The 121179-nt window shown below is 37.1% G+C and overlaps 3 protein-coding genes across 6 annotated transcripts; 1 reads left to right on the forward strand and 2 right to left on the reverse strand.

Moving 5' to 3' along the window:
* The first annotated feature begins 895 nt into the window (after window positions 1-895).
* On the forward strand, window positions 896-47537 carry SLC25A12 (solute carrier family 25 member 12). Its single transcript, XM_069020674.1, has 18 exons — window positions 896-964; window positions 1456-1509; window positions 5471-5613; window positions 10412-10527; window positions 19398-19537; window positions 22036-22182; window positions 23280-23418; window positions 24639-24732; window positions 25300-25384; window positions 29517-29601; window positions 30063-30221; window positions 33450-33502; window positions 33701-33781; window positions 42094-42234; window positions 43576-43714; window positions 45977-46135; window positions 46318-46408; window positions 46938-47537. The coding sequence occupies exons 1-18, from the start codon at window positions 953-955 to the stop codon at window positions 47119-47121; spliced, it is 2022 nt and encodes a 673-aa protein (XP_068876775.1). The 5' UTR covers window positions 896-952; the 3' UTR covers window positions 47122-47537.
* On the reverse strand, window positions 47169-77813 carry DYNC1I2 (dynein cytoplasmic 1 intermediate chain 2). 4 transcript variants are annotated; one of them, XM_069020672.1, is made up of 17 exons: window positions 77657-77813; window positions 75725-75842; window positions 74254-74368; window positions 70939-71029; window positions 66807-66866; window positions 65520-65635; window positions 58070-58159; window positions 57678-57840; window positions 57486-57585; window positions 56881-57006; window positions 55799-55945; window positions 55367-55480; window positions 54879-55012; window positions 53756-53900; window positions 52777-52917; window positions 51628-51753; window positions 47169-50941 (listed from the first exon to the last, which is right to left on the reverse strand). In XM_069020672.1, exons 2-17 carry the CDS (start codon window positions 75830-75832, stop codon window positions 50828-50830), a joined length of 1890 nt encoding a protein of 629 aa, XP_068876773.1. In that variant the 5' UTR covers window positions 75833-75842; window positions 77657-77813; the 3' UTR covers window positions 47169-50827. The 4 variants fall into 4 exon arrangements, with proteins under 4 accessions (XP_068876773.1, XP_068876771.1, XP_068876772.1 ...); XM_069020670.1 differs by lacking the exon at window positions 77657-77813 and adding an exon at window positions 77428-77631; XM_069020671.1 differs by lacking the exon at window positions 77657-77813 and adding an exon at window positions 77172-77269.
* An 18384-nt stretch (window positions 77814-96197) lies between these two features.
* Window positions 96198-111085, reverse strand: CYBRD1 (cytochrome b reductase 1). The gene is made up of 4 exons (XM_069020675.1): window positions 110196-111085; window positions 103008-103216; window positions 100285-100439; window positions 96198-100077 (listed from the first exon to the last, which is right to left on the reverse strand). Exons 1-4 carry the CDS (start codon window positions 110380-110382, stop codon window positions 99777-99779), a joined length of 852 nt encoding a protein of 283 aa, XP_068876776.1. The 5' UTR covers window positions 110383-111085; the 3' UTR covers window positions 96198-99776.
* Between the last annotated feature and the right edge of the window lie 10094 nt (window positions 111086-121179).

Consider the following 121179-nt stretch of genomic DNA (forward strand, 5'->3'; position numbering starts at 1 on the left):
GCTGGGGTTAAATCATGACACTGCAGCTAGCATATATATATATGGATTTGCTGAACAAGATGCTTGGGTGGTCAGATGGTTACCAAATAAGATTTCTAGCAAAACTTTTCCTGCTGTCAGCCGGGACATAGGCATATACGTAGTATGCAAACTCTAATTTATATGCAGAAGGTTTTTGTTGACATGGGACTGAAGAAAGTTGTACTCCAGAGAAAAGTTGTTTTAAACTTGAGTCTTTTAAACTTTTAAACTTGTTTAATGACTATCGTCATAAACTACCAGCTACTGTATTGTAGTTTAATATCTCACTGTGTTATTTGAGGAGTACCAGAATCTGCCCTTTCTATGTTTTCCAGTGGCATGTAATAAAAGACACTTCTTTGGGCCCTTGAAATAGCACAGCAAGACAAAATATGCAGTTTTAAGTCAGATTTTATAAGCACTTAAGGCTGTCACCTGCATGCTGTTAATTTTGAAGTATAAAGTACGTGTGTGCATATAAGACCCTGTCAGAAGTTGCTGAATTCCACCCAAATTTTGGCCCTATGGTTGTACGTTTGAAATACGGAGCTACAACCAATTTGCAGCCAAGCTGCCGGAACATTAGTCTATGAACAGTTTCGGCACTTGAAACCAACAGGTACAGCTTTGCTGACCGTCAGCGGCACGGCTGCATCTGTTACGCCAGAAATGAGATTCTGCAGCATTTTAAAAGGCTCAGTTTTGCACTGTGGAGGTGCTACCAGCAAGCCCCCGACAAGGACCCACACCCGCGCCGCCGGTGTTTTGGAGGGGGGCGGACGCGGCCCCCACACGGCGCTACCGGGCTGGGGCGGGGCGGGGCGGGGCAGGGCAGGGCGCTCACCCCACAGCGCTGCGCTGAAGTGGTGGTTGCTGCTGCTGCGGCGGCGCGGCGGGCGGGCGGCTCCTCCTCCTCCTCGGCGGGCGCAGTATGGCGGTCAAGGTGACTCTCTGGCTCCGTCTCTGGTGGCAGGAGGAGCCGGGGGGATCCTGCGCGGGGCCGGGGGCAGGCGGGGGGAGGCGGCCGGAGGCGGCCGCCGCCGCTGCGGGATTCCCGCGGGGCCGGGGAATGGCGCCGACGGGGGCGGTGATGGCGGGGCGGCCCCGGGGGAGCGGCAGCGCAGCTCGCGCTGCCCCGCCCGCCGAAGTGCCCCGGGGGGCGCGGGCCGGGGTCCCCGGGGCGGTGGTGGCGGTGGTGGTTGTCGCGTGGGGCCGGGGCGCCGCGCCTGTCGCAGGCAGGCCGGTGCTGACAGCTGTCACCGGCGCGGAACCCCGTGCCGTCCCGCGGCAGCACGGCGCGGTCACGGTTGAGGTTGGGCCTGCCGGTCTGACAGGGGACCCCCTAATGCAGCCTTTGGCTGGCGCGGTGGGTTTTGTCTGCGGTCTTGACAGTAGCCCCGACTAAGCGAACCATTAATTTGCTTGTGTTTACAGGTGCATTTAAGCAAAAGAGCGGATCCTGTTGAACTCCGAAATATTTTTTTGCAGGTAAAAAGATCTAATATCATTTGAGTGTCAGACTTCTGTTTTTTGCCTTTTCAGCAGTTTGCCATGGCATCAAACGCGTGTTGTGCTGGTGGGACACTTAAAAGTTCACTTTGCGGGCACAGCGTATTGAAGGGACTGTCAGGCATTGAGGAGAAAACTGCTGCTGGCACAAATCGTGATAACCATTCCCAAAATATAATATTAAATAATTTTCTGAACTATTTTCTAGTTTTCTATAAAACAAATATTTATGACCAAGTACTGTTTTTTTTTTTTTAAATGCACCTTTGCAGAATCCAAAAAAATTCTTCCATGACTGTATGTTTTGTCCCTAGGATTTATATGTGTTCCTATGAATGGAACCGCTGGCAATGTTTTTAGAACTTAAAATTTTAATTTCTCAAGATTTATATATTTTGTAATATTAACCTTTGCAGGGCCTTGGAATTAACATATATAAATAATGGTATGAAGGTTTCTCCACTCCTTAGTTCCAGTAAAGCATGATCAGAAAGGAAAATCCAGTCAATCCTAAAACTCTGATAATAAAGTTTGCATCAGGCATATGGAATAAGAAGGACAAGAACTATGTTTTAGGTCCATAGTTGGGCCACTGATATTTCAAAATGACTGAAATATCTTTTTTCCCCTAATGTTGGGTGTTACACAGTATATTCAAGAAGCTTTTCTCTATTTAAAAAATTAAAGAGTATAAAATTAGAGCTAATACTGTAAATAATAAAGTCTATTATTTAACTTTCTGGTTCTACTATACCATCTGACAATTTCCATATATGATAAGTAGTCAGAGAGACCTTTTTGCCTGACAGAGAGGAGTTATATCCCAACCATAATTTTGGTGGCCTTTTCTTTTTTGTGCTGGATTGCACTGTAGCATTGCTGGAGTGCAGAAATTTAGAATGCTGGCATCAAACTGTGGAAGCTCAACATTTAGTTTCTAGTTAAAAATATTCCAACACAGGTTTATTTTGATTGACATGGCATTCCGCTTTTGTAGATAAAGATTACAGTAGGGTATGTTAATAAAATTAGCAACATGAAAATATTATTTTCAATAATATGTATTAATACAGTATAAAAACGTGATTCCAGGACACCTTTTTCCAACTTTTTGCAAAATGCTTCTGCACATTTGGATGAAAATAAGTGAAATGAGGTGTCAAAATACTCTATTCAATTGTAAATGTGAACTCTTTATGATTCTTGACATCCAATCAGTAGAAGTTCTTCCTTCTGGAAATAAGCAGTTGAAGTCTTTGATAGTGGTCATACAGAGAACAGTGGAGAGGAAGAACATTGTACAACTGGATGTTGAAATTTTCTTTCTGATAGTACATGTTTTATTGACCTAAAAAAGAGTCTGTTTTTAAAAAACGGCTTTTTGGTCTTCTCCACGTCTGTCTTGTTTTCTTCAAAGAAACATGCAAATGAAGTTGTGGATTGTTTTGTGCTGTGAGGAGTGAAAAATATGAGAGCTGTCCTCTCTTCCTTTGAGTATCTGAGATTTTGCAGCATAAAAAAAAGCATAGAAAAAGAGTTTGTATTTCTTCTGCATTCTATTTGATCACAGTTGAATTTGAAATTTTATTTTTGTTTGATGGTTAGAAATCGAACTTAGTTGCAGGCTTTAAAACAAAAGAGAATCACTCTTTTCAGAACTAAGTTCTGAAAGTCTTATTATGAAATGTAGTTGTAGAAAGTCTTATTATGAAATACTGCAAACATCTAGGGGTCAGATGTGTTGTGCTCTTTGCTGAGAGTGCTGGCCTCTTCTGTGCGCTTCAGCTAAAGGTCGTGCATTCCTTCCTAAATTTGGCTTCCCTTGGAAACGTTTAGAAGGGAAGATTTGAACGGTAGGCCTTGTAACCATCCACCTTAATCACAGAGAGTGTACTTAAATTTCCTTCTGTTCATGCATGTCTCCTAATGTGATAGGTGCCCTCTGGCCATGCAGTTTATGTTGTATCTTAAAGGATAAACGATATATACCTTTCTCTTCAGAATTTCTGAAGTGTGCTATCTTCTTCTTCTAACTGTTTTAAACTGTTAAAAATACAACGTTTGATTTGCATTAAAAAGATGTGCTATTTCTCTTAATCCTGGAACTATGAAGTGCAGGCATTGAAATTTCTTGTCTGTGCACCATCAAATAAGTTACCTCTTAGGTGTTTGCTAACCACAGACTTCAGTAGCATTCATAAAAGAACAAATTCCATACCAGGTTATCCCAGAAGGATAAAAGAGTTAGATGGAAAAACAGTTACCAGATTTCTTAGTGAACCTTCATTCTTAGACAAGACACAGTCAACTTTTGGAAAATATAGTTGAATTATTCCCTGCCTGTTGAATTAAAGTGTAACCTGTTCAAGCAAGGTGGAGAAAGAAACAAAAAGAAATTTCCAAAGCATTGTTTCTGAAAGTGTGGAGATACCAGAGTTTACCAGATTGTAAACTAGAGTAGGGAGTTTGTGTGTTTGTCTTATGTGAGGATGTTTTAAAAAAAAGTCTCACGGAAATTCATCAAGTGCTTACCTGAGACAATCTATAAATGTATACTAAGAATTTTGTGTTATAAAGTAACAGAGTTCAACACTGAGAGGAACATAGATTTGATTGATGTGGTATGTTTTACATTCAAATTAAGTTATAATTTGAAATTGCTTATTTTGATCAAAAAGATTCTTGACTTAATTTATATGGTGAAAACATAGGACTGATGTATTTACATGCAGAGCTACTTTGTTAGGCCTTAATTTATTGACTTGCTGCCAAACTCTTCCAAAATGCCACGACCTTCTCATATGGAGCTCAATGATTATTTTTATCTCAAAATTTTTTTAACAAAACTTTGCCCAAACAGTTTTTATTGTGAAAGGTATTATTATGTATTATTATTTATAATAAACTCCAATAAACTGGTGTCTGGAGAAAAAAAAATGGTGTTTAGATTTTGACTGTCTTCGATATGCACTGTACTGTCATACAGTTGACTTCAGTGATTCTTGAAGATATGCTCCATACTCTGCATGTTTGGTGGTCCTTCATACATAATTTTCTTTGGATTTCATATCTTGCAGCAGAACTGTGCTTTGGAAGGCATTTTGCAGTCACTTGTGTGTACAGCTGAGAAGAAAACCTTTCAGAGCTGATTCAAGGAAGCCACAGTTTCATTGTGCTGTCATACTGGCAGGAGTGCTGAATTAAGGGATTCCTGTCCATCGCTTTGTGTTCCTGTTTTAGTGAAAATACTCTATTTTAGTTCTCCATGAATTTAGTAATCTTGTTTACAGTGCAGTCTTGCAAACAGCTGTCATCACAGCTATAGGGTGGAAGAGGGAGAGCTGATGAGGTGATGTGAGGGGCTGATACTGTGGAAGAGATACATGAGATGGTGAAGCAAGTGCTGTCTGTGTGTGTGAATTTTTCCTTAAAAACATTAGTTTAAGGATAAAAATTACTCTGAACATTTATTTCTCACAAATAGAGAAAAGAAATAATATATATTTTCCAAAATAGTCATAATAAAGATCAGGAACAATTATTCAGAAGATACCTGCTACTAGAAATTGTAAGAAAATTTATGAGCTGTGGTTTCAGTGTAGCTACAAATGGAACGCTACAGCATGGTTGTAAGTTTTATAAATTTTTGCAATTACCTGACAGTTTCTGAAATATGTAATTGTCTTTTAATTAGAAGATACTGGTCATTATGTGAACATATCTATTGTACAGGGGAATCTGAGTGTTATTAGTATAAAACTAGTACAGTAACACTCTTAGTTTAATCCAGCCCTTTAATTTCAGAGCAGTTACGTGCAGACAGTTGTGCACCATTTTAAGTTATATTCAGTAAAGATACTAATTTGGTAATTGCCAATAATTAGCATCTAAATGGATTAATTTTTGTTTGTGTTCCTTTGGTTTTTTATTTTTACTCTAGTATGCAAGTGTTGAGAAAGATGGTGAACATTACATGACCCCAGAGGATTTTGTGCAGAAATACCTAGGACTTCATACAGATCCACGTCACAATCCTAAAACAGTGCAGCTGTTGGCTGGAGTGGCAGATCAAACTAAGGATGGGTGAGAATTTTGCTTTCCATTTGAAACTTGTAGTGCATAGGTAAATGTATGAGTGCATGAGTTTGATAACTTCATCTTCTAAAATACATTATTGATTTTGTTACACTTCAGGTTTATTTAAATGAGAAGTTTTTTTCACAAGTACAATAGACTATACATTTTTGAAAACAGAAAAAATGGCAGTGTTTGACATGTTTTTTTTTTAAGTTAAGATTTATTTTGATGATATTTTGTTAAATTCTACAAAAGCTGAGGAAGTTGAATGGCAGGTAAGTTTAGTGTAGTATGGTTGCCTTGGAGAAGTTCTTTTCTGTGTGTCCGCATCCATCTTTAGGTACTGTTTAGAGTCTTCAGTACCTGTAATTAAACATGAAAATATGGAAGAGCTTTCTTATTTCTGTAGTATGCAATTCAAATCAAACCACTGAGGTCTTTTTTAAAGTGCTGACTTAGAAAAGAGAGTAGTGACTCTGTGGAGGAAGAAGTTGTTTGCCTAATCAAGATCAGGTCACACTGCATAAAGCTTTTCCAGCTCCTGCTTGCTTTTAGACCGTTCTCTGAAACTAATTTACAAAATGTCTGCTCCGCTGAGGTAGTGCCCTCTAACTCATTTGTCTTCCAAGGAGCCTTTTCTTCTGCTATATGTAGGATTCTAGTTTTGGCCTTGGATTGTAGTAGGAGGCATGGACATTGTTAAAGTAAAGTGAGAAGGTTAAGATGGATCAGAGAAGAGGTCAAGAATGCAGAAGTGAGTAGTTATTTTGTAGAGAAGAAAATGCTGTTAAAATAGTATACAATACATTTGTAAATATAAAAATGTAACTTATTTTAAATTGACAGCTCCTTAACTTCCTTGGTTACTTAAATTTTGTTTTTGTTCTCCTGCATTCTGCTCTAGAACATTTTATTAGTTTGCTTAGTATCTTGAGCAGCTTGCACAGTATCTGTGCTGTAGAAATGAAATTGTATGTGCTGTATACTTCTTACTCTAAATGACAAATATAGGATCTCCTGTTTGATGTAATGCTATATGATTTTTCTTTTCATAAGGCTGCAGCACTTTGATAATATATTTGATTATACATACATTTGATAAATCTAAGTAACCTGTCTCTGTTTCCAATACATGGCTGCAGTTTGTTGCTTTATTATGGATTGAAAAGGTAATTTTGTATGCATCTGTTCAAATAATAGTTTAATTGATAAAGTAAACCAACATGCTTAGCATCTTGTTTCTCTGAAAGCTGTTGGTTATCTTTTATGGTATGCATTTCTTCAGAAAAAGGCTTACAAAAGGGTCTTTCTTACAGTAGGAAATCATTTGTTTTACTGCTAAAACAGAACTTTCAGGCATTGCTTTTTTGTTACCTTCCCTGTGAATAAGATTTTTGTTATTTTTGTTAATTGCTTTTTTCAAAATCTGGGTAATATTTGAAGCGAGATAATCAAGTATGGGTAAGTGTGCTTTATCACCTTCTTTATGGGATGAGTGGGATTTTTATTTTGCACAACCATATAGTTTGAAGTGTAAAATGCTTAATTGTTTGAATACTTCTCTGAAACTTTTTTCTAAATGTTTTAATCTATATTTATATTTAATCTATATTTAATCTGAAGAATTTATTATAGCTCCATTATCATCATCATTTTTTTTTATATTCACATTCTTTCATTTGTAGTGATCTGTAATATATCAAAATCCAGACTCTAATAGCATGAATAATTATTGTAGTCTTCAACTTAATTCCAGGATGCACTGCATCTTTCCAAGGACTTAAAGTTACTTTATGAAGTCCAAGGAAGTATCAGTAGTCCTGTTCCATGCATATACCTGTATATTAAACGACAGCCCAGTGTCATGCAGCAAGTCATGGAGAAGCTTTGGGTTCTGTTAGAAAATTTCATTCCTGTATCTGCTATCATATTCTCTTAGCCTTGCTTGCCCTTGAAATAAATAATCAGAGGGTTGGTGATTGCTTCCATTGTTAATATTTTTTTATTTCTTTTAGGTTTAAGTTTGGCACTTTACAGAAACAGCACATTTTGGAACTGTCTCTCTATAGGCATGTGTTCAAAAAAAGCATGTTTTTACTTTTTTTCTAATGGTAACTTCATCCTTACTTAACTGTTCCAGAGAACTACTATTGCCTTCTCCCATTACTGCTGTACACGACTGGTTTGCTTTAGTGGAACTCGGTAAAGTAGTTCTTAAAACTGTTCACTTCCAAAATGTTTATTCCTCATTGTTACAAGTGCATGTTCTTGTGCATAAAGAAATTTATATGATGACCTCTAAATTAGAATTTGGTTTAAACTTGCCTGTTACCTATTTAGTACAATAGGATTTCACTGATGCAGAAAGCACTCCTGTGTCTTCAGGTGCAGGCACTGATTTTGAAATTAGGATAAATGCCCTCTCTGAAGAATATACTTACATATATATTTATATGTGTGTGTATATATATACATGCACACATATATATATATATATATGCCAAAACCAGGTAAAAGATTTTCTTCCCCCTTTGAACATCAAAATTTCACAGTAGTAATTCAAAATTCTTCATTTTAACTGCTTGTTTCTGGGTACTGTTTTTATCATCATATCATTCTTAAATCTGGAAATGTGTTCTTAAGTGAAGTCCCCAAGAAAGAGTTCATATTTCATATAATGGAGAGTCACAACAGAGCTATACATAATGTCTAAAAAGCTATGTTGTGTGGGGAAAAAATGAGAAAAGTAGTAGAAAAAAGGAAAGAGAAGAATTGCGAACGTGTGGGTTACTTTGTATGTTTTTGAAGGGTAGCAGTACGGAAGAAATCAGAGGAAAAGAAATTTTTTTTAAATGTTACAGAGAAAATGAAAAGTGAGTGATTTGATACTGTTATGTACTCTGTAATGCAGTGGGTTCTCAGGATGATACTTGAGTACTGAGTGATTGGGTGGGAAGCTCCATCATTCTGTTTAATCCAGCTCCTGTTATGTCCGCCCTAATGGCTAATGGAGGATCACAGAGGATATCCCTGCTCTTAAGCATTGGGAGTTGAATATGTGGAAAGAAGTTGAATGTGTCTTATCTCCTTTTGCTGTAGGCACTGTTATAGTGAGACCTCTGAAGACATCTTTCAGGTTCAGGCATCTATGAATGCATTCTCCAGAGATCAGCCCTTGATCTTGTCAGTTATGAAGCTTCCTGGTTAGGAATTAATTTGTGTGTCAGCTTTATGCTTGTGTGTAAGGTATATTTTGAAATGATAGTATTTACAATTATTTTAAAGGAACATTTATTTCTTTGATACTAACCTTTTATTTATCAAGATCATCCTTTGGATGAAATTGACTTTGCATGTGAAGGACCATTCTCATATCTCTGATTTTTGTGGCTGAAATATGATAATTTTGTATTTTCCATATCTTTAATTATTTTCAAAGTCACTAGGTTTTTCTGTATTTCCTGTGCAGTGCATATATACAAGAATGTTAACATATTTAACCTTTTTAAAGTATCTCAATTCTGCTTCATGTGTACTTTGATAGGGAAAGACTAGATAAAGTAATAATAGTGTGAATACTGTGATTTTTCTTTTCTTTTTTTTTTCTTGCGGGGAGCAAAATTTATACTTGGCTCTTTAGCAGTAAGCAGTAATGTTTGAAGTAATCACTATGGGCTAATGATTTCGTATGATGAGTACTAAGTTCAGATCAATTATGTACATTTTCTAGGTAAATTTCTAGGAAACAGTGATACTCTCTGCTTTAACAGCATTTACTGATTTATAGTAAATTTTTTGTTCAATATAAAAAATGTAATTGAAATTCTTATTCCCATTGATTATTTAATGCTGAAATATATATCCCGTCATCTGTCCTGTTATTTTCTTGTGCCAGCTTTATCCTTTATCTGCTCTTAGCTTCAGGTTTATCTTTCTGCAGCTGTTCATACATACAACATTAGGATCCCTTCTAAAGGTTTTTTTGTGTTGGTCAGAATAAGCAGAGTTCCTCTAGAAAAGCTACTTATTATCCTAATAAGTTATCTATGCATACATTCAACTCTGAGTTTATACGTGGTGACAAGGACTTGGATTTACTAGTGCATCCTGAGTTGTGCATAATGACTGTCTTGCATACGCAGCTCAGAATCTTGTGATCTGCTGTTACACTTAAATCCTTCCCTGCCTTGTCATGTCTGTCCTTGAGTCCAAATATATTTATGTTCTTTCTTTATTGGCCCCAAGTACATGACTTGGTGGTTCATATCACATTTGAAGTGTAATATCCTTTCCATATGCACAGTAAAGTATAACTTTTTCTGAACCTGTTTGTTTTTTATGAATGTTATGTATTGTTTTAAAGACATGTATGTTTTATAGTGTATTCCTGTACTTGCATTACAGTATCTTAGTTGAAATACATATGTAGTAATACAATGACAGACCTGTAAATTTCATGGTGTTATAATTTTTGTGGTGTTTTTATGTCTTAATTTTTAAATGCTGTCTGATTACACTTATAATTACAAGTAATAACTTGTGGGTGTTCAGTGAGAATTGATTGTATTTTGGTGTTGATGGATAGGAAGAATTCCATCGCTTCATAGAGGAATAAACTGAGTTGCGTAAATGTTAACTACTTGAATGTAACATACTTTTCAGTCTCTAGAGTGTTAATTATTTTAAGCTAGAATTTTATTTAATATTTGGATCAAACTTTTTTCTAGAGTATCAAATGCAAATTATCATTGGTATTATGAACAATTAAAAAAAATCTTTATAACTTTTCTGTTTTCCTTTCTAGGTTAATTTCCTTCCAAGAATTTTTGGCATTTGAATCTGTTTTGTGTACTCCAGATGCAATATTCGTTGTTGCTTTTCAGTTATTTGACAAGAATGGCAGTGGAGAAGTAACATTTGGTAAGAATACCTAAAGAAAAACAGTTTAAGAAAGTGATTATTATAATATCTGTCATAATAATGGTTCATGATGACAGGTGCATAGAAATGCATTTTGTGCGCTACTGTACTTTTTTCCTAAGACTCTGCATGAGTAGAACTTTTTTTTCTCTCTCAATTCAAGCTTAAGAAGTATACAGAGACAAAATACATTTTTCTCTGTCTTCTTGAATCAAGATTTTTCATTTTCCTGAAGTAGAAAATACCATGATGTTCAGTGTCATCCTAAGTAAAATTCAATACTCTGGACTTCAAACTCCTTCAACAGTGAGGGAGTTTTAAGATATGTTCTGGATCTCCACATATCTTTGAATAATTGTCATTTCATACCGTAAGAGCTCAATATAGAAATTAAGGAGGTCTAATAATTTGATTTCCTGTGGTAGTATTCCTTTTCTTGAGGAGCAAATCTTACTTTAATGTTATGAGTGTAACTTACAACTAGATCATATATTTGCAAAATTAGGAAGAAAGTCTGGCCTTTGGTTTTGTTACCTAATCACGTGAGTTAGTAATCAGACTAAATTCTCTAGGCTAACTATACTGCTTTATGACATTGCTAAATAACTGTTGCTAGCATTGCAGTTCAAGGAGGACTAGGCTTTATTTTTAAAGCTTCATGTTTATGAAAATTAGATAAATCAATGGTAAGAATTTTAATAATATGAAATGAGAATTAAATGTTTTTTCTATCCAAAAGAATAAAGCACTCAATAAAGAAAATACAAACTATGCTTGAATTTGTAACCACTTGCTGTTTGTACTCTTTCATTCTTATGACAATTACTGTAACTTGTTGGGGAAAAAAAAGCAAATGTCTTTTTATGGAAACAAACTGTTGGACTTAGGATGCCTGTCAATTTACATCATTAACTGAAGAGTCAGGTACTAAGCAATTTGGATGCACAACATCTTGAAAAGAAAATATTTTAGAATTTAAATAAAAGTGAAGTCAGTAAATGGAGTCATTAGGAATTGGACAAACCACTACAATCAGTGTGACCGTGTTAACAATGGTTTATTTAATAATCTTACAAAATGGAGGTTTGAACTTGGTAGCTCTCATGAACACACGTGAAACAGCTGGTTCCGTAATTGAACAAAAAGCCATTTCAGATTATATACAAGTTCCTGAATCAGACTGAGGATTGTTATTTCTATATAATTGAAGTCTAAAAGAAAACACAAATGAGAAATTGTAAAATAGAAAATTGGTGGTTTTCTCTGTATCTTTCTTGCTGAATTTTTTTGTAAGGCTGATAAATCTTGAAAAGGAAATTTTTGAGAGGATTTTAAATTTACTATTGGTTTCTTGGGGTGTTTTTGCAAAATTAATTATATTGCAATTATTGCTATATTTAACATTATGTTATTAACATAACATGGTACGTATTTTTTGTGCTACTGTTCCCATGTTTAGTGCTGGTTTTTTATCTTGGCTTGTTTGTTTGTAACATGGGCTACTTATTTTTACTTAATATGCATATCATACATATTAATACAACTGTGAAAAATGTGAATGATGATACATGACATCTTCAGAATTTGGTAACCCTGCAGTCAGTTTCCAAGTCAGTCTTATGGCTGTTCTGTAAATGAGACCTGCACTCTTTCATTTTCATGCCACAGAAGCAGAAAGGCACAGAGTTTAGTTTCATGTAAAAACAGGACAAAATAAAACACAAGTTTTAGAGTTAAAAGTTTTAGTAAATTATTAGAAATATGCTGAAATGGTGCTAAGTTGAGCCAGTTGGTGTGAGAATCACTATCAGACAAGTTAGGTTTTTTATAGACTGTGTAATGTATCCAGTCTGAGGTAGACCGTGTTGGTTATGAGAGCAGACATGAGTCAAGATTCCCTAGCTCAGATGAAACGCTCTGTGGATGTGATTGCATTGATGCCAAAGCTATCTCAAACCAGTAAGTCTTGCCAGAAGCAACATGGATTTACTGAGGTTTTTCTGCACTGTGCATCCAAAGCAAGGGACAGAATCAGCTTGGGTCTGTTAGACCAGTAACTTGAACCAACACTGGTTGTGAGATAACGTGTTCTCAAAAAATATTCTCATCTACTCAAATTTTCAGTTATCTGGGGGAAGTTAAGTATGCTTGTTGAATTTCAGAACTGTCTCTGTTTTTGAAAGCAAGCTGCTCTAGTTGGGTTCACTTCTGTTTAGGATTTATTTACTGACATGATTTTGAGCCATTCTCAAGCACTTCAGCATTTTACAGTCCTCTTGAGCCTCAGTCTGCTACGTGTCTCTTAAAATACTTAGCTTCCAGCTCTCCAGTGATGAAACTATTAATTGTGTCACAGAAGAACTGTCTTAGAAGACGACTTCAGAAACTGTTTTGTAGAAATACTTGTATGCTAAGCTAATCAGTGTCTTTGTCTGCAATATCAGATGTTGAAACATGAAACCTTCTATCAGTTTAATGTCGTCTACTACTTTCTTACTGCTTTGGAACACTTTTCCAGGAGCTTTGGACATGCAGAAATCTGTGTGAATGACTGCCATAAATGTGTAGTTGGTATTCTGCAACGTTTGTAAAGTAGGCCCATTGTAAGAACATGAAACTGGACCTACTTTGTTCGAGCAAACTGCACAGCATGCTCAGTACTCACTACATGTTTCAGCTGCGCTGGACTTGCTGTCAGCTTGGTGAATAAAAAGCAGTAAAATGACTATTTTAGTAACCCATTGATATGGTTGTAGTTTAAACAAGTTTTTAATCATAGAGAAATAGAGAAAAAGCATGTATTCCTAATCAAGTGCTCCTACATCTTCATAAATGCTTCCTAGGTGAATATTTTATGCAAAATGTGTTGCTGCTGGGCCCATATAATAGTGCATTATCCATAAAATATTTAAATGCTACAGCCAAAGCTGATGAAGACAAGTGATCTTTTTTCAGGTTGTTGTCTGTAGCCAGAGAAGACTGACAGGCGCTCTACTCTTTTGATTGTGGGATGTATTGACTGTGCTACTTAACATGAGTGAAATATTCAAAAACACTCCATAAAATTAATACTATTCTACTAAGGAATATTATTTTTATTTCTGTTCTGTGCAGATCTTTTGACCTGAATTCAGGTTAAAGCAAACCTGAATATTAAATCTGCTCAAGCTATTAGTTTTTTTCTGATGTTGAAGCAGATAATCCTTACTGTGTTTTAAAAGGTGAAGTCTGTGATTATCTGCAAAACTTCCCTGAAAAATAGGTTGTCTCACTGGAAATAAAAGGATTCTTTGTAATTTATCTCTCTGGCACACCACACAGTGATCTGGATTGCATCACTTTTAATTGGAATATACAGTTTCAAGGCATTTTCCAGCTGTTCTTCCTGGTAGAGTCGCCACAAAGAAAGCCATTCTCTGATAAACTGGAGAGTTTCAGAGATGCTTTTTCAGTTAAATACACATGCTGGTATGGATAGAAAGAGCTAAATATGTTTGTGATTCTTCTGTATTCAGAATTATTTTGGAGATAATTGGAAAATATTTATGGAACTGAACTTAAGGCTTTTAAAAACATCCTGCGCTCAAAATCTAATTACAATTATTTTGCTGAGTATAACAGCATCTTCTTCAAAGGCATTGGGGGAAGGAAGGTGATCAGATTCCTCCTAATGCAACTATGTGAAAATTGTACAATAATGGTGAATTGAAATAATAAATAATGATTTAATAGTTGCAGAATTTGAGTATACAAGGATACTGAAGTTTTGACCAATCTGTTTTCTTAGACAAATTTTAATCTGATAGAGAAAGTTCAGGTTTCCCTTAATCAGGGCATAGAGTTTGAGAACACTGGAAGAAGATGAGCAAGAACAAAAGAAAGGAGTTGCATTATACAAGCTAGTGCTTTGCTTATGAGTATTACTTTTCAGAAAATGGGGGGCACTTCTAGTACTCACTTAGTACTTCGCCATTTATAACAGGGCAGATGGATTGAAAATGCTAGGATTTGGATTTAATCTGAAAAGTTGTGCTTTCTAAAATAGTATTGGCAACCATAAAGACTGGAAACCTTTTAAAATATAAACAGAAAAGTACTCATAATCACATGACTACAGATGTGAGGATATGAGGGAAAAATCCATGTTTTCATCAACTGTGCCGTAAACCAGAACTGCTATTTTTTTTGGCCTCCTGTAAGCTGTACATTAGTTGCCTGTTTTCAAAGTGTCTTTTGCTTAACACATGCAGATAGCATAGGAAACATCACGGTTAGGACTTCCTTTTTTCCTTTTTTTTTTGTTTTGTGTTGTATAATTATTTTCTGGCTTAAACTATAGTTCTAAATACTTGTGAGCAATGCAGAATGGGATGGGACCCCCTCCTCTTGGTAATGATAATAATTTTTTTTCAAACCATGGTTCAACAAGTGGGAACAGAAAAGGAAACTTCATGTTAAAATTATATGTATTGACAATTTAGTGTGGCTGTCATTCATCTTTCAATAGAATCACTAATCTTTTAAAAATAAGAGTAGAAATAAAATGTGACTATTCCTAGTTAAAATTTCTCACATAAAAGTAATTATTGTATTACATTTGGGTTACTCTTAATATACTTCTGTGGCATCAGGTGCTACAAAAATATCTTTCTGCCTTTAACTGTGGTTCCCTATTTTGTGCTTCAAAGTGAAAACATACTGTTAGCAGAAGTAGTGAAAAATAGCAACATGTAAATGTTAAAATTAATTATGTACCTTAGGCCTGAATTATGTACAAATTGGACAGTGGATTACGGAGTAGACAGATTTTAAAAAACCCAAAACAACCTTGTTAAACAACAAATCTTTACCATACTTATGCTGCTGCTTAAAACTTACCACTTCCGTCTTTTTGTGCCCCTAACAAGTCTGATTGCATTTTTATCACTGGTGCATGGGAATGGCAAACTGTTAACAGGTTGATGGCACTAGAACTGTATGAGCTTTCCACTCTGCTTCTTGGGGAGCTGATAAGTCAAAATAAATAATAGGTACTGCTTCAAGGTTTACTTGAAGTATTGAGCTCACCCCCACAATGGGCCACCAATGAGACATCATAGTGTTTATAATTTAAAGTATTCTTCCTCCGTATATGACATTGATTATTGCCTAGAATCTTTGGGGTTTTGTATCATTTTTCTGAGCCTGATAGGTAACAGTGCTTGATGGAAGTTGAGCCAGTCATGTGTGTGCTGCCTGCAGATAGCTGCTCCAGGCATCTATAATTTGTTTAAAATGATTGGGTGGGGAAATTCTGAAGCAATCTTGAGAGAATGTGTGTCGCCTTGGAGGTAATGTACTAGTACACTAGAGTAGTAGGTTTATTGTTCCTGGGGCTCATGGTAAGTTGAGTATGTCATCAGGCTGCTGACTTGTATGCCTATCTGAAAAGAAAATGCATTACTATAAGCCTGGAAAGAAAGTTATCAGCTCAGTAGGAAAGAATTCCACTGCAGAAAGGTGAGCAAAGAGTAGAAGACATTAGTAAATGAGCAACATGTATTGACAGGGACACTGAATGCATTCTGTAAAATGTCAAACTAAAATGAAAGGCTTGAAAAATAATTTGCTGTTTGCCCCCTGCAGAATAGCTCTGTTGGAAATTTGAAACACGTGTAGTTTATCTTAATTTAGAAGCATTACTAGGTTTTGACTGAGGAAGATGAAAAAAAAAAAAAAAAAAGCAAAGCTAGCATCTGTACCTTAATGTTGCTTGTTTTCTTTGTTGTCAGTGCTTTGCTTCTACTGTGAAAAAAAAAATTAAAAATTAAACATTTGATGATAATTCAGTGGTGAAAGTGTAGCTGATGATCACATGTGTATAATTTCTGCAATGTTTGCATTGGCTGTTTGCTCCTTCTCATCACAAGTTGTGATGTGTGGCTGTGGCAATGGCTGTTTCCATTAATATAATAGAAGAGCCAACAGAAATGGATTATAAAGGTATTGTTGATATATTGTGAAGAAAGCCCCCCTGCTCTTGGGTATATCTAGTAAGTTTTAGCACCTACCAAGAGGTGTGTGAGAATCTCAGGTGGCTTTGGAAAATTGTATGTAATGTTTCCATGGGTTTGACGGGGTCAGTTACTTTACTGTGAGGGTGGTGAGGCACTGGCATAGGTTTCCCAAAGAAGCTGTGGATGCCCCCTCCCTGGAAGTGCTCAAGGTCAGGTTGGATGGAGCTCTGAGCAACCTGGTCTAGTGGAAGGTGTCCCTGCCCATGTCGGAGGGGCTGGAACTAGGGGATCTTTAAGGTTCCTTCTGACTCAAACCATTCTGTGGTTTGGTGATTTTTCAGCACTAGTGCACAGCTTTGCCTCTGTGCCACAGACATTTCATAAACCAAGCCAACATGGAATTAATTAAGTGTTAATGTACAAGAGCATATGTTCAAACCGAGACTATTGTAATATATGCAGAATACGTTATTGCATGTGAGAGGGATTGACTGGGAAAGAGAAATGGATAAGGCACCTCAGTTTTCAGAGAAGCAACAAGCTAGTTTGGATACCGTTTATTAAAGCTAGTAAGGCATTTCTGGAATTCATCAAGTACCAATACACTCAACTATTGAATATAAATTTATTAATTAATTTAACTATTATTTTTATGTGCTGAAGAATCTTGAGATATGTTGATGAGTAGTTGTAAATGTTTTTATGAAGAAAAAGATTGAGTGTAGGAAATTGATTGTTTTTGAAGTATATACAGTTAAATGCTTGAGAGTTATGAGAACATCAGGGGCTTAAGTCTCACGAAAAACATTTGAAAAATATGTCTCTGTGAACATGGATGGATAAGAAAATAAAATTTCTAAAGAAAAAAGAGACTTTTTTTTACCTTTCTCTAAGGTTAAGAGAAGCAACTACTGGAAACAAGTGAAAATACGATTTAAATTTTCTGGCTGCTTCAGCACATTCTTTTCTAAGTTTTCATTAGGGGAGCTCAGTGTGTATTAGATGTCAGTTTTACATATATGTAGGTAATAGCCAGGTGGCACCCTTGTTTGTACATTAGTAGCCAAGCCAATAGATCCAGTGAAGCAGGCCTGTCTTCTCCTCTGTTCACAGTTCATTGCCATTTTTCAGGCTCCATAATGACCTGCACTGACCTGTTTGTGTTTGTAGTACATGGAGACTCTAGCTTGGCCAAAAGCTGCAGTGAATTAGTGGTAAGTAGGGAATTTAAACGTGCATACCTTGATTCCTTGATCTGAAACAATGATGTAAAACTCTATTGCAGACAGAATTTCCAAAGGAAGTATGGCAAAATAAAATAGTTGAGCACTATGTATTTGGTGCTTTCTCTCGTTTTTTCTTAACCCTCACCTTGTATATTGATACTGATGAGTAGGTACGAGTAAACAGTTACAAATAGTCAGAGTAGTTTTTAGGTTTCTTATTGACCCTAAGAAATCCTTTAGCCTACCTTGCAGTGGAAACTGGTTTAAACTGTAGGGTTTTGACTCTTGTGTTTGACCTTTTTGTAAGGGTTAAATCACTGGCCATAATCTGCCATTTGAATATGTAATCTCAGTCTAACTGAAGGAAGTGATCTAACGAAAGAATCCTACTTTGTACACCCCTGTTTTGACACATATATTCTGGACATTTCCTTCCCTTCCTTTCCTCACTGAAGAGTTAAACCATACAGTGGATTTCCTAGATTTGATCTAGAACTAGTAGAAAGACTACAGAATTGAAACAATGAATGAATCAAGTAGTCCTTTAGCATAGAAAAAGCATACATTTACTTCAAGTAAATAGGTCTTGGTAGAGTTATCAAATGATAATTAAGGTTCTTCTCATTGCATTTTGTCTTTCAGCAAAACTGTTTAAACATACAAAAGAAGAGGCGTGTTATCAGCTAAAACATTTTGTATTTAGTCTCAAATTTAAACTGTATGCCACATTTTATTTTGGTTGTTAGCAGATTCTAGGTTGATAAACCACCTCAGGTACTGTGAGGGAAATTTTCAAGTGTTCCTGTGGTATGGGTAGATGTCCTGTTATACAGTTCATGTGTTTGATAATCTGCACAAAAAACAGGCTTGTTTTACAGCATGGCAATGCTGTGTATGAATAATGCATGCTGTTTTTCAGATGAGGTTTTTGACTGAATTCAGATGATATGTTTAGCATTGAGATTTCAGTTGTACAGTATACATGTGGAGAATTCCATAATCTGAAATGGCAGGTTTTTTCTTTATTTAAAAGAGAGCATCTCTATCTTCACTTATCTTAAAACATTTTAATAACTGAGACTACCAATTATGTTTTATAGGATTTGATTTTTGTGCTAAGGCCTTATCAAAAGCATCTAATAACGTGCTTTCTGCTGAGTTAATGATATGTTTTAGATGTCATTTCTTATACCTATCTTCAATAGCCATATTCAGACAGTGTGATTGTAATAATCAAGTTTCAATCAAACCATACCTAGTATGAAAAATATTGCCTGAGATCGTAGTGCAGGTATTCGTGCTCTTGATAAAGGGCTTAATTTGACTCCTGGCAGAGACAGAGAACCACTATTGATTTTTATATCAGAATGCAAAATAGCTTTTATTTGTCATGTATGAGGGAAATTGCTTCTTAATTAAAACTAAGTAAAACACTCACTCCAAGGTTTTATGCAATAATACAAAAAGTATCATGTTGTGTCTCAAATGTGTTCTTTTACAGGTCTGTAAAGGTTCGGTTAGCAATTATTCTTAACCAGCTAAAACACTTCTTAAACAGCTGCTGGAATCTTAACTTTTGTATCCTTCCTGGAATGTTTGTAGATTTACTGTACCCCAGGGCTCACCTCTTGTTTTTCCCTCCCCAAAGCAAATGTCAAAGAAATATTTGAACAAACTGTTACTCATCTTCAAATCCCGTTCAACTGGGACTGTGAGTTTATTCGACTGCATTTTGGACATAACAGGAAGAAGCATCTTAACTATTCAGAGTTCACTCAGTTTCTTCAGGTCAGTTGCTAACCTTGTTCCAAAGTTGGAACTGAGATTCATTTAACTTTTAATAATACACTAATACCATTTTAAATTTTGAGTTTATTCTGGTAGTGATAATCCTTATCTGATACTAATCCTGGCAGTTAATGATGAACTGTTATTTCTCTCTACCAGTTTTGTAAGCAGTGTGTACTCAATGTGCTTTAACTTGAATACCATCCTTTAAAAGAATGGGACAAAACATACTGTTTATGAAGTTCACTATTTTACTGATTGTTCTTAAACTGGGTTGAGGGTCTACTTTTTCTGTCATAGGCATTTAATAGCAAAACTAAACTCTACAAGAGACAGTTAGCGTCCTTAATATAGCCAGTTGTTACTGACGATAAATCTCCCCTATAGAGGTTTTAGGTTATGTAGCATTTCTTTTAGTTTTATAAACATTCTAATACTTACCACTTTTTTTCTCTTCACTGGCATGCATGCTACCACACATATACTGGGAGTTCAGTCTTAAATGCAGCCAGCTTGCAGGAGATAAATCTGATTTCCTGAGATGTTGCTGAACTACCCTTTAGGGATTGGGCTTTAAAGAATTTCACTTCTTGAACTGAGCTTTATGCTAAGCCAAAAAGTTACAGTTAAAACATATTATGAATTGAACATTATACTAGAAGGAAGAAAAGGAAAATGTCATGTAAAAAGGATAGAGAAAGAGCAAAGTAGCAGAAATTTATACTGTAATTAATGGAAAAGAAGCTCACAGAGTTGTTGGTAATTGCACTGAATTCCATAAAGTAACATACAATGACCACCTTGTGATGTAACTTACAACTGCCTGTCTAGTAGACATGAAGAAAAATAGATTATGCACTTATAGAGCTCCCTTCATGCAATAAAAGTTTTGTATGTAGTGTCTTAAAAGTAAGGAGTGATAGATGTGCTTTGACGTAATCTGTAATTATTGTCCAAGATAAAAATACCTCATAGGATCACAGAATATTTTGGGTTGTAAGGGACCTTCAAAGGTCATCTAGTCCAACCCCCCTGAAATCTGCAGGGATGTCTTCAACTAGATCAGGTTGCTCAGAGCTCTGTTCAACCTGACCTTGAGTGTTTCTAGGGATGAAGCATTTACCACCTCTCTGGGCAACCTGTTGCATTGCTTTACCACCCCATTTGGTTTAAAGTCATTACCCCTTGTCCTGTCACAGCAGGCCCTACTAAAAACCCGTGTCGCCATCTTTCTTACAAGCCGCCTGTAAGTATTGAAAGGCTGCAATAAGGTCTCCCAGGAGCCTTCTGTTTTCTTTTCCTCTCCAGGCCAAACAGCCCCAGCTCCGAGCCTTTTCTCATAATGGAGGTGCTGCAGTCCGCTGTCATTTTTATGGCCCTCCTCTGCACCTGCTTCCAAAATGGTTTGTTGGGAACTCAGAGCAGAGTGATAAATACCTATTCTGGGTTTATGATTTTTTTCCCCAAGATACTGCCATGTAAGATACAGTAGCTTCTTATTGTCATCATATGATAAAAACCCTTAGTAGGGCAGACTGGTATGGGTTGCAGTAATTTCAGTATGTACACAAACTGGATATTTTTATGCTTCCTTTTAGATACAATTGTTTTTCTCATTTGGTCTAACACCATCTTTTAGGGTTTGAGACTTGGATCAGAGCAAGTTTGTTGTACCCTGATCTAGAAAACCTTGATCATGAGGTTATGAGAGCTGAGAAATTACTGTAAAGGTGATAGAAGCTAGATGGTTTGCCCTCTTCTTACTGTCTGTCAGAATGTGGTTATTTTTTTGGCAGCTTCTAGAGGTCTGAATGACAGCTGAATGTGCTTTATTGTTTGCTTGAATAGAAGGAAACAACTTTTTCTGGACATAGAATTTGCAACTATCATTATTATCTTGAGGTTAGGTTACCACAGTGATCTTTGTATGAAGGTTTTTACAGTCTGTATAGGAGTTTTAAATTGTCTGAAATGAGTAACGATTTGTGACATTATGGGAGATAGCTGTTTGGGGCAATCTAAATCCATATTATATAATTTTCACTGTTCTCCTGTTTATTTTCAAGTACTTTCCAATGAGTTAGTATATAATAGCCCAGTCATACTTCATCTTGCATGTGTGAGAGATCAGCTCACTTTGCATCTTCAAGATCAGTATTAGAATTCTGTTTTTCTAGCAGTTAAGTATTTAATTAGGAATAGATAGCAGACAGGACATGGGTGTGTGAAGTTCATTTCTCAAATGATTTAGTGAAAGTACATATTTCCTTATAGTTAAATCGAGGCTTTTCTTTGACAGAGGAATGAATTTGTGGATAGAATCAGTATGCAGACTTCTTATTTTAGTTGAGCTGGCCTTGAAGTTTTAAACTGTAGTTGTGCTATTGTCTATATGCCCAGACCTATTGGAGCATAAGAATATGAAATTAGTGAAAGTTTTGTGAACAGTGAGTTGCAGAATTTGCTTCTAATCTGCTATCTCTGAATATTCATTCTAGGAGCTGCAGTCAGAACATGCAAGACAAGCCTTTGCATTGAAGGACAAAAATAAAAGTGGTCTGATAACTGGGCTGGACTTCAATGAAATCATGGTTACCATTCGCTCCCATATGCTAACTCCATTTGTAGAAGAAAATTTAGTTTCAGTAAGTATTAACAAAAAGTGCCTTGAATTCAGTGTTTAGTAGCTGTGATGTTTGAAGATAGCACTGCTTCTCTCTGACTTTGTCTTCTACCTGTTTATCACTCGCTGCCTTGGTGCTAGAGTATCAGCTTTGTAATAGAGTGGACAGGGGAAACATAGCAGCATTCCTTGGCTGCAGTAGTGAAAAGGTTGGCAATCTGGTTTACATGTCTAAAGTGCCATTGGAAGCAGTTTGAGTTAGTCTGCTTTACTTTTCACTAGAGCAGGGCAAATGACTTGGTGCAGGAGGAATCATAGAATTGTAGAACCATAAAGGAAAAGACCCTTAAAATCACCAAATCCAATGGAAGTCATCTAGGGCAAAAGCATCCAGTTTTTATATTTCTGTATATGACATCTCAGGAGCTGGAGACTACTTACAGTTTTGTCCTTTTATGTACTCTTGCATTCTTTTCTTTTTCAGATCAGAATTTGGAAAATCAGTTTGTAGATTCTAGAGGTAGAATGGTTACAGCTCTGATAGTTTGGCAAGATCTGTAGGTAAAGTAATGACATAGAAGTTATAATCTGAAAATATGTAGTATGAAAATTACATAAGAATGAAATTTATATAAAAGATGAAGTAATCATTCTTATCTTACTATCTTACCTATAAATCTTGCCTTGTCTTACTCATAAGGCATATTGTCTTCCATAAAATTTATAGTATCTACTAACTTTGGACTTTGAAGTAAATGGTCATTGGTGTATGTGATACAAGAAGTCAGTCCCTTTATCTAAAGGAATTTGCATTTGCATGCATTTCTGTTTTAGAAAATTACTCAGTGACACTTTTAATGTGTCTATCAGATAACTTGAATAATAATCTACTTATATGATTATTTCCTAATTGTTTCCTAGTGTTTAATCCTTACCACAAAAATAGTATCCTGTCTAATAATTCTCCCCTCATGTTTCTATTAAAATATCTTAAAGTTAAAGGAATAGAAAGATATCTTTAATTCTTTCATAATTTGCTGAAATGAATGTTTCTGTAATTGTAATAAGATGATGTAAAAGTGCTTAAGGCACTTAACTGTTTTCATTTAATTTTTAAAGGTAGCTGGTGGGACTGTTTCACATCAGGTCAGCTTCTCCTTTTTCAATGCATTTAATGCCCTTTTGAATAACATGGATCTTGTTAGGAAGATATACAGTAATATAGCAGGTACAAGAAGAGATGTTGAAGTCACAAAAGGTAAGGTATATTTCCTACATTTTATTAATTTTTTAATTCTGTCCATTTTGTAATTGGTGATGAAGATGGTTTAAGGTGAGTCAGAAGTGAGGTTATTGCCACTGGGAAAGTGTTTTTTTAGCTGTGGGTGATTTTCATCCTCACAGGGTAGTAAGTACTTTCAATTAGCTCAGTAAGGAGAAGATTCTGGCAGGAGTTGTGTTGGCCTTACTAGTTTGAATGAGTAACTGCAAGTCAGTATAATACTGAGGATTTTACAGCTCCTTGAAAGAGATGCATTGTTGCTTAGATGTAGGAAGTTCCTAGGGAATGTAGTGGAATGGGTTGAGAATCTGAGTAGTTTTATACATAGATTATGCCAGTTAGTATATAACAAATGGCTGTGCATGTGAAAGGTTGCCATATTTCAGTCTTGCCACATACATAAGCAGACTGCTTTTGTAGCCATTTTATGACAGATTTTACCACCAATTTTACTACTTGTGTGGATGAGATCCGCCAAACCATTGTATGGCAAAAGCATGCCAAGTTCTTTTTATTTTTTTTCTTCTTCTTTGTTTAGCTTATATGCTCTGCATATTTTTCCCTAGAGGAAAGCATAAAATGTCTTTCCTCGTTCTCCAAATTGTGCTAACAAACTGCCTAGCGATGTTTTTTGGTACAGAGGCATAAATACATCTTGCTTGGATTTGTATTGAGAAAAAAGGCTGCTGTGTTTTCACTGCTCAGACTTGTTAACTGCAAGTTGCCAATTATGTCATGAACATGTTGTGTAATTTCACCAGATGAATACCTAAGCTTGGGCTCATTCAGAGCTAGCAGAGGAAGAAGTCTGGACGTGATGGGAATAGATGAGTCAGTTGTCCTTAAAGTTGTGAATAATGGACCATTATTCTGTTCTGTTCTGTTTTGCAGAACTTCAGAAGCAAGAATCACAAATTGTGGGTGTCATTTTATTAAGCTTGCTAATTTGAGGATTTTTGTTGTCTTTGGTGAATATTTATCATAAATCAGAGTTGTGGAGTCAGACTTGATCTGTGTTGGGAAGGCCTGTTTCAGGATAGATGTTCTCCTAAAGATGCCTTTTCCCTTTGCTTTTTGGATTTTGCTTCTTGGTGATAGACTTCATTTTTATGATATTAAAGTTACTTGAAAGAATTCAAAGAGGAAATTCGATAAATAACACAATTATTGTATTTCTCTTTCCCTTTTAAATCCAGAGGAATTTACACACTCTGCAATCCACTTTGGACAAATTACACCACTGGAAATAGATATTCTCTACCAACTTACGGATTTATACAGTGTTACTGGGTAACATAATCATGAATTTTATCATTTTGCAATCATCATTTTTGTGTTTCCTGTGTGGCCTCTTATATTTGTCTTAATTTGAAAAGGTTTTGTGTTCCATTATATTTTGTTACAGTAATTTATTCAACGTAAACTGATTTTGTTGTGTGCATGGGTTTTGTAAGCGAGTTGTGTATGTCAAGCACAATTATTAATTGTTGTATTATAGGTACACATATCAAGTAGCAAAATACAGTACTCCTAAAAGGCTACAATGCACTGGTTGATGTTTCGTGTAGATCTTTAATACATGCAAAATCTTAGGTAGAAATAGCTAGAAATAGTTTAATTTGTGTATTATATTTCTTATTACTAGTGATGAAGAACTCATCTTCTGAATAATCTGTGCTCCCTTCATCTCCCAGCACACTTTAGTGCAGTGTAGCAGAGTTCTTAGGTGTGCATTCAAGTGACAAGTGTCTTTTTTGAAACTCAGATGTGGCTTGTGGGGTGTGGCCAGGAATACTGTACTGAATATGTTTGATGCTTTATCTAATCGTAATTTGCTTTTCTCTGCCTTGTGTAAAGGCGCTTAACTTTGGCAGATATTGAGAGAATAGCACCACTGGCTGAAGGTGCATTACCTTACAACCTGGCAGAACTCCAGAGGCAGGTGGGTAGAAGAAAAAAATAATTGAAACAGAGTGAATGTTAGCATGTACTTGCAAATGAAAAATAGGAATAATGCACTTTAAACAGATTCCTGACAAGTGAAACATGCTGTGTGTATTGCTGTAAGGATAGAAATGGGGCAGGCTGTTAGACACTGTATGTGTCTAAACAAGGTATGAGATGTCAGAATGGCCTGCTTAGATATGAGCATGTATAGATACTTGGATTCCTTACCGTGAATGCATTTGTTCACTCCTGAGAAGGCTTTTCACAGGACATAGCTCTCCATGAACTTCTCCAAAATGAGTCCTTCCCATGGACCCCAGTTGGTCAAAAACTCCTCCAGTGTGGGTCCCTTCCACGTGGTGCAGTCTTTCAGGAATAGATTTGCGTGGGTCCTCCATGCGCTCACAGGCTCCTTGGGGTGCATCCACACGTTCCTGTGTGGGGTCCTACAGGGTCTGCAGGTGGATCTCTGCTCCACTGTGGACGTTGATGGGCCGCAGGGGCACAGCTGTCTCACCGTGCGCCACAGGCTGCAGGGGAATCTCTACTCCAGTGCCTGCAGCACGTCCTCCTGCTCCTTCAGTGACCTTTGTACCTGCAGAGTTGTTTCTCTCACATGTTCTCACTGCTCTCTCCAGCTGCCATTGCACAGGGTTTTTTTCCGCCTTCTTAAACACGTTATCCCAGAGGTGTTACCACTGACACTGATGGACACGGCCTTGGCCAGCGGCGGGTCTGTCCTGGAGCCAGTTGGCATTGGCTCTGTCAACATGAGGGAAGCTTCTAGCAGCTTCTCACAGAAGCTGCCTCTGTATCCCCTGCCCCTGACTTTGCCTCACAAACTCAATACAGGTAGTAAAAAATACGAGTATTAAATGCAAAGCTTATAAATGTGTTCTTTTTTGAAAAATGGGATGAAATTATTGGCTTACCCATTTATCTAAAATGATAATTGAGTTTTACTGTACTTGTTGGCTATCTGATCTAGACACTAGAAGGGAACTTCAAATATTTTGGGATTGATTAAAAGGGTAGAATTAGAAGATGAAAAATATTGCAATAGAATGTCAACTCTTTATTTCACCAGAACTTTATGTTTGCTAGCTTTGCTTTTATCATAGTTTCCTTAATAAACATTACACATGTATAGTACAGCATAGGAGTTCCAGGCTGTGCAGTTGGATGTTGAATATAAATTGTTTCTTACCTCAGTGGCTCATTACAGTTTAGCTGTAAGAACTAAAGATTTAGGACCAAATGTTATGCAGGTGTTTAACTTACATTGTTTTAGTTACTGTTACTAGAGCTGAATTTAATAATTTGGTTCTCTTTCAAACAAATTAGTCTGAAACACAGTGTCTGCTCTGTTCTTTGTGTTACTGCTCTGTTGTGCTTGGTTGTCCTTAGGCAGTTAAGCATATCTGAGCCAATACATGTCCAAAACCTACTTCGTGCTAACGGTCTTCCTATGGATTCCTGATGACAAGAATGATGGAAGGGAATGACCCAGAAATGTGGATACAACGTTTATCCAGGCTATTAAGTATTTTTGATGAAGTTTGGTAACGACATTCCACTGCCAGTTTTGGTTTTAATCAGTGTCTTAGTACTCACCTGTCTGAGTAGAAAAAAATACTGACGTATTTTACTTTTCAGAACTATCTTTGTAGCTTGGCACTCTTTTAAAACAAGCTCACTGATAAAAGTTTCACTCATCACTACAACAGAATATACTCTTTTCACACTCTTGAAGTAATACATTATATTGTCATCTTATTCTACATTCACAAAACAAAATAATTTTATTTTATTTAGTTTATAAGGAACAGTCTTTTATTAGACCTTATCCTAAGTGAATGCTATATTAACAGTAAGTTAAGTGTATTGACGAAATGAAAGATATCTGTTCATGAAGAGAAATATCATCCCAGTGCAGTCCAGCTGTTCCTGGGAAATGAAACTAATTCTGTAATCAGTTTTATATGATTTTAAAATCCCTTTGTAAAGAAAAATATAAATTTTTGCATAAAATCACTCCATATAGATTTGGTAGAAATGAAAATTAGCCTGCTTTCAACCATATTTACTTTATTGTCAGTTTTTTTTCATTGTGTAAGATTTTTTTAAAGCTTAGCAGCTGAATATCCTATGGGAATGACAGCTACAGTAATTTTCTCTTTATAAATATTCATGATTTGAAAGCTATAGCATTAATTACATTCATTTACATATCCATCTGAACACACAAGTAAACTGAAAACTTTGTGAACACTTATTTAATAATATAAAAGTGACATCTCCTTCAGAAAGAATTTGATTTTTAACATTCAGTCATGCATTCGCTAAGATTGATGTCTAAATGCAATGATTGGATTTTGATGAGAACCGTGTGAAGCTTTGAAAAAAAAGAATAATCTTAAACCAGCTGAAAGGCAGCAGGTGTGCTAAACTAGGAGAAAATTTCAGTGGAATGAAGAGCTAGTTCTGCTTCTAAAGCTTTTTGGGGTATATTATTGCATGTGTCTTTTATTTACATGAATCAAAAGAAATATATCTGAATTTTATAATTTATTTTTGTGGTTATTTTGGTTTTTTTATCCTTTGGGGGGTTTTGTGTTGTTTTTTTTTTAAATAGGAAATCATAGTGGTTTTACAATAGTGAGGATATTCTTTGGATTTATTGCTTCTATTGCTTGTAAAGGCAGTACAGTACATTTGATTTATGCTTTTTTATGCTGGTCCACATGTGCAGTGTGTAATTTTGGTGCTACCTAGAATTTCTCTATTCTTGTCTGTTAAGCTGTATTGTGGGGGAGGAGAATGTCTTGTGGAAGGAAGTGGTTTTAGCTGTACCTTTTTATTCTGTGGAAAAATGGTATAAAATATAATCCATGGTTTTTTAAAGGTAATGATCTCATCTTGACCTTATAGGCTTTTCTCCTATATTGTGTATATGCTGTGTAGCCTTGTGCAATACAGGCAGGTTTTTGCACATCCCGTGTAACGCCCATCCAAGCAGAGTAGCTTGTGCTGAGGTAGGCACTGTCTTCCTGTGGTGCTTCAGTGAGCTGAACGTGCCTTGGCTGGGCAGCCTCGGTGAGGGAGCTGAGAAGGGTGTGTGTGGTAGTCTTAGTGAAAATTCCTAATATGCATCAGTCTGGAGTCTGTAGACATTCCAGCTGTGCTGTCAGCAGCGCATCTGCTAACAATACAGGGTACTTTTAGGAAAACAGGTTTGTGTTTGGAAAATGGACTTTAGTATCTGCTTTGCTATGGAATTTACCAGTTAATATCTTGGCCCCTTAGACAGTGCAGACAAGTTATGCTGCATAATATCAATTCTTCTCTACTGGTCTTATGCTTGGAAGAAAATTCAGCCTATCTTGCATATTTTATAGTGCAAGTTTGTGAAGACTTCTTGTGAATCAGTTACCTTGTTTCAAATAGCCATTTAGTAATATGAGTCTCTGCAGATACTTTCTGTGCAGACTGTATTATTTAGAACACTTAACACATTTATAATAGTGTATGTAATTGAAAGGAGTGAGGTCAGTGTTACTCTCTAAATTAGCAACTGCCTGAAAATGTCTTGTGGAGAATACTTTTAGGAATAATTGACTTTTTGCTTGTTTTGAAGACATGAAATCTCATGTTTATGCTATGCATTAATGGGTGTGTAATCTTAAAATATGTCCTGTGCTGATAGAGCCTGTCTGTGAGATATTCTGTGAACTCCTTTAGAGATACTGAATTCTATTTGACTCAGAAGGGAGTTCCATGCCTTACAAATACAAAGGCAACAGAATAGAAAATAGCAAAGTTGTTTAGAGTTTCTGTCTCCTTTTTCTTGAACATCATTGTTTCGGTTATACCACTGTGCTGATTTTGGCACAACTAAGAATATGTAAGGAATATTTTCTGAAAGGAGTATTTGAAAAATATGCCTCATTCATTAGGCACAATAGACATTATCTAGTAATTATTTTTATTTCTTCCTCCTCAACATAAAGCTACCAGTTTTTACCAGGTTCTTTCTGTAACATTGTAAAAGCAATTCACGGATGCCTTTGTTTTCCTGTGCAGATTTTCAAGCTTTTTTTCTTTTTTTTTTTTTTCCTCTCACACAGCAATCTTTTGGAGAATTAAGCAGACCTATTTGGCTCCAAATAGCTGAGTCAGCTTACAGGTTCACTTTAGGCTCAATTGCTGGAGGTGAGTAATATTTCTGCTTCCTGTTTTCAAGTTTGGGTTAATTTAACACTGTTTTACTAGGCTAATTGATCTCATCTAAGGTGGATGTTTTGGTTATACTTGTGTAAAATTGGATGCTGGAACCATTTTGGTTCTGATATTCCCTTTCATTCCTTATCACTTGGGTTCTAGAATCCCTCCACAGTTCTTTGAAACTGCACCAGTAACAAATTTCCTTAGTGGTAATTCAGGTAGGTGTTCATTCTAAACACCTTGTTTTATGTAACAATGTAATTCATTCTCCTTGAGACTTTTTTTTCTAAACCTTCATTAATGTTCTTTCTTACTTCCAACATATCAGAGGTCTTACCAGCTTATATATTCTTTGTGTTTAAATAAATGCTGTAGAAAATCATCCTGATAATTATATACTACACCAGCAATGATGTTGCAGAAATAATACTCCAAATGCTTTCTTACAGCTGTTGGTGCTACTGCAGTATATCCCATAGACCTGGTGAAAACTCGTATGCAGAATCAGCGCTCCACAGGTTCAGTCATAGGAGAGTTGATGTATAAAAACAGCTTTGACTGCTTTAAAAAGGTTTTGCGTTTTGAAGGCTTTTTTGGTCTTTACAGAGGTAAGTGAATTTAAAAAAAAAAAAAAAAAAGTGAGTAATTTTCTGCCCTTTTTTAATTTTAATACCTCAACAGCTAGTTTCCTGTGGGAAAACCAGGATACTTGATAGCATGTCTAATTTTGCGTTCATTTCCGAGCTCAATATTTATCTTCCATTGTGCACCCTTCATCATAAACAATTGCTGGGAAAAACTGGGCTTTTTTTGTTGCTATTACTGATTTGCTCCTTGCTGCTTAAGTTGTTTAAAGACCTAATTTTTGGGCTGTAAGTGTTGAGGACATAATTGTAACCTCACAAAGTAAGGATTGCAACTTTTGGCTGGGATCAGACATCAGGAGCAGATTAGCATCTGAAGAATAAAGATTCATTTTACAGCAAATATATTTTGTTAAGAGACAAAAGACAGTAATTTTGAAATGTATCTGTAAGCTGGATGCCAGATCATATGCCTCATACTTTTGCAGGTAGTGGGACTTGTTTTATAATTTTTTCTGGTGAACAGAAGTTGCATTCTGCTGTTGAATTATGTTGCTCTATTTTACTTTAAAATATCACCAGTGGAACTCAGAAAACTGTAATTTAAAGAACAAAACTCTAAGATACAGATTAAGAATTCAGCTTTTTATCAGTTAGGCTGAAAGCTATCATATCTTGTTTTATCTTAGAAGATTCTGAAAGAGTTTTAATCACATTGGTGACTTACATACAGGGTAAATGCTTACCCTGTAGATACTGAAATAGATACTTAGTTGAATTCTCTATTTTTAATTGTAATTTCACATAACTTTATGAAGTTCGCCATTATCATAAGGATGAACAAAGTATTTATTAATTGGCACACCTGTTTCTTTAGCTGCAGCAAAGTCACTCACTTATGTGATGGCTACAGCATTTTGTTCTGCTTTGTGATGTTTTCTGTCAGTGAAGACACTGGACAGTGTCCTTTATGGACAGTATCTAAGAAGTTTTTGCCTGTGAAAGTCTGTGGGTTCTGGCTAAAGAGTGTTTTGTAGTCTTGCAGGATTTTGCTATGAAAGTAAGTAAGGGAAGGAACATGTTGGTGCAAAGTTGATGAAATAGCTGTAGTCTGTGTAAATTATGTCTTACTGGTAAATTATTTTCTTTTTTGGATGCTAAATCTTTCACAAAAGCAAATACTCCTTGAGTTACATCTGTGAGGCTGATTCTTCAGTGCTGTTCTACAGTACTGTTTTCTTTCTCTTGCCCTCTCTGCCCCATTTTTGCACAGCAGCATCTAAAATAATTTGTTATTTTATTTTTGTTTTCTGACCTTTCACAAACACTTTGAAATCAAGGATGATTCCATTGATGAGTTAAAAGCAGTGTTTTACACTTGAAAAAAAAGTTCTTGTTTGAAAGAATGTCAGTTTGCTAAACTTTTTAATAGCCTGTTTAATAATTGTCTATAAGATTGCTTAGGATAAGAAGTTCATGTAGTTGTTTTGAAAATGTTACAGTTAATGGTCAGCATGTTACTAAGATTTGGACTCAGAGATTTGGATGGTCTGTTGGAAGTATGTTAAACTAAACAGCAGAAACACTTATGGAGTTGGCTGTGGGTCTGTTACTGGCTTCTTACATTCCTGAGCTGGATTATGCTAATTGTATTGTAATATAAGTGCATCTATACCATAATATAATGGTACAATATAATTGTTTACTGCAGTTTAAAAAATAGAACTGAACACAAACTGGAAATGTTATAATTCTAGATAAAAACTTACAATTTTTGGTCAAGAAAAAGACTCTTTTGAGTCTTGACATCCAACTTCAGAGCTAATGAAGTTTCTTCTCAGGTCCCTCACTAGACCATGCAGAGTCCCAGGTTCTCTGGCACACCGAATGTGTGTGCCCAGTGAGTTCAGCTACGTAAAGGGAGTGGGGCGATTGTCTTGTGGTGTTCTGTCTGGTGGTTTTGGCTTTTTTAAGTGTAGGCATTGCAGGACCTGATTGTCTTTTCATGGTAGATCAGAAATTCAGGCTGGGAGGGCACCATTTCTTTTTGTTCCTGTCAACCTTTCTTTGTATTTAATAACTACCTTTCCTCAGCATAGTAAGTCTGTAAATCGCACAGAAAGTACTATGTTGGAAGAAAACACTACACTGCATATATTAACTGCTGCACTTTCTATGAAGGTACCTTTGTTTTGAGCTTCCTTTTAAGGAAGTAGTGTAAAAATTCTGCAGACTGAGTACTTCTGGGAATTCTGAACATTTAACATTTTTAGCTATGATTTCTTTATATTTAATGAATAGTGGAAAGCAGCATTGATACAGTTTTGTTGCTGTGGGGTTTTTAGTTAGTTAACTGGCAAACACTTTTGACAAAATGATATTCCATAACCATGGAGTAACATTGGGATTTGACCATATCCAATAAAAAACCCTTTCTTTTTAAGTTTTATGATCTATACATGTGCCAGAATGGCTGTGGAGGAAACAGATTTAAAAATAATAGATGCTGTTATAATGTGTTGTGGGAAGTTAAGACTGCCATCTACTGATTTTTTCTTAAACCTATTAGTTCCTAGAAAAGTGTATGTGCGTTTTTCAAATGACAGTTCATGTTGATAGTAGCTATTTTCCTGTAGCAAGGACCTTGCCAAAATTGGTTTCTGTCCACTAATACCTCTTTTTAGTGAGATAAAAAATGCTTACTAGTAATAGGATTTAAAGAAGTTCATGCTACCATGTTGAACTGAACAAGAGAAAATCCTTCATACCCTTAGTTGACTCGAGTCTTCAGAAAACTCAGGTTAATGAGTCAAGTAGAAGTGAGTTGATAATTTATCATAGTCATGTATATATCTCACAATTACTATCCTATTTTAAAAAGTGATTGCAAGCTTTATGGGAAAATGATGCTAAGGGGCTAAAAAAGTCAAACAAACACTTATGTGGTAGACATATCCAAGGTATATGTTTGGTCATTAAACTTTTTTCCTTCTGTACAGCAGCAGCATCAGGCTTGACTTGGTTGAGGAAGGCAGATCTGGTCACACATTTCATTATAATTTTCAACAGATAATTGTAATATAAAATCGTACTTGTAGGAATATGCAGTGCTGTAGCAGCATCCCATACTTAAATGCTGTCCACTTCAAAGGATGTCCCTTGTGCAGAAAGGCATTTCTGAACAGCACTTATAAAATACTAGTTTTTCTATTAGGAAGATAATGTTGCCTTATGATGTCTTTGTTTCTATAGGCTTGTTACCACAGCTGATAGGTGTTGCTCCAGAAAAGGCTATTAAGCTAACTGTACGTATCTTTTTTTTTTTTTTTCTCCTCCCTGGCATCCTTTTGTTTGTTAACATGCACAGGATTTATTTCCTAAAATGTGTGAAAGATGACCACTTACAAGCATTCTAATATATGTGGCTACAGATGTACTTGATATATATTAGTAAGGAGGAAAAATACCTTAAAATAGTGTGTAATATATTGTATCTTTATTAGGTTAATGACTTTGTCAGAGACAGATTTACTAAGAAAGATGGTTCCATTCCACTCCCTGCAGAGGTCCTTGCTGGAGGCTGTGTAAGTATCTGTCCTGTATTCCTGGGAAAAATTGATTCTCAGTGATGTCCAGAATAGTTGGAATGACAGTTAATGGGTGTGCTTTGTCGATTTGAACAGGAGTACTCTTTTTTCCCCGAGTTGCAAGAACTAAAAAAAGTACTTTGTCTGTTTGGAAAGCTTAGCATACTTCTGAGTTAAGTTCCATTGAAGGATGGGCTTAAACAACTTGTTTTGGCTCAGTTTGCAACTTTCAGTTTCAGCAGTGGTTTTATTCACAAAGTCCAAAGAAGAGGGTGCCTATTCTCCCTTTCCGTAAGTTCTTCTGGGTTGCTGTTCATTATTAGTGTGGGAAGATACAGGTACTCCTTGAGAATGGGTTATAGGCATGATTAAGTTTCCTTCAGGGGTGGGATGGAGATGTCTAGAATGGTTTAAGAAAATCTATTTCTTGCTGATGATTTTAAGAAGGAAAAGAAATACACTCTTCAACTTGCTGTATGTGAAATTTTTACTGTTATGAAAATGTGGAAAACATGAACAATATAGCCTTACCTTTCAGGTAACAGGTATGAGTGAATTGTCTGTTTAAATGACTTTGTATAAAATGTAGCTATGTTAGTCCAGATGATAATTACAGCCCTCATCCAAATACAGTTAAAAAACCAACTATGTTTTTGTTGAAACTGAGGGCTGTAATTCAATTGATGTTTCAGCAATCTGTAATTGGTTTGAATTGATACTGATGATAGATTTCTTTTGGTTTTGCACGTTGGCTAATTTCATTTGTGGGATTCCCCAACAGTTGTTAACCCTATAATATGCTTAAGGCTTGAGTTGGGTTTCTTTTGTAGCAGAGAACACTAATAACTTCCAGTTGAGTAGGCTGACAGGCTGGTATAAAACCTCCTCAGCTTACAACAAAACCTGGGGCAGAAAGGTTGTTGACCTCTGCAAACTTTTAATTCAAAGAAACAGCCCTGAAGGGAGGCTGCTTATAGTTCTGCCTGATTGAATTTGGCAGCCTGGTACAAGCTTGAGTCTTCACCTGTCAGTGTACAAAGTTTATTTTCTGAGAAATGTGAGAAAGAGCTCTAATGTGTAGCTAGCAGAAGACTAACCTTTTTCTAGAAAGCTCCGTAACACAGAAAGCAAATACAGGTCATTTATATTGGAAGAGAATATAATTCATTAGTGTTTGTGTTGTGCTTAAATTCATAATTAAAATCAAACATCTGTTAAAGAATTTTATTATTTTGCATTATTTTGTACTGAAATATATAATACTAAATTCAATCTACATTAGAGGCTTTTTCACGTCCTGCTAGGTACTCCTTTTTTCAAAAGAACTTAATTGTCTTACTGTAGTGAACATGGAAAAATTGGAGATAAATTGAGCTTCGGATAAGCTTTCAGAGATTTGGATGTTTTTTTGAAGATGAGCAGATTTGTAGTCTGTCCAAACACAACACCTTCAAGCTGACTGTCTTAGCTGATATTTTCATCTCCTTTTTCAAGATAATATTAATCATGCTCAATCTGGGAGAATTTAAAAAAAAAATATAGAAGTGTTGGTCACAGTTTAGCAACCTGAGGGATGTTTCTTGGTAGCTTCATCTGGATCATCTGATATCTTACCGGTTGAAGATTTTTCTGCCTACTGCTGCTTAGTTCAATTTTAGCAATTCCACTTCTTCCTAAGTAGCAGAATCTTTGTTAGCAAGCCAATAAGGTTGAGTCTGAAGGTATCAGTTGGCTAAAGCAGGAACAATTTGATACTAGTCTTTCTTTTTTTCATCCTCAGACCTTTTCATTCTCGTTGTGACTGCTCTTTTCTATGTTGACTTGCTTGGAAATAATGTTGGTCTTCATGCTTTCGGTGTTACTGTGTTCTGTTTTTCTACAAAATATTGTGGGGTGCAACCAGCAGTTACATCCAAGGAAGTGCCACTAGTAAGCTTAGTCCTTTTCCTTGCAGGGGCACACAAGGCTTTCTGTTTGGGTGATGCTGCCTTTCAGTTTTCCTTTTTTCTCTTCCTTCACTCTCCATTAGTACAAAATGATGGGTTAATATGCGAATGTTTGGATTTTATATATGCCAAAATTATTTTCAGCATCAGGATTTGGGTACCTTGCTTTTTGTGGCTTTTTGTTACTGTTCCACGCTTGAATATTTTGCTAATAGTACACTATAAATCTAGGCTAAAATTAAAACATATTTTTTCACCTTGTCATAATATCAGAAGAAATAACATTATGCCTGCATGTAGTTCTCAGAGATCTACGTATTACTGTCTCTGACCCTCACTTACCTGTGTTTAGTGCTAAACTATCTCCTCATTAACAGGAATAAAGCAGTTTTTGGTAATTTCTGGTATGGAGCTGTATTTTCATCCATTTTACAGAGTTTACAGTAGAGACCTTCCATGCTTTTGAAAGCCTTCCCTCTTGCAAGGTATACAAAAGCACATTGTGCATGCCACAGTGCTCAATCAAAAGAATTCTTGTGAGGAAGTGAAGACAGCTTGCGAAAGGTTCCAGCAGACATGGCAAATTCTCCTCTCTGGATGGCAGTGCTGTATCAAAGCTTATGTATGGTGTTAGAGTCTTCTAAGACCCACACATAAGAACAGGTGAAACCTTTGACATTAAGACAGTAGTAATTCAGGAGACCTTGTGTAGGATGGTCAGTATCCTCAGCTCTGGAGTACCTGCAAGCAGTGCTGTACTGTTCAGCAAGGGGGCCACTCACAGGCGTGTCCCTCCTCCAGAAATGCTAATGCCAGGAGACTGAATCGCTTTGGCCAAAATCTTACTTCTCAGACTCCAGTTATTCTCACCTTCTGTAAGAATATGGAGTAAACTCAGGTTCCCAGTAAGAGGAAACATCTTCATTCTCACGGCAGTTAACAAAGACTTCCGCCCAGGCAGTGCCTGTTTATATGGTTAGCTGCCTGTCTGTTGTCTTTCCTTCCTTACTGCAGGGCAGGGACCTCCCGCAGGCAGCCCGTGCCCTGTGCTCCTTTAAACCTACCTGCTGGCTGCTGGGCAATGCAAATGTCACTGGGAAGTGTAGGGTCTGGTCTCAGAGCCCAAATACTCCCAGCTGCTCTCAAGCTGTAGCTGTATTTGAAAACTGCAGAGCAGCTATGTGGGGCAGCTCAGTTACAGCAGTCAGGTCATACCTGTCAATGAAAGGGCTCTTGTCCCTGATAGATGAAACTGATATCCCGTCTTCCTACCTGCCTGAAGTATGCTGGTTTGTTAATCATTAACAGCACTATCCACATTTACACATGTTCAGAGCAAACAATTTCTTTCCCTACTGTTACTGTAATTAATTGAATTACATTTCATTGTAATTCAGTGATTAACCTGCATTCCTGCCTTTGAAGTTTTCAGCTACCGTTAGCTTTGAGTTGCAGGGAGACTGAGTGAGGCTTTGGCAATGCTTTCCTCTATCCCGACAGAGGCCTGGGAAGCAGAGAGCGCATGCCTGATATGGACAGTGCTTCCCAGAGGAGCTTACACGCATGACACATGTGAGTACATCGTGAAGAGCAAGGTGCTGTAGGGCAGCTGCTCATTCTCAGATGGGAAGCAGTGTTGAAGTAGACATCTAATGCTATGTGAATGATTCATGATTACTGTTACAGTAGACAAAGATACTGTGATTTTTAGGCTGTAATTCCTATGAGTTTCACAGGAAGAAATGGATTCTTCCCGTCCTGTGCATGGTCCTTAGCATTTTGAATGGATGAATTGTGTTTCAACAGAAAGATGGTTTTGCTTTATGCTGTAGGGAGAAGGACAGTGTGGGGTGCCAGGCAGAAAGGGTCAGAGAACCTTTGGAGGTGTAGGCAATGCATCTGTTGATAATTAGAGGTTGGGATGTATGTATGTGTATTTGTGTTTGCACATATATTCACAGAGGGGTCCAGACTTACCATAGATCTTGAAGCTTTCATAAACATTAAATCTAACATTTAGTCTAAATATTTTTCATATACTTGTGAAAAATAATTTTCATACATGTTTATGTATATATACATACATACACACAAAAATGTATATGGGTTTATCAGGCAAATAGGACTGTGTCAAATACTTATTTTTGAAAAAATAATGTGAAATGTTAATGGTTTTGTTTAACAAACACAAAAATATAGAATTATAGATGTCAGGCTGCTTTTTCCTTCAAAACCCTGAAGATACTCTGCTTCTTTTGTTATACTTTGAAAAGATAAATACAGAAGCAGAATTAAACTTTACTACTTTATCTTGATTTCTATTGTGGACATTTCAAATCAGGGAGAAAAGGATTGTTTAATAAAAGAGACAGTAAGCACACTGTAGGTTCATGAACAATGTCAGCTTTGCCTAGAGAAAGAAGTGCAAGTTCTTTGATGTTTTTAAACAAGACTGTTTTAAGTAACATCTTATTTTAGTTGCTTCTATGGGACATAGTTGTGGTCCAGGATGTGGTGGTTTCAAAAAGGAAGGAAGGAAGGTCTTGAAATAGGCCTCTCCCCTTTGGAGCATATGCCTCTCGGGTGGAATTGGAAAGGGCAAGAGGTCTCATGTTGCAGGGTCATTTGTGTATTTCCTTCAGCCTTTGGCATGTCATGGGGCGTTTGCTGTGGGATCTCAAACTACATCTTTTCTCTCATAACCTTTGCTGTCAGATTTAGTTCCTTTATTTGCTCCTTGTAGAGTTATTTTACATGACATTAAGGTTAAGTAGAAGCTTTTATTACTGGTATTTTTGATGTGTATGAATAACCTCCATTCAGAAACAAATTTGTCAACCTTTTTTAAAGTGTCTGTTGCAATTTATGTGTGAAGAGAGGTTTTTATGGGAGAGAAATCTAGATTTACTGCACCATCTCCAAAAGCAATTCAAGGACTGCAATGTATACCTCTGTGTGCATATACGTGTGCACGTGTATTTAACATACATAGCTGACAGCTGAAGTAAGAGACTTTGAAAAAGAATGATGCTGATTGCTAATGATTTGCACAGGAGCATGGAGATTTGTACTGCAAACCTACATGCTTCCAGTTCATTTTTATTTGGAGATCTTTTGTGTCATTCTCCTCTGCATCCTTTTCTGTGGAGTGCTCTTCTGCTCCCCAAGGCAGCACTCTCCTCTGCCTCACACATTCTTTGTCAGATAGACAGGCTATCTTTTACTTAAATAGAAAACACTGACAAACTAAAAACAACCGTTGCAATCATTCTTTAAAACTACACAGTGAAAAAGTGAGTTTTCTTGTGTTACATGTTCTGTATTGAAGTCAATGCTTGTCCTGTCTGTACTTGTGATCTGTTGAGGGACCTAACTCATTTGTGCCACTCCACTGAATGCAGCGCTCCTCTTCGTGTGAATCAAATCACTGCTGGGCAGAAAAGTTTGCCAAGCTCCAAGTAAAACAGCGTAAGTCAAGACTTGGATAGAAGGACATATTGCTAACAGGGAGTATTTAATTGGGTATCTAGGTGGTTACAGCTCTTTTTGAGAAATCTGCCTGTTGAGAAGTCTGTCAACACTGTAAATACTGAAAGTGTTGACGTAATTAAAGAGCTTTTCAGGGGGTTTTCTACTGATAAGCATAGAGTTTTCTGTGTTTTATTTTTCTCAACCGGATCACCAAATCATACTCTAATACTGTTGGAATACATAATTCTATGTTAACTATATAGAATTTGTAACATTGTATGTCTAATTAGTGTTGCTACTGAATTATTAAAATGTTTTGTGTTCGGAGTCTTTTACTTTCTATATCAGAAGAGGGCTATGGCTGATTTTAACAGAAAGGTAGGCAGCTGTGCACCTAGGAGAGGAAAATGTTAATTGCAGGAAGATTGAATTCAGGGCAGAAAATAGAAATGTTTACAAATTGGCCTATTTGTGTTTCTGTGGTAGGTGTTAAGCAAATAGGAAGAGTTATTTTGGCTGCTCTGCAGGATGTACTAATTTTTAACATTAAAATAAAAAATGGAATTTCACATATACATGTAAACAAATAATACATATTTAATAGGCAAGTAGCTGGTAATTGTCTAGAAGGAGTGAATTTCTAGCTTAGTGTTGCAATTTAAAGTTACTTGAATTTTTTTGTGTGGTCCATTGTATTATGTAGCCAGAACACACTGCTCAACATTTTATCTACCAAAATTATTTTTTAAAATGATACAGGGAAATGCTAAACATTTGAAATTGGTTTTATACTTAATGCAATGTGAACAAAAAAAATTAGTTATTTAACAGAACTTGCCAGATGCAACTTTTATATTTAGACTGGAACTTTGCCTAGCAAGACAGCCATTTCATCTTGCATGCATAGGTGTGTGTGAACTGGAAAAGATGAGAAGGGAGTCTGAAGAATGCCTTTGGACATGAGTGGTGTCAGATAACTGAGTAAACAATGCAGTAAGTCCAAGGAACAGAAAAGATGGGAATCACTTTGGCTGGTCTGGGAGTTCTGGTGATCTTCCCGATGCTTGCAACAAATGTCCACAAAAATGTAGGTTTTGATTTGCTTTAGGAGAGGTGAAGAAGTGAGGGAATAAAATTAAGAATGACTGTATGGACTGATTATTTGAGTAGGAATTGTTAAAGACAGCAATTACTGTAGTGGAGATAGTTAATCAAAAGCAGTGGTGGATCTCCCACTGTTTGGGTCAAGGTGCTTAAGTAAAGCTGGTGCAGTGATGATTTTAAGTGTCAATATTGAGTGAAGTTATAAATGGGGCTCGCAATAAAAGGCTGTCAGTGCTTAGTAAAGGCTCAGTGAAGTATGGGATGCTTGGTCAGCGGAGGCATTGATGCTTCTTGCTCCCAGCCCCTAGGTACTGCTGAAGTGCTGGGCCATTCTCAGTAAGAGCTGATGAGGTTTGCAATGCTCTTTTGTCTCTAGGCTAGAATAATGCAGATTGGCAACTTCTAAACTGTGCATCAGGGCTAATCTCAAATTTATTCTGCCTGCTGCTGGAGTGAAAAGATGGTGCTATAGGCAGAAAGGGTTGGTGTTCATTAGTTGTGAATCAGTTAGCAGAGAACACCATGTAGGCTCTCCAGGAGGTGCAATATCAGACTGTTGGGTTTACTTCACCACACCCCTGTATGCACACCCCCCTCCCAAACCCCCAGCATCACAAAAAGGGTTTATTGCCTGGGAAATGTAGAAGTGGTAAAATGTTTTAATTGCAGATGTTCTGCATTTATTTACTTTACTAAAATTTGATGGGTTGGAGGAATGGATCAGAATTAAGAGGAGCTTTTATATTGTGCAAGAAATCCTTTTTAAAGTTGGCTGTATTCAAGTGGTTATATGCCACAAATTTTAAGGAAGTGGGTTTAATTCTTAAATGAAAAAAGGTGGCTTTGGAAGAGGGGAGGATAACAAGCTTAGTAAAATATAACTGGTTTGTGATGAACCACACACTTCTTCAGAAGTGAATGGTAGTACCTGCAGCAAACCGGGGAGAAACCTAAACATGTCATTTTAAACAGGTTTAAAAACTCTGAAACTGAACTGTCGGGTTGAATCTCTCTCAAACCTGAGATGCAGTTCTTTGAAAGTCTTTGATTAAAGTGCAGAATCAGAAGCTGCTTTACAATACTGCTGCTGGGAAGTTTGCAAGGTGGTCCTTCAACACTGCCAAGAGAGTATTTCCTGCAAGTAAAATCTGTCACGCTCAGTGCAAAGATATGACTCCTGTTTCTGTCTAGTATCGTATTTTGAAATGTTAGTCTTCCTATTTGAATTTTATATTTTGTTTCCACTTAGGACTATTACAGACTGCTAAACAAAACTCCAAACACTTTTTCTAATAATTTAAAATTACACTGTAAAATGCAAATTTACCTTTTAAACAGCATCACTTCCAAATGCAAATAACATGTCTACACATTGGTGATGGATTATTATTGAATAAACATAAGGTCTTTATGTGTATTTGATGCTCTCGTAGCACAAGTCTAATGTTTATTATAGTTTAGTATTTCCTGTAATATCTGATAGACTTTTAAACACAGCCATGACTTCTAGAAAGCAATGTCAAGGAGAAAAGTAGAGACAAACTGAATTAATTCACCTCAGGGGACTATAAAAATATAAATGTAAAAATCTATATTTGCAAACCTATGATTTCTCATCTGGGGCTTTTAACTTCCAGACAGGTGCTTTATTAAAGCTCTCTCATATATTTTTACATGAGAATATCAGCTAATGCAGTGAGAAGTAAAGGCACTCATCAACTTGCAAAGTCAATATATCACCACATGCTCTAGTAATGCAATTTACTTTCTTTTTTCTTGGGTTTGCAGGCAGGAGCTTCCCAGGTCATCTTCACCAATCCTCTGGAGATTGTAAAGATTCGGTTGCAGGTAGCAGGAGAAATTACTACAGGACCCAGAGTCAGTGCCCTCTCTGTGATAAAAGATTTAGGCTTTCTTGGTCTTTATAAGGTACGTACTTCTGCTTTGAGTGCCTTCATCATTTTATGCTAAACTTCTCTATTGTTCAAACAAAAACTGTTAAAAACAAAGACATCTTTTGAATTTAAAACCAATCTCTTCCTGCAGGGCCAGCCCCACAGTGGAAAACTGAGGAAAACTCCCTTCTATATTAATGGCAGTGGGATACAAAAAAATACTCCCCCATTCTATCCTTTGGGCTTATATGCCAAGCTACAGGGAGTCCTGTATTGCAGACCTCCTGGCTTCTGGCACTGTTCATTTCATTTGGTGGGGTTTTGTGAAAAGTTTCTTTTGCTTTCCCTGTGCGTTCTTATATTTATTTTGAATCTCTGTATCTCTATTGTTATCTTTGCGGCAGGATATTCTCTTTGTCTTAATAATTTGATGGCAGTGAAACAGTAGTAAAGTTTTGTAGGATTCAGATTTTTAAGAAGTGGTGGGATTTGTCAATAGATTCCACTGAAAAAAGCCCGTTCTGTATGGTACTTCAGCAGAATGCCAGTCAACAGATTCCTTCCCTGCAGGTATACTTACTGCCATCATTACAGATCAGGTGTAATGGAGCAGAAGCTATTAGTTTCCTTAAACAAGAAGAGTGTTTCTTCCTGTATCTTCTGCCAGTGCAAGGGTAATACGTAAATTCAGCAGCTGTATGAGCTGTGCACTTACAAAACATTGCTTTATGTGATTTGCCCATAGACCTGCAATAATACTATAGACATGTGCACATTTACTTTTAGAGCTGAAGCTTTTGTTTTGAATTTGGTAGATGAGATTTGTGACCACTGTATTTTCTTATTAAACTGCACCGAATCTGCAGCTTTTTTTTTTTTTTTTTTTTTTTTGCTAACCTTCAGTGCAGCTTCTTTGGTCAACCAGATGATGATCAATGTGAGGTCTTACAGTGCTCACTGGTATTTTAGTAGTACCTTTGTGTTTGGTGGAAAAAATGGCCTGCAGGGACTTGTCTTGCTGCTTCCCTGGTTTTCAAAATAAGGACTCATCTTTGCCACTTCCTTCATTGCCTTTGGACACATAGTGTGTAAGAAGTATTTATCCTAAGTACCGATGTCAGGATTGATGTTGTGTATAATTTACCAAAATTAGACATGTACCTTGAATCTTGTGTATTCCAGACAGTTTAGATGTGCTTTATTCTTATTTGCAAGTGCCCTGTGTTGTCTGTTTCCTGAGACATTTTATCTTCTGTGTTATTTACGTGATATATCAAATGAGTTTGTACTTTCAGGGCTCAGGTTGCTTGCTGGATACCAATTTTAGCCTTATTTACAGAATTTATTTGCATTTTGTCTCTTTTCTCTGTGTCAGGGTGCCAAAGCATGTTTCCTCAGAGACATTCCCTTTTCTGCAATCTACTTTCCAGTTTATGCTCATAGTAAAATGATGTTTGCTGATGAAAGTGGCCATGTGGGAGGGCTTAATCTACTTGCAGCTGGAGCCATTGCAGGTAATTCTGCAGAATGTTTCCTAAAAGTAGTTTTTTTTCTTCTTTTAGTGAATAATATTTAATATTCATTTAGTAGCCCCATATAAAGGAAGGGTACTGTACCATTGTATCTGATTTAATCTAAATTTGATCACTGTTATCCTTAGTGGGAGGCGATGTAATTTTGATGAGAGCTAATTACATTTGCATAATGTGGATAAACAGCGTAATGCAGCTCAGCAACTTGTAGTCAAATTTGATCTGTCTGTCTCAATGGGGTTTTACTTGTTACTGAGCTCTCAGAGTTGAAGGCTAATTTGAATCTTTGATGAACATAAAATGAGAGATCATAAGAGCTAAGAAGAAAATGACTTACCCAGGTTTGGATTCCGGAATAACTGAAAGGAAACTTTGCTCAAATGTAATTGCTGAAAATAGACCATTAGTTTGTAAAGAAGCTGGAGTACCATACTCTGACACTTAAAATATTTTACAGCTTCTCAAACAAGTTTAGTATAAAGACAATATGCAGCTGTGATAAAAAGTTTTTTTTGCTAAATGGCAAGGGGTATAGAAATACTAGATGTAGGAACTATAGTGGTGGATATTTTAGCATGCAGATAGAGAGGGTCAGATTCTGCACTGCCAAGGATGAGCTCAGCAGATGAAAACCAGGTATCTGCACGCAGCTTCTCAACCGTGAATGATTCAGTGTCAGAATCTGCAGTTCACAAACACCACTGGGCTGAGCAAGATACTTTGCCCCTTGTTACAGTTGTAAGACATAACTATAGATATACATCAGTCATGAGTGCCTGTGTGCAAATAGCAGTTCCCTGTATCGGACTTGATACAGAGCTTGGCTGCACCTGCTCTGTGCCAGTTGGTGTGTTCCTTGTGCCAGAGAGAAGGGAGACCACCTCGGAAAAATCCAATAGATTTGTAGCCCTGTTTATTCTTTAGTATTGGAGAACTGCCAGAAATGGAAAACTATTTAGCTTATTATACTCATACAAAACTATATAATTTAAAAAATATTATTAACTTGTATCTCCTATAAGACATTTTAGACTGCAAACTTCACACCTTCTCTTTGTTTCATTAGTGTTTGTGTTGCCCATACTAAGTGATGAACCCTGTTAAAAATGTGTGTAAATCTCATAGGCCTAGTTTTCTAGCATGTACAGGAATCTGCCTCTCTGAATTGCAAATTTCAAATTCTCAGTTGCTCACTGAATTCCTGTTATGCGTGTGCAGCAGGCAAGAATACAGTCTGAAGGGATCTGCCTGGAAGGAAAATCTGCATATGATTGCTATTTGTGTATGCTTGCAGGCTTAATCACAGTGCTTCTGTTTGCCTTTAAAACCTCCTGAATCGGTCAGTGAGACTTCAGAGTTTATCATCACCTGTGCAAGTCAGTGAGTGACTTGTTAAAATTTTTAATTCAGTATTAACCAATTGTAAAAGTTTAGCAGAAGTCAAAATTAATTTCATAATTTTAAGTCAGATGATGGCTCCTCTTTTTAAGGGGATGAAGTTTTTACAGTATGCAGAAGTATTCAGAAATGTCTCAGATAACACAGTTATGTACTGTGGAGTAAATTTCTGAAAACTTTCTCCTTTCCTTTGACTAGAAAGCCGAGAGTGGTGCCTTAGAAGTGGAGATTTGTTCTTCCATCACTGTTGGCTAATGTCACACTGTTGATACTAAGCAGACTTGTAAAACACCTTCATTGTCCCTCAGTCTTTATATGGCTTGCCTGCTGAAGTAAGCAGCATCTATTCTCCTACAGAACAGTCCCAACAGCAGTATAGACATTATTTCTGTAGAATAGGGTTTTAAGGAGTAGTTTTTCTCATCAACACCTTTAAAAAATGGATGCATAGGATTAAATTCCCAAATCAGTCATCTATGTAATTTGCAAAATATGTCGTAGAGTATAAAAAAAATACAGTAAATTTGTACAACTAATTTTTATATATGACATATATAGCCAATTTTATCTTGTTTCAAACTACTGCTACTGCCAGACCACTAGAAGATGTTGAGAATGGTTTTTGATAGTTTTCTTTACTATCAGTTACAGCCTTTAAATTTAGAGGAAAGTCAAAATGATTATATCAGGCACGACAGTTTATATGACCATCAAGAGTAAAAACCTGCTTTTTTTGTAATGTCTAGCCTTTGTAAAAAATATGAAAGTTTGCACTTGTATTTTTCAGTTGTGTTTCATCTTTTACAAGATCCTTTGTGCAAATTAAATGTGGTTTTCTTCTAAAAGGTGTGCCTGCTGCTTCTTTGGTAACCCCTGCTGATGTCATCAAGACAAGACTGCAAGTGGCAGCTCGCGCTGGTCAGACAACATACAGTGGAGTTATTGACTGCTTCAGAAAGATTCTAATGGAAGAAGGCCCTTCGGCTTTGTGGAAGGGAGCTGGAGGTGAGAAAAAAATTATTAAGGCTGACCCCAAATCTGCAAATCAGCACTTGCTTTGTTAAGGACTCAGAGCAGTATTTACAAGGTGTGATGGTGAAAAACATAACACCTTGTTAAAAATGTTTAGCTTCTCTCCTGAGGAATTGTTTTATTTGTTTAACACTGTGATTTGTAATGTTTAACAGCTCGTGTGTTCAGATCTTCACCCCAGTTTGGTGTTACTTTGGTCACTTACGAACTTCTGCAGAGATGGTTTTATGTTGATTTTGGAGGCCTGTAAGTCAAGTATTTGCTATTTAGCTTGCACGAAACAACTGCCAAGTTCAAAGAAAAAAACCCTGACTTTTTCATGCATGGGACCCATTAAAGCTTGTTGACTTAGAGCACCTATACTTAAAATTGCAGCATGTAAAAAATCCCCTCAATTATATATCCTTACATAATTGAGGGAAACTTGCATGCCGCTTGTAAACAGATGAGGAGATAAATAGGAAATGGCTCTTTATTTCAATACACTAATTTGTATTTCCATTGTAGCAACATAGTTTTGTCCATTTTCTTCGTGACACTGGAAGTTAAAAGAATTTATGGAAGTGTCAGAAAAATGTAACTTCAGTTTTGGGTTTGATTTAAAATTAAACCTCGTTCACTTCACCATAGGCATCAATTATTTAAGGTCAGCTTTAAGTTAAGTCTTCCATATTCAGACAAAAGAATTAAGTATTTAAGCCTGAATAAGTCTATTTAAAGTCCTTCCTTATGTAATCTAGACTAACAAAAAGACCTTTTTTCTTCATTCGAACAGCAAACCCACTGGATCAGAATCTACCCCAAAAACTCGAATTTCAGATCTTCCTCCTGTTAATCCTGCACATATAGGCGGATACAGACTTGCTACAGCTACGTTTGCTGGTATAGAAAATAAATTTGGTTTATATCTTCCAAAGTTTCGAGCTCCTGCCACCACCTCAGCTCAAGCACACAGCTGAATCCTGAAAAGAAGTTTCAACTGAACAACGTGATGCAGTGAAAAGAGTTCACAAGAGTACTGCTGTATTTTTTCCAGTCAGCTGCATGTGTTCTAGCTGAACTGAGCTTGCAAATCTAATTGCTCCTTTCAAATATTCATACATACCTGCATTTATTTATTTACACACAAGGAACTGATTGAAGCTGTGGTTCTCTGCCTTGTTTTAACCAGCGGCATGAAGCTGTAGCCTAGACTTTGCCTTGCACAGCTTGCATTTAATGTTACTGTACATATTGTACATCTTTGTACAGAGACATCAGGGCATCTATACACATACATTTATATAATGGGTAGTGCAGTTCAAAATAGTTTGAAATGTACAGATGTTTTGAAGGTGTTTTGTTAACAATCGTGACAATAAAATGTTTAAAAACACTTGTGTCAGTTCGCTTCTTTGAATTTATGGGAAGTTGTCCAGCATGATTGTTTTTCCCTCCACAGAGTAAACATAAAGGTCAGATGCACCATTTAATGAATGGACAGGACAGAGCCTCTGCAGGAATGCCTTTCCCTCTAGTAACAGCAAAGGAATTAAAATGCACTGTGCTGGCTCATAAGTGTTAGAGAACACAGTAATTAGATGAGCACATGCAGTATTTTATTTTGCAGCACTACTTTATGACAAGGAATTCTCTCAAAATACAGGCAATACTAAATGTGTAATAGATATTACTTCTACAGTAGCATATTTAAAACACAGTGAGAGATTTGCCAGTTACTGGCAAATCAAGAATTTTTATAGGGTTTATTACTCAGCATGCCTTTTTTTCCTGAATAGAAAACTTGTTATAAAAAATTGAAAGCATTCTCTTTATTTCTAGATTGTTTTACTATGAGATTAGGTTATGCTGTGGGGGAAAAAACCTACTTATATTTGTATTATTTTAATACACCAAACTGATTGTTTACATTTACATTTACAGGTGAGTGGAAGTAAAAGAGAAAGTGAAAGCTTGAACTATTTCTGGCTTAATATCTGCCAAAAGTTTCCCTGGTATAATATTTAAATGCAAGAATGTCCGAGGAAATAGGGCAGTCTAGATTTCTCCTGTTTGGAGCAAAATTAGTTACACTGTCCATCCAGCCAGAGATGAGATGGGTGGGTTTCCAGCCTTGCTTACTGAAGTTTTACATGGTTCTTACAGGGTTAAACATCCTGGACTAGAGCATGTCCAAGTGGTATAAACTAATTTCAGGTTCTGTTTTCTTACTTAGGTGACAGCAGGCCCTTCAGGGATAAATCAGTTTATGGCTTCTTAACACTACACAGACCAGCAGTCCTTCAGCTCTAGCCTCTAAGAAAGATAATTACTTTGGTGCTGAATAATATTTAGTGAGCCACAGGTTACAATACATTGACCTTGGGAGTCTGATCACTATTCTCCAATGTGACTATAGATAATCCCATTCGAAGGCTTCCTTCTTTATTTGTTGTGTTGAAGGAATTTCTTGTTCTGTACTGTTTTCTGGATAGAGACAGGCTGCACAGGAACTCTCTCCTGTATCTATGTATTTTGTCCTGCACTTTTCTAAACAGACAAAAATGGTGGGTACCCACTGGCATTTAATCTTAGTCACAGCTTGTTGACTGACTTGATCAAGGCCTTAGGAGACTTCACAATGCACAACAGCATTTGTATTTCTTACAGCTCCAAAACTGGACAGTTTGGCTCCCAGAATGATCATTTACAGCATCTAGCATCACTTTTGGTCTCATCGTTGCAGGTATGGCTTTTACAGCATTTTTAATCTGTACTCAGCTATTTGTGAGGGAGGACCACAAGCAGGAATAAAGACAGAGTAGTACTAAATTTAATAATTGAAAATTATTAGAAGGTTGAAATGACACAAAACTAATGCCATATGACCTGCATGTATCCAAGGCATTGAAAGAAAGCCTTATCTACCGGACTTCTGAAAATAAAAGTGTGAGGGAAATGCATTATTCAATGAGAAGAAATCTCAGTAAAAAACCCCACAAGAACAAGCAACCAAAAACCCATGTGCCCCCTCCCGCCAAAACCATCAAAACCAAGAGACCTTCTGCTTGTTAAGATTTCCTGTGCCTAAAGGTACAAACCATCTCATGATGTGCCTGCTCTTACACAGTTCACATGCTTAATTGAACAGAGCTGCTGTTGTAGGGTTGAGGAGATCACACACGGTAAATGTTGCAAACCAAGCAGCATGACTGCATTGAAAAAGGAGGGGGACATACCCTTGAAATGCCAACACTAATGGGAAGCCTAAACACATTTCACTTCCAGACCCACCAAAAAAGAAAACTTTCTGAAGAGAGAACTGCTGTTACTGCTGTGTCTCTGTAAGCTGCTCATAACAGCATTCAGACAAGGAGAAACAGGAAAAAACACAAAACAGAAAAGTTAAACAATGAAGAAACAATGACAATACTGGACACAAAACTGATTAAGGAATATAAACCTATTTCCTATTTTTAAGCATATAAAACCAGCTCTGCTGGCAAAATGGTAAGCTTGTAAAAGACTAAGAATAAACATAGAGTCCTAAGTTAAAGGCTACAAAACTGATTTAGTGCCTAACTAGTGCAACTCACAGTATTTATTTTAAAAAAACCAAAAGCAACAGCCCCCCTGCAACCAGTCGTGATAGAAAACTTTATAATATGCTAAGAAAGAAAAACAAGTAACCGTTAACAGAAATTCCAACTGTTCTGTTTCAAGCCATTAAGAAGTTTTGTTTCAATAAAAATGTTAAAAATCAATAATAATAATCATAAAAATCTTTACCTTAGTACAGAAAATTAGTAGCACGTCTGTAGTTAACAGAATGCAAATCATCATACTATAGAAATTAAGTCAAAATCTAGTTCCTTATCCTTTGGAAAAAAAACAATTGATAATAGGAACCTTTTTGCTATTGACCAAACTGCCATGGCAGCAAGGGGTGGTTGGGAGTAGAAAACAACCCTGTGATGTGTGTAGTAATAACAGCTCCCAGAAACTTTACTGCAGGGACACAGATTAGAGGTCAGGGCAGCTGACAAGTGCTCGTATAATATTTATTTATGAATCAGTCTCACCTTTTAATGCACCAATTCAACAAAAGGAAATTGGTATTAAATATGTATTTCATTAATTCAGGTCTGATTATCAAGTAAGTTTGTAACTACAGACAAATTTTTATTCACATATATTACCCACTACCAGAGTCTGAGGCTTATCTATATATAAACAATGAAACTTGGAACATATGCATGCATATCATGGGTAATTTGAAGAGTTCAAATTAAAGAATGCTTCAGAGATTTACTACCTAATGAAGGTTAGTCTGTAATAAAGAAAATTTTGGGAGCAGAACTTTTCAGAAAGATATTGTTTCAAACTGGACTTTACAGAAGCCAAGTAGCAAATTTATACCAGGTTAGTGTCTCAGCAAAAGAAGATCCTTGCAAAGTCAACGTTAACTGTATTAAAAGTTACACAAATCCAAGAATGTGCTTGTAATTTATATATAAAACATAACAATGCAGGATCTGATTTCCACTGATCTTAATACGTTTCAAAGTCCATTGTTGAATCCATATATTCCTCCCTTAAGCTAAGATTAGAACTGACACATGAACTGACACTAGGATCTGCACCCAGTCACTCCCAGGTGTAGGCCAGCAGCCTGTTTGGAAGGCTCTATGCTGGGATGCGTGTCGCAGCCTCCTCTTCCGCATCAGCTCTGTTGGCGTTGATTTCTGCCAGCGTTCGGCCAAACCGAGTCCACTCATCCCCGCGAGGAACGGCGATTTGCTGTGACACAGAGAGTGTTACTGAAACCTACTGAGAAATAAAGCTGAGCTCCCTTTGAACAGCAGAGCACTTCAACAACGTTCAGAAGAGGTTCCACTAGATAAGCTAACCTTTATTTTAGTGTAAGCAACACAAGCTCCAACTAATAAAAGAAGCAGAATTTGAGATTCCAGCATTGAAGTACAGAATGGTATCATTATAAGCTTGTGCTATGTATCTCCATCTGAGAGACTGCCTCCAAAGGGCAATACTAATGCTGTATCTCATCCCCTCAATTAGTCATGTACTACTGCACATACTTGCAGTAGCAACAGCTTCCCTGTAAGAACAAAATCAAGGCTGCTTCACTGCAAGACTTTTGTTTTGTTCAGTACTTCTCAAGCTAGGGACAGAATTCACATGTGCCACAGTTATAAAAAAGATTAAATTTCTATGAAAAAACCCATTGATTCTTATTTCACCAGCCTTACAGTAAAGCTTCTTCTTTTTGACTGGATGACAGCATGCTAAAATGTTATGCTGGAATACCTTAAATAAAACACCACTAGGAAATATTAATTCAAAAATACAAACTAAACCTAATTATTATTCCTCTAATGACAGGAGAAAAAAGTGAAAGGCAAGCTGCTAAATAAAGAAACTCAAATGTTTTGCAATATACTTTGCACAATACATGGCATACATACCTCTCCCACGTCATATATAACTATTTGTCCCTCTGAATCACCTACAGCAATCTCTCTCCCAGAATGTGTCCATCTCACACGGTTCAGAGCAGGGTTGCCCTCCACAGTGATGCTTGCAGTGGGCACCTGTACCAATTCAAAACACATTGCTAAAAATGCATCAGGTTTCCATAAACTAGAGATTACAGAACACAGCTAAGCCATCTGTGCTGCATCAAAAGAAGCACCCAACACTTCAACTGGTGCATGGTACGCAGATCAAAGACACTTCACAATACAAAGACCCTCAGTGACCTTAAGCTATCGCCAGTGACATGACCAAAACAACACATCTGTCCCTTGGCCAAAGTACAAACATCTGCTATCAAAAGGCACATCTGCACTCTTCTCATGAGACAGGAGGCACAGGCCCACTTTCAGGCAGTGACAAGGCACCCTGGGATGTCAGGAAGGTTATGACAGAGGACAGGGAAGAAATCAGCTGTTTTGGCAGGTCAAGCCCTGTCCAAAAGGCTTGAACAGGTAATTCCAATTTAAAGCCACAGGCTGGCATATGGTCCTACAACTTTCTTCTATAAGTAGTTTTCAGACAGTGAAATTTAAGTACTAAATATCTGTCAGGTCTCTCCTCTGATCTACCTCCAGCAAATCTTGGGAAAGATTTATACTATAATGAAGTATAACCCACACCAGAAACCAAACATTCAATTCTCTCAGTTTAGAAACAAATGTCTGCAGTATTTCACTGCAGTATTACTGTGGCAATGGGAACAACAGTGGTGTGTGGTAACAGGTTTATTCACACTGTTAAGCTGTTGGCTGACAAGGCTGACAAGGGTGAGAGGTCTATAATCACTTTCCCAACATGGATCAGTGTTACACCAACAGATGTTTTGCTCTTTTGTTATATGCAAAACAATTTAATTATTGCTGTTATTCATTATGAGGAGTCATTTGTAACCCTGTAATCAAAGAATGCTATCTACTACACAGAAACTACTGGAACTACAGAATATCTAAGAAGTACAACAAAAAAACAATCTATGGCAAAAAAAAACCAAACCCCAATCTACAGTAAACTCCTGACTTTTTTTTTTAGGAGTATAAACAATTTTCCAGCTGCATTCGACTCTTAACCTGACTTCTCACCTCAGTATCATTGTTGAGATTCCACAGGTCAAGTCTGCCCATCCCATCAACACAGGCAAACAAGGCAGGGTGAGTTGGAGACCACATCACATCATAAACATAATCCGAGTTGTCTTCAAAGGAGTAGAGAGGTTTGTTATTCTGAAAAGAAGCAAAGATAATGTGATACCCAAACCCTACATTTCAAAATTATAAAACTAACAGGTAAAGCAAAATACAGAACTTCAACAGCATTACCGGCAGTAAGTTAGAAGTGATTTGCATTTTGACTTGCTTTAAAAAATGCCACTACAAAAATCAGCTTTTTATTATTCATTAAAAAACGAATGCTTTTTATTATTAAAGATAAGCTTTCCAAAGCATGCAGCCATTTTGCTGGCTGCTACTATAAAACAATCAATAGCAAGCCAACTGTAAACTGTAAATTTAATGCTTTAAGAATCTTGTAACTCAAGCCAATGGTAATTCAGCGACTATTACTCAGAGATTTTAACTCTGCTTCCTCTGCTATGCATTCCTCAGGGCATCGGACTAACAGAGAAAGAAGTAATTCTGGCAATGGAAATGACAGGTATTTCAATTGTGAGTCTCACCAAAGTTAACTGACATTAGTTTTGGTGCTGTCCCTTAGTCCTCCAAAAAATTGTAGCAAAACATTTGCCTTATGAATATATGAGGTAACTGACTTTATAACATGATTTACATTTGATTACATTGTAATTGTTGATAACAAAGGGCAAAAGGGTGAAAAGAATGGATCAGAAATATACAAATGATGTACAAGCTGAAAGCAAAGTTTTATGTTGTTAATCTTAGTTTTGCTCATCAGCTGTCTCCTCTTTGCAGGACTGCAGCTAAGACCCTCAGAACTTCTTCACACAATTTGACTTCAGGTTAGTGAACCTCCTTAAGTAGCTTACATTATAGCACCACCTTGTGTCAAGGGCTACGAAGAAAACCACTGAACTATCTAAGTTACCTTCGTTGTCCAAAGCTTTACTGTCCAGTCAAAAGAAGAGGTGACAAAAAGATGTGAGAAGTCTACAGGTCCAACTGCTGCATGGCAGTTGATACCTGTGATTGGTCCCTGGTGTCCTTCAAACATCTCACTGATTCCAGCTTTGCTGTTTCAGAATATACAACCAAGGTTAATTATCTGGAAACCAAACATCTGCAGACAGAGATAGCACTGAAATGCAATTTAAATACAGCCACAAGAAGGTTTTGCTGCCTTATATGGATGTTACCCCACTGCAAAAGGCTTCACCACAGCAGGATCACAGAAGACCAGGCTTGAAAACAGACCTTAAGTTCAACAAGTATTTTCTACTAACCTTATGTGCCAAAATATATCCTAGGGACAAGAGACTCATTCAGCAAGTACCAGTCTACACACTTAACTACACTGTCCTCCAAGCCATAGCTACAACTTCAATTCATACAAAGAACAAAATCCAGTCTCAAGGATAAGCATAAAACTCCCATTAAATTAAGAGAAGTTGCATACACTTTATGGGCACGAGGTTCAGACATAAACCAGTAAAAATATATCCCTAATAGCCTCCTATCAGGGGTGATGAAAAAGGAGGGAAACAGATGGGAAGGATGTTACACAAAAGTGATACAATTTGGGGTATTTTGGAACCAAAAAAGCTGTGCAGCAGGGTGATATGTATTTGAGATGAAACCTGGACACTCAATTGTATTTAAGAAAGCAATTGATAAGATACAGTCAGACAATTTCAAAATAGATTGAACAGCAGGAGAACAGCTAGCCAATTTAAGATTTGTGCGTGATGTTACTGTACAATTATCTAAAAAACTGATACAAAGTTTGGAATGTTCTGCTACAATTCAAATGAATAAAAGCACAGTGACCTATGCTATCCTCATCAACACAAACAACTCGTAATACCAATTCAATATTCCAACTATTTCTGTTTTCAATGAAGCTCTTCCTCAAGAAAAAGTGAACTAGAATTCAGACAGAGATACTCCTTAGTGCAAAGGAGAAAATATACAAATTTTTTGATTGTAAAGCATGCAGGAACTCATCCTTTCACTATTTTTAATTCCTTTGAATAATTAAAGTTTGTATTCACCTGCCATGACGGCATGCAGTGTACACTGAGCCTTCTTCACTGCCAACAACAAAGTTGTTGACATCTCCAATAGGGAAAGACATGCAGGTAACAGCCACAGCCTTGGACTGTTTGTGAACCAGCTCCATGCTATCCTGTAGTGAAAATATCAGCAATTTACTTTTTAAAAAGAAATATTAACACCTACAAAATCCTTTAGATTTCACAATAGAAGGGTTTTCTTTTTATTTTACTTGGATAGATTGAGCAGGAATAAGGAAGTTTTATTACTCCATTTGTGTTCACCACTAACACAAGTACAACCAAAAACATACAAAAGAATCAACAGAAAATATTTGATTCCACAGGTGGGGAAATATTTTATCAAATATCAAGCTACCTTAATTCTACATGTTGGGAAAATGTTGATTAATGTTTATTAGACCAATTGAATTTTTTATAGAATATAAATCTGGACTAGATACTATGTATATCCAAAGTTATCTTACCTGTGGTTGGGAAAGCATATCCAGACTCCAAGAGCATATTTTCCCATCAGTTGAGATACTGATCAAATTATGAGCATTCTGGGTCCCAACAACATTTACACAGTACACTGGGTGCTAAGAAACAAAATATTATCAGAAAAGAATTTACAGGTAATAACCAGTTCTGATATAATTAAGGTACAGTAAAATATACAACTTCACCATTTAACAAAGCACAAAAGATTGATCACAATCAAAAGTACAAATGATACTCCCCTATAAAACTGATACTTGTTTATTCTGACACTGATTTTTGTGAATAGCCTGGTTCCTAAGTGGCAAAATACGGACATAAACATTTAAGCATTGCCAATCCAGTGCACTGGACAGAATTTCCTAGACATGAAACACCTCTCAACAGGGCACAGTCCATGAAGATATTTCACCTCCTACCGTGTGAGCAGCAGCTGAAAGTGGCGTTCTCTGCACTGGGGTTCTCTTATTGCTGCGATTATCCCACAGCACTATCTGGCCCGAGTATGTGCCACCAACCACCAGATTGGGATGAAATTTTGCAAATGTAGCTGACATCACTGCTGACTGAAAGGAAGAAAAACAAACAACAAAATACACAAACTATCATTCAATGATACTCTGTCTAAAGCTAAAGGAAGTATCAGAACAAATATCAGAACTTCTTTGCCTGAATTTATTCAGTACATTATTTCACTGCCCAATTACTTAGGGATTCACACACCCTTTGTAACCCCTCAACATTATTGTTGTTTCAATTTATAATTATAAAATGAAGTTTTCCTCCTCTTTTCTTTCACATGCATACATCTGTGTTCCTCCTAGCGTAGTTTATTAGCAAAGGAAGGCCCAGTAACACACAAGATTTTAATAATGTTTTGCCACATTCTGTAGTCATTCTTTGAGAATGTAGAAATACATTTTGATATAACAGAGTTACTTTTAAAATCTGGGCTTTGAGAGTAATGTGACAACATGAGGTTAAATTTTGATTCAACTATGTAATTTTCCAAAACTATGGAAAAAACGTGGATATCCTGGGCTTGGCATAATGTTAGAGATTTGCATGTTTTTATCTTTCAGAAAACTACTAGAAAACCTCCATCTGCCCTTTTCCTTGATGCATATGTTTCTAGTTTTCATCCTCATTCCATTTCCTCAGGCTGTCTTCATTTTATTCAGTAAACTAAGCTGTAGTATACAATCCCACTCAAGCCCCTTACATACAAACCTTTGTGGTTCAACCATTACACAAGAAAGTTTTCCTGTTTTTAAATAAAAACAGAAAATGAGTTCTCAAACAAGACTGAATTCTGAATGATGTCAGAAATTCTGAAACAGAATAACATTTCTCAGCTGAAGTCTCTAGCTCTCAACATCTGTTGGCAAATAAATGTGGTTAAAGCAAATGCCAGCCCAATGAAATTATTATATTTACAAACATAAGGAAAGTACTTGTCCAAATTCATCAACATAAAATCCCTCCCAAGACAGAATCATACCTGGCAGTGAAAGACATACTCTGGGGTAGTTTTCTTGTACTTCATATTCCATACAAGGGCCACTCCATCAGGCTCGTGAGGCGCATCCTCATTATTGTTGTAAGAGGCTACAAGTAATTCTGGATACTGCATGGTAAGCGAAAAAGACTCAAAGTAAGCAAGATAACTGTCTAATGGTCCAGATAATCCTGGAATCTTTGTTTTCTTTTGCCAAAATAAGGTTAAAAAACCACCTTGGATTAAAGCCATGAAAAACTGTCATTTGAAACTGCAATTGTTGCTAATTTAGCTCCTAAAACAGCATTAACATATATACATTAGTCTTATTCTTTCATCATAACTTGCTTTTAACTGTAAAACCCGGTACTTTTAAGTGAAGCCAAGTTACCTCTACAAAGCAGTCCATAAGCCAACTTTCCTCACAATACGAACCTTTTGCTACCTTTCACAGATTAACAGCTCTGTTGACTTTTTGCAAGCCATGGAGCACATAAGGAACACATGTAGAAATACAGCCTGTATCAGCTGTGCTTTTATGGGAGTCAAATGCACAGAACTATATCAATTTACAAAGTCAACTGTTTAATTTAAGCATTATTTTTTACCTGAGATGACCAGTCCAGACAACTGACAACACGATGCTTTGACCAACGTTCATCAAAAAACTGCCTATTTAAGGACAGTTTTGCTCCTGCTTGAATCTCTCTGTAAAGACAATTAGGAGATACTAATCTTAGATCACTTTTTCAATTAAAAGTATTGGACACACACAGAAAAGTATTCAGTATTCACAGTACCCTTCTTTGTCCTCTAAGTCTCTTCCACTGTAGTCAAAGAAAATGTTGATTTGCTCAGAAAGGGCTCTTTCAACAATCCTTGTGGAGTGGTCAAAGAAACTTAAAAATTCTTCAGAATGCAAAATTTGTTGCTTTTCCTCCTCTGTGAGTTCATGAGGGGCAGCTGAAAAAGATTTATACATACATTTTCTGCACTGCACGCTTTCACCAATTCCTTGCAAGACATGATAAACAGTGTTTATCATGATTTTTAATAATTTTTTGATTTTGTGCTTTGCTGGCTAACTGGTATTTAACAATGAAATTAATTTTAAATTAATAGAACAAAGAGTTAAAAATGTATTGATGATTTTCTTTACAGCACACTCAGAATATCTTGAGGTGAACTGTACCTTCTTCTTCCTCCTCTTTTTTTAATGTTTTTTCTTCCTCAGGTTCAACTAACGGTTTTGGTGCAACCACATCATCCTCCTCTTCCTCATCTAAGGAGAAACATTATGGTGAGACAGGCAGTGTTTCTAAAGGGGAACAGTAACATTCTATATGAAGCCCATATAAGCTGATGAAAAATGGTATCATGTAGCTCAAAATGGTTGCATTTGTAAAATGTAGTCCCAAGGATAACATTATCACAAACCAAAATATCATTGGAATACTGTCTACACCTGGGTATTACTGGCTGAGTTATGTAGTTGCATAAACTGAAATAAGACACGCAGAAAATTGTAAAGAATCCAAAGTGGAAATCTGTCTTACAGGCATTAATGATTCCACACAGAACCATGCGGTGGAGGCATGTTCTGTGTAACACACTGACACATTAATGCCGTGGAATAAAGAAAAATCAAATGTCTAAAATAGTCTACAGAGCAGCTGCTTACTTGTGATCTGAAACCATCAGTCTAATGGGTCTGCACATGGCATGAAGATGGCTTACATTAGCTTTCAGGTTGCTATTCTGAGAGGCAAATTTTGCTAAAGGTAATAGCAGAGAGATTACATTTTTTCTGTCATTCTAGATGCAAGTCTCATTATCTGTATCATGTTTGGCAATGAGAACTTTACAGGAAAATGTGTTTTCCCTAACTGCAATAAAATGTTAATGTTCAGGAATACTGACAAGGCTTACAGTACTTTCTGCATTTCTACATTTTATTCTTTGAATCCTGTAAACCAGAAAATACCTTTAAAGTACTTAGAACTATGGGATATGCTGGCTTTTTTTAATCCACTTTCTAGAATAAGCTTCTGAAAAGACTTGTTTTTATTGGTTAAACAGCTACATCATCTGCTTATAAGGGAATGGCAGCAGGAGACTGCTGCATACCTCATCACAAGTAATGAGACAGTATTCAACAGGGACTAAACTTGTTTGTTGCAGCCATCTCCCTGACCCATGTTCAAAGTTATCTAACACAAAAAGCAAAAAAAAAACCCCAAAATCCACATGCATTCACACAAAAAGAGTTAAAAAAAAACCCAAGGGGTGGTCAAGGGATGGGAACCAGCTGCCAAGCCATGGTCCCAGCAGCCAGGCCAGCTGACTAGATAGCAACAACCAGATGGTACTGCAAAGATTGTCTCTCTGCTATGAGGTGGCAATGGGATGGCACAACATTTTTCTGCCTGACTGCTTCCAATCATGTCTTTCCCCAATGGCAAGCCTGTGCAATTACCAGCACTCCAGGAGGTCTACAGACAAGCCTTTACCCTGCAAACAAAATACAGCTTGTAGGCCATACCAGCTGCCAAACCACACACATAGTGATAGGTTTAAAGAGGTCTGAAAATCTTTCTAACTCCATAGTATAGGCAATAAAAATATAACTGTACCTGCAGGAAAGAAAGCTTTAAATGACACTGTATAATGCACACAATAATACAAACTCCAACTTAATCAAAATGATAATGACGTATGCCAATCCTACATTACTTGAAATTGAGCGATTTTTATGTTCTGACAAGTTTACAGAACTAGGATAAATGGCATGAATGATTTCAATATATGCTCATACTTTTGAACCAAATGGTGAAGGTTAAAATCTTTCCTTTCAAGGGCCTCAATCAGCCACAAAGGAAAACAGTAATCACTGTCTTTTCAGCCAGCCCAACCGCATTTGTCAGCCCTTTCTCCGTCAATGCAGCCAGAGCAATCAACCTGCCAAACATTCAGAATGGAAAAACAATCTGAAAATACAGGGTATAATGCACCTGCCAGTGAAAATGGCCATTTCAAGAAAAGCTAGTGATCTCAGTGACCCTGCTGAGGAGGCGGTGGTGCAAAGGGGAAAGAACCCGTAAAAGAATTCTTAGTGATCTCCACTCTCTTGCACATTGACACTTCCTTACAAAGCATGCCAATTACAGCTTTTGTGCTACTTAAAAAAAATGAAAGCTTTTTTGGGCAAAATAATCACGCAAAGAAACAGAAAGATACTGCTCCTTTTTCGATGGATTCGCATGTACAGCAGCCTCGTAACCTGAAAACTGTATAACTTGTGGCAATTTTAAAGAAGGGAATTCTTAATGTCAAATAACTACAGGTGTTAACAATGATTAATTAAAAAATGTAATACGAGTTAACACACATGACTTTGAGAAAAACACATACAGGATCACATATTCAAATTATGGCCACTTGGATAAAAATCCCCCTCTTTTTTGCCCTGCCAATCAATCTTGCAGAATTGAATGATGCCTTCAAATTTAGAAATTTGCTTTTGGGTCACCCTGGATACATTATTCTAGCTTTGAAAGTCCCAAATTAGAAATTTCAGCCCAACCCCCCATTAGTCATACTACACTGATTCTAAGTACCATTTTCAGTGACAGGAGTCAAATTCTTGTCAAATGTAGATGGTCAACCCCTTAGTGCTATATGACCTTCTAATCTACATATTTTATTCAAAAGATCATATAGTTGATTGCTCCTGCCTTTTAATGTTTGAAACATAAATGGCATATATTATACAGAGCTCTAAATTCCTTCGTAGTACTTTCATTGCATACAGGCAGCTGATATTACTGCATTTAAATGCAGGATACAACACTTATTTTAATATTCTCAAAGCATCAGACTTGAAATTGAACATGTCATCTCACTGATTTATCTGTAACTGCATAAATCTAAAACCTTCTCTCTAAAGAAGAGTCACATCCAAACTTTCTCATTAAGGGATCTGGAGAACCGCCCCCCTCTCCCCCCCAAAAATCTCCACAAATACAAGTTCTTGACCTCATTATCCAAAACTAGAATGCTTTCTATTCCAAACCCAGGAAGCTTTCTTACAGTTCACAAAAAAGGCACCATTAAGCTGCTGGACTAAAAACGAGATAAGAAATGTTTGTTTTAATTACTTTTCCTGTCTCTCCTTCATCTTGAATTTATTTAATAGCAGGCCAGATGCCAGAATTTGCAAGGAATTACCATAACAATAATATAGCACCCAGCAAACACTGAAACATTGGACATACTATTTCTAAAAAAGTTCCAATCTAGTAAGTCAAGAACCCATGATACAGTGGTGCACTGCATTTATTTCAAGTCAGCTACCTAAATTTGAAACCTTAAGGGCATGCCCTAACTGCATCCACCCTTATTCATTATTGACTGTATCTACTGGCATTTTAAGCCACTTCAATTGTCATTGTACCAAATATGATTTCAGATTCAAAAAAGGCCACAAAGACTTGGAAAAGTCACAGGACCGTGAAGACAGGAAATGGGACTCTATGTCACATCAACATATCGATGAATATTCATTATAATATGCTAAGGGATTAACTCCATGTTGCTTCTGACAGGCAATCAGGGGATCTAAGGTTACAAACTGAGCAGTAAAGTAGCTGCTATTTTTATGCAATCTTTAATAGCAACAAATGTCTTGTCAATGAATGCTAAAAACAGATTTAATGAACCATTGAATTTTTACTTTGAGTTAACATCAAAATTGTGATGTATTTTGGCAAGACAGAAAGAAAAGCAGTGCTGTAAATTAGGCTGCACCTAGCAATAACACTGTAGAGTATAGTTCCAGTTGTCTGAGTAATCTGTTGCTGCAGAGTAGGTTAATCAAAGTTAAATCATCTGTGAAATGGGTGGCTTTGGTTAAGCCGAATGTCTTCACATCAAGTTTTCCTATCTGTATTTCTGTACATTTAAGGCATGTACTAGATAATATAGAATCACAGAATATTCTGAGTTGGAAGGGACTCACAAGGATCATACATGAATATGCAATGGTCTGTCAGTTCTTTAAAAAATACTAAAATTCATAAATCCTGCATTCGTCATACCAGCATCCAAGAAGCAAATCCTATAAATCATATTTTTATTACTGTGCTTAATATTTTAACTCTGTGTCTTGGAGTTGCTAGCAAACAGTTATTCCTCAAAGAGTGGAGTTAATGCAATAATACTGTCTGCACTCAGCTGTGATTGCACATGCACGGTATTGTACAGCAACACTAAGTAGCAAATATCCAGTTAGCCCTGGAAAGCCTTAATTGTGACAGCTGAGCAAAATCATATTCCCCTATACACCCATCTTTCTTTGGATTAACTGATTTCTAGGAGAGAGCCCGATTTTATTGTTTCATAATATAGAAGAATCAATCTTCCTAAGGCAGTTTCTCAAATACTTTGAGGTCATAATAAATCAACATATTAGTACTGCAATAAAATAATGGAAGTTGTGAGACCTGTTAGAACACTAAATGCCTTCATCTCCTAAGGAAGCTGTCACATTTCAAAATTAATTTAACTGCTACATGAATCCAAAACAGGCATTTCCAAATGCCAAGTTTTATTTGAGGACATGAAATCTCTTGTATTTAACTCACTTGGTATGTGTTGCCACAAATATTTCCGTAACAACTAGAAATGGTTTTAATCCAAAACTAGTTTACTCCTAGTTCCTATCTGTCCCACCAGACAGACTGGTTGTACTTTGAATGTTTCCTAATGCAGCTTACAATGTAACTACATAACCACTGTAACACACAGAACTGGAACAAAGAGAACTATTTAGTTTGGTGATTCATTGTGGGTTTGTTGGTTTTATTTCATGTGCTGTCCTCCCCCACCAAACCAAGTGTTAGCACAAGTGGACCTAATCAAGCAGAATGACTGCAGAGCATATCTAATAAAACTGCTTCTATTTTCCTTATTCAGAAGCAGAGCTCCAACAGTATTTTAAAATCTTAAGATATATAAAGAAGGGTCCAGTTCACTTCACTTTATAAGAAACTGTGAACACTGAGCTAACCTAGCTCAGATGCAACTTGCTACTGTATAAGGGAGCTATTGCAGGTGTAAACTCAGTTGCAAGCTCCACTTTCAAGTACTTCACAAGGTTGTTTTTGTTTACAGTATATGCACTCAGATAAGTAAGCACAACTCAGACTGTGAGAAGAAATAAGAATCACTAAGATATATTTTACAGAATTTAAATTTATCTAATTGCACCCCGTAAATTCAGCATATTGCATCTGTCAATTGTTTTAAAGAGTTTAAAATTTTCTTCCACCAGCAAAAATCTCTTACCTAGTAACTCTTTTTTTATATACAGCATGATTTATTCTTTTTTTAAAACCTACATCCTATTTCAGACATCATTGTAAAATGGGAACACAGAGCTTTATTATGAATGCATTCAGGTAGTCTTAAGACAGACCTTAAAAAGATCCTCAACACTGAAACCATGAAAAGACTGTAAATTTTGTGAAGAACACAAAATAAATATATTTAAAAAATTTATGGCCCTCAAGAAATCAGTATCTGTAAGGTGGAATGGATCAGGAGACAATACATGTATTGAGACAGCTTTCTGGTAAATGCAGAAATAGAGATGACCACTGTTCCACTCCACTACAGTAAACCTCAACTACAGCCTATCTACTGTGAAACTCAGATCATACAATCCCAAGCAATTTCCACTGTCAGCAGGCAGCAGAAGTAAAACTCTTCAAGTACATAAACTATCAACTAAGTCTTCAGATTCTATGAACCTGACAGAGGAAAGGAAAAAAGACCTGACAGGTTAGAGAAAGGAAATGTTGAGGGCATGGGAGAAATGAAAGCAGGAAAATCCCAAACACCTACCCGTGCAGGGATACAGATAAAATAGAAAAGAAAACACAGTTAGAGAAAAATCATATCCTCTGGCTCACTGAATAATGAAGTTTCAAAGATATATCCTTGCATAAACACCCAAAAGTTCACATATCAAAGAGATTTATGAATGTAGAAGTATGTCCTAAAATTACTAACACAAAGTCAGTCATATTAAACAACCAAGAGATTTTGTTGTAGAACTACACACAAACTAGGTCAAGAATAATACTTTCATTTGCAGATAAATTCAAGTGTTTCAACATGGAAAAGCAAATCTGTTAGCCAACTGTATTTTCTTTGGAAAAATTTATTTTCTGAAAAGCAAAAAAGTCACGACTGAAAAAAAGCCTATGTTCAACTGCCAAAACCAGAAACTGTGTAAATTAAAAATACATTAGTTCCTTCTTTTAAAACTCAAAGTGTAAGCTTCAGGTATAAAAATTAAAATTCTTAAGAAGTGGGGGGGGGGTGTTAATTGCTAAGTTTGTTGTAAGGATACACAGCCTTCAAGTTCATAGAATGTTAGGGGTTGGAAGGGACCTTGAAGATCATCTAGCTCCAACCCCCCTGCTATGGGCAGGGACACCTTCCATTAGGTCAGACTGCTCAAAGCCCCATCCAACCTGGCCTCAAACACATGCAGGGATGGGGCAACCACAGTTTTTCTGGGCAACCTGTTCCAGGGCCTCACCACCCACAAAGTAAAGAATTTCCTCCTGATTTCTAATCCAATGTCTTCCAGTTTAAAGCCATTACCCCTTGTCCAGTCACCACATGCCCTTGCTCAAGGTCCCTCTCCAGAGCTGGAGGCAGCACTCCAGGAGCAGAGCAGAGGGGCAGAATCACCTCCCTTGACCTGCTGCTGGCCGTGCTGCTGAGGATGCAGCCCAGGGTATGTTTGGCTTTCTTTTGGGCTACTTCTTGAGCTTGTCCAGGTCCCTCTGGGTGGCATCCCATCCCTCAGGCATGTCAACCGCCCCATTCAGCTTGGTGTCACTTGCAGGCATGCTGAGGGTGCCCTCGACCCCTCTGAATGTCAGTGATGAAGATAATAAATAACACTGGTCCCAATATGGACCCCTGAGGGACATCACTTGTCACTGATGTATACCAGGACTCTGAGCCATTGACCTCTGCATGCAACCATTCAACCAATTCCTTATCCACCTAAGAGTCTACTCAGCAAATCCATCTCCGTCCAATTGAGAGAGAAGGATGTGGGGGGTGATCATGTCAAAGGCCTTAGAGAAATCCAAACAGACATGTAACACTTCCCTTGTCCACTGATATAGTCACTCCATTGTAGAAGGCCACTGGGTTGGTCAGGCAGGAGTTGCCCTTGTTGAAGCCATGCCAATTGCCTCAAATCACCTCCCTGCTCTCCATGTGCCAAGTTGTGTGTGGATTCTCAAATGTCATAAACGCAAAATATATCCCATTTATTTATCAGGTGTCAGCTAATTAAGCAACTTGGTGTTTCATCTGAACATTTACTAGGAGTGTGAAAATACCACATATTAGTAGCAAGAGTGAGATGCAGAGTAACAGTAACCGTTAAGTAAAACCTATAAAAAATTAGTAATACAATTCATATAAATTATCTCACATATCAACCTTCATTTACCTTATTAAGTTTCAAGATCACAAGTCCTAGTTCTAATTCAGCCAGTCATCATTACACTAAAAGAAACAAAAAATAACTCAATAGTAATAAATTAATCATTCACCTTCCTTGGGCTGAGTCATAACAGGTGTTTGCGTCTCCTTTGTGTAGGTAACAATTTCTCGAGGAGGAAAGTCAACTTGTGTAATTTTGGCCATTCCAAGTTTAACAGGTCCACGTCTAAATAAAATTAATTTAAAAATCAGAAAAAAAACATTTTATTAGTTCACATTTTGCCTAGAATAATACCCAAGTCATATGTCACAGCACTGCTTAGTCAAACTTAAATCCAGTGGAAACTTTGAAGAAGTCACACAAATGACTACTATTTTATCATGATTATTTAAAATCAGCAACTATTTATACATCTGTGACAAAAAGGAAGATGTGCACATATAAATATCTGGACATTAGGATATAATTTAAAATTTTTGTTCTTTGTGCTTGACCAGAATACTGCCACATATATGATACATCTGTATTATCGGGGGTACAGATCTACTCACAAGTCATGCTTGTACAGCAACAGTTCTAGGATCTTAAAGCTTGAAAAGCAACCTAGTTATGCTGAAGGAAAAATCATTTCCTAGTCTTTTAACTTTGCTGCGCTTTTTTGTCCACCTCTAAGATAATATTTAGAATGCAAAACTGCCAGGCTGACCTGGAACTCACACGGACAAAGCATTTATCCATAATACATTGTTCCAGAGCACAATACTGAAAACCTTTGTGCTTTCTGACTTTATTAAAGGCAGATATAGCTAGCATCATACAACACACAATATATTCCAAAACCTGCACAACATCAATTCATTGTAGCCTCCTCTAAAACCCAACTGCAGTATGTACTGTAGTAATACTGCAATGATGCAACAATTTACCTACATCAGACTTAGTTTCTTATTATCCACTCCTCTCCCAAGATAAAAGCAAAGAATAACTCTTTTCGAAAGGTTTTGGTGGAATCATAATTCTTAGTACACAATACAGGTTTTAGTTAGTGCTTATAATGAGCTACAGCTTTTATAAAAATATTTGTAAGAAAAGATGGGAGTTGCTCTGTTTTTAAATGCAGTCATGCTAACCTTTTTATTTTACATAAATGACTTCTTAGAGTTTACATTTTGTCAAAGAAAGACTCAAAGAAAACAAAACTTACTTGCGTTTGTTAGAAATAAGCATCTAATATATATCAAATGATATAAAAATTTCCCATGCTAAGTCTAGGGATAGTGAATTTCTATTACTTACAAAACAGTTTCTTAACAACAACAAGTCTTAAAGGAAAAAACACTCATACTTATTATCCATAAGCACATGAAAGAGGGAATATAAGAAATCTATGCAATACCCCAGATCGGAATCAGAGTGGAGCTGAAGAACTGATGGATCAGTATCCCAATGCAGCGTCCTGGTACCCCAGGTTGAACAATCATGCAGCATTAGCAAAAAAGGCCAGAGATTAGTGAAGCAAATATACACTATGAAATTCTAGAGTTACAGCAAGCTTATAGTTATTTCATTGTTCACAAGAAACAAGGCAATGCAACATCAGTTAAGGGAAATTCAGCAAACATTCAGTGCAATAACACATGCAGTAAATACAAAAGTTAAGAAGCAAACAGAATTCAGAGCTATTAGCAAAGAATTAAATTATTTTAAAGATTGAAAATTAAAGGTCTGCAAACAAACGTTGCCTTAATGAAAGGCAAATAAAAGTATTTTAAATACTGAAAAGAACCACTAAAAACTTTAAATTCCTTTTAAAATATGTTCAGATATGTTCAAGGTATATGAAGACAGATTTGTTAACATAACACAAACTTGCCCAGAGCAGTAAATATGTGAAGGAAACTGTCATATCGGTAAAGGAAATGAGTCAACACATAAGCCTTTTGGTAGTGGGGCAAAAAAGCATTTCCACTGGGATAGAGAACTGCTAGAGTTTCCAAGATGTGACATTGCAGTAATTATGGGTTAAGCACTGCCTTGGGCTTGTAAGTGTCATCTGAGTTAGAGCCAACTGCATCTAAGACACTTAAAATCTCTTATAAATTGTGGGCTTTATATTAATAACACGTTTCAAAGTCATGTGGAATAACAAACAGAATGGATCAATTTCAAGTTGTACCAGAAGAAGTAGGAATGGGGAAATCAGTATTCCCTCTACCTTCATTTTTAGCTTTCATCCCTTCTTCACAAATTTTCATGTAGTCTACTGGCTACCAGGCTTAGGCAGAATTTTAAAAACACACTTGTATGACATTAGCAGATTAACCTGCATGTTTTTTCAGACATTCTCAAGATGTTACCTGCATTTTTTAAAATAACGTTTTTGAATTAAAAAAATAAAGAATATGCAACATTTTACTATGGCAAGTCAATGAAAGATAATTTTACATTTTCATCCCATACATGGTAACTTCTCTATAAAACAGGTGCAGAATTCCTAAAGTTAAAGTTGATCTGAAAAATATACACGCAATGCCATAAAAGCTCATAAATATGGCTGTGTCATGCATTACCCTGTTCTAGCGGAAAGTATGCATTAGGACTATTAATCATTTAATTAGGATTAATTTAATGAATAATTTAATTAGGAATTACAAATCCACTGTCTTCATATATAGCCAATCAACAGCATCCACAGCAACAGCTTAATACTCAAATCTCCAAAACCTTTTCATATCTTTTGTGTATCAGAGAACACATCATTTTAGCCTAAAGTTAACTACTCTGAGCATACTTATTCATTAGATCTCTGCTACCTTTCTTGACTGAAGGGATTTCAGCTTAAGAGTTTAATTTGGTGCCTGAGACTTCAAGCTGGGTATTGCTCATGTGTTGTGCAATCATAAGCAAAACCAAACCACCACCCCAACCTTCATGTTGCAAGGGACACCTTATTTTCGGATACAAAAGCTGCATTACCACAATACCTGTCAAATATTTTCTCAACTTTTTCAATCACGTTTGAGAGGAACCTGGGGAAAAGACTATAAACATAAAAAGCTCCAACTTCTGCACCTGTTTAAGACCTAGCCGTTAATGAGATAGCTTTCCTGCTTTCAAAGCATGATTTTCACTTCCAAAAGTTGCTGCAGTGGTACCAGGGACAGTCTGTCTTTTAAAATAGTTGAAGCCAACAAGTAGTACAGGAGATCCAGTTAAATATTTCTCAGAGATATTCTTTTAAAATAAAGGTAACATTCTAAGATAAAATTCACCTATTGTGTACGTACCAAAATGATGCAAAATACTGTTTCTTTTGTTTACCAGTTGCTTGTTTTGCTTTAAGTTAAATGAATTTATCTACAAGATTCAATGAACTGAAGTCCCCATTCTTCCACATATGTCCAGATTTTTCTGTATCCAGGCACTTCCCTAATACTTCCTGTATCTCTAAAAATATTTTGTGGTTTTAAACTCATTCTATGAAGCATGCACCTAGCCCAAAAGTAAACCAGCTGTATGTTTTTCTAGTGTAGGACTTACACTCTTAACTGAGGAAAAAAAGAGAAAGAACCAGGATCAAACCAGGAAACAAAACTCTTTACTAATGAAAATAAAGCAAAACAGATGGAAGTAACAGCAGGAGCACAGTCTGAACACTGCTCTACTGCTTACAAAAAGAGTTACTGACAAGATTCAGCATCACAGAGGCTTTATAATACATCTCATATTGGTAGGAGTCACCTGTGAAATGCCATGTATAACACCAAGGGATATACAGTCCAACTTTCATGTTCAAAATGTATGAACTTGTACTAATAAACCAGTATCTCGATACCTATTTACTGGGGAAAGGGAAGAATCCACTGGTGGGCTAGATAACAAGTAAGGGGACTCTAACAGGGACTGCATAAAGCCTTCAGTTTAGCTGTACATTCATACCTTCGTGCCTTAAAAATCACAATCCTGGGACAGATTTAGTTTTAAAGTTTGAAAATGCAGGAAGCTATTAAGACTTAGGATATGGGTTTTCTCAAAGCTTCATAAGAAAATGCATGCATACAACATTGCATTACTATGTTTGAGAACACACAATCAGAGTGCAGGGCACTGATGAGGTGGAAATAAATTTAGTACACAACATGGTACAACCATTACAGGTATGTGGCCTATCCATACTGTTTCATACGAAATTTAAATTAGGTATGAATGGAAAGAATATATTTTCTTTAAAAATGTCATCATACTTCAAAAATTTGGTTTTATTTTTCTTCTAGTGAACATAAATACATATATAAATATAAAAAATGACAATTTAATAAGCAATAATAACAATTTGAACGAATTAAAATGTGCTTGCTACTCGATTAAGGAACAATTATATTGGTTCTTAATTAACATGACAGGCAAACAAGAACACACCTGAGCATTGTTAAAAAGACATCTGAGTTCATATCTGCTGCTTGATGTATTCTCTGTTTTAACTTAATGATTTCTACTTAGAAATAGGCACCACGTAACCTTTGTTCAGGTTTTTAGTATCCTGGATATTTTCAGATTAAGATGCATATAGTTATGCATGCATAATCCACACGCATACAAGATGTTACTGCAGTCAGTTTAAAAGATGTTTCAAAGTGGTCTAACCATCGACTCTTTTTCCAAAACGACTACTCATACAACAATGGTAACTGATAATTGCTGCAGTTACTGTGTTTGAACTAAACTTCATCCACAATGTATACTTAAATTTATAAATTTAAAGTACACGACCTTTACTTCCTGAAAATATCTTGCCAATATTAACAGGCATCTACTGCTCTTATTTGCAGACTGTGCAGGAGAAACAGTAGAAAGACCCTTTGGAAGCAGTGTTTTCCCACCTTATCACCCATATTTCACCACTTGAAATATTTAACAGAAATATTTATCTGATTCTTCTTTAGAGCCACCATGCCCAAAGAAATGGTCAAACAGATGTGACAAGTACTAGCACTGAAAAAAGACCAAAACAACTGCAATTGTTCTAAGATGGAGTTATGTTTTGACAAAATAAGAGATTGCAAGTGCTGTAGTTGTGTTACACAGATGAAGTGAAATAATGAGAAATACGGTTCTGGGTAAGGCAAAAATAAAATCAGAAGTAATGCAAAGTTTATAGACAGTATCTTTTATTACATTTACTAGGTAAGGCAAAAAGGAAATAGCCTATCATCCATACCCACCCTCCTTTAGAAAAAGCCTGGGAAAAGAGCAGAAGTTAGACTTTTTGAGTTTGTTATTGTCCCAAGACATTCATTTTACTTCAAACTTGCAAGTTTAAACAACTCAACATTATTGTTGGCAACTTCAAATCAGGAAGTGTAGTTGCATTTCAAATTTTGAAGTAAAGTATTTCTGCAAAACAGTCACTCTCGACAGATTCAACACTATAACCTCATGTTATTATTTGATAATTTGATTTCTTCTGAAGCTTAATTATTCAGAATACAAGTATTGAGCAAAGGAACATGACAAGGACAGTAACATACCTAGATCCAACAGCACCATCCCCGGAGTCCTGGCTCCCAGCCTCGCTTGGCGTACTCACAGATTTGGAAGACGGAGAGGTAGGAGGAGGGACTAAATAGTGAAACAGACAGGTATCCGCTGTTACTACTCGCAGAGGTTGCACAGCTTAGGATGTTTTCAAATTAATTTAAAATGAAGTATTAAAAAAAAAAGTGATGGCAAACAAAAATTACATGGATGAAAATGAACAGTAGAAAGAGAGGGGAAAAGACAATGTTAACAATTCATGCTGGACTTTCATGCAGTTGTTTGGCATTTATGCATCTGGAGCATACAAAAAGACATGGAGGGGGAGACATTTAAGAGAAAATGAATTGAAAAAGTATTTTTAAACTGAACTTTTGACAAATGATGACACTGATTTTCAAAGGGTAATTTCCACTGATTCATGTTGCTTAAACAGAGAAAAAATAGTTGTTAACACAGCTCTGGCATTAGTCTTTCTTAAAGATTAGACAATGAATGTCTGTAACTGGCAATGTTATTTCAAAATATAGAATCACCAAAGCGTGGACCAAAAAAATGGCTTTGTCATAAAACATCCTGTTATTTTTGTTCTAGTTTGAATCAAATCAAGATAAATCTTGTGTATTACAAAGTTTCTAGTGTTAGGTCTTGAAAATGACTTTTTTTTTTGCTTGACAGTAAACAGTCTAGTACCACTGTATTTAAACTTCTTAAGTGTCAGTTCATTTTCTGCATGTAGATGAAGACTGCATTTACCATTTAAAAAGTAACATGCTTTTTGGAAGTGATACATAGTAAATGATATCATGCAATCTGATACAAATACAAAGCTACTTTGATATTTCTTTCAACTTTTCTTTTTAGAAATAATTTTTGAATGAAACTTAGGGTTTAAACGCAAGAATCAAGCAGTGTTTTGAAGGTCCTTATATGCTTTGTTTTTCAGCAATATGTAAAGCATTCACTGCTTAGCAACCCTTAAAAAACACTTTAATCAACTGAACACAAATTATGTATATAAACTGCTGTCTACTCTGTCAGCAGTTAAGCATGGGAGAACTCTGAATTTAGGTCTGCAGGATTTCTACAGAATTTCTTGAAATCACAAGTATATTATGAATTCTAAGGAATTTTTCTACCCCATCCCAAAACAGAGACACGGTTCTGACTGACAAAAATTCTCCCTTAATTTTACCAAAATAACAGCGAATTCTTCAATTTATTAAAATTTCATTCCTGCTAGGGGAGAGACCTTTTTTATAGGTCTTCAGTTGTATTTCATAAATTCATACATACACACATTTAGAAGTTACACTTATATAACTGCGGGCTTGTAAGAATATATAAATTCTTCAACTCATCCTGGCCATGTACTGGTTAACCTACACTGATGGAGATGCCCGCAGGCCTTTGCACTGCCATTTGTATGCATTTTCGGGACAGTGTGACATCGCGGCCCCAGCGCCACTCGAAGGGCCCAGTGCTGGTGCTGCAGCGCTCTCTTGTGGGCAAAGCGACTCTCGAGAGACCCTTCCCAAAACTGAGGTGAGTCCCACTGAAAGACCAAGTCTTACGAAAAGACCAGATGGAATTTCACCTACCCCAGAGGATTAAACTATAGCATCTTCTTGAAAATAATTCTGGTTCACTAACTTAAGGCTTCAAAAACACACTGACATTGATACAGTCCCTTCTCCTGTAAGAAAGCTATCTCTCTCTAGCAGTTAATAGCACAGGAATTGCCTTAGGAATTAACACAATTTTCCATGAAAGAATCTAATGTCACGCTATCCCCCTCCACTGACAGTGCAAGCACAAGCTACCTGCACACCAAGCAGCTCAGCCATGAGTTAGCATCAGTTCAGGCATACAATCACTGTATTTGCCAGCATCCAGTCAGCAGAAAAGGAGCTTGTGCCTTAGGCATGCTAACTGCGGTAGCAAGTAGGACATTTTAACTTGATTAAGGATCCATATCAGATCTGGTTATCTTGAAAGGAAACAGAATGAATTCCCTGGGTACATTGAAGGGTGTGATTAAGTAGCAGCTCAGTGGAATAAAACACAACACGCAGGGGTGTGCCCCAGTCTTGCATGTCAGCACCTCCAGTTCTTCATAAACACCTACTCTAAGCATATGCATTAACTTGCTTTGAGGACTGGCTCTTCTGTGGTTTTTAGATTCTCTTCCAGATTTGAAAAAAACCAACAACCACATACATTTCTACAAAAATTTCATCAACTGCCTTAGCACAGTATCATGCAAGAGAAGTGTTCAACTATTAGTCTAGAAAATCTGTAGTAGGTCGGAATCGATTACTTAAACAGCTGCACACTAGTGCAAATGCAGCCAAATGGAGTCTCTTGACTATAAGAACAGTTTGAACTACCAAAAATGACTCCTGGGGCTGTTGGAATGTGAGCAGCTATAAGGGTGTTTATTCCACGTTCACTTCTGAACACTTGAGGATTATACAAAAGCAATTATGAAAATATAATCACAGATATATCTGTAACAAATTATTATTACTTTTTATTTACAAACCCAGTTGAATAGAGCCTCACCAAGAAGCCAAACTGATAAGCTTTAAACCCCTTTGATTTCAGAGTTAGAGAGAAAAAGTAGAGTTGCATTATCATGCTCCTTGCTTTTATCTTCCATAGAGATGTGCCTATGTAAAGGCAGAAAGCAACAGCCAATATGCTAACACATCCAAGAGCTGCATAGATACCAATTTGCACCTTGGGAAGCTAATTTTTGTATTTAGTGTTGCTACTGCTTCATCAAAGTCAGTCAGGTATTTGTGGTAAGAAAAACTAGAGTGTAAAAGATGTGGAAAAGAAACAAGCCAACTCCATACAAGAATATCAGCACTAAAATTTGGCATTATGGAAAAGAGTAAGGAAAAAAATTGAGGAAAATAATGAGCAGGAAAAAAAGGGGGGAAAAAGAAAATGCATACATGATACTTACATATGTTAACTAATATATTTCAAATAATCCACTGAGTGTAAATGGTGTTATTTTATAAAATAATGTTATGTAATGTGTACCGAAGCACATAATTTGATATTTGTAACAAATAATGCAGGACAAAACAGTATAAAACCCAGACATGTATACCCCACAAAAAGTGGCCAGAGAATTATTATGTTAGTTATATAAATACCTCAAATCCTAACAAAAGCAAACAAACCACCACCACAAAAAAAATCCCCAACACAAAGCCCTGAAAAACACTTCACCCCCAAAAAACTAAACAAAAAACTCCCAAACATTTATTTCAAACAAACAGTAACATTCCTACCAACAGGAGACTCAGGTGTCAACCCCATGCTCTGAAGTAACGCTTCAGCTTCTCTTCTCTTCTTTTCAAGATCAGATTCTTCCTGTACTGGAAGAACTTCTTTCTTTTGGTCAGTCTAAAAATGATTCAATAATTAAGTTATAGCTTTTAACATCATTTTCATCTTTCATTTATTTTGAGACCCCACAGTGTTTTTTGTAATACTGAAACCTATCATCAAGTAGGTTAGATATTCAATTTCAATAATTCTGATGGTTCTTTTTAGTAGATAAAGTAAAAAGACAGGAATGACAATATTCTGAAGCTTTGGTACTGTCTTTGAAGGACATATATAAACATGCAAAAAGTGCCTGCTTATTTGCCAAAATGACTAACATTTCATAAAATTAAGAGTACCTATTTTACACTAATCCTAAACACTGTAAAATGCAAACGGCGAAAAAAAATCCTGTACCTGTGCATAAAATTATTTTAGAGACAGTCATATGATTAATATTTTAAAATTACAATAACTATATCAAAGGAAAGTAGTTTTAAGTTGTGTTATCTGCTAGATATAAAAAAAGTAAACCCCCACCCCCTTTCATTTAGAAATAATGCAAGCTCTATTGCAAAAGATGCTAAATACTCCATATCTTTCTACGGTAGGTTAACTGCTTTTTAAAAAGCAATTCTGGCAATACATTGTTAAAAGATCATTAGAAAATAATTTGAGCTATTTTCTTCTCCTTTTTGTCTGAATCATGTAGTTGGCAACTGCCCAGTCTTCAGTTATACGCTGATTTAGAACACCAACTACATCATAACCAAAACACAGAGAAGTAATGAAAAAGTACCCCAAAACATTCCAGCAAAAGTTTCTTTTATGAGGTATAATTTGCATTCAGGAGAAACAGCAATATATCACTGATTGTCACATACTTGAGCAGCAAGAAAGCCACAAGACTGTTAACATACTAAATCTAAAACACAAGTACTATATACATCCTGAGTGTTACTCTGGTTTTAAAATTCAGCCTATAGATAGGTCAAAGAGCAGAACAACTTAGCACATTGTTTGTACAATAATACTGACAGTCAGACAATTCCTATGGGCATGCTCAGAACCCTACTTCAGAAATGAGTCCTTTAAATAACACCAATCACAGCTCATTAAGCAGAGCTTTCACGCAATAGATCAGAGTGATTTGATTAATGATGTCACATGCACACAAGTAGTTCTGAACTTTATGCTAGTGTAAGATACTAATTTTTGTGGGTTTTTTTTAAATCCAACTTATACAGACAGTTATAAAGAAAACAGTAGGTGTTCATATTATCAGAAAATGAAAGTGCTACATTTGTATTAGCACCCACCACTAAAAAGACACTCCCTGAATAGGACACAGAAAATGATTATGTGAACCTACCCTTAAATTTTGGGCAAGTTACATATGCAAAGTCAATTTTCAAAGTGAAAATTATTTCTTACTTCTTTTTTCTTTCTTTCTTCCTCCTTTCTCTTCTTCTCCTCTCTGATTTGAGCTAATCGTTGCTTCTTGCGCTCCAACTCCGCCTTCAGTTCACTTTTGTCAGACATGGCTGAAACACTGATCAACAGCAATCATGTCACTGTTTGGCTTTTGTTTGGTTTTTTGTTTTGTTGTTGGGTTTTTTTTAAAGACAGCAGCTTTTCTTTCCTCAAAGAAATTACACTAGCTTACCAAAACCAGCTTACCAGAAGCCTGAGAAGTCAACAATAATTGAAAAAACCCACATTCCTATTTCTGTTTTTCTTTCACCTAACACATTTTCAATACTTAAGTAATTGATTTAAAACAAACAGAACTATGACATGGTGATGGCATCCACTTCCAAGGTAGGTCTGATGCTCTTTGAAGGAACTACTGTGAAAGAAACCTTCAGCACTGAAGATGTGAGTATTTGATTTTGCCATAGGATTTCTGCAGCTACAAAGACTATGAGACTGAAAACAGCAAGGAAAGCAGCAACGCACTATTTCTTTCACTTTTCACTTCAACAGCTAAATATTGGCATGCTATAAGTTAACAATATGTGAGCTACAGATCCTTCTACAAACCATTATATGACTCAAAATAAAGATTTATTAAAACATTTAGTAGGATTACTTTAAATTACAAGGCAATGTAAGTACAAGTGTAGTGGTCAAAGAAAACTGTAAAATACATGCATTATAATTTTTTTCCCGCAAAACTACTACACTGCTAATAAATTGGTGGATCGTTTAAAGACAAAAATGATACAAAAAGTTTTTTTATATAACTAACTCAAATACAAAAAAAGTCAACAACAAAAGGTGGAAACCCTGTAACTTTAAAACTTCACAAGAAATTAGAACACAGGTGTGAAAAACTGTGTGAATGGGCTAGGTGAAGATATTAATTTTACTGTTTTTAAGGAAAGTCAAGTCAGCAAAGAAAATGCACAAGTGGTCCTACAACAAATGAGGGAACTACAAATGCTTTTACACTAAGCTTGACAATGAAGATACAAGATTAAGCGTTAGTAATATGACTATGTGGTAATGCAAAATTAAGAATACTTTCAAGTGTTTGCATAGCACAGCTAAGCACAGAAAAGGATGCAAAATGTTGCAAAGCCTCATACGTCTAGTCCCATATCTTAGTAATACGTATATAGGGGTAAATGTATGTATTCCTTCATGTCATCTTTAAACATTAAAGTGCTAATAAATAAATAACCTTTTATATCAATAAATACGGTCGGTATTTTCAAATGGCATTCCCGTGTCCCTTTAGAAAAACACTAGGAAAGCGCGTTGTCATGGATTGCCGCCTGTCCAGAGCCGGCCCGGGGAAGCGAAGCAGCACAAACCGAGCCAACTCGAGGAGAGCGGCGCGCACCCCGCCCCGCCTGGAGCTGACCGCGCTACCAACCTGGTGCCACCAGAACCAAAGTCCCCACCCAAATCCTACAAGGGCCGTCTCGGGGAGAGCGCCCGGCAGCCCTGATAGGGTCGCACCACGCCCCGCGGCCCGGGAGAAAGCAGCACTCCCCACTAAGTGAGCCCCGGCGCGGGCCACCCCTGGCCCCACCCTGCTGCCGCGGCCTCGCTGCACGGGGCAAGGCCGAAGGAAGGCGCGTTCCCACCGGGCCGCAGCAGCGCCAGGCACGGCCCGGCTCCCTGCGCACCTGTACGCGGCTCCTGTCCGCGGTTCCTGCCCTGCGCCCGCCGCCCTCAGCCCCGCGCCCCTTCCGCCGCCGCACAAAGGCGCCGACAGCTGGCAGGCGGCTCCCTACGGCAGACAACGAGGGTCAAACCAGCTCCCAAGGCGTTGCGGGATGCGCAGATATTTACGGGAACTGCGGAAGGGCACGGAGATCTGTGCAGTAAAGCACCTAATTCCCCACTCGTCCGCACCGTCAGGGCCGGAGATCGGAAAGGAATTAACACGGGGAACGAGGGCAAAGCGACGGGGGGGATGGGGCGCTTCCCGAGGCCCGGTGCCACACCCCTCCCGCGGGGCGCTGGCTGGGGAAGCCGCTTGCAGAACAACGAGGACCAGTATGCAGCGCGCGCCGCTGTGTCGGTGTCGTCGCTGGCGCTCCCCGGGCGTGAGTGCGGAGCGCCCGCGCGTTGCGTGATGGGAACTGTAGTCTTCCGGTGTGGGGACGCACCGGCAGTTCGGGCTCAGCGCCCGCGGGGTCCGGACAGCGAGCGCCACCGCCTGCCGTGCAGTGTGCGCGCGCATGCGCGCCCTGCCCTGCTTTGGTGGTGGTGGGGGGCGCGGGGCGACGTCGCCTCACGGAGGCCTCGGCAGCGGTCCCGGGCAGGGCAGAGCGGGCTGAGGCGGGATCCATGGGCGGGACAGCGCTATCGCCTCTGCTTTGGCTTCCGGGCGGTGAGGGAGGATCCGCGTTAGCCCCCTCCCGCAGCCGAGCGTGAAAACGAGTCGTGTCGGTGCGGACACTGATGGAACTGTATGGTTTTAACCGCGGGGCCCTCGTGCGGCCCGTAGCCATAATCCCTCCAGTGACCTGGGAATAAGGAGTATAAAAGCCTGATTCGATGTGAGCGTCAGGCGAGTGACAAAGTGGCCACTGGAGATTGCGCTCTGTGCGTGTCAGCCGGTGGCGTTGGGCTGCCCTGGCGACACGGCGTTCCCATCATGAGCGTTGTCCTGGAGTGGTTACACAGCTCATTTTGATACAGTGCCAAACTGGTAGCAAGTGACTTTGCTGTTCCCCACTCGTCCTAAATTGCTAAGTACATTGTCACTTGTATCCTGTGGAAACCTGTATCAAAATCCTTTACCTGTTTTTGGTAACTGCTGGGCTTGTGCTACTGACTACTATCTCAGGTCCCCCAGCCTGGTGGTCTGCCAGAACTATGCTTACTAAAGCAGAATTACCTGGAAGATTGCTGTAGTTCAAGTGGAGCATATGTTCACAACACCCTATGAAATGGAGCTTTTGGAGGTAGTAACTATCAAATCCAGAGCAGGTTAAATTTTCTGCTATTACAGAATTGGAATAATTTATTTGCAATGACTGGATCTACAAATAGTTATGCCTGGTGAGTGTATTTTTGAAACTTGTCCTGACAAGTAGTGGAAAAAGGCTGCATTTGAAGTCCGGCTTTGTTGCAATCCTGTTAGGTATCATAAACTGAACAGGTTGGTTGGTACTTCATTGGGATAGCTGCTAGGAAAACTTCAGTTGCTCCAGGAATCAATGTTGATTATTTACTTTACTGTAGTCTTCCATGTGCGTCAGGGTTCATACTATACCTTAAAAAAGCCTGTCTGTTGTCTAGATGACTTCTGACCATTTAATAACCTCCATACATTTTGTAAGAGTTTCTCCCCTCTTTCCTGCTAGATGGACATGGACATTTTTTTTTCTGTTGTGTCAAAATAAGGTGATGGTGAATGATGGGTCCTTTCTGAGATGAGAACCCTTTTGCAGTCTGTTAACCTTTGGCACAAAACATACACTAGTGAATGGTGCAGCACTTGAGAGTGATTCCCTGCCAAGAACTATAGAAAATAGGTTTACCAGCTGAAAAATTCAAAGTTCTTCCTCAGTGTAGTCTGCATATAGTACTCTCGAATTTTTTCTATTGTGTGGTTAAGACAGGAGGTAATGAGAGCTTCTTAAGGTATACTGTAGTGCACAAAAACCTGCACTAGTTCTAGTGGTTTTATGAGGGAGTATGAGAACTGCCAAAGAGATCAGCTCAAAGGAGCTATTTTCAGATGTGTTGTACACTAGGCTATATTCTGCCCTCAGTGTGTGCACCTGTTTCCCATTGACCTTTATGGAAGTCTGTGTACTCATCAAAAGAGGAGAATACGTTTGAATATTGGTTAAGATCATAATGGATTCCTTTTGTGTGGATTATGTTAGCATTACTAGCCAAAAATATCATAGGGTAAATAAGGAGACAGAAAGTGTGCACTTTTTTCCTGCTGCAAACTGTTAGCTCTAACAGTTAAATTTTAATATTTTCACATTGTTATGAGATTAGTAGAGTCACTGACTCACAGCATCAGTCAGATCTATTTCATAAAGATTGGTGCCATGGAGTCATTTTACTGAAAACAGAACTGGATAGAATTTGTTTCTTTTCTGGTTCCTTAATAAGAAACTTGCTGATATGATGGAAGAAGCTCTGAAAAATTACATGCCTTCAGAGCGCAGTTAAACTATAAAGCAAACACATAAGCATCAATTTTTCATATAAAATTTTTCTCCGTATACCTCCTACTTCTTAGCTTAAATCTTTACTTTTAACATGAGTTGCAAGGCAGTAGATAGTTGAAAATGCATTTATTACTAGCAGAAGCCAAGCCCTGTATTTACACCGTATTTACAAAACACTTGTGCAGAACGGAGATGGCAAAGTAAATCACCTGTAGCAATTACTGTTACAGTAACAGTGATGTTTAAACCTTACATAATTTGGAATGTTTGTAACGGGTAGTTCGGTGCATCTTGCAATACCTTTTATGCAAGCAAACTTATATTTTGAAAGTCTGGTTGTCTGTCAGTAAAGACTGTTGCAACTAAACTGTATTTGAATTTGATTCAGATTTTTGTTCCATTTCAAAAATGTTAAAATCAATCAATGAGAACCTGCAAAATTATTGTGCATTGCTATGAAAAAAATAACAGAGAAAGTTTTAAATTCAAACCATGTAAATAAACATGATTTGAATAGCTAAACTCATGTACTTGTTAATTTAAAACTAGTTTAATGTTTTATACTCCAAACAAACAAGATCTCCTCTTACTTATTTATGGATAGGTTTTCTAGGCAAACACATTATATGGTGTTAACCTGTTTGTTGATTGTTTTTTAAAACAGGATTAATTTTTTTCTTTCTGCTTTGCTTGAACTAAATTTGGTCACATTAATATCCCATTTGACAAGTGTTTATGTTTTCTTGTGAAATAGTTTGACCTATGCAAGTAGTTTATTTTTAAAAATAACACATTATGAACAGAAGTAATCTGTTTAGGTTTGAATGGTACATTCATGGTACATAATTCAATGCCCTCGACTACATTAGGGCCTATGTATTGAAACAGAAAAAGAGACAAAACTGCAAAAGGCCTTGTAAATGGAATATATATATATATATATATATATATTTATATATATGTATATGTGTGAATTTGTATAGACCTAAGTAAATGTACATTTGCCATGACACATGGTTTTGAGAGTCAAGAAATCCAAACTTTTCTTCAATAAATGCTTTTAACCATAGGTGTCATCACCACAGGTCTTGATGGCTGTTAGTGTTCACCTTTCCATTGAGTCAAATCTGTCATTTCTGTCAAAAAAAGTTTTACAAGGTATGAGCCTACTTGTCTTAGAGACAACAGTTTGTGGTTTTGTTTAGTTAGATTTGCTACTGGAATCTCTTCTATCTGGGTATTTTTAACCAGAGATTAGATAGAAAACAGGTTGGACTAGATCTCTGATATCCTTCCCAAGTCTGTTCCTAGAGTGCTTTGAGTACAGAAAGAACAAACAACCAACTGAGGTAATTCTACTCATGGAACACCTTGTTGAATAGCAATCTGGACTCTTAGACAGCTCTAGTATTTTATAATCAAAGTTTGACACTCTGCAAAAAAATAATTGCAAAAAAATTCAATCCTTCTTCCAGGAAAAACTCATAAAATTTAAATTTAATTTCATTAGAATATTAACTATAGCTTTATAGTTGGGACTTGCATTTATTTTACAGTAAATAGAACATGTTTAGATATTCTTCTGGAACAAATCTACACATACAGTTTGGTAGTTTTTGCTCTGCATTACATATACAAAGCACAGTCTAATCTGTTAATTTTTTTACAGCAATATTGCAAGAAATAAACGGCATTATTTTTGTTAGTATTGTGTACGCTGTTAATGCTTGCAAGCTCCAACACATTCACAGATCTGTTTGTAGGAGCAAAATGTATTTACAGTTGGTTTTAAAGTCAGTAGAAGTATGTTATATTTAAGGAATACTGTCATTAATCAGGAAAGTTATTTTTAATTTCATATAGTTATATAGAATTATATCTTTTCTTGCTATTCATTATAGTAAAGATGACTGCAATTCAGGAATGAGGTAAAACATCCATTCTATATGCTTAATTCATTGTATGTGTCCACAGACAATTACTGCTCAGCTGTTGTGATATATTTATGTCAACAATTAAGAGTCCAAGAGGAAATAAAAAATGCGGATCAATGTGATTTTATAGTTTTCTGCTTTTCATTTTTATATTTAGTAATAAATCTTGCAGTTTGTAGCATTTTTTTCTCTGAGAGAAAAAAGCTTGTGGCTAGTACATAAAACAATTCATCTTAAAAGGATTGTTTCTTCAGCCCTTGTTCTTGCTCTGGAATTGTGGGGTCAAGTGACTTAAGTCTTATCTTTTTCACCTTGTTGTCACCAGAGGAAAAGTGGTGTTTTGCCCTGGGTAGTTTGTGTCTCTAGGTTACAAGGTTACTAGGTTACAAACATGTCTTTATTTTTTCTTAGTCTCAGTTGCTTAATGTGTCAAATTAACCATCCTGATTTCAACAGCAATATTCCTTACTGCTAAAGCTATGTGATTTGATATTTGAAAGGAAGCCTTTTGAATGGAAGGCACCATATATAATTTGGAGTGTTATTAAAATCATAGCTGCATGGAATAGTTCATAACTTCCTTCCCAAAAAGGAAATCAACATCTGAATCATACCAAATTGTGATTTCTGGGCTCTTCTTCCCGCCACATTTCAGAAGCTGACAGAGTTACCCTTCTGACACAGGTATAAAGTAAAGGTGGCAAATACTATGCAGAGTTTTACAGGAGTTAACCCAAAATCAGTCACAGATATTCAATTGCTGGTTAAAAATTGCCCTTCCATCTCTTAGTCCATCTCTGATTGATTCAGAAGAATATACAAGTTTTCTTAAATGTCAAACAGTATATAGAAGTAAGTATTTTAAACGACTGCAAACTCTAAATTTGTGAAGTTAAAACATGACCTCCATAGAGTGGAAATTTTTATGGGCCATTGTTTGAACTCCTGATATGTACTAAAGCAAATTTCATATTTATTTCCATTGGGAAGGCAAATTACTTTTCATAGAAAAGGATCAAAAGCATCAGAGTGGATATGGTATGTTAATAATAGGAGGTAGGACAGTGAGGGTAGAAGAACTGATGGGACACTTACGGTTCAAAGAATTCAGCACTTTTCATTTATGCTGGAAAAAATGTAAATTATGTCACCCTCGCCTCCTAGTGCAAAGTTATCAGACAGACAATCACTAAGTGACATTAAAATGGCTGGAATGTTATTTACTTCTATTTATTTCTTTTGGAAATCTTGCAATATCTTACTGCAAATGAAACAAAAATCCACAAAAATGAAATAAAGATTTGTCTGTAGTTACAATGCTGGATTACTGTTCTATGTCAAAGCTAATTGAAATCCAAGATGTTTGTATCAAAGCTGTAATGAGACACTGACAAATACCTTTCTGCCCCAGTGGAAATGTAATCTTTCTATTGAACATTTTGTCCTGGTAAATTCCATCTGCAATAGGCACAGGCATTTTGCATTTGAATCAAGAAGGTCACTCCTTTGGATCAGATGATATAGTGTACACTCCACTTGCCTTTAGATGAAATTGATCCTTTACTGCATTGAACATAAGACTGCATTTTTTACACCTAGTTATCTTATTGTTTCCTCTAAATGAATTTGGAATGCTAACACTACCACCCCTTTTTGATCTTTGCACATATCAGTGAGACAATTCTCTGAAAAGCCTTATTCCTTAGACAGGAATACTTTGAAAATATTCAGTTGCATTTCTTTGCTAAATAAACCAGAATAAAATCACAGTGTTTAATTTATTGATAGAATTGACTATTTCAGAACATTTTCCTGACTTTTGCAGCAGTAAAACAATAGTTCTACGTATAATTACTCAAACAAGTTTGAGTAATCTTAGTATCGAGTAACTGAACTACGTATTCAACATTGTGGTTGTTTTACTCATAAATACTGCCATTGACTTCAGTGAAGAGAGGCACCATAAAACTGAATAGCAGTTGCACTGTGTTCACTCTTCAGTGTTAAAACTTTCATTACTTTGAAAATGTGACTTTTTTTTTTTAATATAAAAGAAATGGTACTGAGTGTAGGTACGAAAGTGTGTAGATTATTTGTACAAAAACAAAGGGAAGAAATCTCTAGCTATGGAAGGGATAATGTAAAATGCATAAATAGCAGCTAGGTCTCTGCAGATATGAACCTGTTCTTATTTAAATCAATGGAAATGTCACTGCTGACTGCAGTAAAGGCTGCATCAAGACCTCAGCTCCTTCTGAAAATCAATTAGATGCGTTTCATGCCTTTGAAAATCTTTCTCTAAATTACAGATGGAAACCAATCAATTAGGTCTTAGAGTTCATTTTATTAAAATAAATCCCACAATATTTTGTAAAATGAAAGGAAATGCTTACATTTACTGGCTTTTTATTTATCCAGAAAGATTAAGCAATATCTCTGATTGTCAAGCCACCTTGTTTTATTTGCTAGAACATGTAGAACTCAGCAGAATGCTAATGTGACTCTGTGTATTTTGAATTGTTTCTGCACTGTGAAGAACAGTGCTGGTACTAGGAAGTTGAGCAATGAGAAATTGCTGTCAGGGCTTTGACTAAAATTCATTTTAAATAGACTTTTTGTGTGATACTGTAGCAAGTGAAAATTCTGATTCAGTATCTCTAAGAAAATGTTGGAAATGCCTTTAGAATTTTCTTAACCAACTAAAGTTCAGTAATAGTAGATACCAAAAATATAATTATTAAGGAAGATTAAGCAGTATTTAGTATAAGAAGACTGTGGCTTGTTCTGATTTGCATTTATTTTGAATCTTTCATTGTTCACAGGAGGTCCAGTGATGGCTGAACACTACATGACACAAGGTGGCAGGTGGTACAGCATAAGGTTTGCATAAAGCTAACTTTTCTACCATCTTTCTCTGCTGTCTTTCAGATGCAATAACCTGTTTCCTTAACTGCATTATTGTTATATGTATATGGATCTATATGACCATGAGGTCATAAAATGTTGTGTGTTTCACTGTGCTCTATTTACCTAGAGAACAGCACATTCTTTTGAATCTTAGCTAGTTAGACTGCTTTTATAGCTTCAAAATTACAACATTAACATCTGTTTTGTGTTTTGTAAGTTGTAACTTAGCCTTATTTTACTTGAGATATTAGACAATATATTTATTATTATAATTATTACATAATCTAAAATGATGTAATGTAGGTAATATATCAATACATGCATATAGTATGTGTGTTAACTTATGCGTAGTTCCTATAGTAAGGGTATTGAGGCTATTTTTCATTTTATTTAATAAATTCAGATAGTGAGTCAAGTCAAAAGATGCTCCAAATACCTTATAGCTGTTATAAAACCAGAGAGAAGATATTCAAAACAAAAAAAAAAATTGAAAGTGGTGTTTGAGGTACTATTATATCTTATGTACTTATAATTAGGAGGGAAAAATTAAAAAAAAAAAGAATGAAAATAAGGTGTTACTGCGTTTGGTAAGTATTTAGTAAAACCAACTGTATCTGTATATACTTGAAAGTCTGATCCCCAAAAACTGCTGAGTGGTTCTCTTCAAACTAAAAATGGAAAAAATGGGACTTGTTAGCCTGACAACAAGCATGATAAGCATTGGCCTAGAGATAATGGCTTTGAAAATTTCATTTAACCTAATGAGAAAAAGGTCATAAGAGAAAATTGCCATTTCAACCAAATAAGTGTAATAATATCAGCTAATGCAGAAACACATTCTGGGAAGAAAGAATAAGCATTGCAAAGCCTGGTATGGCCAGTATGGAATACAGAAATGTATCCAAGTGAGTAAGCATCAAATGAAGGATTATCCCTACTTGTGGAGAATCCATTCCAGCAAGAAATTGAACCATGGGCTGCTGCATCTGAAATTCGTAGGACTCCCTAGAGAGCTAAAAGGGACTCCGCAGGTTCTGTCATCAGTATGCCAAAGATCTCTGCACTGTACTGTAGTGCACAAAGGTAAGTGTTCCCCAGATTTCCATTTTTAAGGGACTTCTTTCAGAATACAAATCAAACCTTGGTGTTCTGAGTTTTTAAAGGCACAGCAAGGTTCTGTTTGCTGTTGTTTTGCATGTGAATGCAAGAAAGTTCTGATTAAGGTTCTAAAATTGGAGCAAAAGTGTTGTTACCTTCTAAAATAGCTTGAAAGGTAAATAGAATGCTACCAAATGTGCAGGCTAACCACAGAAAAAGAGAAAGGATAAGCATTTAAAGAGAAATATTTTATTCATATTTATCTTGAAGTGGAAAGAGACTGTGCAAATAACACAAAGACAACCAGATGTGCAGAACTAGGTGACGGGAGACTGGACAAGTGTGCAGGATGAAACTTCTGAGACTGCTGAATAAAGATGTTAGGTATAAATTAGAACTGGTTTTCTACTGACGGATCTGCCAAAATGATGATGCTAGAATATATTGATGCAGGAACATCCTACATATATTGCATATATCTCAAATAACTTCCAGAACACGTGTGCTAGACCACACGACTGTCTTTTACTTGGATGCCTGTTTTGCTTGGAAAAGGATTACATTATGAGATTCTGTCTCTGACCTCGAGAGGTAATGCGATCTGTAGAATCAATACTACAAAAGACTTCACAATTTCACTGGATTTTTTTAACTTTGTGTTTTGTATTTTTCCTGCCATGCATTCAGATGGAGGGCTTACTACAGTGTGTTAGACTTTTCATATTGTAAGGAAACCTGTGATACAATTTTTTTTTTTTATTTTAGAAACACAGTGACTCTGTTCTCTCTTGAAGAAACACTGTTCCCTGATTCATTCTGCAAGCTTTCTTAACTTGATTTTGATTTGATCCTGTGTACAGCTGCATAAAGACAGTGGATTAGGGTTTCTCATACACAAAACTATTCTTAAGAATCAAGAGATTTTAGCAGAATATGCCAGCAACCAGAACTGTGCAGCCAAGTCCAGTTAAGAAATGGTTAAATACCTTTTGCTACCCTTGAATAAAAAATACTGTTGTAAAACTGATGACGACAGCTAAGAAACATAAGCATATATTGAAGTAAATGAAAACTAATTGGATGAGCTCTCTGACATCAAATCCAATGTGGTTTGGTTGTATATCTGGAAAGGAAGCTTCATGTTTATGAAAACTAGATTTCAAGGGACATTGTAACAAATTGAAGCACAGCTCTGCCAGTGCTTCTTGACCCAGTGAAACATAAGAGATTTTTCATTTTGTTTATTCTGTAATTAATGGCTGCAGGTATGTAATAACACTGTAATAAACAGCATTGACTTGTGGAATGTTAAGTACACTTTGTAGGTAAGATTTTTCATTATTTCAAGCAAAGAAGAAGTATTCATAATTTTATCTTTTGGTGGATTTACAAATACTTCTACTGCTTATAGAAATGTAGGCTTGATCCTCTTAGACCTTCAGTGGTAGAGCTCAGTTGAAGTCAATACTTTGGATGTTTTCTGCTGTCCTCTCTTCTCATTATGTTTGTATTACTGACATAAATAGGGGCTCTAGTAAGGAACAAGGAATTTGCCGTACAATGAACTATACAAATAAAAAAGAAAAAAAAGATTGTTCTTCACTGGCACATCCTATAATCCAAGTATAAAATAGGTTGGACAGAGGTAGACAGCTTAGTCTCAAGCTTAGTATTTAAAAAACCCAAGATAGTATTGGCTGGTATGATAGACAGTGAATTCAGTGTATCAGTGAAGCACTGTCAGATTTTGGTAAGCATGCATCATAGAACAAGACAGTTTTAAGGGAAGAGCTCTGGAGAGCTGGCAAGACTGGATCCCAACAGCTTAGACAGCTGCTTAGGGGGCGTCATTAATAAAGAAGACTTCTGTTTTTCTGCATGAAATCCAGTTTGCACATATATTTTTTTTCAGATTTTATAGAAAAGCACTATGTTTGTAGCTAATTTCCATTGATAGGGTGTATGTATAGTTGCATACACTGTTGCCTTTTATTTGGCACTTTCTCCTTTCCTCTCAGAAGGTCTCTTCTGGTTATATTGCTGTTAATCATGGCCAGTTGGTTGCTTTAAAAAAAATCTTATTGGACAGGTTTCTGTGTTGGGTCAAAATAGGATATGATGTTTTGTCTTTCTAATCAATCTGATGAACCATGTTCATAATGTCACCTCCCTGACTTGTGGTACAAGTGCGGAAAAGAATTGAGGTAAAGAAGTGCTGTTAGCTGCTGGTAGTTTTGTCTCACTCCTACACTTAACTGTACAAATGAATGAAATGACCAAAAGAACTACTGGAAAGAAGGTGACCTGTTACTCTGTTGGGACAGTCAGTTTTATTCCAAATCTTTACAAAACTAGAAATACTTTATTTTTCAGATGAAATGATGAAAATTTATCTGAGCACATATATTCCAAGGAAGTCCTAAAGCCACCTTTATCATGTATTGGATAGTTTTATATTGTATTCTGTAGGAATAAATGTGAACTTGCTCTGTCTCTGCATTGAGCCTGCTGACCCCATTGGAACACAATGAACATAGTAACAGTTTGAGCTAGCAGTGACAAGCCCAAGGTTGGGCTATTAAAGTTGATTATAGCTCCGTGTAAGGGTGTAAAGTGATGCTCTATCTAGTCAACTTTGTGGAGTAGGTTCTTTCATTTTGAGTGGAAGGATGAACAATCTACCTGCTTGATATGCAGACTCCACATTTAGCTTCATAGGAAAGATAACGAGTCATAATTATGAATATCTATATAGAAGGAAAACATCTAGTAGTAGAGGATCCTTTAGTTACTAGATAAAAGCATAAAATCCAGTGATCAAAAGTCGAAGGTAGAGAAATTTAATATATTAATTCTGTACTTCAAAAAATTTATTAATTATAGTTTGGAACAGTGTATCTAGGGTAAGAGGAATATTCTATCTATTCTATCTAAATTCTTTAATTGCCATTTTTTCTGTATGCTTATGCACAATTTCTGAACTACCATGGGAGTTACTGACTGAGACCTGCAACTTTTGATTTGTAGGAGATCAGAATAGTTCACAGAGGCTGGACTTTACACTCTCTGATCTTCCTGGTAGGACTTGTTGCCCTGAATTTCATCATTAGAAATCTCATTAGCCAACTGTAGGAAATAGAGAGGGGAGAAATAACAATAACTTCTTGTTCCCCACAGTGCTCTCCTCCCCATGTAAGAGAAATTAAAGTCAAATGCAACATAGCAGGAGATAGTAAAAAAATTAGAGGTTTTGAAACAAGGAAACTCTGTGTCAACACTCCACTCTAAAAGCAGGGGAGCAAAATGTAAAACCCTAAGCCAAGTCTCAATTTGCCATGATTTGCAAAGGAAAGAAATTCTTCTCGAAGGTAGATAATGAGTACACTATAGCCCTCATGGTAATATTGGAGTTATGAATCAGGTTATTAGGATTATCTTCAAATTAATTCTGTGTTCAGGGGAGTTGCAATAGAATGGTGGATTCACTGAGACTTTGGGTGCTCAAATAAACTTCTAGACTCCAGGAAGCTTGTCCATATACTCCAAATTTAAGGCTTTGCTAGAACTCCTATTCAAGTAACACTGGTATTAGAGGTAATCTTTAGCAAATGAGAAAATACTGAGCAATTATTATCAGTGGCCCTAAGATGACACTTTTTTCAAGAAATGCCATTTGAGGATTTGCAGATGATAATTGAATATCTCAAATACTTTCTAGCAGCAAAACCAGCACTGCAACAGGCATGACTTAATTTAAAGGATCAGTTATTCTTAATAATTGAATTTCATGAGATAATCATAAATTTATAATCAACAAAATGCAAAACCATAAAATCTGTCATTGTAGTTAGAAAATCTGATTTAAATGTCAGAATAAATGTTGCTTGTGTAACTGATCAAATGAAAAGGGAATAAAATTAATTCTTACCCCTTTTTCTATTAGATACATCTAGTTCAGGAACTCCAGAATATTTACCTCAATAAAATTTTGCTATCTTCCAGTTATTGAATTTAAACTTTTAGACCAAGTAGATAATATTTATATTTTGTTCAATTATGGTATTTATTTATTAGGTATATAGTATTAGAAAAAATACTAAAATAAATTAAATCACCTGTTAATAATTACATTTGAAAACCTACACCCTCTCAGTGCCAAAATCCCGTTAACTGCCTTCTGCCCTCAGTATTTATTGTGTGCTTACTGTGTAGTCTTGCCTGGCTTGTGAAGTTCCCTACATTTTGATGCAAACTTTTTGCAGTATCTCAAAAAATTGCATTTTCCATCAGCACTGTAGGTTAACAGAAGACAGTTGTTGGCCAACTGGCTGTAAATTATTTCAAGTTGCACAAGTCTGCCTTATAAGCAAAAATCTTTCCCTATTTAAATGTTCAGAGAATGTAATTAAAAACTGAAGAATGTGCAAAAGACTATACAGACAATGAATTGCTAAAATAATTGTAATGATGCACAGTTCTACGGTCACCCTTTTCTCTCTGCTGAAGGACCCTGTGTAGAAGGCAAATCTCTGCCTGACAGATTCTGCTAAGAGTTTTTGATAATTACACTTATGTCACAAGGTGCACTATGTCAGTTCTGTATAAAAACAGTACATTGCTTCCATTATAGTTGGACATTTGCATTAAACCACAAATAGTTTCCTTGCTTATCTTTGTTCCTGGCTTGAGACCAGTAGTTTTCTTGCCTTTTATTAGTTGCAGCATAATCTAAAATAGAGGATGAATAAAATAATTGACCAAGAATATAGCTTCAGATATTATTGTCTATGTGCCCCACTCTGTCTTTCCCTTTTCTGTCTCTCCCTAGGGGAAAGCAGTTTTCTTCCTTATGCTAAATCCAGTTCCTATCCACAGCAATCATGTAAATCTTGGCATCAGTCTCACAGCAGAATAAAAAGTCAAATCAGCAGGAAGCTTCCACATGAGAGCAACAGGCAGCTCCAGGAGGAAATAAAAAAACCTACAAGAAAAAATCTTTTCAAACTCTTCCATTTATTTTCTTTCAAAAATAAGAGTTCTACTCATTAGAAACCCTCAGGTTTTCTTGTATTTTTGAAGATAATAAATATGCCTTCAAAGAATAACAATTCATTATTCAGCCAGCCTTTCAACGCCTTTTCTTTCAAAGCTTCTTTCTGAATAAACAAATCTATAAAGAGAACAAATTGAAGTTTTTCCTAGTGTTTTACATAGAGACTACACAAGCTGTCTTCTCTCAAAATGAGTCAGACCTGAAATTACAAAGTAACCAAAAATTGTTGGATGTAGCTGGTGGAATTAATTTTATGTATTTTACATACAGACTGGCTCTAAAGCCATAAAAATATATTTAATTGAAAATTCAAAATGTTAGATCAAAACCCCAAAGTATTCTTTATTATTATTATTTGATTAGGGATGTTTTAGGTGTTTAGAGATAGGCAGAGGAAGACTAATTAAAATACAAATAACTATCATAAACATGGTGACAACATAATAAGGCTAAAAGTAGGGTTTGTGATATAATTTGCATTTGTACATATTGTACTGATGTACAAGATGTCTTTGTATCCAATTATTACATTCCACAAGAGTTTACTTTAGAGTGAATTAGTCCTTTAAGGCATTAGGAGGAATTGTCTTACTCAGACTAAACTGAGTTACCCTCCCCAAGATGAGACATTGATTACCCAGGTTTTAAACCAGAGGAAACATACCCAGAAATATAAAGATTTTGTTGCTAGAGCAGCGATTCGGGGAATATGAAGATAGGAGTAAAATGTCCTCAGAAGAACTGGAGAAAGGAGTTTGGGATAAGAAGGAAATGTTAGTGAATGGAGCACATGTAACTCAGTGGCTTGGAAAGAATAATGTTAGTAAGTGCAAATTAATACAGTTTGTAGGAGAATGTGGAGAAATGTCTGAACTGTCACAGGATTGTAGTCACCTCTTCACTTAGGAAGAGGACCAAGGCAGTGCTGTGGCAAGCTCAAACCATGTGTAGGTTCCTTGATAGAGTTTCCTATAGTTAGTACCTGAATAACAATTGAAAATAAAAAAAGAGGATCAAACATAGTACACAAGACTCCATGATGACTGACATAGGCTTACAAAGGAAGAAATCAAAAGAAGCACTTCGTGTGATTCTGTGCCAGAATATTTGACTTCATATTAAAGCAGGTGCAAATGGAGTACAAGTACAGTCAGAAACTGGAGTAACAGAGAACTCTCCTGTCCCTGAAGTCAACTAAAAACTCTGGAAGCAATTCTTACTTAAAGATACTTTTTTTTCCAAGTGAAGTAACTGTGGAGGGGATTTGAACAGTTGTTGAATGTGGGAATTGCTGACCACCTGTATTGCCTGTGAATTTTCTTTCATTTATTTGAGGAGAGGAGAGCAGTGCTTAGGTCCATATGCAAACTTTTTCACTCAAATAGTACTTGTGGTTATACAGTTACAGTCCCATGAATAGACAAATTGGTCCTAGGCTTTTGCAGTGCCATCATCAGGGTTCTGCTGCTTGGTGGCAGGGAAGAGTTCATCCAAATCCATGTATAACAGTGCCTTCCTTTCAGAGCTGCAGTCTTTTACACCAGCCACCAGCTGCATAATTGTCAGGGCAGACCAAAGAGCTAGGAAAACTTCTACTGCAGCATTTTAAAATCTGCTGCAGTTCTGGTTTGCTAGGCCCTTGCAACTTCTGCTTACAGTATGCAATAAAGTGAGGACAAGATTTATCTCTGATTTTACATTGCTGCAGATTTTAAAAAAAGCATACCTTTCTACATGGAAATGGGTATTTCCTGCTGCTAGTCTTACTAGGTATGGAGACTTGTGAAATGATGGTATCATTCAGTATAATTGTAAATACAGAAAAAAAAAGTGCTTTATTGTTATTGAGTAACTGTCTGGCAAATATCTTAGTTCACTCCAGGCACCTCATCTGTTATTTGTAGATTATAACTAAAATGTAATTTTAAGGCTTTTAAGCAAGGTATTTCCATAAAACAATACGAACAGAAGAAATAGTTATAAATGGAGAAGCCACTGTCTGTCTACAGCAAATACTTCATGAAGACTGATCTATCCAGTTCAGAGTACAGGCAAGAAGATTGTTGTCAGGGTGCAATGAAGAATGGCCGGGAGCAGGGCAGGCACGAATTGCAGGAAATGGCAACCAGGTTCAGCTGCTGAGGCAAGTTGACAGATAGGCTGGAAAGTCATTCCACAGGTCTTAACCCGACCTACTGAGGGCCAGAGTCTTGTGGTCACTAGGCAGGTCCAGGGTGATGGGGTCAGGCAGAAATGAGGCCAGGAAGTCAGGTCCAAGAGGATGCAGGCAAGCACTGAAACACCCAGGTGGATCTGGATTAGAGCCCCTGGACTCAGGAGCAGGAGTATGGGGTTTGAAGCTCCCAGGTGAGGCTGGTCAGGGCCATTAAAGGCTATCTGTTACTGTGTTCAGGGTCATTATTATCTATTGGCAGTCTTGCATTTGGAACAGACTAAAATTATTACAGAGGCTGTACCATACTGAACTTTTTTCCAAATTCCTCATTACAGATACAGTAATCACAGCAATGAACAGTCATGTAAATTTTCTTGTATTTTTAATCCCACTCTCTACATCTAATCAGAAACAGGAGCCAGACAGTATTAGTGCTCCCATTGCTGCAGTGATGTATGAGCTATTCCTTAACTGCAACAGCAATTGCTGTTTTTAACAAAAAGATCAAGCACTCAAGCTGAATTTCTAGGGTATTTTAAACTAGTATTTCTACCAGATTCAATAGTCATAACAATAATGAGAGTAATTAATGTTCAGAATTACATGATTTTTTCCACTTTGTTGACCTAAACATGAATAGCAAGCTTTGTGAAAAACTGCAGTGCCTTGTCTACATCAGTACTAGTTAGCCATAGGAGACAAAATTACTTCTAGTGTAGACTGAGAGAATGGGTAAGCAAGGAAGATCAAGCAATATCACTAGCATACCATGTAAAAACAGCTTTCAGTAGTACTGAAACTAGTCCGTTCAGTGGAATAGATCAGAAAACAACATCAGAAAACAAGCCAGTATCCACAAAGAGAGTAGATTAAGAACAAAAGCTGTTAGCATGTATCAGACAGCAGAAGTGTACTTTTTTGTTATTTGAAATTGGCACTCATGTTCCCCTTTTCAGGATCAATTTTTAATTTTTTTAAGCTGCAAGGTCAAATGGTAAAACTACTGGAAGTTCCTGGTTTTTTTCTAATTCTTGCTACTCTCATATCTTGTATATGAACTTATCCCTAAACTTTCGTGCTTTTCTGTCCTTGTTGTTGTGTCTTTTAACCAAGCTTGTATTTGCACAAAAGTTACGAACAGAAGTTTAAGAGCTCTGAGGTAGAGCACAATAAAGAAAAATTTCCAACATCAGGGATGAAGAAATACTGTATTCCAAGTGGACCCTTTAAAAGAACAGAGAAGTGGATAGTAAGTTCTGACATGGCTGTGTGTTTTATGACTACTAACCTTGTAATTTTGTTTTGAGGCAGACAACTCATCATATTTTATCATCTAAAAGCAAGCTGGTCTAGCATCTGCCAAAGGCCGTTTTGGTAGTGCTTGCCACCTAGTGGATTACTGCTTGTACACACGTATGAGAAGGATCATCTGCCACAAAAATATTTGACCATCACGCTGTTAATCACACTAATATTTAATTATGTCCTGCAGAATTTGAGTACTACTCAATGGAATTTTCTTTTGTTGGAATGAAATGCTTGTGAAAATTGAACTAGAAATTGCAAACATTTTCAAAACTTTTATCCATTTTCTGATAGCTGTATTTGTGACTATGACATGACTTGGCGACCAGCAAAATATGGAATTTGAGAGCCAATGAGTAATCAGTGTACATGGCCATGGATTCACCTGTAAACTCAAGCCCCATGCTAACATATGTTGGCTGGTGCTCTATGATGAGAACATTTGGTGAACATAAATGAGCTTGCTGAAATTTATATCCATTGTTTCTACTTCTTCTGTAAGAGTTAGCTGGGGCCCTGTCATTTTTTTAGGTTTCTGGTATGTATACAGTAGTAATTGGATTTTTTCAGCTTTACCTCTTCTCTTCTCTTAGCTGAATTGCCTGGAATGGTTGTCATCCGTTTTGTTGACCTGGACTTGAATTTCTACCTGACTAATAGTTCACCCTTCATTACTGCCCACTAGTCTTAGAGAGGTCACAAGAGTTGCTCATACCATAACACAGTGCAAAAATCTGTATTGTAAGTTAACAGGGTTCCATCAAACACTTACAAAAACCACTTTTCCACACAAATGTAGTCATCTTGCCAAAATTTTAGTCCCCTCTTTCAACTTTGAATACAATTGAGCTTTTACTGAATTTTTTAATAATCAACATATTTTGAAAACATGGACTATTTGACCAGAATTTTCCCCAACACATCCAGCCTACAGGCAACAGTTAAGGGAAGTTATCAGTTAAGGAAATTGTCAGGTTTGAATGCAACAGGTTTTCTGCTACACTAATGTTTGTAGTAGTATTTTTTCTTATTCCATGATGATGACAATGTTGGAAAATTGTAGCCAACAGCCATATGGTATTCACAAATAATCAATTTATGCTTTACACTTTCATGAGAATTTCCAATTAAACTTACTAAACTCAAGAACATACCTTAATTCTTATCTGTTACCGATACGTTCATATAGATGATTTTACTTTTATAGCATTTTATGATCATTAACCTATTTATGGGTAACTTGATATGCAGATGTTAAACTGGGTCAGAAGATTCCATGGGGTCTGTGCTTAGTCTGGCTGTTACTTATCTGAGGGTATATGGATCTCACAGTGCATTATGTTACCATTATATATCCAAATTCATGATCTTCCCGTATTTGCTACAGCATTCTTATGACAGGATAGTTTTGGTTTGGTTTTTTCCTCCCTCTAACAACTGCTATGAGGAATTTCTGTTATGATCAGAAGATGAAATACAAATTGTTTATACAGTGAATTCCTTCACTTTCCGCTGTATACTGATTATGTTTCTAAGCCTACAAAGGATATAAATGTCATCAAAAAGATCATAATAAATAGTTGAAATTAAGACATATTTAAGAAACTTTGTACAACTGTCCTCCTGTTTTCAAAAAGTAATTTAGGAATAATTTGATCTTTATCCAAATTCAGAAAGTTATATTTTAGTACCATAAGAAAAATCTGTACTCAGTAGTATCATAAGCTCAAAAAATCATTTTTATTAACATATAAAAAAAGAATAAGGAAAACAGACATTGTAATTAAATATTTTCTCTCATCTACTAATAAGTACCTTGGATAATAAAATAATTTTTAAAATTCTTTTGAACAGTTAGAAACAGAGGAAGGAATTTTCTGAAATAAAAGCGAAAGAAAGAGACTTCTGAAATAGAAAATATTTGGCAATATCTTTTAGTCACTCAATAAAATATCCATGTAAACAAGTAATTCATATTTACGATATCATATGCAATATTCTTGGTTACATGTAGTAAGAAGTACACATGTAATTACATTCAATTTTAAAATCTAATTTGCACCATCATTTCTCAGTTTCATTAATGTTGGAAAAAAAAGTCTTCTGCTTCTGTGCAGAGTACTGCATGACAGCACGTAAATATAGTATTTTTTTTCCCAGGCCTCTTAAAAAGATAGCAGTTTCAATGTTAGGTTTTGTAACTTCCTGGTTTTTTATAGGAATCCAAACCTGGAATGTAAGTTCTACAATCATGTTCCTGTAAAAACGACCACATAGATGATTTCCAAACATGCAGAAAAGTACTGATGAAAAAGCTAGAGTTCTACCTCCCGTTTGTATCTTTGAAAATACACTTTTTTATTTCCTATGTTACTACTGTATTTGTTACTCGTAAATACAGGTAAGAAAATTTGCATGAAAGGAAAGTTAACGGAAGGCCACTTTGAGAAGTAGGTTTAGGACTATTACTCTCCAAATACTTATGTATTTTTATTTAGCGCTTGAACTAACCTCATTTTTTGCAAGGATACTTAGAGGTTTTTCTAGTCAGTTTAGAATTAAGCCAAAAGTCTACAGTATGTTTTGTCAGTTTTAAATTGCACTCACCGAGACTGATCAAGGTTCAGGAGCGCACAGCTACTGCATCTCATGGGGACCTTCCAAAGACCAGCAGCCAGAATCCCCCAGTTCATGCACATGAGATATCCCCAAATGGAATCTTCCAGCTTCCACTGAGTTTCTACCATCATGTTTAACCTCTAAGTTTAAAAACAAAATTATGTTCTGTGAGGCTCCCCTCAAAAGGCTGCTAATCCTTGATTTTCAATTGGTTTTATAGCACAGAATCTCAGAATAGTCAGAGTTGGAAGGGACCCAGAAGGATCATCGAATCCAACTCTTAAGCAAATGGCCAATAATGGGGTTTGAACCCAGAATCCTGGTGTTACTCGTACCTTGCTCTCCATCAGAATAGAGAAGTAAAGAAATGCCATCATTCTTTTTTAAGTATCATTCCCCTTGAACAGTACATGGAATACAATGGAAAACAGAGGGCATACTGGTTATTATAGCTTAACTTTAACAGCATATAGAACCAGTCACCTAGAAGCTGTTCATTTCAATACATTCAACTCAGTGCTGTAACAAAAGAAGTCATAGATTTTGTGGTTTTTTCCAGTACACTGTACAGTTAGTTTCTTCCAGAACAATCCCTAGGCAACTGACTACCTTCCATACAAACATGTGCTTTTATTATGTGACCTAGTACTATGCAAGAATTGAGGAAGCTCATTTTCTCAGGTGGATGTGACAGAGTAACAGGCCAATGCATAACAATTTAAAATGCTGTTGCCTGTGTGAGTGCAGTATAGAAAGCTGCATAGTAAATTACTACAAGTGAGCTCATTTATTCACTTCCCCTGTCAGGCTTCACTGTTTGATTCATTGCACATAGTGGGACTGGAGGAGTGCTCACACAATAGTTTAGTAGTTTAGTTTAGTATTCCTTCTGTCATACCTGAATTGTACATTAAAAGTAGGTATTTTCTACAGTGAAAAAATATACCAATGTGAGGTTGGTCCCAGTCATCCTCAAACCTACAAGTGAAAACATAGAACTCTGGGATGTAGTTCTGGAGTCCCAAATGGTACAGCAGAAAAGTTTTTAAAGTATTTTATTATGCTAGCTTTCTGTACTGAATTCACCAAATAGTAAAATATTATTACAAATCAAATCACAGGAACTGAGGTGCTTCTTGTCAGAGAAGACTCAAAGTAACTCTTGTCCAAAATAGTTTGTGAACTACAAAAATGGTGTATTTGTTGAAGGGTAATGTATTAAAATGTTTTTAAAAGCTGAAGATAAAAATTTATGTAGTATTTAAAAAATAGGAAATTACACGCTGTCTGAAACTATCTATATTCCAACATGAACAGTGGTAAATTTGGATTTCTAGTGGACTCTGAAGCTTTTACAAGGGATTATAATAGAATGGTTTATCGTTTTGGACATGTGCAGTCCAAATAATCTACTAAAATTATTCTTCTATAGTAGTAAAAGTATAAATATTGTTTGTATCTGTGAAATTAATGAATGAGCATAATACATTAATACTTTAATTATTAGAAAGAGCTATAAAAGTAAAGTGCCAGTAGGGACTCTTTGTTATTTAGAGAAAATGGCATTATTTAACACTGTAATTTCAAATTAAAAAGTCATCGAGTTTATATAGATTGCTTATAGACTAAAGCCTGTCTTCATGCCTATGATAATAATGCTTTTGATGTCAGTGTGGAGATACCCAAACTGGCTTTCAGTTAACAGGTAGCATTTTATTAAAACAGCAAAGCTCACCTGTGTCTTAGAGAAAGCATTTCTCACTTCAAGCTTACTTTTTTTCTGTGAGACTGATAGCAGATTTTTCTGGTTTCTAACCTCCTAATTTTTAGTCTAGTACCACAAATCAACAGAACTGTGCAGTCAAATAAAGGTAGTAAAATGCTGCCTCTGGGATAAAAGGAAGACTTAGTTTAAGTGTTAATTTTTTCTAAGTGTGTTTCTATAGCTTTTCAAATAAGACAAATTCTGCATTTGGATGTCTTTAAATTTCCTTAGATTTCAGTTATAATTGCACATAATTCAAAGCCAAATGTTGTCTGCATACAATATATTTGGTAGAATTTGTTAAAAAGTCAACAAATACATTCTGATTTTAAAAAAACAAAACCAAAAAACCCCAGAAGTTTCTAAGGGAAACATAACATTTTATGAAGATATCAAGCAAACATTTAATTTCTTTTTTTTTTAATTAAAAATTTGAGAATAAACATTTTATGGAGCAACTCTGTAAAGTGCTGAATGACCTCAAATCCCATAGAACATAGCAGCTGGTGAGGGGGTTAATCAACTAGAGAAATCAGAGCTTTAAAAAAGTGAAAACTACCAGGAAATTCATGTGTGACAAACTAAATTATTCTGTCTGGTATACTTCATGTCTGATTCATAACCTGAAAAATCACTCAAGAGCAAAATCTAGTTTGAATTTTGTTAAATTTTTCATGACTATTAGAGATATAAGCATTAAATTAAGAAGTGAGATGGAAAACAGTTTCCGATTATGTGATTTTCCCATTATGTGATGTCATTCATGCTCTTGTTTTTTAAATGAGGACTAGGCATGGACCAATATATGTTCGGGACTTACAGGAATTTAAATCCCTATGCAGAAAACATGAGTATTTTTCAGCAAGCCATACTAAAAATGAACCCCCAACCTACTTATATATCAATGTAACTAAATTAGAAGGACCCTCACCAGGGGAAATGTGGCAGTATAATAGTACTTTTATTCTGTGTATTTTCTTACATAGTTGATCTTTGTCCTGCTTCGTCAAAATTGATGTTTTGTTTTCTGGCTGCTTCAGTATTGATCCTCAGATCAGATTTATCTGCATTACTACTGTCTGTCATTGTGGATTCCACTTGTGTGCCTTCAGGAGTCGCTGCATTGAGCCTCGGAATTTTAGCATTCTCTGCTGGGGGGCGCTTCCAATGGGGCCTGCTTGCCATCCATAAAACAAGTGAACCAAATATGACAAGCAAAAGGCCAAGACAGTTGACCAAAGTTGCTTCTGGTGGGGATGCACTGTATGCAGGATTTTTCCTTTGAAAGGGGAAAAGAAAGAAAAGGTCAGAAAAGATTGTTTTAAAGACAATCCTGGTCTAAAAGCAGCAGTCTCCTACTAGGTAGGTCATTTTAATACAAACAAAACAAAACAGTGTCCCAACACTGGATGCTTATTATTCTGGGCAAGTGGAAGTATAGTTTACAATGAATAACCTTAATAAACAAGTGGAAACAAATACTTACAATGAAAATATAAGCTTTTCTGTGATTCCCATGAGAGCTGTTGCAATCACGGTTGCAAAGATGGTAAGACCCGAATAAATATGTATTGGCATGAGAACTACTCGGAGATGAACTGGAGCAAAAGGGAGCAGAAAGACAGCGAAACCCAAGAGAAGCTAAAACCAAAACAGATTGATAGTTAAAGCTAGATGGAAAACAAACTGCACTTCTCAAGCAGAATAAAAATAGTCATAAAAATTCCATTCTGAGAAATATTCAGGTAAAAATGTGAAAAGACTTGGCATTTTTGTTTTTGAATGTGTTTCCTGTCAAAACCAAAACAAAATTCTGGATTAGCACTTGGGAAGCAGACATTCAATATTTTATAAATCATGCTACTTAATATCAGTGTCCAAACTTACTGATAATGCTAAAATTCCAGCCAAACTAAGTTTTCAGTGTCACTAATTCGCTAGTATAGTAAAGGTGTGAGGAGCTACACTTTTACAGTCTCTTCAAGTCCTGTTCTCTGCTCCTGTTACAGATTTGCACATAAAGGAACATCAGAAGGCAGTCTAACCTTCTGACTTAAATGGATTAAATAATTTTACCTTGTAACAATTTCAGTTAAATTCAAGTGCCTATCTTTAGAAGGAGAATGGTCTCTCAGTATATCAATCACATGGCATTTACAGAGTGAAGACATGTATGGGTGGCATCAAGTTATTCAGGGGACATTAGTCCTCCCATTAGCACTAATTTTGTGATGGAAAATAACCCATCATGTCCCATGGTTGCAGTCACAGGCTTACCCAGTCATATTGAGGTTGCATCCTGTCTTTAGTTTGTTCTACTGTTACTCCCCCCTGCTGCTAAATTAGACACAGGGCATGAATTTGTATTCATCTTGCTTTAACTTCCAGTCTTAGTCCTTGTTTTGTCTTTCCATGATGTATTAGAGACCCTGGTATTTTCTCCCCGGGAAGCTTTTTAGTACACCATAATCAAATAGTCTCTTAATCTTAGATCTGCTAAACGGTTGGAGTTTTTTAAGTCTTGCACTGGAAGATAGCTTTTCCAGCTCTCAAATTACTTTTCCAGAGTTTCTTTGGGTTTGTTACTTTTAATTTTTCTGATAATTCGTTTATATTTTAAAAAAATTATTCCATAATATTTCATATTAGTTTCACTAATGCCATCTTTTTCCTGTTGTCACAGCGCTGTGAGAATTCATTTGGAGCTTCATGTAATTTTTGAGTACTTCTTTCCAGAGACATCGTTTTCCAAGAGACAGTCTCATTTTACATTTTTGCCCTATTCTTAAATTTATGTCAGTGTGCTATACTGTATTAACCTACATTTGACTTAAATACAATATAGTTACACTATTGTTCCTGTAGGCAGATGTGAGTGTAGGACTGACATGCCCCTTCTGGTAAGTGCCAAACATCTTCTCTATTAACGAAGATACTAGTTTATTTTTAGTAGTGCTCAGTCACTTAACAAACATCAGTCTGACTGGAGAATTACATCCCAGACTGGAGGAAGGAACACCAAGGATCTTTTGATGTGACAGGCAAGGCATTAAGTGCCATTGGTCATGTTTATAGTAGCAAAATGAAAAGTAAAACTAAGATCTTACTTGCAATTCTTCATTTAACCATTAGAAAAAATACTGATACTCAGTATAGTGGCAGCACAGACTTCCTTGAAATAGCTGCATTATTAGGACAAAGAATATCTTAACATTGTTCTTTCTTATTCATTCATATTCATTCTTATTAATTTGTTCAGCTATAGAGAATATACTCAACAATGCTGAAATATGCTTTCTTTTTTTCCAAGTGTTAAAAACACTATTTCAACATTATTTCCTGCACCTCCTAGCCTGAGCAGTGAGGGATAAAGTCCAGAACCCAAATCCCTTAGCTGAGGATTTTCTGTGCTTGATCATAGATAATTAAGTCTTTTTTCTTTTTAGTGTTTTGGAAAAAAAATATTTGAAGGAACAAAATGAATTTCCATAGTGTAATAACACAATTTAGGGAGTTCAGAATGTATACACAGAAGTATCTGTATATGTTCTGTAAATTTCAGGGCATGGTTGCTCTTCTTTGCCAAATGCAAAATGTACTAAGTTAGCTCATTTTACATTACAACAATGCTAATTCTCTGCCAAGAGGAGCAGTTTAAAGCATGCCCTGGAACATCTATCAAAGTTTTGCTGATTCAGGAAAACTGGTTAGCCAGTAGTAGCTCGTTCAGATGTGTCAGATCCTTTACATCTCTACTGCTCCCTGATGCACTTGTTCTGCTGATTAACAAGCCTTGAGGCCAAGAAGTGACTACTTAAATTTATGATAGCTGGAAAAAGGAAAAAAAAAAAAAGAAAAGCTATTGCTTCATTTAAGACTTCCTTAAGAAATGCTCTAACTATATTTAAATATGCTGCCAACAAACCAAATAACTTGCTGTAAGTTCAGGAGTTAATAGAGCTTAGAAACACACTACTGTGTAACTGTATTGTAAATTAATGGCCATTATCCCAGCAAATAAATAAAATATGCTTAAAAATGCATTTTTCTTCAAAGTCAGTGATCCAGTATTTGTACATTTACATGCTAATTTGCCAAATCAGAGTGTAAAATGGCTATCCCAGTAGTTACAATGAGAGCCTACTGTGCCTGAATTACTCAAAACTTTCTTCAAATTTACAACCTGTTTATAAATAGTTAGATTCTGACCTGGAGAGAATAAAATATAACAGCAGTCAGCCCAATCCAGCTGTGCAGACTGTACATGTTAGGAATGTTCTTGGCATTGTGGAAATCAAACACGGCTACCATAGAAACAATTGCAAGAATCATAGCTATGGTATTTAATCCAGCATGTATGAACTTCATTAAGAGTTTGCTGCACTTCCAGGTCCAGGGCAATCTGTACACAATAATAGCTGAAGAAAGAAGAGAAACAAAATGTTATGCCTTATAGGATAACTTCTCTCAGATGTTAATAATTATGCATAATTCACATAGTTACATTGTAAATTACAGTAAAATCCAACCTTTAATCTTCTCAAAATGTCTATTGAAAGGCTTTTTCTCATACACATAGCATAGCATATTCTAAATATACAACTGAGGCTTAAATATAGCTTTTAAGGGATTTTTCCCTGATTAAAAAACACTCCCACAAACTTAAGTGTATTTCAAAAAAAAAACCCAAAAAACCAAGCCAGTAAACAACTTGATATCATCTTTTCCTCAGTCATTAAATTGATCTAACAGGGATTTGGCATAGGATTTTGATTTTTCTGCTACTAGTCAGATTGGAGCAATATAGCCTGATTCTTATGTTGAGAAGATCACTTGTTGAGAAAGTGTGTAGGATTATTTTATAATGTTTATGGTCTTTGCCAACTTTGGATAATGCTATTCTCTAATTGCATAGATACTTATACGATTGTCTATTGCATTGGTAGCAATAGGAGTACTTTGAATGGGAAAATGCTCTTCAGCATAAGGGAATCATAATCTGACTCTTAAGAGACAAAAGCATTTGACAAATAGAAGTCTTCCACCACTGTTAGATGAATGTAGGGAAGTTTTGCCTACACTTGAATTAATAACTCCAGCAGACAGTATTTTGTCCAGTCTGAATAAAACAATAATATCCATTGATCTAACTGCAGATGGTCCATAAGAATAACTTAACCTAGAGCTGCTTCTTGCCAAGTTTTCTCCAAGATCCTCACTGCCCCTATCCTGCCACAACTGTCCCCTGTCTGTCATATGACCCAGGTGCTTTCCACAGGGGACACAAACAGACCAGATTAGATCACCGAAGCTCCAGGTACATCTGATTACAAACTAGGTAGTAATTCTGAATGTGTGACAGCACATAAGTATATTCAGGTAACGGGACAAATATTTATGAGGACAACTGATAATTTAACCAATAAAGACTAATGCCCCCATCTATAATGTCTTGCCCAAGCAAAAAGTCTGAGCTCCACTCAGTGATTCATCACATCCTAATTTAAGGCTTCTGCTTATGAAATTACAGTGAAAATTTTATATATAATTAGGTATAATAAAACAAAGGAATAATAATGTATATAGGTTTTTTTAAAAAAACCTGTTCCAAACATTAAGAAATAGAAAAGTATTATCTGATAAATGCAAAAGTTAGAAATTTACTTAATTGATTCTCATGTACCTTATTCATTACTTCTCCATAACCCTTGCATTTTAGGCAAAAAGCATCGATTATGGAAAATAAATAAAATATTCTCTCTGCATGTTCTGATGAATAGTAGTAATAAATTACAAATTCTTTCCAAGTTCTGTTTACACTTTTTTTAAACTTGGATGCATTTCAATAAATACAGTACTACACTAAATAATTCACAAAGAAAACAGTTAAGTCAGATTTCCATACTATGATCAGATTTTAAATCAATGTATGCTCTTACATACTGTGTGAAAATATAATACTGGAATGAAGGCGTTCCTTAGAATATTTAAATATATACAGCACTTTGGTTGTTCTTGCCTTTCTACTATAAAAAGCAACAGTAGTAAATCCTACAAAATCAGGAAGATAGAAACCTTGTTTTTAAAATGGTTTGACTGTCTTAAAGCAATCTATTACATAAATATGATTCAGCAACACCAAGCTTATCACCTCCAACAGTTCCCCAAAGTGACATTACATAATGTTGCAATCACAGAATCCTAGAATCACTGAAGTTAGAAAATACCTCTCAGATAATCGAGTTTGACCATTAACCTATCACTGCCACATCCACACTAAACCATGTCCTGAGCACCACATTTACATGTTTTTTGAACACTTCCAGGGACGGTGATACCATCACTTCTCTGTTTCAATACCTTACCACCATTTCAGTGAAGAAATTTTTGCAAGTATCCAATCTTAGCCTCCCCTGGTGCAACTGGAGGCCATTTCCTCTTGTTCTACCACTTGTTACTTGGGAGATGAGATCAATCGCCACTTGCTACAACCTCCTTTCAGGCAGTTGTAGAGAATGATGAGGGCCCCCTGAGCTTCCTTTTCTCCCATCTAAACAACTCCAGCTCTCTCAGCTGCTCCTCATAGGACTTGTGCTCCACACCCTTCACCAGCTTCGTTTCCCTTCTCTGGACGCAGTCCAGCACCTCAGTGTCTGTCTTGTACTGAAGGACCAAGAACTGGACACAAGATTTGAAGTGCGGCCTCACCAGTACCAAGTATGGGGGAAGAATGACTTCCCTGGTCCTGCTGGCCACACTATTTCTGATACAGGCCAAGATTTTGTTGGCCTTGGCCACCTGGGCACACACCAGCTCATGTTCAGCTGTCTGCCAGTAATATCCTGCATGAGACTATTATTAATCAACTTGGTACTAATGATAATGACTTCTGATTTTGTAAAGCAGATGTATCAAAAGGCCCCAAACAGGCCTCAACGTTCCATGAGGATATTCCAGTAAATCTTCCCTACCATATGTCCCACAGTATTGTCAATAATTTATTCAAAGTGCAGCAGAGTACTGGAGTCTGTATGAAGAAAACTTGATGGCATAGGTCCTGGTCTCAGTTTTCAGTCTTTGATCTCAGAGGGTCAAGGGTTTTTTTCTTGTCATCTAGCTGATGTAACTTCCAAAATCACTATCAAAATCCTTAGTCACTTGTCCACAGTCTCAGATTTCTGGGCCTTGAACTTTCTAAACTGTTTTCCATAAACATTACAATCGGAAACCAAAGAGTAACAGACTAATGGTTTGGCAAGTTGTTAATACCATCCATTACCATGTTACATGCCACAGCCCAGGACATATGCATGATGTTACAGTTTGGTTTAATCCTCTTTCTGTGAGGCCTTTGTGTGAAGTTACACCTTGCAATTTCAGCAGAATTATTACTGTGAAAAGACAGTTCCATTTCCCTATCACCACTTCTGTGTGCTTCTCCCTACCTTTCTCATAACTGGTGCTTTTCTGACCTGCAGGAAGAAAGAAGACAATCTGGGGAACAAAGGGGAGAGAAGGAAGATTCACCTTTCAGTGGTACAAACTCTTAAAAACTTTCTCAGATGTAATGTTTAATTTCTTGTCAAGACTAAAAGAGCCTGGGTTAAAAGCACATACACAGTTAGAATGTTTGGCGGTGACATGGTAAAGCAGCCTTGTGAAGAATTTTATCAAGGTAGACCATCTCTAGTACTGTTAAGAGATTTGACAGCCTAGGCACCCTAGACTGAGCTTTTTGACTCAGATCTTACTCCGGTTTTGAACTATGATTTTAAAACACATCACATAAGGCACAGTTATCTTGCAATATCTTTATATGGCATGGGACATCTGTCCTTTAACAACTGTACAGGGCAAAATTTTAGAGTTAGCTTCCTAGTATTTCTGGCATGTGCTTCACATGTTGTAGGGAAGTGTGATGGATTGCTTATGAGATGCCTTCCACCTTAGAAGGTACACAGAATGGCTCTGTGAGTGCACTGGGGCTGCACTGCACAGCACCTCACAGCTGTCAGAAAGGAACGTTTCTTTTCCCTCCTCCTGTTTCCTCTTCTGTCCCTTCTTGGCTGATCCTGTTGTTTACTTCTGGGAAGTTCTGAATGCCCACAAGGTTCTTTGGAAATAACTTCAACACCAGAATGGAGAAATGCTGATTTATGATTTCAAAGGGACTCAATTAAGCTCATCAAGAGAGTGGCGTCTTCAAAAGTTGCCTGTGATGAGACCCTTACAGGTCACCAGTAATTTGCCCTTTCAGTTCTTGAGAATTCTGCAGCTCCTTGGATGTTAGGAACTCCAGCATTTATCTGTTTTTCCTTTGAAGAAATATTTTATGTTTGAAGCAAAAGTAATCGCATGTCAGATAACTCAGAGAAAGCTTTATCTGTTATTTCAAGATGAAAGACTATGCTTACTTTAAAATAGATTTGCACTCCTTCTCTTTGCTCTTGCACATTGTCCATCATCTCCCTTCTCCCATCTGTGGTGGTTCAGAGACCCTTTGTGCAAGCGATTCAGCTTTCTATTTGAGAAAGAAAGGTATTTGGGGTGGGTCTGGGGGTGTATTTGATAATTTTCTGCTAGTTGAGTTAATTCAGTTTATGCATCTGACAGTGGCCAGAGCTGGCACAAACAAATGGGTAGGAAGGTGAAGTCTGAGTCAAGAAGAAAGCAGAAAGGAGAAGTAGAGGAAAAAAGTAGAAGTATTTGAAGTATTTCAGACATGGTGAGCTGTTAGACTGTCTCACCCACTTAGATAGTTTAATCCAAACAAATGAAATTTAATTGATTCTGTAACACCACATGGTGATGTGGCTGACCAGGATTTTTTCTCCTCTTTTCTGTGTAAGTTCTCTTAATTAACATTCATGTCATATTCCTTTATTGATATACTGCTGCTGTTAGACTACACCTTCATGTTTTAAGCCTGTTTAAAATACAGTTTATAGGATATTTATGAATCATATATGAGAGGAATATTAATTTTCCAAGCACCTTCCAAGATTTATAGTCAACTTACAACTTTATTGTATAGAACTTACATATGACTCCTAAGCAGTAGAAGTCTGATCTGAGGGTGGGAGACAAAGACTGCCCCACCCTGCTTGTTCTGACTCACTCTTTATTCAATCTTCCACAACCCCAAAAGCCACCATGCTGCTCCTCAGTCTGCAACAGAGATTTTTACATCTCTGTAGAAAAAAAAATGTTCTTTTATTAGGTGAGTAATTGGAAATTCTTAAAAATAATTTATACCACATTATATCTTGATGGGTTTCTTAATTAGTCCTTTGAGAGAGAACCAAACATTATCATTTGCAGGTCAAACACAAACCATGATGCAAATACTCCTTTGAAGCATGCCCTGAGTCTACAGACACTGCAACATTTGCACATGTAAATAAGACAGATTTCCTCATTTACTTATTTAACACATTTTATCACACTATTATTCCTTCAAGCTCTTCTTAAAACTCACTTTTTCCCCATGTTTTTTTCTTACTATTTTCCAAAATGCTGCTGTACTAATATACACACAGAGTTTTATTGCCTATGTTTTTCCTACCTTAAGTATAGGAAATCTTGAGGACAATTACTGTGCACTGACAGTGTTTTGTCAGGTATAATTTACCAATAGATGCTGATCCACAAATAATAAGTATTAATATTAACATGCCTACAGCTTTGCCATTTGATTGACAAGATATATACAACACTTTTATTGGGGCACATCTACTTCCCAGTATGCTCATTGTATTATAGTCATCCCTTCTACTCCCTACAGACCAACAACACAACATTTCCATCCTTTGTATAGGCTAATAAACTCAAGAAACAACTGGTTTAGTTATTATTTAAAGTCCTCTACAAAAATTTAACCAAGTTTTTTTAGCTACACCTTTCTATTTTCAACTACTTAAAGACTGATTTTTCTTGTATGTGTCCAAAGAGAGAACTGATTTCCCAGTCTCATCCAATTTGCTTTGAATTCAGTGGCAGACTTCTATCAGCCAAATTTGAATCAGGTTCACAGTGGTATCTTATCTGTTGATATTTCATCTGATTTACTACAATGCTCATTCAGTCTCCAACTGTGTTTTTCCTATTATGTAATAGGATTTCCTGCCTAAATGATGCTGTATTTTTAGTGAATTCCATGTATATGTGTGGTTTCTTAGCGATGGTAAACTTCCAGTTACTTTACTTATGTCCTTAACTATACAGGGCTTGAGGCAACCTCCTTTCACTATGACACAGGTAAAAAACTGAGTTTCAGAGAAAAAAAAAAAAAGAAAATACATAGGAAAAAGCTGCAGAAAACTTCTCCCTATTTTCTTCAAAAGTTCTATGCGTATATAAAAAACCAGTATGTTGAGCACATTAAGTAGTATTGATCTTAGTGAAGTCAACAGGTGGTTTTCATTGCTTATTTATAGCATGCAATTACACTTCCTATTGAGCAATATTATGTAAAACAACTTCAAAATGTGGTTTATTGCTCAATAGTAGTTTGCAGCTTGATGCTACAAGAAGGCTGAGAACAGCCCCACTCCCACTAGAAAACAAAATCTTACAGTGTATTTTCAAATCACAACATTCCCTTCATAGCCAGAACTAGACAGCCTTCGGCATCTTCCAGCCTTTTGACTGGTTGGAAGTGTAATGGGAAAATGTTAGTCCACAGCTGAACTCTGTGAAATCCAAAGTTCATACACTCTTAAAAAAAATAACTTAAAAAAAAAAAAAAAAAGGAAATAAAAAGAAGCAACCCTGTATCTTAGTATTTGTATGTTATTATGTTATTTAAGCAACAGAACAAATGATTAATTTAAGATATATACTTTACAAAACAATTAATGCTAAGTCTAGACTGAAGAACTGCATTTTAATAGTGCTTATGGTGCTACATTTTCTCTGGCAAAAACCCCGTTCCTGGATCAGGCTTCTGTGGTACTGAATTTCCTTTCTCCTCTTGGGACATGGAAGAGAGCCAAAAGAAAAACTTTCCTAGGGCAGCATTTCTGGCATTTCGATTTTCAACTTGCATAAATTCCAGCTGCGTAGGAAAAACACACCTCGCAAGCCTTACTCAAAATCCACGGCAATCCCCAGGCCAGGATAAACAAGTGCTTGCAGAAAAAAAACCCGAAAAAACCCAAACCCCATATGTAGCAATTTTGGCTTATTACAAGGAACTCTTTGTCCCTTTTCCGGGAGTGCTGGCTTTCTAAACCGCGGACCGACTGCTGCGCTCCCGCTGTCACCGCTACCGGCCGCGGGCCGCGCCGGCGGCTCCGCCCGGAGGCTCCCGCGCCCCGCCGCCCCGGCCCCAGGCAGCCCCGGCTCCCCCGCAGCCCCGCGCCACCCGCTCCGTGCAGACCCGGGCCCCCGACGCACCGATGCCCTGGATGAAGACGAAGCCCGTGATGACGAGGACGGGGTGCCAGTTGAATTCCCCGTGGGTGCCGTCCCAGCTCAACCCCTCGCGGTAGTGGAAGACCCAGACGAGGGAGAGGATGACCGACACGAACCCAACCAGCAGCGTCGAGGCGAGCAGCGCCAAGAATCGCCCGTAGTCCTCCATCTTTCGAGCCCCGTGCGCGGCAGCGAGCGCCGCGAAGGAGGGGCGAGCCGGCGGCCGGGCGGGGTCGGGCTAGGGCGCGGGCTCGGGCCCGGCGGGGACGGGACGGGCGCAGCAGGGGCGGGAGCAGGGCGGCACGCCGTGCCCCTCAGCCTGTGCTCTCCGAGCGTCCCGTCGCATTCAGAACTCCGCCTTAGGAAAGAATTTTCTGTGGCAGCCTGTCCCCTGCCATGGTGGCAGCCCCAATGCGCTCTCCCCCCCCGGCAGCCGAGGAAGGGAGCTGATGGTCGCGGGTTTTGTGCGAGAGGCTCTTGTGGAGGTTGGGAAGTTCACAGACCCGACATAAAGATAAGCCACCACAGCCATAAGCGCTTACAGATAACGCAGGAGCGCTGCTATGATGAAACGCATACAGAAAATGCAGAGAAGGAGGAGCACGCTTAAAGACACTGATGTACTGTACCTGGAGCATAGTCCTGCCATCATGATCTCCCCTTTCCCACTGGTTTAATTGAGTGCTGCAAATATAGAACAGATACTAACCAGTTACATATGTGGAGTCTGGCCTAAGTAGGCAGGAGGATGTGGACTTTGTTCTGTTGAATAGCACAAATGTATCAAATATCCACTAGCAAAGAAAGGGAATGCGTTAAAATTTAGACAATTCCAATAGGTATGGAAAGGCCCATTGCAGGGAAGTTAGAGAGGAAAACAGAAGGAAAGAAAAGAGAATTGCAAAAGAGACAATAGGCAAAATATATGCCAAAATATATGCCAAAAATATAACATGATAGATTAGACCAGTTTGGACAAATCATGTAGGCAGCAGTTACTTTTTGCTTTGATGTCATTCACCTGGCTCAGAAGCCTGTCAGATGTAGTAGGAGAATATGTCCAAACATATATTCAACACTACTTTTCTGGTATTTGATTAGCTTATTTTTAAAATATATGTAGTGTTGAATTACATATGAATTAGAAGTTCATTAACTGATTGAGAGAAAAAAATACTATTTACTCTGGCTAGCATTTGAGCTCTCTGGTATCTCACGCTTATATTGAGGCCTAGAAAATGAAAGGAAATAGTTTTACGAAACTTAAAATAGTTCCAGTAGAATACTTCCAATTCAAACACCGTACTTACTAAAGTGTTGGAAATATCTACATAGACACATGAAGACTAAGCCAGATTGGAGAGGGATGCAAATATATTTCTTCATTATTCTCTTTAATCTCCTAAAAATAGATGCTGACATTTTAAAGAAAAGCTTGACTTGAACATCACTTGTATAAAGATATTTAACTTTAATTTGCATAGATTTGTTGTGACCTGCCCTCAGGATTTAACTGGTTGCTCATTCTACTCACAATGGTAACTAGAACACTGAAATAGTTGAATTTCACGAGTCACAGCATCTAACAGAAGATCTAAGCCTTGAATCATCTGATGAATGCATAAACTTGCAAGGGTGCCAGGTTGTCATTAGCTTATGAGGCACACAGGTCATCTCAATATTATGGTCATTAAAATTTTACTAAGTTTTCTATTGATTCTTAAATGAAAGTTTTCTGTGCAAACCAGCATATAATAAAGCCGTAGATCTGCCTGCTTATGCACAAAAAATATCATGTGCGTTAAACAGAATAGTGTTTGATCAAATTGGGGATATTTTTACCTGTAAAAATATCTTTTTCTCTACTCATCCAGAATCCTTTCTTCATTGTCTTTTAAACAATCTTATAATCTTTGATGTCTTTTAAAAAAACTTAGTATTTCCTTAAAGAGTATTGTAAAACCTTCATATTTATGTTGAAATGTTACAGATTGCAGAGCATCAGTTTCATGGTGCGTATTAGTTCCATACGGGGAATTTCAAAATTTTTACATGAAATTCCGTAAGAGAGGATTCACAGGCCCCAAAATGTGTTCATTCTTTCCAGGTACATGGGGTGGTCTAATAAAATTGCTTTTGTCTCTGTAAAGCCCAAAAACGAATATAAATACTTATTTTAGTTCACCTCCTATGAACTTAAATCTCCCAATTGCAAAATGCTTCCAGTTCCCACTGATTTTAACAAGCTTTGATTACATCCAGTATCCCAACAGCCCCATTTAGGAATCTTCTACTCAAGCGGATTTTACTTAACCTAAAACTGTATCTCTTGGAAGACTTTCATGAATTCCTATAGCTCAAACTGGTTTATCCTGTTAAAGCAGCAAATAACAAGAGTAGACACAAAATTTTATTGAACTGAAAAGGAAGCCAAATAACGATGAACAATTTTTTTTTTAATAGAATTGAAGACATTTTAAAGCTTAGAGATTGTTAAATAAACCAAACCAGAGCAAAGTGCAAAATAAATTGTTAGACAAAGTGAAATGTTCTGTATGGAACATCTGTAATGCAGAAGAGATTTCAGGCAGCACCATTAGTAACTCTGGACTGTATTTCTCTACGTTTCCTGTTCTTCCACCTCTTCTTGCCCACCTGCTGCAAATGTCAGATTGGTACAGAATCAGAAGCAATCCTTAGCACAGCTATGATGTCCAAGTGGATCTCATATTTACCTGGGGTGGGAACTCAACGTGATACAGCTGACTGCTGAGGGCTGAATGATGCACTTTATAATTTGTTTGGAAAATAAACTTCCACTGGCATAAAAATGAACTGTCCTGTATGGGGCTTTCAAGTCTCTTGGATCAATGAACACCTGCTTTTGTTAACCATTACTGTGGATAGCTTCTACAGCAGTTCATAATCTCTATTATTTTCCAGAGCCTCTGTCTCCTAGAGAAAATGGTATTTTTGCATACATTACCAACTCTATCAGTGTGTGTTCCCTCTTAGCAGTTCTGTTGGGACATGATCTAACATGCACTTCTTTCTTTGGTTTGCTGCATTGTCAGATGTAGGATAATATGACAGCTGGTGAGGGGTCAGTAGCTCTTACCAAGGAAGCTGTGACCGGTCCGGCGAGATGGTCCCAAAAAGAGACCGTCTTCCCCAGGCTCGGTGTCTTCCCTCAGCTGCTGGCAGAGGGGCCCGTGCAGAAGCTGTCAGCTCTTTAGTGATTGTCAGCTCGTGATTCCAGCTCAGCTCTGCAGGGCAGCCTCCAGGCCAGAGCAGGGAGAGAGAGACGAGAGGCCCGTGCAGCTGTTCCACACGAGGCAGCTTTATTAGTCCGGCAAAGGCGAGCCAGGCACGAACCTCTCTCTTCCCTCTCCGGGGCAGGGGGCTGGCTTTATAGGGATACAGGGGGTGGGTGTCAGAGGGTAAGGGCCAATGGGCTACAAAGGATCTGCATAGGGTCTCCCAGAGGATTCTGGGTTTGTCTTCTTCTTGCCATAACTAAGAGTAGCTGCCTTCCCGGGGGGAGGGGGGGCCCTGCTGGGAGGTTTGAGCAATCTCCTTATCTCAGCAGACGTTCCTCCAGGGCAGTGGCTGGGCATACCCCACAGGATAACTGTGACTTCAGACCTGGAAGAACCTACAAAATAGACAGGCAAAATAAGACCTACAAAACAGACAAAGATTCACAGATTATTTTGAAGAGGCAGCAGTGGATTCCTGCTGGTATTGGCCGTGTGGTACTCGGCAACTGCTGTCATCATTGCTATACCATTCATATATTCTGAGAGCAGCAGCCTAAACATAAGTGTACATAAATGCCTATCTAAGCAACACACCATGTCACCATAGGCCATTATTTTGTGCTTCTCATGTAACTTTTTTAATACAGGAAGTGTTTCTAGTTTCCAGTGACCAATAACTGGCTTGTATTCTGTACTTAAAATAAGATTAGAGTCTCTTTTACCAGCTACAACTTTATCTCTGTTTTTCCATGCTGGACAAGTAATTTAAGATCTAAGCCTTAGATCTGGATATTCCAGATAAGTTACAGTATCCCTTAAAGCATTTTGATGAGTTTTTCAGAAGCCTTATGGCTGTTCAGTTTGTAAACAAACAAAACTGCTGAGATTGTCCAGTCAGCTTTGTTCTGGCAGCTAATTTAACTGACTGTTGTGGAAGCTTTAGAAAGACCCCTGTAGAAGTTATCTTACCAGGAGTAATACAGACAAAGGAGTTCAAGTAATTAGTGCTTGAATGGCACAAACAAACCAGAATGATCCTTTTACTCTTCGGAAGAAGACTCTTCCAATAAATTATTTTTTACTTATTCTTCACCCTAGAAAGAGCTTTTGCTGAGATAAAATAGGGCACATAGTGCAGTTTTTGTCCAAAATGCTATGCTGGTTATAGGCCAGTCATTGTTACCTGTGCAATGAAACTCTTTATTGACCTTCAACCCATAAACATTTTGCTTCTGTGAGTTATAGGATGTTTTTCTAATAATTAAAGTATTTTGTAGTTTTTTCAAACTTGTGGAACTGTGGGACAATAGTTGGAATTGTCAATGCAAGATTATAAAGTTTAACTGTTTCAGTTTTTATTTGGCTTGTGCTTTCTTACTTTCTTTCCTACCACTCTCCAGCCTTGCCAGTGGGTATGTACTCAAATGAAAAGAGAAAGGCAGGATGTGCACTCTTATGCTCAAAGCAAATCTTATCAAGAGAAGCCATTCCTTCATATCTTTTAAGTTTCTAGGCTGGGAAATTGCACCTGGACCTCTAAACAGCTATATTTGTCAAATACAAATAAAGGACTAGCACTTTGGGGATCCCATTTTTGCTTCTCTGTCCTGAGCCAATCATTGAGATGTCATGGTGAAGTGGGAAATAAAAAGTCATTTTGTTGAAGTAGAAATGCGGGAAGTATGCTGCTTTGGTCCACAAAACACAATGTTCCTAAGACAGTCATTAGATCAAGCCAGCTTTCAGGCAGTACAAAGAATCACACAGAATAACACACAGAATCACCAGGTTGGGAGAGACCTTCAAGATCACCAAGTCCAATGCATGCCCCAACACCACCTCAATGAAACACTGAGTGCCACATCCAGTCTTTTTTTAAATACATCCAGGGACGGTGACTCCTCCACCTCCCCAGGCAGACAGTTCCAGAACTTTATCACTCTTCCAGTAAAAAACTTTCCTCACATCCAACCTAAATTTCCCTTGGTGCAGCTTAAGACTGTGTCCTCTTGTTCTGTCAGTTGTTGCCTGGAAAAAGAGACCAATCCCCACCTGACTACAACCACCTTTCAGGTAGTTGTAGAGAGTGATAAGGTCACCTCTGAGTCTTCTTTTCTCCAGGCTAAACAACCCGAGCTCCTTCAGCTGTTCCTCATAGGGCTTGTGTTCCAAGCCCTTCACCAGCCTTGTTGCCCTCCTCTGGACACATTCAAGTGTCTCAACGTCCTTCCTGAACTGAGGAGCCCAGAACTGGACACAGTACTCGAGGGGTGACCTCACCGGTGCTAAGTACAGGGGAAGAATGACTTCCCTGGTCCTGCTGGCCACACCATTCCTGATACAGGCCAGGATGCCGTTTGCCTTCTTGGCCACCAGGGCACACTGCTGGCTGATGTTCAGCCGGCTATCGACCACCCCCAGGGTCCTTTCTGCCTGGGCACTGTCCAGCCACACCCCCCCAGCCTATAACGTTGCAGGATGTTATTGTGGCCAAAATGCAGGACTCGGTACTTGGGCTTGTTAAACGTCATCTTACTGGACTCTGCCCATCCATCCAGCCGTTCCAGGTCTCTTTGCAGAGCCCTCCTACCTTCCAACAGATCAACACATGCTCCCAGGTTAGTGTCACCTGCAAATTTACTAATGAAAGACTCAATACCCTCATCCATGTCATCAATAAAAACTGGCCCCAGCACAGATCCCTGAGGGACACCACCAGTGACTGGCCACCAGCTGGATGCAGCACCATTCTCCACCGCTCTCTGAGCCTGGCCATCCAGCCAGTTCTTAACCCAGCAAAGAGTGCTCCTGTCCAATCCGTGGGCTACCAGCTTTTCCAGGAATATGCTGTGGGAGACAGTGTCAAAGGCCTTGCTGAACTCCAGATAGACAACATCCACAGCCTTTCCCACATCCACCAGGCAAGTCACCTGGTCATAAAAGGAGATCAGGTTCGTCAAACATGACCTACCCCTCCTAAGCCCATGCTGGCTGGGTCTGATCCCCCAGCCATCCTGTAAGTGCTGTGTAAGGGCACTCAAACTGCTCCATTACCTTGCCAGGTACTGAGGTCAGGCTGACTGGCCTATAATTTTCAGGATCCTCCTTCCTACCCTACTTATGAATGGGTGTCACGTTGGCCAGCTTCCAGTCATCTGGAACGTCACCAGTGAGCCAGGATTGTTGGTAAATGATGGAGAGCAGCTTCTCAAGCTCATCTGCCAGCTCCCTCATCACCCTGGGATGGATCCCATCTGGTCCCATAGGTTTGTGAACATCCAAACATCTCAGCAGTTCTCTGACTGCTTCCTCCTGGATAACAGGGGGACCATCCTGCTCCCTGACACCATCTACCAGCCCAGGAGGACAGTTGTCCTGAGGACAAAATGTATTTCCGTGAAGACCAAGGCAAAGAAGGCGTTAAACACCTCTGCCTTCTCCCCATCTGCAGTCCCTAAATTCCCTCCTGCATCCAGTAGAGAACCAAGGTTGTTCTTACCCTTCCATTTGCCATTAATATATTTGTAAAAACATTTTTTATTATCCTTCACAAAAGTTGCCAAATTAGGTTCTAACGGAGCTTTGGCCTCTCTAAATTTTTTCTACATGCCCTAATAACCCCCTTAAATATTTCCTGAGATACCTGACCCTCCTTCCAAAGACGATACATCCTCTTTTTATTCCTTAGTTCCTTCAAAAGCTCCTTGCCCCTCCAGGCTGGACATTTGCCTTGTTGACTCATCTTTCAGCACACAGGGACAGAGACATTACAAAGAAGAGGCAGTGGCATTACAAAGGGCTAAAATAGGAAGAGTGTGGTGTCAATATTCAGGAGTTTCCTAGATTTCCATTGCCCCAGAGTATGGAAATGTGCGCAACCGTGCTGCAAATTGGATGTTAGAGGCAGGCAACATCCAAAGTTGAGACTAACTGCAGATACAGAAGATAATAGGGAAAACTGCCGATGTATGTCTGAATATGGAACATCCAAGTAAACATGTTAACAGAATAATTTTCTTGTCTGTCTTCTGGCAAGCAGCTGTTACTGGGGACTGTCTGGAGAGCCTGCAAGCCTATCATGTGGGAATGCATTGCTTTTCCTGCAGCATTCAAGTAAGCCAGAGTTCTTGAGTCACTTTGTGGAGTAATTCCAGTGAATTTTAGCTTCCCCTACCATGTTTCCTTTTTTCTTCCTGAGAAGAATGTGCACTTACTCTTCCCTAAAAAGATAATGTTCTCAACAACACAATATTCCTTCTCCACTCAGGCAGGAATAAGGCATTTGTACTCCCAGTTTACTAAACGAGTTACTAAGCTCTACCAAGTGGTTCTTAACAATCACATTATTGTAACTTTTCACTCTGCTAGGATACCTAGTTCCTTTTATTAAAAAAAAATCAAAACCAAAAAATCCAATCAACCTATTTTTGCAAATGTTAATGTTTTATTAGCTGAAGCAAGCACTTTAACTACTTTATTCAATCTATAAATATTTGAATGCACTGGCATAAAATTATTTTCTATATTCTTTCCAATTCTTTCTATATTATATAAGAACATAAGAATATAATAACCTGAATATTTTGGTCATCTTTTTGTAATTTCAGTAAAGCAGAAATAAATACTAAAGTTATAGTTGTATAAATGTCAAGTCTAGCAACAAGAGAGCTTCAAGTGGTCCTCTCTGAATTGCTGATACACTTCAATTATTGTTGAGGCATTGCTACAGACATATCAGATCAAGTCGAGAAAAAAGAAGCTCTTTAAAGGTTCTGTAGTGTAGCAATACTTGGCAGTTAGAAAAGAACTCAGCTGCTGTTCTATATATTTTTTTGTGGTTCAGTCTTAGAAAACCAGTTTTACTACTTCCCCTTTTTTGTACTTATCATTTAGGATTTGTTCATTCTGGCAACAGCAGAAAGCTTGTATCAACCAACCTTAGGTGAAATCCAACATGAATTCACTAGTCCATGACCTTTTTAATTACTAGACCAACATTTTGCTTTTTGCAGGCAGAGTGCTCAGAGACCTTGCTTTAAGCAGCAAACAGCTGTTCCTCACAACTGTTCTTTCAGAAAGCACTCAGCCTACATGCCACCCTGTATGGGTGTCCTTTCTAGCAAGTATTCCTATTAACAATCTTTATTATATCTGGGAATCAAATTAATTTATTAGCTGTTCCATCTTGTGGGATAGCTGTTACAGTTCCATAAGGAAAAAAAATTCTTGCTGGTGAGTTTTTGGCAATCTTCAGTTACTGTTAAGTAATATAAATGGTATTTTTCTCAATAACAAGAGGAAAATTAAAGACAAAATGAGAATAAAACGAGCAAGAAACTGTGCTGTTAAAGTAACTGGACACATTCAGAAAAAAAAAAACCAAACAAAAAAACAAACAAAAAAACCCCACAACCATTTCTCCACACTGAAAATGCAGAAAGTTTGGGTGAAGTTACCTAATTGGGAATGCTGGCAAAAGTGGCTAAGATTCCTTCAACTCTATGTTTGAAATATGGGTTTCAGAGTTTCCTCACATTAACAGTTCACTTATATATTTACATCTCTCTATATATGTATATATAATCTTTTTCCCTTGGGCATCTAGTGCTAGTGAAAATAATGGAAGCATAGGCCATAAGCCTTTCTGGTTTGATATTTTAAAGGATGCACTTGAAACGGCATTTGATGTAATTAATTGAGGCTTTACATACTCTGGAAGCCATGGCATGAGTGCTAAGCACCCTCTGAAAATCACAGGAAACAAGGGTACTCGCTAATAATTCCTTAGTCTGATTTTTGTAAAATAAAAACCACTGGTGAGGGGTCAGTAGCTCTGACTGAGGAAGCTGTGACCGGTCCGGCGAGATGGTCCCAAAAAGAGACCGTCTTCCCCAGGCTCGGTGTCTTCCCTCAGCTGCTGGCAGGGGGGCCCGTGCAGAAGCTGTCAGCTCTTTAGTGATTGTCAGCTCGTGATTCCAGCTCAGCTCTGCAGGGCACCCCCAGGCCAGAGCAGGGAGAGAGAGACAAGAGGCCCGTGCAGCTGTTCCACACGAGGCAGCTTTATTAGTCCGGCAAAGGCGAGCCAGGCACGAACCTCTCTCTTCCCTCTCCGGGGCAGGGGGCTGGCTTTATAGGGATACAGGGGGTGGGTGTCAGAGGGTAAAGGCCAATGGGCTACAAAGGATCTGCATAGGGTCTCCCAGAGGATTCTGGGTTTGTCTTCTTCTTGCCTTAACTGCAAAGTGCTTGCCTTTCTAGGGGAGTTCTGCTGGGAGGTTTGAGCAATCTCCTTATCTCAGCAGACGTTCCTCCAGGGTGGGGGCTGGATATACCCCACAACAACCTCTCAGAAAATGGGTTTCCTGATCACAAAGGAGCTAGGTACTACCTATGAGAAGTAAAGAAAAGTTTTGTCTTCTCTGTCTTACTCTAGTTAATCTAACACATTAATTCACATTTGATCTCAATTTGACCCTACATAATAGTACACCCCTGCCAGCAACAGTGACTAAAAATGCTTGCATATAAAATCTCCTGGCAAAGTAAATCATTATCTTTTTTTTCTGGGGGATGAGTTTTGTTTAGAAATTTAACTTGAAGTAAAAGCAGTTGATTCAGGTGAGCTACCACCAAGCATGCAGGTATTTGTATTTGGTTTAGATAGTTATTTTAAACAGTGTAAAAACTACTGGTTTGTGGTCAGCATTTTCCTCCTATTTAAACACAAGTTTTAGAATTTTCTGGGTCTCTGCATAGGTACAGAAGGCAACTCACAGCTTGAAAAGCACAAACCATAAGCATGTAATAATTCTGATTCTTTGGTGTGTTCCAGGCTCTAAGTAGGGTGCCAAGACACTCAGAAGTGTTCAGGGCTATTCATTTGGGATTCTCTATTCTTAAGTAGCTTTCAAGGTGTTTTAAAGTAAATAGAAACCTCTTTGTTTGTGAATGAAAATGTCTATGTGGGACCTGCCAGGATGGAACATCTGCCCTTATATGTAATGCAGCAACACAGTGTGCATTTAGAGTGATAGAATTTCTTGCACAAGACTCAATCTTCATCAAAGTTTGGGCTGCCTTTTGGTCATTACAAATTATTGCATTTTTGTTGTTTAAAAAGATACTAATGTACATTTATAGATTTAACAGACTATCACTTCATAAGTCTGCCATAGCTTAAAAATAAGCCACTAGGAAGCACAGTAAACTCCTGAAAGCTACGGCTTGTCTTGATGAACAGTACTTGCACTATTTAATAAAAGATGAAGTTTAAATGTCTTTCTCTGAGAGGAATTGCTTCAAAAAGCAAACAGCAATGAGTGAAAAAATTATCTTAAGTATCTGCTTAAAAGTTGGGTCTTCTGTCTTAAGAATACAGCTTCATATTAGTTTTTACCTTCATATATTACTTACATAGTTATAAAATAGCAGGTAATGGACAGATGTTCTTTCCTGGACCCAGAGTGAAAACTTACAGAAGATAGGGTGGAAGCTGGGTGTTGCTGCCACCCTTTTTTTCTACTGTTGTTTCATTATCTTCTTAAATGTCCTTATTGTGTTGTTTTTTCTTTCCACAATTGTAATTAACTTTTTCTTTTGCATTACACTTTTCTTTTGCATTACACTTTCTTTAAAAACTCACAATAGAAAAATTTTATCATTCTTCTAGAGCTCTTCTCTATTGCATCATCTAGAATGATCCACAC

This window comes from Aphelocoma coerulescens, chromosome 7 (genome assembly GCF_041296385.1).
Source record: "Aphelocoma coerulescens isolate FSJ_1873_10779 chromosome 7, UR_Acoe_1.0, whole genome shotgun sequence".
NCBI classification, from domain to species: domain Eukaryota; kingdom Metazoa; phylum Chordata; class Aves; order Passeriformes; family Corvidae; genus Aphelocoma; species Aphelocoma coerulescens.

Excerpts from the sequence above, each read along its gene's own strand:
- SLC25A12 (XM_069020674.1), top strand. Across the intron at positions 1,510-5,470 it reads TCCGAAATATTTTTTTGCAG|TATGCAAGTGTTGAGAAAGA; the intron begins GTAAAAAGATCT and ends TTTTTACTCTAG. Across the intron at positions 46,409-46,937 it reads TATGTTGATTTTGGAGGCCT|CAAACCCACTGGATCAGAAT; the intron begins GTAAGTCAAGTA and ends TCATTCGAACAG.
- DYNC1I2 (XM_069020672.1), bottom strand. The coding sequence starts at position 75,832 with ATGTCTGACAAAAGTGAACTGAAGGCGGAGTTGGAGCGCAAGAAGCAA. Across the intron at positions 65,636-66,806 it reads CACTCTGATTCCGATCTGGG|ACGTGGACCTGTTAAACTTG; the intron begins GTATTGCATAGA and ends AATTTTATTTAG. Across the intron at positions 55,481-55,798 it reads TTTCAGCTGCTGCTCACACG|CACCCAGTGTACTGTGTAAA; the intron begins GTAGGAGGTGAA and ends TTTGTTTCTTAG.
- CYBRD1 (XM_069020675.1), bottom strand. The coding sequence starts at position 110,382 with ATGGAGGACTACGGGCGATTCTTGGCGCTGCTCGCCTCGACGCTGCTG. Across the intron at positions 100,440-103,007 it reads TTATATTTTATTCTCTCCAG|CTTCTCTTGGGTTTCGCTGT; the intron begins GTCAGAATCTAA and ends TTTTGGTTTTAG. Across the intron at positions 100,078-100,284 it reads GAAAAGCTTATATTTTCATT|GAAAAATCCTGCATACAGTG; the intron begins GTAAGTATTTGT and ends CCCCTTTCAAAG.